This window comes from Drosophila bipectinata, chromosome 2L, assembly GCF_030179905.1.
Source record: "Drosophila bipectinata strain 14024-0381.07 chromosome 2L, DbipHiC1v2, whole genome shotgun sequence".
Classification (NCBI taxonomy): Eukaryota; Metazoa; Arthropoda; class Insecta; order Diptera; family Drosophilidae; genus Drosophila; species Drosophila bipectinata.
The window spans coordinates 26,380,017-26,524,195 of record NC_091736.1 but is presented as its reverse complement, the minus strand read 5'-3'; the positions used below and the strand labels follow the sequence as shown (position 1 = coordinate 26,524,195).

Below are 144,179 nucleotides of genomic sequence, written 5' to 3'. Positions count from 1 at the left end.
TTGAAAACCCGCCAATACGTGAAGTGGCTGGCCGATCTCCCTGCCAAGGCATGGACTGCCCGGTCGATCCCCCTGCCGAGGCGAGGAGTGCCAGCCGATTCCCCTGCCGAATCGTGGAGTGCCTGGCCGATCCCCTGCCAGCTGATAAGCCTGCCACCCAATAAATTATATACCTTCCCGATCTCCCTGACAAGACATGGAGTAACCGGCCGATCCCCCTGCCGACGCGTCGACTGCCCGGCCGATTCCCCTGCCGACGCAAGGAGTGCCACCCTATTCCCCTGCCGACGCGTGGAGTGCCTGGCCGATCCCCTGCCAGCTGATAGTCCGCCAATACGTGAAGTGCCTGGCCGATCCCCTGCTAACTGATAACCCGCCAATACGTGAAGTACCTGGCCGATCTCACTGCCTAGGCCTAGAGTGCCCGGCCGAGCCTTGAGGGCCTAGCGTATCCCCCTGCCGAGGCGTGGAAAGTCCAGCCGATCCCCATGGGCAGCCATCCCCTGCCAGCTGATAAGCCTGCCAGCCAATAAATTATATGCCTTCCCAATCTCCCTGACAAGACCTGAAGTAACCGGCCGATCCCGCAGCCGACGCGTGGACTGCCCGGCCGATCCCCCTGCCGAGGCGTGGAGTGCCCAGCCGATTCCCCTGCCAAATCGTGGAGTGCCTGGCCGATCCCCTGCCAGCTGATAAGCCTGCCACCCAATAAATTATATACCTTCCCGATCTCCCTGACAAGACCTGGAGTAACCGGCCGATCCCCCTGCCGACGCGTGGACTGCCCGGCCGATCCCCCTGCCGACGCGAGGAGTGCCACCCGATTCCCCTGCCGACGCGTGGAGTGCCTGGCCGATCCCCTGCCAGCTGATAACCCGCCAATACGTGAAGTGCCTGGCCAATCTCACTGCCAAGGCCTAGAGTGCCCGGCCGATTCCCCTGCCGAATCGTGGAGTGCCTGGCCGATCCCCTGCCAGGTGATAGCCCGCCAATACGTGAAGTGCCTGGCCGATCCGCTGCCAGTTGAAAACCCGCCAATACGTGAAGTGGCTGGCCGATCTCCCTGCCAAGGCCTGGACTGCCTGGCCGATCCCCCTGCCGAGTCGTGGAGTGCGCAGCCGATTCCCCTGCCGACGCGTGGAGTGCCTGGCCGATGCCGTGCCAGCTGATAAGCCTGCCAGCCAAGAAATGATATGCCTTCCCGATCTCCCTGCCAAGACCTGGAGTGCCTGGCCGATCTTCCTGCCAATGCCTGGAGTACCCGGCCTATTCCCCTGCCGAGGCGTGGAGTGCCCAGCCGATTCCCCTGCCGACACGTGGAGTGCCTGGCCGATCCCCTGCTAGCTGATAACCCGACAATACGTGAAGTGCCTGGCCGATCTTACTGCCAACGCCTGGAGTGCCCGGCCGATTGCCCAGCCGATTTCCCTGCCGACGCGTGGAGTGCCTGGCCGATTTACTGCCAGTTGATAACCCGCCAATACATGATATACCTGCCCGATCTCCCCGCCAATGCCTGGAGTGCCCGGCCGAGCCTTGAGGGCCCAGCCGATCCCCCTGCCGAGGCGTGGAAAGTCCAGCCGATCCCCATGGGCAGCCATCCCCTGCCAGCTGATAAGCCGCCAATACGTGAAGTTCCTGGCCGATCCCCTGCCAGCTGATAACCCGCCAATACGTGAAGTGCCTGGCCAATCTCCCTGCCAAGGCCTGGAGTGCCCGGCCGAGCCTGGAGTGGCCAGCCGATTCCCCTGCCGACGCGGGGAGTGCCTGGCCGATCCCCTGCCAGCTGATAACCCGCCAATACGTGAAGTGCCTGGCCCATCTCACTGCCTAGGCCTTAAGTGCCCGGCCGATTCCCCTGCCGAATCGTGGAGTGCCTGGCCGATCCCCTGCCAGGTGATAGCCCGCCAATACGTGAAGTGCCTGGCCGATCCGCTGCCAGTTGAAAACCCGCCAATACGTGAAGTGGCTGGCCGATCTCCCTGCCAAGGCCTGGACTGCCTGGCCGATCCCCCTGCCGAGTCGTGGAGTGCGCAGCCGATTCCCCTGCCGACGCGTGGAGTGCCTGGCCGATGCCGTGCCAGCTGATAAGCCTGCCAGCCAAGAAATGATATGCCTTCCCGATCTCCCTGACAAGACCTAGAGTAACCGGCCGATCCCCCTGCCAACGCGTGGACTGCCCGGCCGATCCCCCAGCCGACGCGAGGAGTGCCACCCGATTCCCCTGCCGACGCGTGGAGTGCCTGGCCGATCCCCTGCCAGCTGATAACCCGCCAATACGTGAAGTGCCTGGCCAATCTCCCTGCCAAGGCCTGGAGTGCCCGGCCGAGCCTGGAGTGGCCAGCCGATTCCCCTGCCGACGCGGGGAGTGCCTGGCCGATCCCCTGCTATCTGATAACCCGCCAATACGTGAAGTACCTGGCCGATCTCACTGCCTAGGCCTAGAGTGCCCGGCCGAGCCTTGAGGGCCCAGCCGATCCCCCTGCCGAGGCGTGGAAAGTCCAGCCGATCCCCATGGGCAGCCATCCCCTGCCAGCTGATAAGCCGCCAATACGTGAAGTGCCTGGCCGATCCCCTGCCAGCTGATAACCCGCCAATACGTGAAGTGCCTGGCCAATCTCCCTGCCAAGGCCTGGAGTGCCCGGCCGAGCCTGGAGTGGCCAGCCGATTCCCCTGCCGACGCAGGGAGTGCCTGGCCGATCCCCTGCCAGCTGATAGTCCGCCAATACGTGAAGTGCCTGGCCGATACCCTGCCGACGCGAGGAGTGCCTGGCCGATCCCCTGCTATCTGATAACCCGCCAATACGTGAAGTGCCTGGCGGATCTCCCTGCCTAGGCCTAGAGTGCCCGGCCGAGCCTTGAGGGCCTAGCGTATCCCCCTGCCGAGGCGTGGAGTGCCCAGCCGATTCCCCTGCCGACGCGTGGAGTGCCTGGCCGATCCCCTGCTAGCTGATAACCCGCCAATACGTGAAGTGCCTGGCCGATCTCCCTGCCAAGGCCTGGAGTGCCCGGCCGAGCCTGGAGTGGCCACCCGATTCCCCTGCCCACGCGTGGAGTGCCTGGCCCATCCCCTGCCAGCTGATAACCCGCCAATACGTGAAGTGCCTGGCCGATCCCCCTGCCGACGCGTGGAGTGCCTGGCCGATCCCCTGCTAACTGATAACCCGCCAATACGTGAAGTGCCTGGCCGATCTCCCTGCCAAGGCCTTGAGTTGCCAGCCGATTCCCCTGCCGACGCGTGGAGTGCCTGGCCGATCCCCTGCCAGCTGATAGTCCGCCAATACGTGAAGTTCCTGGCCGATCCCCTGCCGACGCGTGAGGTGCCTGGCCGATCCCCTGCTAACTGATAACCCGCCAATACGTGAAGTGCCTGGCCGATCCCCCTGCCGAGGCGTGTAGTTGCCAGCCGATTCCCCTACCGACGCGTGGAGTTCCTGGCCGATCCCCTGCAGCTGATAACCCGCCAATACGTGAAGTGCCTGGCCGATCCCCCTGCCGAGGCGTGAAGTGCCTGGCCGATCCCCTGCCGATGCGGGGAGTGCCTGGCCGATCCCCTGCCAGCTGATAACCCGCCAATACGTGAAGTGCCTGGCCGATACCCTGCCGACGCGTGGAGTGCCTGGCCGGTCCCCTGCTAACTAATTACCTTTATACGTGAAGTGCCTGGCCGATCCCATGCCAACGCGTGGAGTGCCAGCCGATTCCCCTGCCGACGCGTGGAGTGCCTGGCCGATCCCCTGCCAGCTGATAACCCGCCAATACGTAAAGTGCCTGGCCGATCCCCCTGCCGAGGCGTGGAGTTCCAGCCGATTCCCCTGCCGAATCGTATAGTGCCTGGCCGATCCCTTGCCAGCTGATAAGCCTGCCAGCCAATAAATGATATGCCTTCCCGATCTCCCTGACAAGACCTGGAGTAACCGGCCGATCCCGCAGCCGACGCGTGGACTGCCCGGCCGATCCCCCTGCCGAGGCGTGGAGTGCCCAGCCGAATCGTGGAGTGCCTGGCCGATCCCCTGCCAGGTGATAACCCGCCAATACGTGAAGTGCCTGGCCGATCCGCTGCCAGTTGAAAACCCGCCAATACGTGAAGTGGCTGACCGATCCCCTGCCAGCTGATATCCCGCCAATACGTGAAGTGCCTGGCCGATCGCCCTGCCGAGGCGTGGAGTTGCCAGCCGATTCCTCTGCCGACGCGGGGAGTGCCTGGCCGATACCCTGCCAGCTGATAGTCCGCCAATACGTGAAGTGCCTGTCCGATCCCCCTGCCTAGGCGTGGAGTGTCCAGCCGATCCCCATGGGCAGTCCGATCCCCCTGCCTAGGCGTGGAGTGTCCAGCCGATCCCCATGGGCAGCCATCCCCTGCCAGCTGATAAGCCGCCAATACGTGAAGTGCCTGGCCGATCCCCTACCGACGCGTGGAGTGTCCAGCCGATCCCCTGCCGACGCGTGGAGTGCCTGGCCGATCCTTTGCCAGCTGAAAACCCGCCAATACGTGAAGTGCCTGGCCGATCCCCCTGCCGAGGCGTGGAGTGCCAGCCGATTCCCCTGCCGAATCGTGGAGTGCCTGGCCGATCCCTTGCCAGCTGATAAGCCTGCCAGCCAATAAATGATATGCCTTCCCGATCTCTCTGACAAGACCTGGAGTAACCGGCCGTTCCCGCAGCCGACGCGTGGAGTGCCTGGCCGATCCCCTGCTATCTGATAACCCGCCAATACGTGAAGTGCCTGGCCGATCTCCCTGCCTAGGCCTAGAGTACCCGGCCGAGCCTTGAGGGCCTAGCGTATCCCCCTGCCGAGGCGTGGAGTGCCCAGCCGATTCCCCTGCCGACGCGTGGAGTGCCTGGCCGATCCCCTGCCAGCTGATAACCCGCCAATACGTGAAGTGCCTGGCCAATCTCCCTGCCAAGGTCTGGAGTGCCAGGCCGAGCCTGGAGTGGCCAGCCGATTCCCCTGCCGACGCGGGGAGTGCCTGGCCGATCCCCTGCCAGCTGATAGTCCCCCAATACGTGAAGTGCCTGGCGATCCCCTGCTAACTGATAACCCGCCAATACGTGAAGTACCTGGCCGATCTCACTGCCTAGGCCTAGAGTGCCCGGCCGAGCCTTGAGAGCCCAGCCGATCCCCCTGCCGAGGCGTGGAGTGTCCAGCCGATCCCCATGGGCAGCCATCCCCTGCCAGCTGATAAGCCGCCAATACGTGAAGTGCCTGGCCGATCCCCTGCCGACGCGTGGAGTGTCCAGCCGATCCCCTGCCGACGCGTGGAGTGCCTGGCCGATCCTTTGCCAGCTGAAAACCCGCCAATACGTGAAGTGCCTGGCCGATCCCCCTGCCGAGGCGTGGAGTGCCAGCCGATTCCCCTGCCGAATCGTGGAGTGCCTGGCCGATCCCTTGCCAGCTGATAAGCCTGCCAGCCAATAAATGATATGCCTTCCCGATCTCTCTGACAAGACCTGGAGTAACCGGCCGATCCCGCAGCCGACGCGTGGAGTGCCTGGCCGATTCCCCTGCCAGCTGATAACCCGCCAATACGTGAAGTGCCTGGCCGATCCCCTGCCGACGCGTTGAGTGCCTGGCCGATCCGCTGCCAGTTGAAAACCCGCCAATACGTGAAGTGGCTGGCGGATCTCCTTGCCAAGGCCTGGACTGCCCGGCCGATCCCCCTGCCGAGGCGTGGAGTGCCAGCCGATTCCCCTGCCGAATCGTGGAGTGCCTGGCCGATCCCCTGCCAGCTGATAAGCCTGCCAGCCAATAAATTATATACCTTCCCGATCTCCCTGACAAGACCTGGAGTAACCGGCCGATCCCCCTGCCGACGCGTGGACTGCCCGGCCGATCCCCCTGCCGAGGCGTGGAGTGCCTGGCCGATCCCCTGCCAGGTGATAACCCGCCAATACGTGAAGTGCATGGCCGATCCGCTGCCAGTTGAAAACCCGCCAATACGTGAAGTGGCTGGCCGATCTCCCTGCCAAGGCCTGGACTGCCCGGCCGATCCCCCTGCCGAGTCGTGGAGTGCGCAGCCGATTCCCCTGCCGACGCGTAGAGTGCCTGGCCGATCCCCTGCCAGCTGATAAGCCTGCCAGCCAATAAATGATATGCCTTACCGATCTCCCTGACATGACCTGGAGTAACCGGCCGATCCCGCAGCCGACGCGTGGACTGCCCGGCCGATCCCCCTGCCGAGGCGTGGAGTGCCTGGCCGATCCCCTGCCAGGTGAAAACCCGCCAATACGTGAAGTGCCTGGCCGATCCGCTGCCAGTTGAAAACCCGCCAATACGTGAAGTGGCTGGCCGATCTCCCTGCCAAGGCCTGGACTGCCCGGCCGATCCCCCTGCCGAGTCGTGGAGTGTGCAGCCGATTCCCCTGTCGATGCGTGGAGTGCCTGGCCGATCCCCCTGCCGAGGCGTGGAGTTGCAAGCCGATTCCCCTGCCGACGCGTGGCGCGCCGCGTGCCGATCCCCTGCCAGCAGATAACCGGCCAATAAGAAGTGCCTGGCCGATCCCCTGCCGATGCGGGGAGTTCCTGGCCGATCCCCTGCCAGCTGATAAGCCTGCCAGCCAATAAATGATATGCCTTCCCGATCTCCCTGACAAGACCTGAAGTAACCGGCCGATCCCGCAGCCGACGCGTGGACTGCCCGGCCGATCCCCCTGCCGAGGCGTGGAGTGCCCAGCCGCTTCCCCTGCCGAATCGTGGAGTGCCTGGCCGATCCCCTGCCAGCTGATAGTCCGCCAATACGTGAAGTGCCTGGCCGATACCCTGCCGACGCGTGGAGTGCCTGGCCGGTCCCCTGCTAACTAATTACCTTCATACGTGAAGTGCCTGGCCGATCCCCCTGCTGACGCGTGGAGTGCCTGGCCGATCCCCTGCCAGCTGATAACCCGCCAATACGTGAAGTGCCTGGCCGATCTCCCTGCCAAGGCCTTGACTTGCCAGCCGATCTCCCTGCCGACGCGTGGAGTGCCTGGCCGATCCCCTGCCAGCTGATAACCCGCCAATACGTGAAGTGCCTGTCCGATCCCCCTGCCTAGGCGTAGAGTGTCCAGCCGATCCCCATGGGCAGCCATCCCCTGCCAGCTGATAAGCCGCCAATACGTGAAGTGCCTGGCCGATCCCCTACCGACGCGTGGAGTGCCTGGCCGATCCCCTGCTATCTGTTAACCCGCCAATACGTGAAGTGCCTGGCCGATCTCCCTGCCTAGGCCTAGAATACCCGGCCGAGCCTTGAGGGCCTAGCGTATCCCCCTGCCGAGGCGTGGAGTGCCCAGCCGATTCCCCTGCCGAATCGTGGAGTGCCTGGCCGATCCCCTGCCAGCTGATAGTCCGCCAATACGTGAAGTGCCTGGACGATACCCTGCCGACGCGTGGAGTGCCTGGCCGGTCCCCTGCTAACTAATTACCTTCATACGTGAAGTGCCTGGCCGATCCCCCTGCCGACGCGTGGAGTGCCTGGCCGATCCCCTGCCAGCTGATAACCCGCCAATACGTGAAGTGCCTGGCCGATCTCCCTGCCAAGGCCTTGAGTTGCCAGCCGATCTCCCTGCCGACGCGTGGAGTGCCTGGCCGATCCCCTGCCAGCTGATAACCCGCCAATACGTGAAGTGCCTGGCCGATCCCCTGCCAGCTGATAACCCGCCAATACGTGAAGTGCCTGGCCGATCTCCCTGCCAAGGCCTGGAGTGCCCGGCCGAGCCTGGAGTGGCCAGCCGATTCCCCTGCCGACGCGGGGAGTGCCTGGCCGATCCCCTGCCAGCTGATCCGCCAATACGTGAAGTGCCTGGCCGATACCCTGCCGACGCGTGGAGTGCCTGGCCGATCCCCTGCTATCTGATAACCCGCCAATACGTGAAGTGCCTGGCCGATCTCCCTGCCTAGGCCTAGAGTGCCCGGCCGAGCCTTGAGGGTCTAGCGTATCCCCCTGCCGAGGCGTGGAGTGCCCAGCCGATTCCCCTGCCGAATCGTGGAGTGCCTGGCCGATCCCCTGCCAGGTGATAACCCGCCAATACGTGAAGTGCCTGGCCGATCTCACTGCCTAGGCCTAGAGTGCCCGGCCGAGCCTTGAGGGCCCAGCCGATCCCCCTGCCGAGGCGTGGAGTGTCCAGCCGATCCCCATGGGCAGCCATCCCCTGCCAGCTGATAAGCCGCAAATACGTGAAGTGCCTGGCCGATCCCCTGCCAGCTGATAACCCGCCAATACGTGAAGTGCCTGGCCAATCTCCCTGCCAAGGCCTGGAGTGCCCGGCCGAGCCTGGAGTGGCCAGCCGATTCCCCTGCCGACGCGGGGAGTGCCTGGCCGATCCCCTGCCAGCTGATAGTCCGCCAATACGTGAAGTGCCTGGCCGATACCCTGCCGACGCGAGGAGTGCCTGGCCGATCCCCTGCTATCTGATAACCCGCCAATCCGTGAAGTGCCTGGCCAATCTCCCTTTCAAGGCCTGGAGTGCCCGGCCGAGCCTGGAGTGGCCACCCGATTCCCTTGCCGACGCGTGGAGTGCCTGGCCGATCCGCTGCCAGTGGAAAACCCGCCAATACGTGAAGTGCCTGGCCGATCCCCTGCCAGCTGATAACCCGCCAATACGTGAAGTGCCTGGCCAATCTCCCTGCCAAGGCCTGGAGTGCCCGGCCGAGCCTGGAGTGGCCAGCCGATTCCCCTGCCGACGCGGGGAGTGCCTGGCCGATCCCCTGCCAGCTGATAGTCCGCCAATACGTGAAGTGCCTGGCCGATACCCTGCCGACGCGTGGAGTGCCTGGCCGATCCCCTGCTATCTGATAACCCGCCAATACGTGAAGTGCCTGGCCGATCTCCCTGCCAAGGCCTGGAGTGCCCGGCCGATCCCCCTGCCGAGGCGTGGAGTGCCAGCCGATTTCCCTGCCGAATCGTGGAGTGCCTGGCCGATCCCCTGCCAGCTGATAAGCCTGCCAGCCAATAAATTATATACCTTCCCGATCTCCCTGACAAGACCTGGAGTAACCGGCCGATCCCCCTGCCGACGCGTGGACTGCCCGGCCGATCCCCCTGCCGAGGCGTGGAGTGCGCAGCCGATTCCCCTGCCGACGCGTAGAGTGCCTGGCCGATCCCCTGCCAGCTGATAAGCCTGCCAGCCAATAAATGATATGCCTTCCCGATCTCCCTGACAAGACCTGGAGTAACCGGCCGATCCCGCAGCCGACGCGTGGGCTGCCCGGCCGATCCCCCAGCCGAGGCGTGGAGTGCCCAGCCGATTCCCCTGCCGAATCGCGGAGTGCCTGGCCGATCCCCTGCCAGGTGAAAACCCGCCAATACGTGAAGTGCCTGGCCGATCCGCTGCCAGTTGAAAACCCGCCAATACGTGAAGTGGCTGGCCGATCTCCCTGCCAAGGCCTGGACTGCCCGGCCGATCCCCCTGCCGAGTCGTGGAGTGTGCAGCCGATTCCCCTGTCGATGCGTGGAGTGCCTGGCCGATCCCCCTGCCGAGGCGTGGAGTTGCAAGCCGATTCCCCTGCCGACGCGTGGCGCGCCGCGTGCCGATCCCCTGCCAGCAGATAACCGGCCAATAAGAAGTGCCTGGCCGATCCCCTGCCGATGCGGGGAGTTCCTGGCCGATCCCCTGCCAGCTGATAAGCCTGCCAGCCAATAAATGATATGCCTTCCCGATCTCCCTGACAAGACCTGGAGTAACCGGCCGATCCCGTAGCCGACGCGTGGACTGCCCGGCCGATCCCCCTGCCGAGGCGTGGAGTGCCCAGCCGATTCCCCTGCCGAATCGTGGAGTGCCTGGCCGATCCCCTGCCAGGTGATAACCCGCCATTACGTGAAGAGGCTGGCCGATCTCCCTGCCAAGCCGATTCCCCTGCCGACGCGTTGAGTGCCTGGCCGATCCCCTGCCAGCTGATAAGCCTGCCAGCCAATAAATGATATGCCTTCCCGATCTCCCTGACAAGACCTGGAGTAACCGGCCGATCCCGCAGCCGACGCGTGGACTGCCTGGCCGATCCCCCAGCCGAGGCGTGGAGTGCCCAGCCGATTCCCCTGCCGAATCGTGGAGTGCCTGGCCGATCCCCTGCCAGGTGAAAACCCGCCAATATGTGAAGCGCCTGGCCGATCCGCTGCCAGTTGAAAACCCGCCAATACGTGAAGTGGCTGGCCGATCTCCCTGCCAAGGCCTGGACTGCCCGGCCGATCCCCCTGCCGAGTCGTGGAGTGTGCAGCCGATTCCCCTGTCGATGCGTGGAGTGCCTGGCCGATCCCCCTGCCGATGCGTGGAGTTGCAAGCCGATTCCCCTGCCGACGCGTGGCGCGCCGCGTGCCGATCCCCTGCCAGCAGATAACCGGCCAATAAGAAGTGCCCGGCCGATCCCCCTGCCGAGGCGTGGAGTGCCCAGCCGCTTCCCCTGCCGAATCGTGGAGTGCCTGGCCGATCCCCTGCCACCTGATAGTCCACCAAAACGTGAAGTGCCTGGCCGATACCCTGCCGACGCGTGGAGTGCCTGGCCGGTCCCCTGCTAACTAATTACCTTCATACGTGAAGTGCCTGGCCGATCCCCCTGCCGACGCGTGGAGTGCCTGGCCGATCCCCTTCCAGCTGATAAGCCTGCCAGCCAATAAATGATATGCCTTCCCGATCTCCCTGACAAGACCTGGAGTAACCGGCCGATCCCGCAGCCGACGCGTGGACTGCCCGGCCGATCCCCCAGCCGAGGCGTGGAGTGCCCAGCCGATTCCCCTGCCGAATCGTGGAGTGCCTGGCCGATCCCCTGCCAGGTGATAACCCGCCAATACGTGAAGAGGCTGGCCGATCTCCCTGCCAAGCCGATTCCCCTGCCGACGCATTGAGTGCCTGGCCGATCCCCTGCCAGCTGATAAGCCTGCCAGCCAATAAATGATATGCCTTCCCGATCTCCCTGACAAGAACTGGAGTAACCGGTCGATCCCGTAGCCGACGCGTGGACTGCCCGGCCGATCCCCCTGCCGAGGCGTGGAGTGCCCAGCCGATTCCCCTGCCGAATCGTGGAGTGCCTGGCCGATCCCCTGCCAGGTGATAACCCGCCATTACGTGAAGTGCCTGGCCGATCCCCTGCCAGTTTAAAACCCGCCAATACGTGAAGTGCCTGGCCGATCTCCCTGCCAAGGCCTGAAGTGCCCGGCCGTTCACCCTGCCGAGTCTTGGAGTGCGCAGCCGATTCCCCTGCCGACGCGTGGAGTGCCTGGCCGATCCCCTGCCAGTTGATAGCCCGCCAATACGTGAAGTGGCTGGCCGATCTCCATGCCAAGACCTGGAGTGCCCGACCGATTCCCCTGCCGAATCGTGGAGTGCCTGGCCGATCCCGTGCCAGCTGATAACCCGCCAATACGTGAAGTGCCTGGCTGATCTCCCTGCCAAGGCCTGAAGTGCCCGGCCGTTCACCCTGCCGAGTCTTGGAGTGCGCAGACGATTCCCTGCCGACGCGTGGAGTGCCTGGCCGTTCCCCTGCCAGTTGATAACCCGCAAATACGTGAAGTGCCTGGCCGATCTCCCTGCCAAGGCCTGGAGTGCCCGGCCGCTCCCCCTGCCGAGGCGTGGAGTGCCCTGCCGATTCCCCAGCCGAATCGTGGAGTGCCCGGCCGATGCCCTGCCAGCTGATGACACGCCAATACGTGAAGTGCCTCTCCGATCTCCCTGCCAAGGCCTGGAGTGCCCGGCCGATCCCCCTGCCGAGGCGTGGAGTGCCCAGCCGATTCCCCTGCCGACGCGTGGAGTGCCTAGCCAATTCCCCTGCCAGCTGATAACCCGCCAATAAATGATATGCCTTCCCGATCTCCCTGCCAAGACCTGGAGTGCCCGGCCGATCCCGCAGCCGACGCGTGGAGTGCCTGGCCGATTCCCCTGCCGACGCGTGGAGTGCCTAGCCAATTCCCCTGCAAGCTCATAACCCGCAAATAAATGATGAGTGCCCGGCCGATCCCACAGCCGACTCGCCGTACTGCGAGTTTACCTGCGGAAGGAAGACCGACAGCGCTTCCTAAAGCGCACACCGTTATCCTTGACAAGCACCTGTGAAGCCAGCACCGGTGCCCCATTAAAGAGTCAACAGCCTGCAGCCAGCACCAGCCCCGCCTGACGACCAAGAAGGAAGACCGGCAGCGCTTCCTAGAGCGCACATCGTATTTTATTTATTTTTTTTCTCTTTACCCAATGCACTGCGTTGCATAATTTTTTTGTGTATTGCAAACTAGGCAGGTTTCTTTGTGTTAAAAAATAATATAGGGCAAGAAAAAAAATTTATTTAATAATATGGCCAAATAAGGCAATTTTCATATAGAGACATTACACATTTACGCAAAGAAAAACTCCAAAGAAACTTAAGAAAAATAAATGAGCCAAAATAAATGGCAAATTAATAATAAATTGAATTACACAATCAAATTAAGGAAAAACATATTAACGAATGAGAAGACACCCAAAATAGGGTTAGTAGATGTAAAGCAGGTGGACTCCACTGCTAATGTAATAAATAAAGTTTAATCCAAAATAATCCAAATGTAGAGCTAACGAACATCTTATTATTAATAATTGTATTAATTATGAGCGCATAGAAAGAATTATAATTATCTTGTATAGAAAGAAGCCAGGCTAATGACCTGGACAAAATATAAAAATTAAAAAAAAAAAAAGAAAAAGACTACAATAATTATTAAAAGATGATACGTTAAGAAATAAAATACAACACCTATAATATGAATATCCATATGGAGATATGTTATTCTTAGGATGCTATATTGAAGAACAGAATATATTTTTATAAAGTATGAAGTTAAATCTATTTTTATGTCTAACAAAATAGAAATTAAACAAAAATAAATGAATATAACTCTGTCCAAGAAAGTATCCCGATAATATTATATCCGTAATCCATTAGATAATGGAATGGAAGGAAATTTATGAAAGATAGCATGGTATAAAAATTGATTTTGACAAATCTTATAAGTCGTTATCGAGGCCTAGGCCAGCACAGATATATAGCACAGAAATATAAGTAAACCGCTTCAATACAGCGCGTACACAGATACATGGCCAATGAGACAGGCTAGACAAAGCCCATTGGTCTCAGGTGTCAAAATATCTGAATAAATTAAGAGACAATCTCATATTTATAAAGCAAAGGTACGACCTAACAATTTCAGTACCAACGATCCTGAACACACCCCTGACAATAAAAACTGGTGAAGAGTCAGGATATTCAGCTTTATCAGCACAGGTACAAGCTGAAACTCCACAGAACCCGAAATTGAGGAAAAAGATATGAACAATCTTACAATTCCGGCAGTCCTTATTCATCCTGAATTGTCAGACCAGGACTACACAGACTCAGATTTAGATAACTGCATTTTGGAAGTAAAACCTACCACAATTGCTGACGAAACAATTGCCCAAAGGGCATAGGGCGTGGACTGCCCGGCCGATCCCCCTGCCGAGGCGTGGAGTGCCCAGCCGATTCCCCTGCCGAATCGTGGAGTGCCTGGCCGATCCCCTGCCAGGTGATAGCCCGCCAATACGTGAAGTGCCTGGCCGATCCGCTGCCAGTTGAAAACCCGCCAATACGTGAAGTGGCTGGCCGATCTCCCTGCCAAGGCCTGGACTGCCCGGCCGATCCCCCTGCCGAGTCGTGGAGTGCGCAGCCGATTCCCCTGCCGACGCGTAGAGTGCCTGGCCGATCCCCTGCCAGCTGATAAGCCTGCCAGCCAATAAATGATATGCCTTCCCGATCTCCCTGACAAGACCTGGAGTAACCGGCCGATCCCGCAGCCGACGCGTGGGCTGCCCGGCCGATCCCCCTGCCGAGGCGTGGAGTGCCCAGCCGATTCCCCTGCCGAATCGTGGAGTGCCTGGCCGATCCCCTGCCAGGTGAAAACCCGCCAATACGTGAAGTGCCTGGCCGATCCGCTGCCAGTTGAAAACCCGCCAATACGTGAAGTGGCTGGCCGATCTCCCTGCCAAGGGCTGGACTGCCCGGCCGATCCCCCTGCCGAGTCGTGGAGTGTGCAGCCGATTCCCCTGTCGATGCGTGGAGTGCCTGGCCGATCCCCCTGCCGAGGCGTGGAGTTGCAAGCCGATTCCCCTGCCGACGCGTGGCGCGCCGCGTGCCGATCCCCTGCCAGCAGATAACCGGCCAATAAGAAGTGCTTGGCCGATCCCCTGCCGATGCGGGGAGTTCCTGGCCGATCCCCTGCCAGCTGATAAGCCTGCCAGCCAATAAATGATATGCCTTCCCGATCTCCCTGACAAGACCTGGAGTAACCGGCCGATCCCGTAGCCGACGCGTGGACTGCCCGGCCGATCCCCCTGCCGAAGCGTGGAGTGCCCAGCCGATTCCCCTGCCGAATCGTGGAGTGCCTGGCCGATCCCCTGCCAGGTGATAACCCGCCATTACGTGAAGAGGCTGGCCGATCTCCCTGCCAAGCCGATTCCCCTGCCGACGCGTTGAGTGCCTGGCCGATCCCCTGCCAGCTGATAAGCCTGCCAGCCAATAAATGATATGCCTTCCCGATCTCCCTGACAAGACCTGGAGTAACCGGCCGATCCCGCAGCCGACGCGTGGACTGCCCGGCCGATCCCTCAGCCGAGGCGTGGAGTGCCCAGCCGATTCCCCTGCCGAATCGTGGAGTGCCTGGCCGATCCCCTGCCAGGTGAAAACCCGCCAATACGTGAAGCGCCTGGCCGATCCGCTGCCAGTTGAAAACCCGCCAATACGTGAAGTGGCTGGCCGATCTCCCTGCCAAGGCCTGGACTGCCCGGCCGATCCCCTGCCAGCAGATAACCGGCCAATAAGAAGTGCCCGGCCGATCCCCCTGCCGAGGCGTGGAGTGCCCAGCCGCTTCCCCTGCCGAATCGTGGAGTGCCTGGCCGATCCCCTGCCACCTGATAGTCCACCAAAACGTGAAGTGCCTGGCCGATACCCTGCCGACGCGTGGAGTGCCTGGCCGGTCCCCTGCTAACTAATTACCTTCATACGTGAAGTGCCTGGCCGATCCCGTAGCCGACGCGTGGACTGCCCGGCCGATCCCCCTGCCGAAGCGTGGAGTGCCCAGCCGATTCCCCTGCCGAATCGTGGAGTGCCTGGCCGATCCCCTGCCAGGTGATAACCCGCCATTACGTGAAGAGGCTGGCCGATCTCCCTGCCAAGCCGATTCCCCTGCCGACGCGTTGAGTGCCTGGCCGATCCCCTGCCAGCTGATAAGCCTGCCAGCCAATAAATGATATGCCTTCCCGATCTCCCTGACAAGACCTGGAGTAACCGGCCGATCCCGCAGCCGACGCGTGGACTGCCCGGCCAATCCCTCAGCCGAGGCGTGGAGTGCCCAGCCGATTCCCCTGCCGAATCGTGGAGTGCCTGGCCGATCCCCTGCCAGGTGAAAACCCGCCAATACGTGAAGCGCCTGGCCGATCCGCTGCCAGTTGAAAACCCGCCAATACGTGAAGTGGCTGGCCGATCTCCCTGCCAAGGCCTGGACTGCCCGGCCGATCCCCTGCCAGCAGATAACCGGCCAATAAGAAGTGCCCGGCCGATCCCCCTGCCGAGGCGTGGAGTGCCCAGCCGCTTCCCCTGCCGAATCGTGGAGTGCCTGGCCGATCCCCTGCCACCTGATAGTCCACCAAAACGTGAAGTGCCTGGCCGATACCCTGCCGACGCGTGGAGTGCCTGGCCGGTCCCCTGCTAACTAATTACCTTCATACGTGAAGTGCCTGGCCGATCCCCCTGCCGACGCGTGGAGTGCCTGGCCGATCCCCTTCCAGCTGATAAGCCTGCCAGCCAATAAATGATATGCCTTCCCGATCTCCCTGACAAGACCTGGAGTAACCGGCCGATCCCGTAGCCGACGCGTGGACTGCCCGGCCGATCCCCCTGCCGAGGCGTGGAGTGCCCAGCCGATTCCCCTGCCGAATCGTGGAGTGCCTGGCCGATCCCCTGCCAGGTGATAACCCGCCATTACTTGATGTGCCTGGCCGATCCCCTGCCAGTTTAAAACCCGCCAATACGTGAAATGCCTGGCCGATCTCCCTGCCAAGGCCTGAAGTGCCCGGCCGTTCACCCTGCCGAGTCTTGGAGTGCGCAGCCGATTCCCCTGCCGACGCGTGGAGTGCCTGGCCGATCCCCTGCCAGTTGATAGCCCGCCAATACGTGAAGTGGCTGGCCGATCTCCATGCCAAGACCTGGAGTGCCCGACCGATTCCCCTGCCGAATCGTGGAGTGCCTGGCCGATCCCGTGCCAGCTGATAACCCGCCAATACGTGAAGTGCCTGGCTGATCTCCCTGCCAAGGCCTGGAGTGCCCAGCCGATACCCTACATTTGGCAAATTAATAATAAATTGAATTACACAATCAAATTATGGAAAAACATATTAACGAATGAGAAGACACCCAAAATAGGGTTAGTAGATGTAAAGCAGGTGGACTCCACTGCTAATGTAATAAATAAAGTTTAATCCAAAATAATCCAAATGTAGAGCTAACGAACATCTTATTATTAATAATTGTATTAATTATGAGCGCATAGAAAGAATTATAATTATCTTGTATAGAAAGAAGCCAGGCTAATGACCTGGACAAAATATAAAAATTAAAAAAAAAAAAAAGAAAAAGACTACAATAATTATTAAAAGATGATACGTTAAGAAATAAAATACAACACCTATAATATGTATATCCATATGGAGATATGTTATTCTTAGGATGCTATATTGAAGAACAGAATATATTTTTATAAAGTATGAAGTTAAATCTATTTTTATGTCTAACAAAATAGAAATTAAACAAAAATAAATGAATATAACGAATAACGAATAACGAAAATAATATGAATATATCGAGGCCTAGGCCAGCACAGATAAACACTGTGAATAAGCATACAGAAATATAAGTAAACCGCTTCAATACAGCGCGTACACAGATACATGGCCAATGAGACAGGCTAGACAAAGCCCATTGGTCTCAGGTGTCAAAATATCTGAATAAATTAAGAGACAATCTCATATTTATAAAGCAAAGGTACGACCTAACAATTTCAGTACCAACGATCCTGAACACACCCCTGACAATAAAAACTGGTGAAGAGTCAGGATATTCAGCTTTATCAGCACAGGTACAAGCTGAAACTCCACAGAACCCGAAATTGAGGAAAAAGATATGAACAATCTTACAATTCCGGCAGTCCTTATTCATCCTGAATTGTCAGACCAGGACTACACAGACTCAGATTTAGATAACTGCATTTTGGAAGTAAAACCTACCACAATTGCTGACGAAACAATTGCCCAAAGGGCATACATTAGGGAAATGTCGAGTGCCATACCAGAATTTAACGGGCAAAGGTCACACCTGCAAAGATTTATAACAGCTTTGAGGTTAGTGAACCTAACGAAAGGCACATTCGAAGCTTTGGCTGTAGAAGTTATTAAGTCCAAAATAGTTGGATCCACTTTGTACAGAGTCCAAAGCGAAACGACTATAGAAGCAATAATTAAAAAACTGCAAGATACTATAGTCGGAGAAACATCTGACGTGATTAAAGCCAAAATGGCAAAAAACGGCCAGAAAGGAAAAACTGCAGAAAAGTTTACAACAGAGATAGACAATCTACGGAAGCTTCTAGAAGCATCGTATATTGATGAAGGTCTATCAACCAAGCACGCTGACAAATTCAGCACCAAGGAGGCCATCTCCACAATGGTGCCCAGCCGATCCCCCTGCCGAGGCGTTGAGTGCCCAGCCAAGTCTCCTGCCGACGAGTGGAGTGCCTGGCCGATCTGCCTGCCAAGACCTGGAGTGCCCGGCCGATCCCGCAGCCGACGCGTAGCATGCTTGGCCGATTCCGCTACCGATGCGTGAAGTGCCTAGCCAATTCCCCTGCCAGCTGATAACCCGCCAATAAATTATTGGTGCCCGCCCGATCTCACAGCCGACTCGCCGTACTGCGAGTTTATCTGCGGAAGGAAGACCGACAGCGCTTCCTAAAGCGCACACCGTTATCCTTGACAAGCACCTGTGAAGCCAGCACCGGTGCCCCATTAAAGAGTCAACAGCCTGCAGCCAGCACCAGCCCCGCCTGACGACCAAGAAGGAAGACCGGCAGCGCTTCCTAGAGCGCACATCGTATTTTATTTATTTTTTTTTCTCTTTACCCAATGCACTGCGTTGCATAATTTTTTTGTGTATTGGCAGGGCAGGTTTCTTTGTGTTAAAAAATAATATAGGGCAAGAAAAAAAATTTATTTAATAATATGGCCAAATAAGGCAATTTTCATATAGAGACATTACACATTTACGCAAAGAAAAACTCCAAAGAAACTTAAGAAAAATAAATGAGCCAAAATAAATGGCAAATTAATAATAAATTGAATTACACAATCAAATTAAGGAAAAACATATTAACGAATGAGAAGACACCCAAAATAGGGTTAGTAGATGTAAAGCAGGTGGACTCCACTGCTAATGTAATAAATAAAGTTTAATCCAAAATAATCCAAATGTAGAGCTAACGAACATCTTATTATTAATAATTGTATTAATTATGAGCGCATAGAAAGAATTATAATTATCTTGTATAGAAAGAAGCCAGGCTAATGACCTGGACAAAATATAAAAATTAAAAAAAAAAAAAAAGAAAAAGACTACAATAATTATTAAAAGATGATACGTTAAGAAATAAAATACAACACCTATAATATGTATATCCATATGGAGATATATTATTCTTAGGATGCTATATTGAAGAACAGAATATATTTTTATAAAGTATGAAGTTAAATCTATTTTTATGTCTAACAAAATAGAAATGAAACAAAAATAAATGAATATAACCCTGTCCAAGAAAGTATCCCGATAATATTATATCCGTAATCCATTAGATAATGGAATGGAAGGAAATTTATGAAAGATTGCATGGTATAAAAATTGATTTTGACAAATCTTTTAAGTCGTTATCGAGGCCTAGGCCAGCACAGATAAACTGTGAATAAGCATACAGAAATATAAGTAAACCGCTTCAATACAGCGCGTACACAGATACATGGCCAATGAGACAGGCTAGACAAAGCCCATTGATCTCAGGTGTCAAAATATCTGAATAAATTAAGAGACAATCTCATATTTATAAAGCAAAGGTACGACCTAACAATTTCAGTACCAACGATCCTGAACACACCCCTGACAATAAAAACTGGTGAAGAGTCAGGATATTCAGCTTTATCAGCACAGGTACAAGCTGAAACTCCACAGAACCCGAAATTGAGGAAAAAGATATGAACAATCTTACAATTCCGGCAGTCCTTATTCATCCTGAATTGTCAGACCAGGGCTACACAGACTCAGATTTAGATAAATGCATTTTGGAAGTAAAACCTACCACAATTGCTGACGAAACAATTGACCAAAGGGCATACATTAGGGAAATGTCGAGTGCCATACCAGAATTTAACGGGCAAAGGTCACACCTGCAAAGATTTATAACAGCTTTGAGGTCAGTGAACCTAACGAAAGGCACATTCGAAGCTTTGGCTGTAGAAGTTATTAAGTCCAAAATAGTTGGATCCACTTTGTACAGAGTCCAAAGCGAAACGACTATAGAAGCAATAATTAAAAAACTGCAAGATACTATAGTCGGAGAAACATCTGACGTGATTAAAGCCAAAATGGCAAAAAACGGCCAGAAAGGAAAAACGGCGGAAAAATTTACGACAGAGATAGACAATCTACGGAAGCTTCTAGAAGCATCGTATATTGATGAAGGTCTATCAACCGAGCACGCTGACAAATTCAGCACAAAGGAGGCCATCTCCACAATGGTTAAAAATTGTGAGCATGGCCGACTTAAAACAATATTGGATACAAGTAGTTTTGCAACAATGAATGAAGCCGTCACGATGTACATACAATGCAGTACTGAAATGATAGGCAATGTGTTATGTATGCGACTGCATTCTCTCGTGCGGCGATCTCGTTCGACTGAAGTCAGTCTTCACTCAATCGTGAGCCACTGCAGATCGAGCTGCAGTCACGGCCATCCATCATTTCCCCGTCATTATAATAACCCCCAGTACTAATTGTTACTTCCATTTTCATTACTGAAATATATTGAATAAATTAAATATATGCTTGCGCATACATAAAATTGGCGACGAGGATGGGATTCTAATCCCTGAGCGTAAGCTAATTAAATTCAACAGTTATCGTACAGAGAGAAAGAGAGACGGAATTGACGGTGACGAGTATTTACCGTACGTCCAATTGCGGTAGTCGTATTATTCTTGAAGCAAGCACATGGATAAGCGCCGAACTGTCGGTCAAGCTGAGAAAAGCTCCGGCGAAGCGGTAAAACAAGAAGTAAGTGATAATCAATCAACTCCACGAGGGAGTCTCGCTGAGAGCGGCTGTACAGTTGAGCCAAATACTACGGCCAGTACGGATAAGCGGAAAGCGGTTTTCCAAACTGGCGGAGCATGGCGACTCCGCGGGAGTTGGAACTCTGGAACCTTTCGACTTGCTAACCCCTGGGAAATGGAAGGCGTATCGAGATCGCTTCGAGCTGTACCTTTTAGCGAATGGCATCGTGGACAAGGACCGGAAGAAGGCGGCGTTTCTTACACTAGCGGGCGCACCCCTTACGAGTTACTAGTGTCGTTAGCATCACCCAGGCAAGTCAGTGATTTGGAATTAACAGAAGTCTATGATATATTAACCAGTCACTTGGCACCACGCCAATCGGAGATTGCTGCATTCTACCATTTCCACAAGCGTGATCAGCAACCCGACGAGTCCGTCGGTAACTACATGGCCACATTAAGAAGCCTGGCGGTAGGGTGCAACGCCACTTGTCATTCCTGTGGTCGAACTGGCCACATACGTCGGGTATGCCGCAGTAACAGTCAAGCTGGGTTAACAAAATCTTTATCTCCTACGCCCAGTAATATGCGTAACAACAGGCCATCGCACGGACGCGTTCATCAAATAGTTCCGGTGGTCAGCCCCAAGAAATCTGTGGCCGTGGTCATCAACGGTCGATCATGCCAGTTCGAAGTTGATTCCGGGTCGCCCGTCACCATCATGAAGGAATCTTCGTATCGATACATCTGGCTAAACGGTAATCCCGATCTCGTCAAGTGCCACCTAAAGCTAAGCGACTATAAACGTAACCCCATTCCGGTCAAGGGAATCACCGACACGTCAATCCACTACAACAATCGCCGTATCTGCAATCTGCCATTGGTCGTCACGTCCGGCACCGGGTCAAACCTTCTAGGATGCAACTGGTTTGAACCCCTCGGAATCCGCATAGAAGGCAATCATGGCGTGCAGTGCGGCAATGGTATCGCGGAAATTCTAAGAAAATTCGACCATTTGTTTTCATCAGAACTTGGCCGGTATACGGGGCCGCCAGTGGCCCTCAAAGTGGACCAGGAAGTTCCGCCGGTCAGACTACCACCGCGTCGAATTCCTTACGCACTCCTCAAGCCATATGAAGAAGAATTGGACCGTCTCTGTGCCCAAGGAATACTTGAGCCTGTAGAGTACTCTGAGTGGGCCACTCCGACTGTCCCCATAGTCAAGAAAGATGGTTCCATTCGAATTTGTGGAGATTATAAGTCTACGCTTAACAGAGCGATACAACCGCACTGCCATCAAATTCCTGCAATCAACACGCTATTAGCTTCAATAGAAGGAGGCTCAATTTTCGCAAAAATAGATTTGGCCCAAGCGTATCAACAATTGGTAGTAGACGAGAAATCAGCTTTGATGCAAACAATCGCTACTCACAAAGGAGCATTTAAGGTAACAAGACTACAATTCGGAATTTCAGCTGCCCCAGGAATATTCCAAAGCTGCATTGAAAGAATACTGCAAAATATACCGGGCGTCCTTCCGTATTTTGACGATATTGTAATTATGGGTAAATCAGAAGAAGAACTTGCGAGTAGATTAGGCGAAGTTCTAGCCCGTATGGACCAGGCAGGATTACGTCTGCGCAAGGACAAATGTCAGTTTGGGGTATCTTCCATCGAATTTCTTGGATTCAAAGTTGACGCTCTCGGCATTAGGCCATCAGCCGACAAAGTTAGAGCCATCCATGAGGCGCCACCACCAAAAGAGAAAAAACAGTTGCAAGCGTTTCTGGGACTGACCAATTTTTATCACTCATTTTTCCCCCAGAAAGCCACCATTGCGGAGCCATTACATAGACTTCTAGACAAGAACGTACAATGGACTTGGCGTCCAGAGCACCAAAAAGCATTCGCAGAACTAAAGAATCTGATCGCATCGGATGCGGTCCTAATTCATTACTCTCCGGACCGTCCACTGATCTTAACTTGCGATGCGTCACCATACGGGTTAGGAGCCGTGCTTAGCCACGAAATGGAAGACGGAACACAGAAACCGATTGCGTTTTACTCTCGCTCGCTGTCAAAGGCAGAGAGGAACTACTCCCAGATCGACAGAGAAGCGGTAGCCTTGGTCGCAGGTGTCAAAAAATTCCTTAACTATTTATATGGAAGAAAGTTCACGCTTATTACAGATCATCGCCCACTGCTTGGAATTTTTGCGACAGAAAAGCCAATCCCTCAAATCATTTCCAACCCGATGATGCGTCGAGCAATTTTTTTGAGAGCTTATAAATTCAAGTTGATTCATCAGCCTGGAACAAAAATAAGTAATGCAGATTTCCTAAGCCGCTGCCCAACGTCGGATATACACTATGAGCCTAGAACGGAAGAAGTTTTCATGATCGAATGGGCAACTGGTCCCACTGTCACCGCGAACACCCTAGCTACCAACACGTCTAAGGATTGCAGCCTCAGAAAGGTGCTCAACTGGGTGTTAAGGGGATGGAGTAGTGCTAAAGTTCAGCGTAATGATGACCTGTACCCTTTCTTCGTTCGGCGAAACGAACTGACCAGTAATCAAGGAATATTATTTTGGGGTAATCGAACAGTTATTCCCTTGACGGACAGGCAGGAAATTCTCTCTGCGTTGCACGCGCACCATCCCGGAATCGTTAGAATGAAGGCTTTAGCCCGCAGTTACGTCTGGTGGCCCGGTCTGGATGCAGATATCGAGAAGGCGGTGAGTCAATGTTTAGCGTGCCAACATACGAGAAATTCCCCCCACGATCGGACGTACATCACTGGGAGTCTGCCAAGAAACCATGGTCCCGCCTGCACATTGATTTTGCCGGACCTTTCCGAGGGAACACGTTTGTGTTAGTCGTCGACTCTTTTACGAAGTGGCTTGAAGTCTGCCTCGTAAAATCGACATCCGCGTCAGCTGCAATCACCTTCCTTCGGCAACTGTTCGCCACCCATGGCATTCCGGATGAAATCGTGTCCGACAACGGAACTGCTTTCACCTCCGAGGAGTTTATGTTGTTTACAAAAAATAATCGGATCCGTCATATCCGATCCGCGCCGTTCCGCCCTGCAACCAACGGACAGGCTGAACGAATGGTTCAAACCACGAAGAGTTACCTGAAGAAACTAGATCGTCAAACAGATGTCAACTTAGCTCGTTTCTTGTTTGACCAGCACACTACGCCCCATTCCGTTACGAAGCATTCGCCAGCGGAGTTACTATTCAATAGGGAGCTCCAGACATTCTTTGACAAATTAAGTCCAGGCGAAAGATCATATGGTAAGATCTGCGATGCCCAAACTAAAAAGTCTTTTGTTACAGGCAGCCCTGTTTGGGTCAGAAACTATGCAAGCGGTCCCAAGTGGCTTGAGGGCCACGTCTCAAAGCGAACGGGACCGATTTCCTATTCGGTGTGTCTCGAGGACGACCGAACAGTCAGGCGACATCTGGATCAGCTGCGATTGCGCAGTCCTTTGCAGCAGCCAACACCAGAGCAGACAGCATCACCAACTTGCTGTTCCACTCCAACCCCAACTGACGCAGTAGCTGGCGGATCCTCAACTCCAGCCGGGCCACAGCGCTTGCCTGAGCAAGACGGGACTGAAGGACCGCCACGCAGATCGGCCCGTGACCGTCGTCGGCCCCAGTTCTACGATCCGTCTGGGTGTTAAGGGGTGTTATGTATGCGACTGCATTCTCTCGTGCGGCGATCTCGTTCGACTGAAGTCAGTCTTCACTTAATCGTGAGCCACTGCAGATCGAGCTGCAGTGACGGCCATCCATCATTTCCCCGTCATTATAATAACCCCCAGTATTAATTGTTACTTCCATTTTCATTACTGAAATATATTGAATAAATTAAATATATGCTTGCGCATACATAAAACAATGCAAATTCCATATTATACGCCCATCGAGGAAACTATCGCGGAAACTACTATAATAATTACAAAAAAAATTATCGCGGTAGAGGTAATAATCGAGGTAGATATAACAATAACGGATATTACCAAAATAATGGAAATAACCACAATAATGGTTACTATGGAAACAATAATAACTATAATAACAAAAACTACAGGAACAACAACAACCGTGGTGATAACAATCGCGGCGGACACGGCCGTGGTGGAAACCATAACAATAATGGCAATAATAACAATAACAATAACGTCAGGGTAGTCCATACAGATTCGGGAAACTCCCAGACGCCTTTAGGTACACAACAGTAAGGTTCACACCATAAATCTCAGTCAAAGCACATTTGTTAGTTTCACAAACGTAGCAACAGGAAAAGAATTAGTTTTTCTATTAGATACAGGTGCGGAAATATCCATATTAAAGGAAAATTCTGATGATTTTCAAAACATCAAAAATAATCAAATAATAAACATACAGGGTATAAGTCAAGAAGTTACCAAATTCAACGAACAACTCACAACATTATGCACCCAGTATAGTGATGTGTTCGGACTAGAAACCGAATCAATCACTACAAATAGTTTCTAGAAACAAAAACTGAGTTTAACCGATTATGAACCCGTATATATAAAAAATTATAGATCACTTCCAAATTCGGAAAATAAAAAATTGCGATTAGTAATTGACTATCGTCAAATTAATAAAAAACTCTTGTCTGATAAATTTCCGCTCCGACGACGATATAGATAGAATTGACGATTTTTAGGATCAACTAGGTAGAGCAAAATATTTCTCATGCCTTGACTTAATGTCGGGTTTTCACCAAATGAACTCGAAAAAAGTTCACGCGATATAACGTGATTTTCAACAAACAATGGTTCATATCGCTTCACGCGATTACCATTCGGTTTAAAAATAGCGCCAAACTCTTTTCAGAGAATAATAACTATAGCTATCTCTGGATTAGAACCTTCGCAAGCATTCCTTTATATGGATGACTTAATAGTCATAGGTTGCTCTGAAAAACACATGCTCAAAAACTTAACTGATGTTTTCGAGAAATCTAGGCAGCACAACCTAAAGTTACATCCAGAAAAATGTTCATTTTTTAATAGGGATGTCGGAAATATATCAAAATATCGATATATCGATATATTTTCTCTTAAAAAAATATTATTATCGTGATATTTTTTGGGCAAAAATAGTCGATAATAATATTTTTGAGTTGGTGTTCTCCGATATTAGTTGCGAAAGAAAGGAAATGCAGGTTTACTTGAGTATGCCATTTTGTAGTTGGGAGACAAATCCGTTGGAATTCTGGAACTCACAAATTTCAACGATGCCGATGCTAGCGAAGGTTGCTTTAAGTTTTCTTATCACGCCTGGAAGTTCGGTTCCATCTGAACGGTTGGCTTCTGCCATTAAATGTATTGTCTGTGACTCCCGCAGTCGAATGACAGACCAGCATATAACCGAAAGAGTTTTTTTTAAATCATTGAAGAAAGATTTATTTTGTAATTAAGAGTAATTAAGAGCATTAAATAAGAGAATTAAGTAATTAGCATTATTAAGTACATATTCCATGAATTCCTTTTTTTTTGTATTAACTTTTGTATTAACTTTTTTTTTTGTATTAAGTTTTTTTTATAAATAAATTTGAATACAATGTCCTTAATAATTTTGTTATTTTTTATTTCAAAGAACTTAAATAAAAGTCTCAAGCAACTTTGGGTATAAATAAGTGGGTATAAATATTTGTTGTTTTTTCAATTCACTTTTTAAATAAAAAAATATGTCTTATTTGCAGTTCATGGCGGATGAAAACACATATTAAAACCTTTTTTTAAATTTAACAAGAAAGGAAAGCTAACTTCGGGCGGAGCCGAAGTTTATATACCCTTGCAGTTAAAACCGGATATATATCGCAAACATCGGATATAGTTGGCAGATCCTTATGATTACATCATAATAAAACCAATTTACTAAAATACAAAATCTAAAATAAGTCCCAAACTTCTATCTTCAAAAATACGAAAGTTGATATTTCTACCAAGTACCATTTCCGATCGTTCAGTTATATGGCAGCTATAGGATATAGTCGACCGATCCTAATGAAATTTGGTAGGTCGGATCAACTGGCCAATAATAGAATCTGTATTAAGTTTCAGCTTTCTATCTTCAAAAACACGAAAGTTAGGTCATTTCCGATCGTTCAGTTATATGGCAGCTATAAGATATAGTCGGCCGATCCTTATGAAATTTGGCATGTCACAATAATTTGCCAAAAATAGCTCTCATGTGAAATTTGAACTCTCTAACTCTAAAAACACCAAAGTTATACCATTTCCGATCAATCAGTTATATGGCAGCTATAGGATATAGTCGGCCGATCCGGGCCGTTCCGACTTATATACTGCGTGCAAAGAAAAGAAGGGTGTGTGCAAAGTTTCAAGACGATAGCTTCAAAACTGAGAGACTAGTTCGCGTAGAAACGGACAGACAGACAGACAGACAGACGGACAGACGGACATGCTCATATCAACTCAGGAGGTGATCCTGATCAAGAATATATATACTTTATAGGGTCGGAGATGTCTCCTTCACTGCGTTGCACACTTTTGGACAAAATTATAATACCCTCTGCAAGGGTATAAAAATAACCTTTTTTCAAATTTAGCTGACTATAAAAAATATCGAAAATACTCGATATATCAATTTTTTTTGGTGATATTTCTGAATATTATCGATTGACATTTTTTTCACAGCAAATATCATCAATACGATATTTTTTCAAAAACCAACAACCCTATTTTTTATGCATGAAGTCATTTTTCTGCATGAAGTCACGACAAAAAATACGTCATTCAAAATTATCCAGTTCCATATGACAGCGCTAGAAGCGCTAGCGGACAGCGCTAGAAGCGCTAGCGGACAGCGCTAGAAGATTCATCGCATTTTGCAATTATTACAGACGTTTCATAAAGAATTTTGCAGAATACTCCCGTCACATAACAAGATTATGTAGGAAAAACGTAAAATTCGAATAGACAGAAGAATGTCAAAACGCCTTTGAATATTTTAATATTTTAAATGCCTTTAAATATTTTTAAGATGCTAGCAAATACGCTTGTGGAGCAGTCCTAACTCAAAACAAAAATGGACTTCAGCTTCCGGTTGCCTACGCATCAAGATCCTTTACGAAAGGTGAAAGCAACACAAGCACTACAGAACAAGAACTAGCAGCTATTGGGCATTGGGCAATAATACACTTCAGACCATATATTTATGGTACACATTTCACTGTCAAAACAGACCACAGAGACCTTATTTACTTATCTTCAATGGTAAATCCCAGTTTCAAACTAACAAGAATGAGACTTGAATTAGAGGAATATAATTTTACGGTAGAGTACCTAGAGGGCAAAGATAATTATGAAGCCGATGCGCTCTCCATAATAACAATCACAGACTTAAAAAACATACAATTAAATATTCTGAAAGTCACTACCAGAAACCAAAGTAGACAAAAATCCTGCGCAGGAAAAGAACAAAAATAATTGCATAAGCAATCTATTGAAGAAGCTTCAGAGCCCAACGTATATTAAGTCATTAATAATGATTAGGTACGTAAAGTAGTGACCTTGCATGTAAATAATAAGATGTGTTTATTTAACCGCGGAAAAAAAATTACAGCAAGATATGTTAGCAATTTGTATACTAATGGAACCCTTGACTTAGGTCAGTTCTTCCAAAGGCTTGAAAAGCAGGCCGGTATTCACAAAATCAGCCAACTCAAAGTGGCACCATGGGAAAATATCTTTGAACATGTTTCAATTGATAATTTTAAAAATATGGGCAATTATATACTGAAATCATTATGATGATCCTATACAAGGTGGTCATACAGGCATTACAAAAACCTTGGCCAAGGTCCAGAGACACTATTACTGGAAAAATATGTCCAAAGAAATAAAAGAGTACATAAATAAATGTCCTAAATGCCAAAATTCTAAAACGACTAAACACACTAAGACCCCATTAACCATAACCGAAACTCCGCAAAGAGCTTTCGATAGAGTAATTGTGAATACGATTGGTCCACTACCCAAATCTGATAATGGAAACGATTACAAACGTAACACTCATCTGCGATTTAACTAAATACTTAGTAGCAATACCAATACCAGATATAAGTGCAAATACAGTAGCAAAAGCTATATTTGAAAATTTTTTTCTAAAGTACGGAATATAAAAATTCAATTATTGAGAATTTATGTAAAAATTTAAATATTGAAAACATAACTTCGACTGCACATCATCACCAGACCGTACCGTGGAGCGAAGCCACAGAACACTCAATGAGTTTATCCGTTCATACATCTCAGTTGACAAAACAGATTGGGATGTATGGCTACAATACTTCGCCTATTGTTTCAATACAACACCCTCTATGGCATATGACTATTGTCCATATGAATTAGTTTTTGGCAAAACGTCAAATCTATCAAAACATTTAAATAGCGTAGATATAATAGAACCTCTTTATAATATAGAACAGGGGTGGGCAAGCCTATGGCTCCTCGTGCTCTCAAGGCTCCCCCCGTTATTCGTAGTTTTTGGCGCCAGCAAATCGGGCCAGACGATCGAGTCGCGCGGTCAGTGAGCTGTGAAGATTTACAAAAACAATGCTACACAAATTCCGAGGCAGGTAGCGGGCCCGACCCCGCGGTGCCGAGTTTGCAACAACAATTATTAAGGGTCTGTTTGCGCACAACGCGACGACAACCATCGCGAGGGTGGTGGTTGTTGTTGTAATTTGTTGTTTGGCCGAGCTGCGGCTCCGACCGTTAGATTTCGTGCCCACCACTGATATAGAATATTACGCTGAGGAATCAAAATTTAGATTAGAACAGGCATTTAAGAGAGCATAAACTAGATTTTAAATATACAGGTCCTTATAAGGTAGAACAAATAGGAGATAGAGATAACATAACAATATTAAATAATAAGAATAAAAAACAACTAGTACACAAAGATAGATTAAAACTTTTTATTTCATAATCAATTTTAATTTCATAAATATTTCACGTATGGCAATATACATAGTAAAACTAAAACAAAAAAACACAAAAAAAATGTAATCTTATTGCTATAAATAATATCGTGTCTTTAAATTGTAAAATATATACTAGAAAATAACTCCATCATATTACGTTATTTTTCAAAACGTGGGTTTGAAAAGTGCCCGAATTTCCAAATACTCGCTGTGCCTTAGCCGCTCGCCGAAACTGCATATGCAGCGTAAACTGCATATGCAGCGTAAACAAACCACTTAAATGTGCATAAAAACCTCCGCTTAAGCGATTAGCTATATATTTAAGAATATATAACCATCTCTCTGCCGGTTATATATTCCAGATCCAGAATATATATACTTTATAGGGTCGGAGATGTCTCATTCACTGCGTTGCACACTTTTGGAAAAATTATAATACCCTCTGCAAGGGTATAAAAATATGCATCGTAGTGCAATCAAAAAACTTATGCAACGCAGTGCATGGGTAAAAAAAAAAATTTCAGCTCAGTTGGGTTCTTTTCTTCCTTCTACGTCAGCTGGTCGTCGCTGGTTTGGCTACGCTGACGTTCCCTCGGTGGCGCAGGAGGTGGCGTATTCCCGCACTCTATTTGCTGCTGCTGCTGTCTGGGGCCTTTTGGGCTCAGGCGTTACCGGTGCCGGTCCTCACACTGGTGTGGTTGCAGTGGAGGTCCAGTGGTCCAGGGCAATCCTTCGGGCATGTCTTTAAGTTTTGGTAATGGCTTGGGTGATGGAGGTTTTGTTGTTATTAGTTTTTCATTAATTTTTCTTATTGGCACTGAGTGAGTCACGGCAATTCTTGGGCGTTTATTTTTATTACTTATTAATTGTTCTTGCAGAAAATCAAGTTCTGTTTCCAGTTATTGGGCCGTAGCCCACGCGGGAGGTGGAGTATTTACGTAGAGTAGCCACTTTAGGTGTGCTACCCTTTTATTTATTTTTTTCGCAACTCCGCGATTGCCCATAGCTTTCACTCTACTCACTCAAATTTTTTTCGTCGATTTATCTATTTCGCATTTTCCAGTTTAAGTTTCTTTATGAATTTTTTTTTTATCCTCCTGGGTATATCTATCTCGGTGTATCCTTCTAGTCCCTCGATGTCTTTCGATGTTCTTTCAGTACTGTCACGGTCGCCATGTCATAGGATAACCCCGTGGTTAGGTTTTTATTTAGGTTTTTATTTTTAGGTTTTTATTTAGAAGGAGCAGCTGATGTGCCGCTCCAAAGATCAAAATGTCTCAGTTCTTTTACAATATTTCTTAAGTCTAAGTAAGGCTAAGTCTCGTAGCAGCGCTGCTCGCAGGCGGCGGCAGATAGACGGCTATGTACTTATGTACTATAAAATATAATAATATTCGTTGTTATGCGCGAGGCGCGAGTGGAGGCGCGAGGGGTATGCACTTTCTGTGACCGGTTTATGACCGGGACTTTGGATTATTTAAACACTGCAACAAAGTGTTACAGTACTCTCGGTACAGTGGGTATTCAATATATGTGCATACTACATATCCCTCCTATTGAAAAATAAGGTAATATAATAAAGTTAGTTTTATAATAAAAATTTCTAATTAATACATTTTTTTTTTTTTTTTTTTTTTTATGTTAGAATCATAGAAAATGAAATTATTAAAAGAATATGTGTATTTATTTATCTATGTATGTGTCTTTGTATGGCCATACTAAGTGCAATTTATGAAATAAAGATTTTTAATCTATCCTTATGAACTGTTTGTTTCTTATGTTTATTATTTGTTATTACTATGTTATCTCTATCTCCTATTTCCGTTACTATATACGGACCTGTATATTTAGGATCTAACTTATGACCTGTCTCGTTTTTTAATAAAACTTTGTCACCTACTGATATATTTATATCCCTTACTTCTTATTTGCTTCTAACATAACTCTAGCTCTTTTATAGGCTACTTCTAATCTATACTTACTCTCCTTAGCATAGTCATCTATATTATATAGTGCTCAGTCACCGACTATCTCTCTTCGAGTGCGGACGTCGTTGTCTTCCGAACTATCAGTGGTTTCTTGCAATTTGCTTCTTTCACTCTCTCGCCTATTTTTCGGCCTACGATCTTCCCTTCGCGCACGTCGTTCTAGCAACTTTTTTTCAAGTGCACACCAAAAATAATTACCATGGCCCCCGGGCCACCAAATCTTGGTGATAACCGCTTTGCCAGCCTTAGCGCTAGCCCCAAAGCAAAAAAAAACAAGAAAGCAAAGCTAACTTCGGGCGGAGCCGAAGTTGATATACCCTTGCAGCTAAAACCAGATATATATCGCAAACATCGGATATAGTTGGCCGATCCTTATGATTACATCATAATAAAACCAATTAATTACAATAAAAAATCTAAAATCTAAAATCTAAAAAAAATCTTCTATCTTCAAAAATACGAAAATTGATATTTCTACCAAATACTATTTCCGATCGTTCAGTTATATGGAAGCTATAGGATATAGTCGGCCGATCCTTATGAAATTTGGCATGTCGTAATGTTTCTCTCAGGTCAAATTTGAACTCTCTAACTCTAAAAACACCAAAGTTATACCATTTCCGATCAATCAGTTATATGGCAGCTATAGGATATAGTCGGCCGATCTCGGCCGTTCCGACTTATATACTGCGTGCAAAGGAAAGAAGGGTGTGTGCAAAGTTTCAAGACGATAGCTTTAAAACTGAGAGACTAGTTCGCGTAGAAACAGACAGACGGACAGACGGACATGCTCATATCAACTCAGGAGGTGATCCTGATCAAGAATATATATACTTTATAGGGTCGGAGATGTCTCCTTCACTGCGTTGCACACTTTTGGACAAAATTATAATACCCTCTGCAAGGGTCAAAAACTCCCCGTCGATTTCCCTGAACTTCCCTCAACCCAGCAAAAATACCCACGATTTATAGTCGTTGCATCCAAATCCACTAAACCGCTATCCGAATTCTTTTGTTTCGCAGTCCACCGCTCTCTTAAGCTTGTAAGCAAAGAAATCTCCTCTATATCAACCTTACGTGATGGTAATCTGCTTCTCCGGGTAAACTCCCGTGAAGTCGCCGATAAGTTAACCAAAGTTTCTGCTTTGCCTGGTATAACTTATGTGGAAATCAAACCTCACCAATCTCTTAATTATGTTAAAGGCACAATTTATGCCCCTTGCTTGATCAATGTTCCCGAAACAGAAATTGTCGAAGAGCTGAAGTCGCAAAATGTTAACAGCGTTTACAAATTTACGAAAATGATTGACGGCAAACCCAAACCCTTCGGCAAAATACTTGTCACATTTGACTCTTACAAGTTACCGAGCAAGCTTGACGTCTCTTGGCATACCGTAAAGGTTAGGGAATACTTTCCTAATCCAAAGAGGTGCAAGTCTTGTCAACTACTGGGACACACAATGAAACACTGCAAAAACACCGCAACTTGCGTTTCTTGCAATCTCCCTCCTCATCTTCCAGTGCTGTGCACTCGCATTTTCTGCACGAACTGTAGTGGCGATCATCCCGCCTCCTCTCCAACATGCCCAAAATATCAATACCAGAGAGAACTTCTCTGCATAAAAACAAGCAAGAAATGCAGCTTCCGTGAAGCCCGTATTATTCTACAACAATAAACCAATAAGAACAACGCATCGACTACCTTCGCTTCTGTCGCCAGCTCAGAAAGCTCGTCTACTACAACTGCCCGAACCCCGAACATGATAACCACGAAAACCGACAAAAGTACCACAACTCCGAAGCCTGATAGTGAGATCAACACGATCTCTCTTACTAACATGCCAACCTCTTCTAATTCAAACTCATACAAGCCTTCTCTCTCTACTATACCCAATACTCAAAACCCGAGCTCTTTTATCCGCTCGCACTCCAATGTTATTAAAGCTCTTACTGAAGAAGCAAACAATATAATTGTACCTAAATCCCCAACTATATCTACGTCCCAAGTATCTTATCCGATTTCTGATTCTGATTCTATGGATTCACCGGATTCATAGTTCAGTTTTTTCCCTTTACATTAATCATCACCACTATAATACTAATTTTAGTATTATTTTATTTTTTAAATTTAATCTATGCCAATTAAAATCTTGCAATGGAATATAAACGGAATATTTAACAACTACCACGAACCTTCTATTCTAATAAAAGAATAATCGCCCGACATTTTATGTTTACAAGAAACAAACCTGCCATTTAACTTTATAAATTTTGTCTGTCCCAAAGGCTACGTTGGCTATTTCCACAATTTACCGCAGAATATCAGTGCTAAGCAAGGTATCGGTATTCTTATTAAACAAAACCTCCCCCACAAACACCGCAACATCAACTCCAACATCCTCTGCTCTGTTTTGGAGCTCAATGTAAGCATTGACATACAGATCGTCAATGTTAACATTCCTCCTAATCAAAGCTTTTCTACATTCGACGTATCTGTTATTCTTGACACAGTTAGACAACCATACATCGTTCTAGGGGACTTTAACTCGTGGTCTCCTCTTTGGGGCTCTCCTCAATCAAACACCAGAGGCAAAAAAATCGAAAAACTAATAGCGGAACAAGATCTATTTGTCCTAAACGATGGATCTCCCACACATTTATCCACCCATAACACCCTAACCCATGTAGACCTTTCCTTGATCACCCCGCAAATAGCACATAGGTGCATAGGTGCATCATTTCCCCATATAAGTTATTTTTTCCATCAATTTTAGTCCTGACCACACCCCTCCCCTTCCTAAATATAAAATAGATTTAGCTAATTGGGATGTATATAGATCAAAGTGCGAACAGACAGCAACTAGTTGGAAGACCGGTTGGTTAAGCCACCAAGTTGCCCATCTAACCAAAGGCAATAGGTCTGCAGCTAACTGCAGTATCCCTCAAACCAAACGTGTCGTGCGTAAGGCAGCAGTTCCGTGGTGGAATTATAAACTTCAGAAGCTTCGAAATGAAAAGCAACATTTGTTCGCTGTTTACAAGGCCAGTATGTCAGACACCATTCTAAAAAATTATAAAAGAGCCAATGCAGTTTTTAAAAAATCTGTACTTGTGGCTAAACGGAAATGTCTAGAAAATTTCACCTCCAGGATATCCCCTCTTTCTTCTTCAAAAAAAAATTGGTCCGACGTAAAGAGGCTGGCCGGTGTGCCACCACAACCATTTCGATTCTTGAAGTGTCATTCAGGTGTCGTAACAGATTCTCAGGGTATCGCCGAAGAGTTCGGGCATCTCTGGTCTAACTACTCGGCAGATAGTAACTTTTCAGACGAATACATACACCAAAAAGATGCCTATTTATCCCTGACCTATCTTCCGACAACACTGACACCAAACATTACACAAAACATTAGATAAACGCTTTACTCTAGGTGAAATTGATAATGCCTTAGCAGGGTCAAAGGGTAAAACCCCTGGTGCAGACAGGATTTCCTATCCTATGCTTAGAGAAATGCCACATTCCCTCAAAATTAGACTTTTAGAAATATATAATCAAATCCTAAACTCCGGAACATACCCACACAGTTGAAGATCAGCCACTGTCATCCCAATACCCAAACCCAATAAACATCCTATCCTGTTTAGGTAAAACAATAGATAAAATTATAGCATCTTGGCTGAATCCGGTCTTCCGAGCATTCAAACCCGCAGAGAAGAAACGACCATGCAGCTCATTCCCAAATTGCATTTAACAAAAAATGCTCTTTTAAGGAAGGATTTTTCTTCTTTGTTTAAGCAAAAACGAATATACAAAATCATATCCACCCTTAGGCGATGTGCCAACTACACGACGCAGCTTGGCCTACCACCTCCCAAACTAAAGTACACAAAGCCCCCAGCCAACTGGAACAATACAAAACCTAATGTGAACCTGGATATGTATAACGCCTCAAAAAAGAATACCACGAGATCAGAATTCCAGACCCGCTTCCGATCGTTACAAGAAAAACTTGGCTCAAAATCATGGCTCTACACCGATGGATCTAAAACAGACGAATCAACTACCTTTGCTGTTGTCGACAGCGAAGGCAAAATAATCTCAGGAGGAATGCTACCTCAGTACAACTCCATTTTTACAGCCGAAGCCTTCGCCATACTACAAGCCTGCCTCTTTGCCAAGAAACACTTTGGACAATTTGTTATCTGTACCGATAGCCTCTCCACCTTATCTTCTTTAAGGAACTGGGGGCACACCGATCCCACAATCGAGGAGATAAGAAAGCTTTCCACCACCAACAACTCTTATGGACCCCCAGCCACCAAGGAATCGTTGGCAATGAACTAGCAGATCAGGCTGCTCAGGACATGAGACTAAAACCGTCTCCTCTGTTCAGTCCTTTCAACAGCAAGGACATAAGTAACCTAATCCGTCATTACCTTAAGGACAAACAAATTGGAGAATGGGAACTTTATAACCACCGATATTTTTCCATCAACAATACTTTTACAAAAATTTCTCTGCCTGCCTACCTTGGAAAGCGGGTATGCTCAACTTTCATTCGCCTTCGCATCGGACACACTCGTGCAACACACGAACATATTCTTACAGGAACACCACGTCCCTCTTGCCTTTGTGGCGAACGCCTTGAAATAGACCATCTTCTTAACTCATGCCGTCTTCTAGTGAGCGTCAGGGCTCACATTTTCAAACAACATAATCCATCCGACAGTTTAAATGTAGTTTCTCAAGAAAACATAACAAACCTTTATACATTTGTAATCAAATCCAACCTTAATATTTAAGTATTGTAAATAATTAACTAAGTCTCGAATCGTAGGCCATAGCAGCTAGTACTCTTTTAAGAAACCCATTAGGTTCAGTATTATATACTAGATTTAATTTTGTTAAATAAATAAATATATAGTGCTTCTACACTATCTATGCTATTGAAATGTTTTGGCAAATTACTTGTTTTACCGAATACTAGCTCATATGGACAATATGTATGTCCATACCATACGTCATACGTCTCAATCAGTTTTATCAGGATAAAAGATTCAAATATTGCTTTAGCGACAGTATTGGCATTTTTATTAGGAACAGGTATGGCCACTAAATACTTAGTTAAAGCACATATTAAAGTGACTGCATACTCATTGCCATTTTCTGATTTTGGCAGTGGACCAATAGTGTCCACTATCACTCTGTCGAAAGCATTTATTGGTGTGTCTGTAATTGTTAAAGGGGTCTTTGTATGTTTAGTTATTATGGATTTCTGGCATTTTTGACATTTTCTTACGTACTCAGTTATATCTTTAGACATGCTTTTCCAGTAATAGTGTCTTTTTACTTTGGCTAAAGTTTTTGATATGCCAGTATGACCTCCTTGAATTGGATCATCATGAAATGTAGACAAAATTGCTTCTTTTTCTTTTAAATTTGTTATTTGGGTCACCGGGTTGAGTAGCGCTACTCTTAATGTTTTCAATATTTTATTGCCCATTAATTTAAGTTTATCTATTGAAGTTGTCGGGTCAGGCAGCAGCCCACCGGTGTAATTTTAATGTTTAAATATGTTAGCGTAATGTTTGGTAATGTTTATTTACTAGGCTTAAGTTTATACAAAAGCTTGTTGATCGCAAGCCGACTCTCTCTCGGCCGCTCAACTCAACGGACTTTCTTTAGAGAGTTTTAGCTCGGCAATGTCTAGGTCGGGCCGCCCTCTCCACTTTCGAGAGCTTTAGCTTGAGGTGACTTGTCGGGCCGCCCTCTCTGTGTATATTACTTTTCGTCCCTGCATGCACCATAAGCTGGTCTATCTGCGGATCATCCAGTTTCATCTGCATGCAGAAATAAACATTTTTTATAACGTCATATTAAATACAAAATCGTCATTTATTTACGGCATTGAAAACGCTCAATGACCAAACGGAAGTATATTCAAAGATATTTTCCCACGGTGCCAGTTTGAGTTGGCTGATTTTATGTATACCGGCTTGCATTTCAAGCCTTTGGAGAAATTGATCTTAATCAATAACTCCATTAGTATATAAATCGCTAACATCATATCTTGCAGTAATTTTTCTGCCTTGTTCAAATAAACATAACAAATTTTTTATTTGCAAGGTCACTACTTTACGTACTTCGTCATTGTTTATGACGTCGTATACGTTGGGCTTAGAAGCTTTATTTAAAGATTGCATTGGCAATTCTTGTTCTTGATTTTCCACGCGGAATTTTTGTCTACTTTGATATCTAGTAGTGACTTTTAATATATTCCTAGTTATATCTTGTAAATTTTTTTTTTTTAATTTTTTTCGCAAATCCTCTGCGATTGCCCATTGCTTTCACTCTATTCACTCAGATTTTTTTTGTCGATTGGTTTTGCATTTTCCAGTAATTTTTCAGTAATTTTCCAGTGATTTTCTGATTATACGTATCCTCTTGGGTATATCCTTTTAATCCCTCGATGTCCTTCCATCGCTGTCACGGTCGCCATGTGATAAAGAATATCTCGAAGGGTTAGGTTTTGTTGGACTATGACCTGGACTTTGGATTATGTAAACACTGCAACAAAGTGTTACTTTTACTTTAGGTACTTTCGGTACAGTGGGTATTCGATATATGCGCATACTACAATAACCGTTTTCGCTTTAACTGGTCGTTTTCTTATCCTTCTCCAACGCAGCTTGTTTTTTTTTCAAGGTCAAGATCTATGTTTTGCATCTTCATCAGCTGCTCGCTCTTGAGCCGTTTTTACCCATCAGCTTTTCCTTCCATGGAGCATGTTCCTTTTGTTTCACCGCTTCATCTGCCCATCTCCACATTTCGAGGCGCTGTCCCTTCCCCAACGCAGCATGTCACTCTCCAGGTCTAGACTTTGTAACGGCGCCTGAAGCGACCTATACTTAAAGACAACGAAGAGTCGAATTTGAATTTAACCGTCAATAAATAAACAAAAATTATCCCATTCATCGAGAGATGCCACGTAGGCGAATCATCGGCCAGCTGATCGCGAATTGATCTGGACTGGTCACTCTAAGAGAGGGTAAGAAATGGCGTGGGAGAAGGCAGCCGGTCTTTTCAATTTGGAACTCGCGACAAGTCGGACGTGCAAAGAGCAAAAATTAAAACCCTTCCTTTTCTTGTGACCGTTTTCCACGCGGGTTGAATTTGGCACGCGGTCGCACAATTGCGGCATCGGGCTCGGAAAAGCCGAAAAAGAAAACTGCCAAACGGAACCGCGGGATCTTCGACAAGTGCAAGTGGTTAACCGGCGAGTGCAAGTGGCTAACCGGCGAGTGCAAGAGGCTAACCTGCAGCAGCCACAAAAGTGGCCCAGGAACACGCGGTCACGCGGCGCCGGACCAGAGCGCCTAATCCCGTTAATCCGATCCCGACCACTCTGCAAACTTGGCCAGGAGAACGAGAACCCTGACGCACGGGGCCCACGTTTTCCCGTAACCCCGAAGAGATCCTCTCGGAAAAAAAAAAAAAAACCTCTTGGGAAAGCGGGCCTCGTCACGGAAAATCTACCCGGAGTCCCGCACGTGAAGAGCGGGAGAGAGAGAGAGAGAGAGAGAAATCCACGTGGGACCGCTGAGCCCAGCGAGAAAGGAGGAACAACGGAGAGAAGCGAAAACCGATGAGAAGCTCGGACCAAGAAGGAGGCAAAATCCACCACGTGTTCCGCGCAGAAGGAGAAGCAGAAAAAAAGATGAAAAGGAACAAAGATTAGTTGACTCGAATAAAGTCAAATAAAGTTTAGTGGACGAAAAGCGGAAAAACTGTGAAGAGAGACCTCGTGGTGAATAGGGAAAGAAGCCAAGATCATGGAGAATTAGAAAAGAGTTTAAGTTTGAAAAGAAAAAAAATCATTAATAAAGGAAATATGAAAAGGAAAAGAGTGAATTAAGAAACAGTTAAATGAAGCTTAAGTTGACGCTAGTGTTAAGTGAAAAGAAATAAAAATGAAGAAATATTAAGTTTAATGGAAAAAAAAAAAAATTTTTTTAGAAAAATTTAAGCAAAATTATTTAAATAAAAAAATTTAAGCCATCATTATTTTTTTAGGGAAATTTACTGTTAGCATATATTTTTTTTTGATTTTTTGGATGTTAAGAGCCCTAACGGGAAAAAAAGAAGAAGAAGAAGGAATAATTGGAAGAAGATGCGTGTCGGAAAAGAAGAGCGAAAGCAATAAGTGCAGTTTGATTTTTTTTTCCTTTTTTTGTTGGTTGGAGTGAAATACAAAAGAAAGTACAGTGGTATGGATCAGAATTTTTTTTAACAAAAAAAAAAAAATAAATAAATAAATAAAAATAAATGAAAAAGAAATGAAAAATAAATGAAATTTAAAAATTTATAATTTGTTGCAATACAAAAAAAATGGAAAATTTGAAACATAACCCCTAATCCACACCTACAGCCACCAACGCCAAGAGGTCGACCTTTTCGCCGAGGAGAATCGTAAGTCAGAAATTTTCCATTGTCATTGATGAGAGAAGAAGATATTGAAATGAAGTTTAAATTTGGTTGAATTAAAGAAGTTAATTTACTATGAAATTTAAATGTTTAGTTTTCCTTTTATTTTTCCCACCGTACGCTCAACCTTAGATAACGAACAAAACTGAGAAAAAAAAATTTTTTGAACAAATTAATTTCCCTAAACGATAAAAAACCATGCAGCCTAAATTTATTAGAAAATTACGTAGGAATTTATTAGAATACAAAAATACAAATACATTATTAGGAAGAAATACAATATTAATAATTAAACTAACTAAATAAATAAAATAAGAAATTTTTCTTAGGATTGGTAATTTTCTTCAGTACTTTGTAAAATTGATAGAATAAATACTACTTTACTTTAGGATAGGATACCTTGTAAAATTGATAGCTATGTTGATTAAGAAATTTAAATGAAATTATTATGAATAAAATGTCACTGTAAATCTAACTAAAGAACTTCGCCAATGAATCCTCGGGTGTAGAGGGGGAAAAGGGGCCACGAGAGTAACACTCTTCTGCTGTGGCCAAGGTAGGGTTGGGGAATTTAGAGAAAGGACACACCAACAGCAGTGATCCTTCATAGAACCTGTCTAATCGTATTTCCGTCCTATTTCCAATTTTTCTTTCAAATTTTATGATCGCGAATACCGGCTTAGATCTCTAGCGGAGATTAAACACGTCTCTCTGTCGCAGCACGCAACCTTTCTTATATGCCAAATTACTATTATCCGACGTTGCAACTTCGGAAGGACCTGTCCCAGCAAGACCACCACCCCCCAAGCCGACGAGCTAGAGCCGGATCCTTTCAGCGTGCCCGCGAGCACAGGTCCTACCTCTGTCCATACCCCGTTGCACGTTACAGTAATAATATTATATTATTAGATAATAATAATTTAGGAAATAAGTGGCGCCCAACATGGAGGCCTTCCTAAGGACTAAAATAAGGATAACTCCCACAGAAACTCAACGATCATTAGATTCGAAATCTGTATTACTTTTCTTTCAATTTTCAACAAATTTGCTTCTCTTGACTTTGAATTGTTCGTGAAACTTATATCAGAAGACTCCGGTGTTCTGAGAGTCCGAAATTCATTTCAGGAGCAGAGATTTGCCTATCTGTCATCTGTCATGGAAGTCAGTGCAAGGATCACAGAGAACGACAAACTTCGGTTTTGTCTCTGACCTGTCACTGAGGTACCATCCTAATCAATTAGAAGCTTGCCTAGAGGCTCATACGAATAGGAATATAGAGACGTTCTAACAGATAGATGTCCTAACCACGTGTGACTTCTGGGAAAGTCTAATTTCTCTCCTTTTCTGAGAGGGTAAACATTTTGGTTGTGATGCATCAGGAAAACCACATAGATCGGTTCTACATCGTATTGGGTCCGATGCAACATAAGTGAAAGAATTACTACTCTCCCTAAACAGCTCAGCCGCCTAGAAACCTTAAGTTTTCAGGGCCTATTTCAAAAAATCATTTGAGAGATTCGATTAAAATTAAATTTCCCCCGACATTCGAGGATATCAGAAGCGAAGTTCAGTTAGTTGTATTATTTCGTACTTTTTCGATTTAACAGAGGTTAGGATAAATCAATAGGGAATAGGAAAAAAATAAAATTGTTACAAACTAGAAACATTACTTAGGCATGATGGGCTTGGATAGATCACCCGACCGTGGCTCTCAAGAAGCGCCAAAACTAGGTTGCCAACTTTGCAAAAACGAAATCAAATCCGCAGCCGAACTTTGTGAAACCACTTGTCATCACGAGTTCCACAAGAAATGCATCAATGCGCATTTTAGAAAAAGCGACAATTGCCCTGTATGCAAGAGTATCTGCAGGCCGGTAGTCGAAGGTCTTCAAACGCGATCTCAATCAAGATCCCGTCAGACAGAGAGTAGCCAGGAAAGGACACCTACTGACGACATCCCTAGCACTTCCCGAAACGCTGAGGCAGCTAACCTGAGGAACAACGATCCAGCCAGCATGGCAAATGCAATTACACTGCTAGCTATGGAGAGGAGACTGCTCACCATATTGACGGAGAAGATGGCCGAACTGGTGCAAACGTCCGTGTTAGACAGTATGGAAAGACTGATAGCAACGCCTGCCAACTCTGCCGTGAGCAGGGAAGTTAGATCATCCCCGAGGTTAGAGAACATACAGCAACCGAACATAGAGGAAACAACGGCTCCCACCACAATACCGACGATGCCAGCGGGATGCGCTATGTCTCCCCAACGAAGCACAATATCCGATCTAGGAATACGACCAGACAAAGTGGGACATATCCTAAATGGGTGGAAGCTCAAGTTCTCCGGAACCGGCGTGCCGATAGACGATTTCATCTACCGTGTGGAGGCACTGACTCATCAAACACTGGATGGGAATTTCGCGGTGTTGTGCCGCAACGTCAGCGTGTTATTTGAAGGTAAGGCTACGGAATTCTATTGGAGATATCACAAGTCCGTAGCTGAGGTCCGATGGGATCGGTTATGTTCAGCGCTCCGCTTACAATTTCGTCAAAACCGGGACGACGTAGATGTAGAGGAATTGATAAGAAACAGGAAACAAAAGCCAAACGAATCTTTTGATGCATTCTACGACAGTGTAAACGTACTGGTTGATCAATTACAAACGCCTTGGTCCACTCGAAAGTTAGTTCGCATACTTAAGAACAATTTGCGACCAGAAATACGTCATGAAATTCTGAATGTCGAGGCGGTAACGGTTCAGGAGCTCAGAGAGATTTGTCGACGGCGAGAGGCATTCCTGGAAGATGTCAAACGATCTCATGGCTATAACAGAGTAATTCCATTCCGGAGGGAAGTCGCGGAACTAGTCGACGAACCTGGTGCAGAAAGCAGCTCTGAGGTTGGAATTGAAGCAGATATCGAAGCACTCAGCTTGGTATGCTGGAATTGCCACCACGAAGGACACCGATATCAAGACTGTCTGGAGGAAAAACGAGTGTTTTGCTACGGCTGTGGTGCAGCCAACACCTACAAACCGAACTGTACGAGGTGTTCAAAAAACGTAAAGCTCGGCAGTTCGAAGTCGGCGTACAAACCGAGGACCTCGAATGCCGCTCACAACCAGACAACAATGACAGAGTAAACAGGAACGAGCCAAGAGGCATTCCTAAACCCACACCGGACGTCACACAAAGTAATGAAAGTTTATTGCTACACCAGAAAAGACAAAATTTACCTAAGATAACAAAGCTAGAAAGATTACCTGAGCCTCCTATTAGTTTGCGAAAGGACCGCAGTTCGAGAAGGATTAAAACATATTGGAAGAATATCGAAAAGTGTAAGAACGGATTGAGACACATATGTTCTGTTCCTTCTAGTAAAAGAGATCTTCGTCCGTTTCTGCCAGTTCAATTATTAGATCGCACCGTTTACGGACTTCTTGATTCAGGAGCTTCGATAAGTTGTATCGGGGATAAGCTAGCAGCGGAAGTAATGGAGATGGAGAACACTTACAAGTCAGTGAACATCAATGCCAGTACCGCAGATGGAAAAGCACAACGGATAACTGGCAAACTTACAACCAACGTGGTATACAACAACGTCAGCAAGCCGGTAGAATTATTCATAGTACCGTCTCTCAAGCAAGATCTATACCTAGGGATCGATTTTTGGAGGGCATACGATCTTTTGCCTAGAAGCTTACAGGTAGGCGAGGTAGACGTTAAAGAGCGCAGCGTTAGCAATAGTGTCAAGCTGAGAGAGGATCACCACGACCTGACTGAAGAACAGAATCTAAAACTCAATATCGCTATTAACTGTTTCCCCTCATTTACACAAGAAGGCTTAGGAAAGACTCACCTGATAAAGCACACAATTGATGTAGGGGATGCCAAACCTATCAAGCAAAGGCACTTCCCTGTTTCTCCGGCTGTGGAGAAAAATATGTATGTAGAAATTGATCGCATGTTACAGCTAGGGGTGATTGAAGAGTCAGAAAGCGCCTGGTCTTCGCCAATTGTGATGGTTACAAAGCCAGGTAAAGTGAGACTTTGCTTAGACTGTCGTAAGGTTAACAGTCACACTATAAAGGACGCTTACCCACTTCCTCAAATCAGTGGGATATTGAGTAGGCTGCCAAAAGCCGAATACATCACAAGTCTGGATTTAAAGGATGCATATTGGCAGGTCCCGCTCGATGTCGAGTCCCGTGACAAGACTGCTTTCACAGTCCCAGGACGACCATTGTATCAATTCACGGTTATGCCGTTCGGATTATGCAATGCAACAAGCACCATGTCCCGACTCATGGACAAGGTTGTTCCAGCGCATCTGAAGGATAGAGTCTTCATTTACTTGGATGATCTGTTGGTGGTCTCACCGAGTTTTGAGAGTCACTTAGAAGTATGAAAGGAGATAGCACATCATTTAAAACGAGCCGGGTTGACAATCAATGTATCAAAGAGCCATTTTTGCAAGAAAAGAGTCAAATACTTGGGGCACATCATTGGGGATGGGGGAATACGAACAGATCCCGAGAAAGTCAAAGCCATTACAGACTTTCCTATTCCTAAAACCTTGCGCGCATTGCGTAGTTTCATGGGCCTATGTGGCTGGTACAGGAAGTTTGTGTCAAACTTTGCAGCGCTGTCCGCTCCACTAACGGATCTAATGACAACGAAGCGAAGATTCAGTATGACTCCGGAAGCGCTGAAAGCTTTCGAAGTGCTAAAAGGCCGACTTTGCGAAGCGCCTGTGTTATGCAATCCGGATTTCAACAAGCCGTTCGCCATTCATTGCGACGATAGCAAGACTGGCGTTGGAGCTGTACTAGTTCAGGAGACTGACGATGGGGACGAGAGACCAGTGGCATTTGTTTCAAAAAAGTTAAATAAAGCCCAACGAAACTATACGGTGACCGAACACGAATGCTTGGCCGCTATTGTAGCTCTCAAACAGTATAGAGCCTATGTCGAGGGGCATCCCTTCAAAATAGTCACCGACCACGCTTCCCTTAAGTGGCTAATGTCGAATAGGGACTTAAGTTCACGTCTGGGGAGATGGGCAATAGCTTTACAAAGATTCCAATTTAGCATCGAACATAGGAAAGGATCGCTGCACATCGTGCCAGACTCCCTGTCACGCGTGAATGAGGATGAGGTCGCAGCTATAGATTTGCAGGAAGGTTTGCTAGTTGATCTGAAATCAGAACATTTTTCGTCAACAGAGTACAAGGATCTTGTAGCCAGGGTGTCGGCGAACAAAATAAACTTTCCAGATCTTAAGGTAGAAGATGGTTTCGTGTATAGAAAGATGTGTCATCTGACGGGAGAACAGGTTCACGATACCTACGCCTGGAAGCTGTGGATTCCTCGAGAAATGATACCAGAAGTTCTTTCCCAAGCACATGACAGTCCGCTAGTTTCCCACTGCGGAATTCATAAGACGTTGGAGCGTTTGAGAAGATATTACTTCTGGCCTCATCTAGTATCCGATGTAAAAGCCTATATCAATGCCTGCGAGACGTGCAAAGCGATTAAAGCTCCCAACCATGTGATGAGGCCACCACTAGGAAAAGCTGTTGAAACAACAAGATTCTTTCAGCGACTTTTCATCGATTTTCTGGGTCCGTATCCCCGCTCGAGAAGTGGAAACATCGGGATATTTATCGTCTTAGATCATTTTTCTAAATTCGCCTTCTTAAAACGCGTGAAAAAGATAAACGCAGACATCGTGATTAAATATTTGGTAGGTGAACTCTTTATGACCTTTGGCGTCCCCGAAACTATTGTGTCGGACAACGGTTACCAATTCCGATCGGTAGCGTTCCAGAAACTGCTTCGCCAATTCGGAATTTCACACACCTTAACAGCCGTTCATTCGCCCCAAGCCAACGCCTCCGAGCGAGTAAATCGATCCATCATCGTGGGAATAAGGGCTTACGTATGTCCCGATCAAAGGAACTGGGATGAGGGTTTGAGCAAAATTTGCTGTGCTCTGCGCTTTTCCATTCATTCTAGTATTGGAACCACACCATATTATATGGCATTCGGGCAACAGATGGTGACTTCCGGCAATACGTATTCCCTGTTGAGGAAGCTAAACATGCTAGACGATCGATCTGTGATGTATAACCGACAGGATTCGTTCGAGTTAATCCGAGAAGAAGCCACCAAACAGATGCAGAAGGCGCACGAGCGCAACGAAAATCGTTACAATTTGCGCTCACGAGTAGTAACTTTCAGCGAAGGGCAGGAAGTCTTTCGTCGCAACTTTAAACAAAGCTGTTTCAAAACAGGGTTCAACTCAAAGTTAGGTCCGGCGTTTATCAAAGCACGCGTAAGGAAGAAGATCGGGAAGTCCTACTACGAGCTAGAGGATTTGCAAGGCCAAAGGATAGGAGTCTACCATGCCAAGGATATCCGTCAATAGCGTCCCTTCAGGCGTTATCAGCCTAGGGTCTACATTGGAATACCCTAGTCTGATTGTGGGAGGGGGAGTTTGTAACGGCGCCTGAAGCGACCTATACTTAAAGACAACGAAGAGTCGAATTTGAATTTAACCGTCAATAAATAAACAAAAATTATCCCATTCATCGAGAGATGCCACGTAGGCGAATCATCGGCCAGCTGATCGCGAATTGATCTGGACTGGTCACTCTAAGAGAGGGTAAGAAATGGCGTGGGAGAAGGCAGCCGGTCTTTTCAATTTGGAACTCGCGACAAGTCGGACGTGCAAAGAGCAAAAATTAAAACCCTTCCTTTTCTTGTGACCGTTTTCCACGCGGGTTGAATTTGGCACGCGGTCGCACAATTGCGGCATCGGGCTCGGAAAAGCCGAAAAACCGCGGGATCTTCGACAAGTGCAAGTGGTTAACCGGCGAGTGCAAGTGGTTAACCGGCGAGTGCAAGAGGCTAACCTGCAGCAGCACAAAAGTGGCCCAGGAACACGCGGTCACGCGGCGCCGTACCAGAGCGCCTAATCCCGTTAATCCGATCCCGACCACTCTGCAAACTTGGCCAGGAGAACGAGAACCCTGACGCACGGGGCCCACGTTTTCCCGTAACCCCGAAGAGATCCTCTCGGAAAAAAAAAAACCTCTTGGGAAAGCGGGCCTCGGCACGGAAAATCTACCCGGAGTCCCGCACGTGAAAAGCGGGAGAGAGAGAGAGAGAGAGAGAAATCCACGTGGGACCGCTGAGCCCAGCGAGAAAGGAGGAACAACGGAGAGAAGCGAAAACCGATGAGAAGCTCGGACCAAGAAGGAGGCAAAATCCACCACGTGTTCCGCGCAGAAGGAGAAGCAAAAAAAAAGATGAAAAGGAACAAAGATTAGTGGACTCGAATAAAGTCAAATAAAGTTTAGTGGACAAAAAGCGGAAAAAAAAAAAAAAAAAATGTGAAAAGAGACCTCGTGGTGAATAGGAAAAGAAGCCAAGATCATGGAGAATTAGAAAAGAGTTTAAGTTTGAAAAGAAAAAAAATCATTAATAAAGGAAATATGAAAAAGAAAAGAGTGAATTAAGAAATAATTAAATGAAGCTTAAGTTGACGCTAGTGTTAAGGGAAAAGACATAAAAATGAAGAAATATTAAGTTTAATGAAAAAACAAATTTTTTTTTTTAGAAGAATTTAAGCAAACTTATTTAAATAAAAAAAAAAAAAAATTTAAGCCATCATTATTTTTTTTAGTGAAATTTATTGTTAGCATATATTTTTTTTGATTTTTTGGATGTTAAGTGCCCTAACGGAAAAAAAAGAAGAAGAAGAAGGAATAATTGGAAGAAGATGCGTGTCGGAAAAGAAGAGCGAAAGCAATAAGTGCAGTTTGATTTTTTTTTTTTTTTTCTTTTGTTGGTTGGATTGAAATACAAAAGAAAGTACAGTGGTATGGATCAGAATTTTTTTTAACAAAAAAAAAAAAAAACAATAAAAATAAAAATGAATGAAAAAGAAATGAAAAATAAATGAAATTTAAAAATTTATAATTTGATGCAATACAAAAAAATGGAAAATTTCTCAACAATTTGAAACATAACCCCTAATCCACACCTACAGCCACCAACGCTAAGAGGTCGACCTTTTCGCCGAGGAGAATCGTAGGTCAGAAATTTTCCATTGTCATTGATGAGAGAAGAAGATATTGAAATGAAGTTTAAATTTGGTTGAATTAAAGAAGTTAATTTACTATGAAATTTATACGTTTAGTTTTCCTTTTATTTTCCCACCGTACGCTCAACCTTAGATAACAAACAAAACTGAGAATAAAAAAAATTTTTGAACAAATTAATTTTCCTAAACGATAAACAACCATGCAGCCTAAATTTATTAGAAAATTACGTTGGAATTTATTAGAATACAAAATACAAATACATTATTAGGAAAAAATACAATATTAATAACTAGCAGTACCCTGCCACGTTTCGCTGTGGCATATTGTTGTTGCACGCATAAAAAATAAGTCAAACAAAAAAGAATAATTTTCAAATTAATTAAATTCTGTAATACTTGTGGGTATACAATATTCTTTGTTTCTCCTCCTCAATCATTCATTATTATTTCTGTATTTTAGTATATAGGTTGCTCTTCACTCAAGCACCTTGTGATACACGACATTTTTTTTTTTATTATCAGGCGCAAAAACAAACAACGCAGATGGTTTTCCGACCCGTGAACATGCCACGTATAATTGACCATGGGAAAAACATGAATGTTCTAGATTTAAACCACAAACTTTTAAGGATTGGGCTTGTGATTTGTTGATTGTCATGGCAAATGCAAGACGTATCGGAAATTGAAGTCTTTTAAATTCAAACGGCATATCGGTTGGGATCATCGGGATCCTCGGAATTAGAACTTCCTCACCTTTGAATTTTCCTATCATTATCGTAGCGTAAATTACATTGTTCATCAATTTACTAACCACCAAACGCGTACCGTTGCACAGTTTTGGTTGGTTTATGTTTCGAAGCATGATTACTACGGAGCCAACCTTTAGGCGTAAATTGTGCGGGGGTAAGCCAGGCACGTCCAAAGAGTTTAAAAATTCAATTGGATAGTTGGTGGCTTCATCTTCATTTGTGACGCAGTCAATAGATTTGAATGAATGCATTGTTCCAATGATCTTATTTTGAATTATGTAGTTCAGGTCATCTACATCTTTATTCTTAGCCGCTAAAATTGCTCGCTCACTCAACCATTCATTATTTTTGTAGTTAGAAATAATATTTGGAAATACATTGTTGATAAGTTCGTCTTTTGATGAGACAAAATTACAAAAATTATTTGGAAATGATATTAATCCGCTCGATTCATCGACAGGTACTTGACCATTACCGATAGTCAGAAATTGCTCCGAGAAATCTTCAGCAGATGTATCATTAAGCAATGTAACTCTCATGTTTGTTATCAGCTGCAGTTTCTTCACATAGCGCCATAGATTTGACGATTTGAGGGAAGCGTTTATTTCGTCGGCAGCCGCAGATCTTGGAATTACTGGCAACTTCACTTTATCATTAACGCAGCATAATCCAGGCGTTTCTCCGGAAAACTTTAATGCACCACAATACTCGCAAACAACGTCCATTTGCCCAATGCAAACGCTAGGATGCAAGCTGTAATCATTGCTGCAATCGTATCGAAACGCAGCTCGATTCAAATCAGCTAAAATTTTTCGTCGCATATTAAAATCTATTTGAGAAGCACGAAGTCGAGCCTTACTATTGCGGCTCTGTTCACGTGCAATTTCTCGTTCTTCTTCAGTCCTTTCATATGCAGTATTTTGTATTCTTCTTGCATTACGGCTTTGTCGGGAAAGATTCGATCGTCTTGGTCGCGGCATTATTAATTAAACTTCACTTCACTTCAATCCACTTGTTAATTATTTATTTAATAGAAATAGTTTTAATATTGATTTCTTACAAATATCAATAGAGAGTGCAGAGGCTCTAGTGGTGCTTCAAGTTGAGGCAATTTCACTTTCCCGGAAGCGCAACACAATCTTTTTGGTTCGTTGTTAAATTTGAGAGCCTGACTATGAATTTGACTTCGTTTGTAACTGACATTTTGACATTTGACATTTTCTTCTTAGCTGTCTGCCTAAATAAAAAAGTATGGGCCAGGGAGGAACGCTGTCGAACGGGACAAAAAGTATCCTATGTCCTTCTCCTGGCTCTAAGCTACCTCCCTACCAATTTTCACTCAAATCTGTTCTTCCGTTCTTGATTTATAAGTGTTGTAACATAAAACACGTTGTTCTTTTATATATATAGATTAAACTAACTAAATAAATAAAATAAGAAATTTTTCTTAGGATTGATAATTTTCTTCAGTACTTTGTAAAATTGATAGAATAAATATTACTTTACTTTAGGATAGGATACTTTGTAAAATTGATAGCTATGTTGATTAAGAGATTTAAATGAAATTATTATGAATAAAATGTCACTGTAAATTTAACTAAAGAACTTCGCCAATGAATCCTCGCGTGTAGAGGGGGAAAAGGGGCCACGAGAGTAACACTCTTCTGCTGTGGCCAAGGTAGGGTTGGGGAATTTAGAGAAAGGACACACCAACAGCAGTGATCCTTCATAGAACCTCTCGAATCGTATTTCCGTCCTGTTTCCAATTTTTCTTTCAAATTTTATGATCGCGAATACCGGCTTAGATCTCTAGCGGAGATTAAACACGTCTCTCTGTCGCAGCACGCAACCTTTCTTATATGCCAAATTACTATTATCCGACGTTGCAACTTCGGAAGGACCTGTCCCAGCAAGACCACCACCCCCCAAGCCGACGAGCTAGAGCCGGATCCTTTCAGCGTGCCCGCGAGCACAGGTCCTACCTCTGTCCATACCCCGTTGCACGTTACAACTTGTGACCTGCTTATACCATAGCTGGTCGTTCTCCGGCCATTTGTACTCAACAGCTTCGCCTTTTCTGGAGCATGTTCCTTTTATTCCAGCTCTTTTTTCGTCCGTATTCTTTTTCCAAGGGACTGGCCCTTCCTCAACGCAGCTTGTCCTTTTTTAGCTCTAGATCTGTGCCTTGATTTTCTGTAGCTGGCTGTACCTAACAGATTCTCGTTTAACATGCTCCTGATTTAGCTTATCCATTTTCTTATCCTTCTCCATCGTAGCTTGTTCTTTTCCGGGTCCATAAATACGTCCTGCATCTTCCACAGCTGCTCGTTCTTGGACCGTTTGTACGCAACAGCTTTTCCTGCATTTGTACCCATTTGTCCCATTTCCGCCCATTTGTATTCAACAGCTTCGCCTTTTCTGGAGCATGTTCCTTTTTTTCCAGCTCTTCTTCATCCCACCTTCACATTTCTAGGGGCTGGCTCGTCCCGAACGCAGCTTGGCCTTTTTCAGGTCCAGATCTGTGCCTTGATTTTGCTATAGCTGACGGCCGGTGTACCTAATAGCTTCTATTTCAGCATGCTTTTGATTTAGCATAGAGGTCAGCAGGAATACATTTTTATGCCTCAGCCATAGAAAACATCCGAATTGAATAGAATGAATGAGTGCAAGAGACACAACGAATTGAGTGAGAGGGAGTGAGAGTGACCCTCATGGGAATTCTCTTGCTTTGAAACCGAGTGAGTTGGGGTGGGAAGTAAAATGAGTACTTTTGGAATGAGGAATGCAGCGAAAGGTCAATTATGATGAAAGGGTTTTAACTGTTATTATTTTCTTAGTGTTTTTTGTTTAGTTTTCTTAAGGGGTTATATACCTTTTGTGTAGCAATTATTTTATGACACTGAAGTTATTATTTATTGATAGAACATGTTTTAAAAAAAAAAAAAAAAATATGAATAATTTACGAATTGCCATAACAATTCTCTCGGAACCCTTTTTTTTATAGCGGCTTGCGGTGACCACGATGGAAGTCCAGCAGGTCAACCGAAATCAAAAAACCAAAAATTTTGTATTAGTATACTATTATTTCCACTTCGTGAACGATTATTTTCAAGAATATTTGGTTTTTTCTGCATACAGTAATAATTTTTCCAAAAAATTCGTTTTTCGAGTTCTAAAAATTTTATAAAAAAATTCTTATCTGCGAAATCAAAATTGGCGCAAAAAAACTGAATCGTTCACGAACTCGGCACAATCATTACGAATAATTTTTAAAAAAAATTGAAGAAGATCGATCAAATAGTTCTTGTGCAATCGTGGTCACAGCGAAGGCACTTTTGGAAAAATACGACTTTGAGATAAAAGCATTCAAAGTTGCTTGACGCTGTCCGCCGCCGTAACGAACCGCGCCTCAAAATGCTGTTTTCCTATCGAACTATTATTTGGATCTCTATGAAAATTTGGGAAAATATTCTCTAGGGGATATACTTTAGGATTCAGCAAAATAAAATTTTTCTTATTTTTGAAAAAAAGGTATATAACCCCTTAAGTTTTTTCAAATTAAATTATTTATTAATAAATATTAAAAGTATTTTTACATTTATAGAAGTAAAATATGTAAAATAAAATATACAGCATAAGGAATATTTCTGAAAAAAACAAAGACTTACTTTTAAATTATTTTATTATCAGCGTCTAATAATACAGACAAATATGCATAGTTGTATCGTACATTCTAGAATGTATTCGAAACAATTCCAATGGGAACTGTAACTCTAACTCATTTAATTCTGTTTTCATCCCCCGAATGTTGTGCGAGTGAGACCTACATAGTCGCACTCACTCTCATTCATTAATTTTCGTCTCAGCATTATATCTCACTCAATTCATTTTCAAGGTTGTGCATTTGAATGTCGTTTTTTAGCTATTCATGCAACCTCTAATTTAGCAGGCAGTTTCGTGACCCCTTCTTCCTCACATCTGCGCATCTGCAAACGCGGCAAATCTGCACATTCCCAGGTTGTGTCCCTTTCCCAACGCAGCTTGTCATTCTCCAGGTCCAGACCTGTGACCTGCTTCCTCCATAGCTGGTCGTCCTTCAGCCGTTTGTAACCAAACCTTCACATTTTCTGCAGCATGTTCCTTTTATTCCAGCTCTTCTTCCACCCATCTTCACATTTCTAGGGGCTGGCCCGCCCCAACGCAGCTTGTCCTTTTGCAGCTCTAGATCTGTGCCTGGATTTTGCTATAGCTGGTCGTCTGCGGGCGTTGTACCTTATAGCTTCTCTTTTAACATTTTCCTGATTTAGCAGGCTTGTTTGTGGCTCCCTCTTCCGCACATCTGCCTCTGCCGTTTTTAGGTATTATAGACGTTTTCGCTCTAACTGGTCGATTCGTTACTGGACGTTTTTTATTCCAGCTCTTCTTCCTCCCATCTGCACATTCCTAGTGGCTGGCCCCTGTACAACGCAACTTGTCCTTTTTTGGCTCCAGATCTGTGCCTTGATTTTGCTATAGGTGGTCGTCTGCAGGGCGAGACATTATAGCTTCTCTTTTAACATTTTCTTGATTTAGCAGGCTTGTTCGTGGCTCCCTCTTCCGCACATCTGCCTCTGCCGTTTTTATTATAGACGTTTTCGCTCTAACAGGTCGTTTCGTTACTGGACGTTTTTTATTCCAGCTCTTCTTCCGCCCATCTGCACACTCCTAGTGGCTGGCCCCGCTACAACGCAACTTGTCCTTTTTTGGCTCCAGATCTGTGCCTTGATTTAGCTATAGCTGGTCGTCTGCCGGGCGTTGTACCCTAAAGCTTCTCTTTTAATATGCTCCAGATTTAGCAGGCTGCTTCGTGGCCCCTTCTTCCGCGTATCTGTCCTTCCCTCTTATATTAAATTCGATTAGCTTTTGGACGTTTAGGGTCGTTTTCTAGAGGCCAAACGTCCAAGAGCGAAAGAAGAGCTGGAATAAAAGGAACATGCTCCAAAAAAGGCGAAGATGTTGAGTACAAATGGCCGGAGAACGACCAGGTATGGAAGAAGCAGGGCACAGGTCGGGTCCTGGAGAATGACAAGCTGCGTTAGGGAAGGGCCAGCACCTGGGAATGTGCAGATGGGAGAAGAGCTGAAATAAAAGGAACATGCTCCAGAAAAGCTAAAAGTTTGCTTACCAACGGCTCAAGGACGATCCGCTATTGAAGAAGCAGGGCACAGGTCTGGTCTTGGAGAATAAAAAGCTGCGTTGGGGCTGCTAAATCACAAGCATGTTAAAAAAGAAGCTGTTAGGTGCAAACGGCAGGCACACGAACAGGTATGGAAGAAGCTATGTAAATACTAGCTTTAGCGTTCTAGCGTCCCCAAGCGCTACTTTGGGGACGGGCCAGCCACTAAGAATGTTCAGATGGGCGGAAGAAGAGCTGGAATATAGGGAAAGTCCAGTTAGGAAACGACCAGTTAGGAGCGAAAACGTCTATAATAAAAACGGCAGAGTCAGATGTGCGGAAGAGGGAGCCACGAACAAGCCTGCTAACTCAGGAAAATGTTAAAAGAGAAGCTATAAGGTCACACGCCATGCAGACGACCAGCTATAGCCAAATCAAGGCACAGATCTGGAGCCAAAAAAGAACAAGTTGCTTTGTACAGGGGCCAGCCACTAGGAATGTGCAGATGGGCTGAAGAAAAGATGGAATAAAGGGAACGACCAGTTAGAGCGAAAACGTCTATAATAAAAACGGCAGATGCAGATGTGCCGAAGAAGGAGCCACGAATAAGCCTGCTTAATCAGGAGCATGTTAAAAGAGAAGCTATAAGGTACAACGCCCGGCAGACGACCAGCTATAGCAAAAGCCACTAGGAATGTGCAGATGGGCGGAAGAAGAACTGGAATAAAGGGAACATGCTTCAGAAAAGGACAAGCTGTTGGGTACCAACGGTCGGAAAACGACCACCTATGCACTATGGTCCAAAAGAACAAATTTTTGGCATAAGTGATATTTCTTTTTGTGAAATAATATAATTTTTCTTGTTGGTATCTTTAATACTGAAATGATATAAAAAAAATTTTGTAAATATTTTTTCAGTGTCCAGTGTCGTTTTTTTCAGCTAACCTTCGCTAAAGCGAGCATTAAAAGTGTCTTTGTAGAAAATAAAGATCAAAGCATGTAAATTTATAATTTTAAAGGATTTCCTATATTTATCTATGTGTCTGTTTTTTTGTCCAATGTGTTGCAAATGTGTTATTCTAGTTAGTTCTAACAAAATTACATCTGTTCTGTTAATGTTTTCTTTTAAGTGCCTCCGTGTGCCTTAAAGGTAAACCTTAAAAAATTACTATAGTCAATGTTTAGTAATCGTATTCGACTGTTTTTCCCTAGTTCTATTATGCAGCGCTCCTCGAAGTTTGGGAAGGGAGCAACCAGAAAGACGACGCTGTTAGATTATTAAATCTTATAACTAATGGGAACTATATTTAGTAAAAGTTTGTTATTTTTATGAAAAAATTTATTTTATGTAAAAAGTAAGTAAAAATGGAAATATGGCCCACTCTTGATGTAGGCGGCGGTCAAATTTCAAAAACAATAAAATTCGAAATTCGACAAAAATAATTCAAACATATATGTTTGCAAAATTTATTCCAAAAAAACGGCGTTTCGGACCATAGTGAAAAATCCAGGGTGAGCTGTCAAACCAATTTTCAACGCTGCGGCGAACCCAACAGAAACAGAGGATAGTGCCTGGGAAAAGATAACAGAATCTTAGGAGAAGATAGAAGATAAGAGAATCTGTAAATCAAGAGGGATAATTTTTTCTTCATGGCTATGGTAAAGGGCGACGGCAAAGCTGGCTTACATTAAAAAGCGAAAGCTAAAAGTGTCATGCGACACCACATTGCAAAGAACCCATTAAATTCGTTGAATATTAAAGAACATTGTTTATTTGAATTTTGATGATAAAAATTAGTATGAACTTATAATTAGCTGATATTTATTATATTCCGTCTTATTATATCTTGAAAGACAATCATTTGTGCACATAGCACAATATATATATTTTTGGTAATGAGTTTAACACATATTAACAACAAAGAATTTTAATGTCTAATAGGCTACCCAAACCAATTTTTCTATAGAAAGTATTTATTTTTTCAAGCGGTTAAGTATATCTATTTTTTCCAATTTTGTTTGGTAGATTTAAAACCTACATACATATGTTTTAAAAAGCTTTTATATTTTAAAACATTAATAGATTTCAAATGTTTTTTTCTCCGTGGTAAGAATGTTTGGGGGTATTCTAGTTTACAGGTATTATAAGTGTCGTAAAAATTTTTCCTTTAAATGGTTTTAAAAAAGGTTTTTTCTTAATTTGCAAATCTTAAGCTCCGAATGTTTTAAAATAATAATTCTTATTTAAGATGCCGGAGAAATTATTTTATCAATCTAATTTGTTTACTTTCTGTTTAATTTTATCTGCTTTAAAAAACAGGTTCCATCGCTCACAATTTAATAAAATTTCAAATATTAAATATAGTATGCCGTACAATTTTTCACAATCACAATTTATTTTTGTGATTTTTTTTTTCATTTTTTACATATATCTAACGAATAAAATAAAAAACCTGCATCGCCTGTTATCATTGGAAAACGTATTTTCAAAAAATAAAATTTTTTAAAGTTTACCAATTTTGCCAAAAAGAGTAATTTTGTTCCTTTGTCCATACCTGCATTTATGTATTTGAAAGAATCAATAGAATTTTTTTATTTGGAATATTCCAAACCGACAAAAACGAGATCACTGCATCACTGATCATTTTGTTGAAGACGTTTCTTACAACGGCTACAGAAGTTGAATAAAAAAATTTTTTTACATGATCGAAAAAGTTGATTTAATAATATGTAAGAAAATATTAAAAGAAAAATATTAAAGAAAATTTAAATTAAAAAAAAAAAAAATGAAAGTAGAATACAATTTATCGATAGTTTCAAAAATGTTACCTATTAGAATAAAATATGGTAAGTTTTATGGTTTTTTTTAGATGTATGCGAAAACTAAAAGGGAAGGAAACCTATGTCTGCTCTCAAGTTAACTCTCAAAAGCACAAGCCGGGCATTTTCGTTTTATACATGGTGCTCCATCTTTTATGTCGGCATGTAAACATGGAATAACCTTGAGAAAAAGCAACCGATTTCTATTAATGATGTATTTTTATTCAGTTTGGATCCTTGCAACTTTTTTCGGCTAGTTTTTGAAAAAAAATATCAATAAAGTGTCCAAAAATATTACAAAATATTAAAGCAATTACAAAATATTTATTATCATTTATAGAAATCGGTCGTTTTTTCTCAAAGTTATTCCATGTTTACATTCCGACATAAAAGATGGAGCACCCTGTAGTGAATTTTGCTTGCAGGGATTGTCCATGGAAATTATATTTGATTTGTACCGAATGAATATTAAAGTCAAAGGGTTTACTAAAATTAATATCCAGTGTATTTTACAAAGACACTAAGATATTTAACATACACAAAAGTGCAAGCCGAGCCTCAGAGGCCCGATGTCTCTTAGGGCGTCAATGTACCATAACTGCAAAATAGGAAAAATAAAGTATTCATACCCAAAGAATTCCTGCCAAACAAACAGCGGGCAGAAGGAAGCAATTTGTTCGGTTTTAGACAGACGGGAAAACTTTAGATCATTTTCCAAAAAAAAAATGTTGGCTCATGTTTTATAAATAAAAAGCTCTCGTAATTCTACCTTGTTGCCCCCAAAACCTGCTGTATTTTCTGGAATTCTTGAAAAGTATGATAGGTATGAGAATGAAATTTCAGCCAGTTGCCAGTACAGTCTATTGAAGCTACACAATTGGGGTGATCCAATTCGTCCGAGTGAAGGGGCAAGGGAGAAACCGCTATAATGGCGAAATTTTGACGGCATCGTGGTGAAAGTCGAAGAGTCCGTAATAAAAACTCTGAAATGCAAAAGACGAATAGGTCCTTAGTCTGTAGACTTTTCGGCATCCGTGGTACTAAAATTAAAAAAAAACTTTAAAAAATTGAAGAAATTTCAAACAATTTTGTTATTTTTTAAAATAAACAATTTTTAGACATTTTTGGTATCACGGAAGAACATTTATGACGATTGCTCAACTTTTGTGACCTGTAGGACTTCCACCAACTCGAGAAACATGGTTTCGAGATAAACGCGTTTGAAATTTTGAAAACGCTGACCCCCGCACTTGACACCAGTTCATCAAACGGCCGACAACTTTCGTAAGTTAAGAAATTACGACGCAAAACTTGAAGAATAAATTAAAACATGTATCTATCCGGAAATGCAAAAAAAAAATTTAATTTTTTTAAAAGCTAGTTAAAAGGTTGAAACATCCTTTATTTTCATGCCAAAGATAATGTTTTCTATTTTAAAGTGTTCTCATCATAAATTGTAAAACTAAAACTTTTAAAAATCTGTTTAAACGTTGCACTATAGGCCGGATGACTTTTTCTTGCCAAAATTAATAACTACTTCTAAACGAAACAAAATATTTGGGTTCTGTTTTTTGATTTGGGTTCTTAGTAAGCTAAGGAACATATTTTGAGAAAGTAGGCGTGGCACCGCCACCTCTGGGCGGAACTAGATTTTATGTTTTCCAAAGTTATATAAAAGTAGATAACAAAAAAATATAACTTAAAAACAAACAATATTAAGGTCTGGTTTTTTTATTTTGGTTTTTCATAAGCTTAGGTATTTCTGGCAGGAACTATGGACATGTTTTCTACAATTGCTACGCCCGAACCGTTTAAAGTAATTATTATTAAAAAGGCCTGAAAGGTAAAATAAAATCTAAACTGTTTCACATGCGCACCTAATCAACATCTTCTTCGGTCTCAAGTTCCATTTCCCTGAACTCAAGTGGATCGTCTTCAATATTTTACTGATACTGATCATCAGCGCTCCTTAAGGGGTTACGCCACCCTGACCGCGTGGAAACGGGACGGGTTTTCAGGAATTTCTTGTGACTAAACTAGTTGAGATTTCTATTCAATAAAACTATTAACCTTTATAAATTCTAAAAAAAAACTTTTTTTCTATGCAAAATGGCGGAGATATGAACATCGGCGATCATCGGTTTTTCCGGAGTGCTCCTTGATGGTGGGCATGATTCACGTGTCAATTTTCATCTCAATCAAGTAAACAAAATTTTTTTTTAAAAAGTGATAAATTTTGAACTGAGTGACGTAGCCGTTTAAGAAAAAAAAAAAATTACGCAAATAAGAGCACTTCAAAAATTGACTCAATTTTTTGGGCAAAAAATTTCGTACTAAAAATTGCATAAAAAAATTTCTATCCATTGGATCGAAAATCGTCACAAACCTACGTCACTCTGTGGAAAATCTATGTAAGAAGATGTGTTTCAATTTTCAAGTCAATCGGTTGAACAGTTTTTGAGTTATCATACCCACCGTCTTGAAAAAAGTGGCTTCGAGAAAAACGCAAAAGAATAAAAAGAAGTGTCTTAGGTGCCCTCCTGCCGTGCCGACTTCAAGTAAACATAACTTCCATAATTATCAAGATATTGTCTTCGGGGACGTCTTAAAATACGCGTAAGAATATAGTCTTTTAAATTAAGTAAAAAAAATTGAAATTTTTTGAAAATTTCAGGGTGGCGTAACCCCTTAAGGGACTGTGGAGCAATTCTAATACTGTTTTTGGAAGAAGATATCTTTAAACTTTTGCTTCGACTGTTTTTTCTCGCATGCTTTTTCTCGGCTTCAAATACAGAACCAGCTATAGAAACTTTGTATCTAGCCAATATTGCATACTCTTTCGCACATTTGGTAGCAGCAGATCTCCAAACATCGAAAAACTCCATGTTGGCAAGCCTGAGGTTGCGACCTTAAAAAGTGAATTACGCAGAAAGTGCGCAAAAGGGCACTTTAATATTACATTCATATGAACAAGAATTGAATTACCTTCAATCCAGTATAAATATTAAGGCCAAACTAGCTCAAAGACCGTTTATATCTCTAACTAAACATTAGTTCTTGTTATAGATTAACACACACAAAAGCTCTGTTAAAAACACTCAATTACAGGGACAATCCCAAACAAACCAATATTTGAGAATTGAAAACATATAGTACAAACCACTCTCTTTCGATGCCATAACAACTTTTTTATAAATTACTAAGTTTAGTGCCTTTTTTATTAGCTTTAAGTGGACTCTTTTTTCCGATAACAAGCACACGTGATCACGACACTCCGAACAGCTGTTTTTGAAAGCCGATAACTTAACGGAGCGTAACTCTGTCAAAATTTCTGTTACGTAATATTGAAGTCTGATATTATACTAATATAACGTCATCATAAAATCTTAATTATAAGAACTTTCGAAAAATGGGTTTTTGGCCAGAAAAAGTGGTCATCCGGCCTATAGTGCGTTGTTGTGGTAAACCAATTACACAGTGCGAAAGTGATTTGGAACTTTTCAAAAGGCCTAATAGGAATTTTTTATTAGGTCGAATATAGTACAAAACCGTGTTTGAAATATTTCTAACACCCTCAAAATCTCGATTTATTTAGAAAAAAAGGCTTTTCGGGACTTTTTTGCTCTGAAAAATTTCTTAACGCGTATTATTAGGCGGATTTTAAAATTTCAAACGATTTTTAATAGTTAAATGTTGTAGCTTTTGAAAATAAAAATATATCTTTAATTAATTAAAACAAAAGGGATAAAATTTGGTACAACATTTAACTAGGTAAAAACGTCGGAAATTTTAAAATCGGTTTAAAATTACGCGTTAAGGAATTTTTAAGCGCAATAAAGTCACAAAAACCCGTTTTTTCTATATAAATCAAGATTTTGAGGGTGGTACAAATATTTCAAACACGGTTTCTTATTATCGATCCTAATAACCTAATAATCCTAATGACCTAATAAACAATTCCTACTAGGTCTCTTTAAAAGTTCCTTCAATTTTATTTTTTTTGTCGCACTGTGTTGTGCGACAAAATAATTTTATTTTTTAATTTTTGATGATCCAGCTTGGAGATGATGGGCTTAAAAATTCACTCTTTGTTTAGAATAATTACAGACATGGTTGTATTTCTTTATTTTTTTTGTACTTAATAGTTTGATTCATGAAAATTTTACACAATAAAATTAGCTAATAATGCCATCATACAAGATATATAAAAAATGTGCTCTCATTATTCCTCCTTAAACACAAGCTAAAATTATTAACCATAAAAAATTCAATACAGTTTTCATCCTATTATACGGGAGAATGGTGTATGTCATAAAAACTCAGCCGTTTTGAAGCTTGAAATGGTCAAAATCTTTACTTTTAGAATCAAAAAGGCATTTCAAAAATATGGAAATATACGAATTGATTTATAAAATATACATAGCTATATATAAATTAAAAAATATAAGTTTGTTTTCAATACATATGATTACAATCAATACACAAAAACCAATATTTAAAATTTTACCTGAAATTGAAACAAAAATACAACTTTCATTTCATTTTACTGTCAACCGAAAAAAAATAGTCCTCTTATAATAATACGAAGAAATTATAATCCAGTTTAAATAATACAAAAATGGTGGGTGTAATCAGTAAATCACAAATTTGTTTTAGTTTTACATTTAGACTTTAAAGACTTTAGCAAATATGAAATGAATTGATCTTTTATTATTATTCGCAATTTTTAGAGGGCCTTTTCTGGTTGCCGTTCCTTAAATTTTAACGTCTCTTCAAAAATTAATGATTTCAAGGCATCTCTAGATATATCATCATTTTCCATATTTATACGGAAGGGTACCTCTGCTACAGGCTACATTAAAGAAGAAAAGAAACGTATTATATGTTATTCGATTTTTGTGGTTTTAATAAAAATATTCAAAAACAAGAAAGGAAAGCTATCTTCGGGCGGAGCCGAAGTTGATATACCCTTGCAGTTAAAACCGGATATATATAGCAAACATCGGATATAGTTGGCCGATCCTTATGAGAATATGATAACATAACCCAATTTATTATAATATAAAATCTAAAAAAAAAGTCCCAAACTTCTATCTTCAAAAATACCAAAGTTGGTATTTCTACCAAAAACCATTTCCGATCGTTCAGTTATATGACATCTATAGGATATAGTCGACCGATCCCGGTCGTTCCGACTTATATACTGCGACTTATATACCTACATTCTTATTAACTCTATAAAAAATTAATTGAATGCATTAATTGAGGAAATGAGCGCACGAGCGACCGACTCAGTCGCACAACGATGAAAGACGAAATAATGGCATTAGAATACGAACGGTTGAAGCTACCTTTCAAAAGCATTCCAAGCCAAGCCTTTATTTTGACAAAAATTTTTTGCAGAAAATGAAATGAATAGTGAAAATGGTATTAAGTGAAAAAAAATATTTGTTATGCTTTTATGTGAAGATAGATCTCGACTCTTAAAAATATTAACTTTTTCTTTTTTTTTAATATTTGTGTACTTATTCATTTTTTTGCTTTTTTATTTAGTTATTTTAGGTATTTTATTTTTTTTACGCTTTACTTTAATTTTATTCATTTTTTTGAAATTCTTGGCCAAGTATGTAAGTGAGTTCGTGTCTTTATTTCGCTTTTGCGTGTCATTAACTGAATTCAATTCAAATTAATTCAATTCGCCGAATGCTGTGAGTGATGCCATGCAGATGTCTAAACCGTACTCAACTATTGAAAATAATTTTTTTTTTTAAATTGAAATATATGAAAATAAATAAAATAAGAAAGCAAAGCTAACTTCGGGCGGAGCCTAAGTTGATTTACCCTTGCAGCTAAGACCGGATATATATCGCAAACATCGGATATAGTTGGCCGATCCATATGATTACAACATAATAAAACAAATTAATTACAATAAAAAATCTAAAACAAGAAATGAAAGCTTACTTCGGGCGAAGCCGAAGTTTATATACCCTTGCTGTTAAAACTGGATATATATCGCAAACATTGGATATAGTTGGCCGATCCATATGAGATTATGATAATATAACCCTATTTATTATAATATAAAATCTAAAACAAGAAAGGAAAGCTAACTTCGGGCGGAGCCGAAGTGTATATACCCTTGCAGTTAAAACCGGATATATATCGCAAACATCGGATATAGTTGGCCGCTCCTTATGGGAATATGAATATATAATCCAATTTATTACAATACAAAATCTAAAAAAAGTCGCAAACTTCTATCTTCAAACATACCAAAGTTGGTATTTCTACCAAATACCATTTCCGATCGTTCAGTTATATGGCAGCTATTAGATATAGTCCTCCGATCGTTATGAAATTTGGTAGGTCGGATAAACTGACCAAAAATATAATCTGTACCAAGTTCCAGCTTTCTATCTTCAAAAACACGAAAGTTGGGTCATTTCCGATTGTTCAGTTATATGGCAGCTATAAGATATAGTCGTCCGATCCTTATGAAATTTAGCTTGACGTAATGTTTTGCTCTCGTGTCAAATTTGAACTCTCTAACACTAAAAACACCAAAGTTATACCATTTCCGATCAATCAGTTATATGGCAGCTATAGGATATAGCCGGCCGATCTGGGCCGTTCCGACTTATATACTGCGTGCAAAGGAATGAAGGGTGTATGCAAAGTTTTAAGTCGATAGCTTTAAAACTGAGAGACTAGTTCGCGTAGAAACAGACAGACAGACAGACGGACACGCTCATATCAACTCAGGAGGCGATCCTGATCAAGAATATATATACTTTATAGGGTCGGAGATGTCTCCTTCACTGCGTTGCACACTTTTGACCAAAATTATAATACCCTCTGCATTGTATAAAAATGTATGGCTTTCAAAAAAAGGCTTTCATGGCGATGACAAATTAACCATTCTTTCTGTAAATAAGAAAATGTTTTACACCCCTGCTTAGAATGATTAAGAGTGCCAAGAGAGCAAAAAACAAGAAAGGACGGCTATGATGGAGTTCTTCGACTATATTATACCCGGTACTCATATTCTCCACCCATAATTTAAGTTAATTTAGCTTTTGTGGGTTCTCAGCAACACCTTTTTGCTAATACTTTCCGCTTGGCCAAAACAATAACCTCAGTCATCCTATCCTATAAAATTATTCTGTTTTAAAATTAAGATATATACTTTATGAAGTCCTTTAGAGATGATTCCTTCTCTATGTTACATCCATTCCCACTACTACAAAATACCCTCGAACTCCTCGAGTACCGGGTATAAAAACATGATTGTGAATGTACACAAATTTTACTGCAATTTATTATTATAAAGAAGGCAAGGTTTGATTCGTCTAAAGAGAAATTTTTTTATGATGGCAATAAAAGTAAATTTGAAGAATTTAAAAAAAATTTTCGTTTTATATAAAATTTGGTAAAGACATTTATTTGCAGACAACGAGAAACGGTCAACAGTTACTTGCGAGCTCTGATCCTTCGATTGATCCTTGTATGTATGCGTGTTCACACATTCACATACACGAGTGCATATGTTTATGTGATTTCGTTTCGAAGCCAGGTCACAATCTTTGATTTTTATAACTTTAAGCCTTGCTACCCTTGAGAAAATTGGGGTATTCATTACTGGGATATGGATGAAAGAAATTGTATTATTTGTTATGTTATATACATTAAACATACATTTTTGAATTCGTTCGCGAACGTCGAACGTGCTTTCTTTTTGTCTTCTTATCGTGCAACGAAAATTAAACAAAAACTAAGCATAGTGAGTGCAAGCTCTAAACATTAAGCTATGAGTGAATTCGACAACGTGCTCCAACGTCAGCAAGACGAGCGTCGACTCTCTTTGCTACGTAACAACGCATACCACTCATTTGTGTCAACGCAAGGCAACGCTACCGCAAACCCAACAAAAAATAACCAATCGCGATCAATAACCCCAACCCCGAGTAATGAACTCTATCCAACATCGCAAGGCAGGGCGCGTTCTTGCTCTCCTGCGCTCTCGTTGGACAAAACCCCATACCCTTCCCTCATGCCTGCCTGCATAGCCACGGTCACCAGTACAGTGACGTCATTAGCAACTGCAACGGCAACTATTACAACAACTACAATGGTATCGACTGCTCGCGCAATACCATCTACCGTAATATCGGAAACTGCTGTGCAAGCAAATAATGCAGCACCTTACACCAGCGTGCCCCCTTCAAAACAACGTTCGGCCGTACAGACTGGTATGGATCGCTACATACAAATAAAACGAAAGCTTAGCCCGCAGAACTCTAGACTGGATAACTCTGCTAAAATAACTCGAGGCACCTCAAAACAATCTACAATAGAGAAGCCCATAGAAGCAAACAGATTTGCTATTTTGGCAGATAAATCCGATGATACACCTCCTGAAGTCATCGTAGGGGACAACAAAAAGCCTAAGCCGCCGCCGATTTACATCCGAGAGAAAAGTTCGAATGCTCTCGTAAACTCGATACTGAATCTAATAGGACCAGATAATTTCCACATAATTCCATTAACAAAGGGAAATATTCACGAAACTAAAGTTCAGACTAATACGGAAGCAAACTACAGAATTTTGTCGAAGTATTTAAACGACAATAATAAAAACTTCTACACGTACCAATTAAAAAGCAGTAAGGGCCAGCAAGTAGTAATAAAAGGTTTCGAGCCGGAAGTAACACCAGATGAAGTTACAAGGGCACTGATGGAGAAAGGTTTTAATGTAAAAAATGTTATTGACATTTTGAATAGAGAAAGAAAGCCTCAACCTCTTTTCAAGGTAGAAACCAAATCCAAGCCTCTGAAAACAAAAAAGAAGTGCATCCAATCCTAACTCTCCAGTTCCTACTACACCGCAGAATTACGGTAGAGGAGCCGCATAAAAGAAATGGACCGGTGCAGTGTAATAATTGTCAGGAATATGGCCACACAAGGTCTTATTGCACGCTTCGTCCAGTATGCGTTGCTTGTGGAGGCCTTCATGTATCTCACAAATGCCCAAAAAATAAAGACGATCCCAGCAGCAAAAAGTGCGGAAACTGTGGAGGCAACCATACGGCTAACTACTGGGGCTGTCCAGTCTACAAGGAACTGAAAAGTCGTACACACCAAAGAGTGACCACTGCTCACTCACATACACAACCTATGAAATCTACACGTAATGTCTTCCCCCCTTCAGCTGTTAAATCTTTAGCCAATAATGAGGTCACCGACGAATCCGCAAGCTATGCAACTGCTCTAAAATTGGGTCTTAAAAGTACCGCTCCCACCAATCCAAGATCATCAGTTCCCCTCATTAACCAGAAGAACCGTCTACGAACAAACTTGGAACAATGATATGTAATCTTCAACAAAGTATGATGGAGTTCATGTCATTCATGCAGACAACTATGCAAGATCTTATGCGAAACCAGAACGTTTTGATTGAGCTGCTTGTTGCTCAAAAACAGACTAAATAATCAATGGCTCCACTCCGTATAGCACTGTGGAACGCCAACGGCGTCTCACAGCGCAAACTCGAGTTAACTCAGTTCCTTATTAATAACCATATCGATGTAATGCTAATCGCAGAAACTCATCTCACAAATAAATATAATTTTCAAATTCGAGGCTATCTATTCTACAACACGAATCACACGAAAACATCGTACAATAATAGATACACGAACGTTGAAATAGAGCAGCTCGTTCTAGCAAAGCGACGCTCACGGCGAGAATGGCAATCCAACAGATCACCATCCGCAAAACAAAACGCTACAGAGAGGCTCTCAGCTGCACTTCGTCATGAAGAAGAAAGGTCCCAAAAACATTACATAGAACAGTTATCCCCAATGAGCTCCAAGTTCCCATTTTGGAGAGCACACTCATCTCTCTGCGCACCAATCGAATCTGCAATGCCAATAAGGACATCCACTGGCAACTGGGCTCGAAGCGACGAAGAAAGAGCCGTCAGATTTGCAGAGCATCTTCAAAATGTATTTCAGCCCAACACATCATCAAACGGGATCTCACTGCCAGCAACATCAGATATCGACACATGAGTTACTCAAAATCATAAACGAACTCAACCCAAAAAAGTCTCCAGGATGCGACCTAATATCACCAAAAATGATTATTGAACTTCCTTTTTGTGCTGTTCGAGCTATTTGCCAGCTCTTCAATGCAATAACGAGACACGGACACTTTTCAGAGAGATGGAAAAAGTCGATCATTATAATGATACCAAAACCTGGCAAAGACCGCACAGTCGCTTCATCATATAGACCAATTAGTTTACTAACGTGTCTATCAAAACTCTTTGAAAAATGCTTCTTGGCACACATTACCCCATATCTCTGAACACACAACAAAATCCCGATTCATCAATTCGGTTTTCGAGAAAAACACGGAACCATTGAGCAAGTCAACCGCATAACCTCAGAAATCCGAAATACATTCGAACAAAGGGAGAACTGCACTGCGATATTTCTGGACGTATCACAAGCTTTAGACAGAGTATGGATAGAAGGTCTAATGCACAAAATTATAGAAATGCTCCCAACCAACACTCACAAACTTCTGAAGTCATACCTATACAACAGGAAATTCTCAGTAAGATGTAATTCAGCCATGTCCGATGACTACATCATTAGAGCCGGAGTTCCTCAAGGCAGCGTGCTTGGACCAACACTCTACCTTATCTACACTGCGGACATCCCAACGAGCAGGAATCTAACCACATCCACTTTTGCATATGACACAGCGATCCTAAGCCGCGCGGGATACCCCAAGCAAGCAACGGCGCAACTTGCTATACACCTGGTGGCAGTGGAGAAATGGCTATCCGACTGGCGAATCAAAGTTAACGAACAAAAATGCAAACACGTAATGTTCACTCTTAACAGGCAAGACTGCCCTCCACTTATTCTTAACAACACAGTGGTTCCGATAGCAAATGTAGTAACATATCTTGGCGTACACCTCGATAGACGGCTTACCTGGCGCAGCCACATTGAAGCCAAAAGAAAGAAGTTAAAGCTCAAAGCCAACAGCCTCCACTGGCTTATCAATAGCCGCTCGTCTCTTAGCTTGGACTACAAGGTACTCCTATATAACACCGTCTTGAAACCAATCTGGATGTACGGCTCCCAGTTGTGGGGGAATGCCAGTAACAGCAGTGTGGATATAATGCAACGAACTCAATCAAAAATTCTCAGAACCATCACAGGGGCCCCGTGGTACGTTCGGAATGAAAACATTCACAGGGACCTTCACATATCACTCGTCAGAGAAGAGATAGCACAAATCAAAACAAAGTACTACAACAGGCTATCAGTACATCCAAATAATATCGCGAGAGCCCTCACGCGAGTTTCCAGCAGTTCTCGTCTTCGCCGCAACGACCTCCCGATAATTATTAGGACCACGTAGTCTCTATTCAGTTCAAAACAAACTGTTAGATATTGTATTAATAATTTAAGATTTGCAACCTTATTGTTAGACTAATAAAAAGTGATCCAAAAAAAAAAACTAAGCTAAAAAAAAAAAAAAGCATAGATTTTTTATTTGTTTAGGAATACAATTAAGTGGTAGCAGTAAAATGTTTTTCATATGCGAATCAATAAAAATTAATCGACTGTACTTGAAATGCCGACTGCTGCATTTGTTGTTCTGCATTTGGATGGTGCATTAAACGAACTGGTTGATTTAATGAAATGGGCTCAATCAAATTCTTTCAACTATCACAGAGCACCATGGTACAGTTAAGAGATACAAAAATAAAGCACATTTTGTGTTGTGCAAAATAGAATGTAGTAGGTACGTTGAAATTTTTTTTACAATTTTAATTTTTTCTAAATTGTTTACTATTCCTCGAAAGCAGTCTTATATGAACCCAAAATTTCTTATAGAATAGCACCTCTTCCAATTTTCTTATTAAATCACTCAAATTTTGTTCTTTTCACGACCTTCCAATACGTTTCAAAAAAATTTACAACTTTAGTATTTACTTTTTATAAAGTTTTAAAATTAATAAAATGTATTCTGTGTATCTCTTAAGTTAACAACATTTCACGTGCTAGTCACATTCAAAGAGAACCGACACCCGTCGGGATATCAGAGAAAATATCAAAGATTAAAGCGACCTACCGAAATAAATTTATCATGCATCCAAATAATCCCGTTCAGAACCAAAACCTGGTTTTAATGACCTCCTACCCCAGCAATATCTATATTTGAGGCACCTCAAATTTTATAAAAACCAAGAAAGCAAAGCTAACTTCGGGCGAATCCGACGTATGTATATATGTATACCCTTATCGTTAAAACCGGAAACATCAAATATAGTTGGTCGAAACTTGTGAAAATATCATAATATAACCAATTTATTACAATAAAGCTAAAAAAAAGTCCCAAGCTTCTATCTTCAAAAATACCAAAACTATAGGATATAGTCGGCCGATTGTTATACAATTTGGTCCAAATCAACTGACCAAAAATATAATCTGTACGAAGTTCCAACTTTTTATCTTTAAAAACACGAAAGTTGGGTCATTATCGTTCGTTCAGTTAAATGGAAGCTATAGGATATAGACGCCGATCCTTATGAAATTTGATAAATCATATTAATTTACCAAAAATAGCACTCATGCAAAATCCGACTCTTTAGCTCTAAAAACGCCAAAGATTTACCATTTCCGATCAGCTATAGGATATTTAGCTGCCATTCCGACTTATATACTGCGTGCAAAGGAAAGAAGTGTGTGTGCAAAGTTTCAAGTCGATAGCTTTAAAACTGAGAGACTAGTTTGCGTAGAAACAGACAGACAGACGGACATGCTCATATGAACTCAGGAGGTGATCCTGATCAAGAATATATAAGTTAACTGAAGTTAACGGATGTGGCAATGTCCGGTTATTTAAGAGCTCGCTCTGGCCAAACTGCTGACACAGCGTCTGGCCTAAATAAATTTAAGATGCATGCTGAAATATTAAAAATTTAATATAACAAATAATATTATTTTTTTCTTCATTTCACCAAAATCACGAATACCCGAATTTTGTTCGGGTAGCAAGCCTGAAAAGTAAGAAAAATCAAAATTTTGTGCGCTGGCTTCGAAACGAAATCGCACGCACACATACACCCGTGTATGTGAATGGGTGACACGCATACATACAAAGATCAACCGAAGCGCAGGCCAACCTTCTTCATCGAGCTCCGCACCGAGACTGAGAAACAGAAAGCATTTAATGACAGTATGAGCGTGAGATGAACGAACGATGAGCGTAAGAAAGAGAGTAAAAATTCGCTCTGGGCCCTGTCACAAGAAATTTTTGCGTCCATTTTCGTTGTTGTTGAAATGGGTTGTCTATATGCTGTATGGTTAGTCCTCAAAACATAGATATGATGATCGGCACGAGCCTATTTTATAAGCTTCTCTGCGACAAACCTGGCACAAACATCGGTTGGATTGTTTGTTCCAATATTCAGTCGTCGGCAAAGAATTTGCCGCTAAGCTTATCAGCTAATGAGACGGGATGACCCTTCGAGAGGATATTGAAAACCCTGTGTGTATTTCCAGGGGGGAAGGGTGGTGAGGGTGCATAATTCGTGCAACTTAGACCAAGCTTTGCAAACTTAACCGAAGTGCCTGATATAGCGCCACCGTTCCCTCCCTCTTCCTTTCAATCGACTGGCAACCGAAACTGGCCGTCTTGTTCGGATCGTCATGCTTGTTTGCACTCTCTCGTTTCGTTTCCTGTTCCGGTCGATATTATTCGGCCGACTCCTCTTATTCTGACCTATATCGTGATTAATATCGTGATTATTCTTGGAAGGGAATTTTTGAACATTATTTTGCAGTTACGGAAAATGCTTGGTAGCTATAAATAAAAGGTCTTGGGTTCAATTTCCAGCAAAGGGACCGGTTTCATGAATTAAATTTTCTTTACTTTAATTAATTTTTTTAAACCGCAGTCTCAAAGTAAAATGTTATATTAAAAAATTATTCAAAAATTGTTTCATAAGAACAAAATTTTTATAAACATATTGTTTTTAGGACCAACCTACGCGTAAAGACAGCGCAAAAGCTTAGAGGCATGCATGTCAATGCAATAAACAAAAGCCCGAAGGTTTGATTCCCACCGGAGTGTAAGATGTTAAAATATTTACTTTAATATATTTACGTTACTTAACATTTGAATTTTATTTAAGACATTTGATAAATAAAATTCACTAAATATCTATAAATAAAAACAAAATTAAACATTTTCACCCCGCAAAAAGTAAGTATAAAAACTATTTAAAATGATTCTAGGCCATAAATGAGGCTTCACTTAGCCTTTTTTTTTAGCAATCAGGCCTGAAAAGAAGGCTGAATCAGGCCTGATTGCTAAAATCAAAAAAGGGTGACTCTGCCTTCTTTTTTCAGGTATAATTGTTATTATTTTTCAGCATTCTTTTTCGTGTTTGATTCATCTCTGGTTTGAAAAATATTTTCACTCCTGAATCGAATCTAAAATCAGTACTGACTCAGGCCTATAAGTCAATGCAGGCCCACGAGGAAATTTTCAAAAAATTGGGTACAAAATGCAGCTCCGCTTGTTCACCGAGTTTTACCGGCATTTATTCATGCGTGTTTCAGGGCTGAGTGGTTCTGGCGGGAAATATCGAATCGGCATAGCTTAGAAATTCAGTGGCAGCAGAGGGCCGACATTGGTTCGCCAACTTTTTTTTAGTTATTAATTCATGATTTGTTTGGGATTTTCAAAATTTTATGTAACGGCTCTCAAAAGGTAGCGATATGATTTTGAGTACTGCAGGGATATAATAAATACACATACAGCTGGGAAAAAATATAGCACCACTTCAACAAGAATACTATCAAATACTATCATGAAGCACCACTTCATTATTATACTATGACAAATACCTTACAAACATTTTTGGCAACATAATACGACACGCCAAATTTCATAAGGATCGGCCGACTATAGGACGGCCATATAACTGAACGATCGGAAATGACCAAACTTTCGTGCTTTTGAAAATAAAAATCTGGAACTAAGTTAAGATTATATTTTTGGTCAGTTAATTCGACCTAACAAATTTCTGCCGACTATGATCGGCCGACTATATCTTATAGCTGCCATATAACTGAAGGATCGGAAATGGTTTTTGGTAGAAATACAAACTTTGGTATTTTTGAAGATAGAAGCTTGGGATTTTTTATACCCTTGCAGAGGGTATTATAATTTTGTCCAAAAGTGTGCAGTGAAGGAGTCATCTCCGACCCCATAAAGTATATATATTCTGGATCAGGATCACCTCCTTTATTAATACAAGCATGTCCGTCTGTCCGTCGGTCCGTCTGTCTGTCTGTCTGTTTCTACGCGAACTTGTCTCTCAGTTTTAAAGCTATCGACTTGAAACTTTGCACGCACCCTTCTTTCTTTTGCACACTGTATATAATTCGGAACGACCGGGATCGGCCAACTATATCCTATAGCTGCCATAAAACTCGTTGATCGGAAATGGCCGAACTTTTGTATTTTTGAAGATACAAAGCTGGAACTTAGTACAGATTATATTTTTTGTCAGATAATCCGACCTACCAAATTTCATAACGATTGGTCGACTATATCTTATAACTGCCATATAACTGCACGACCGGAAATGGTTTTTGGTAGAAATACCAACTTTGGTATTTTTGAAGATAGAAGCTTGGAACTTTTTTTTTGAAATTTTATTGTAATTAATTGGTTTTATTATGATATTCTCATAAGGATTGGAAAACTATATCCGATGTTTGCGATACATATCCGGTTTGACTACAAGGGCATATCAACTTCGGCTCCGCCCGAAGTCAGCTTTCCTTTCTTGTTTTTTGTGAAAATGAAATAAGTGCAGTGAAAATTTCACAGTTCCGAAATACATCTGTAAGGAACACCTATCCAGCTCAACAATATGGAAACCTACATAAACTTCCACCGTTGATGAAATAATTATTTCTCAAATGACCAATTTATAAATATTATTAAATATGCCATTAGTTTTAATTGTACTTGACTTTGAGTGCCAATGAATTGGAGCGTCACTTGCTAGTGACTGTTGTTCCCTTGAAGCATGAAATATTCTACGTGCCACGGAGCACGTAGCGAAACAAGTCTTGAAATGGGGCCAAATGGCCCTTATGGACTCCTTCTTTATACTCTTAAATATATGTATTACAAAATACCCAATTTACCCAATAGCACCCCATGGCCAATTTAAGATAATTTATCCATATTACCCTTGGTCTTAAAATTTACCTCATCTCCAGGATCATAATACTGCTCCAAATAAGGATGTGCGAGTGCTTCCTCTACAGGAATTCGCTTGTGCGGGTTGAAAGTCAACATTTTTCCGAGCAGATCTAAGGCCAATGCATCAGCATTAGGAAAAAGCCTGGACCACGGTACATTCGGTTTAAATGGTAATGATTCTAAATAATTGCGCGCCTAAAACAAATATTAATTTTATTTACATTATGAAATTCAATTTAATTACCTTTTCATTAATAATGCACTCCAAGTCTTCACGAGATGGTGAACCCAGCACGCCAAGAATGTGGTTAAGTTGATCCAAGTAATGTTTTCCAGGAAATATAGGTCGATTACTTAGCATTTCTGCTAAAATGCAACCAACTGACCAAATATCAATGGACTTAGTGTATCCTTTTGAGTTAAGCATAATTTCAGGAGCCCGATACCATCGGGTTGCTACGTATTCGGTTAAAAATCCTGTGTGATCGTGTTCGGGATCGGCGATTCGCGCTAATCCAAAGTCACAAATCTAATAAAGGGAATACAACTTAAGTTATAAAATTCAAGAACATTAATCTTTAGAAAAAAGTAAGATACGGGCCAAAGCATACTGCTCAAGCATTGAACACGATATAATATATAAATTTTAAAGATAACGTTTCAAAGGATTGGACCCTTGGAGATAAACAGCATGGTTTTAAATGCAGTACATAAGTGGTGCGCTTATAGGACATAAAGAAAGGTCGCATAGCATGTCAGCGTGAAGTGCGTTGATAAGTAGTTTTAAATAGATTTATTTCATATATTTTTATGTATCTTTCTTATAGGGGAATTTTACAAAATAAAAAAAGTTTCTAAACGGAATTAATTGGAGTAAGACCTTTATCTGGGGCTGCTCCTAACATTTGGTCCTTCGAGACACCCTGAAGTTTTCCCCCTGTGGTAAGAGACTAAGGTTTTAAACTGGCACCTATAAGTGGCTTCAAAAAAATAAAAATTCTCAGGGTAGCTAAAAACATAAGACTGCGAGCTGGGTAAAAAAGAGCCCAGTTTAAAAATCGTAATCCTCTGTTGTTTCCCCCCAAATGGTAAGGGACAGAGGGATTGAGAATTGGCATCGAGCAATAAGTGCGTTTTTTGTTTAGCGTAGGACTGTCCGAGGCCTTACATCGGAATGTTTATGAAAAATCTTTGGGCTGGAATTCAGCCATCGGATCTCCAAAGCGATACGGCGCAAGTAGTTAAAAACACAACTAGTGTAGTGAAAATCACACTTGTGGGAAATAAAAAATAAGATTTCATGAACATTAACAATAAAGAAAATCGAACTTCGGACGGAGCCGAAGTTGATATACCCTTGCAGCTAAGACCGGATATGTATCGCAAACATCGGATATAGTTTTCCGATCCTTATGAGAATATCATAATAAAACCAATTAATTACAATAAAATATCAAAAAAAAAGTTCCAAGCTTCTATCTTCAAAAATACCAAAGTTGGTATTTCTACCAAAAACCATTTCCGGTCGTGCAGTTATATGGCAGTTATAAGATATAGTCGACCAATCGTTATGAAATTTGGTAGGTCGGATTATCTGACAAAAAATATAATCTGTACTAAGTTCCAGCATTGTATCTTCAAAAATACAAAAGTTCGGCCATTTCCGATCAACGAGTTTTATGGCAGCTATAGGATATAGTTGGCCGATCCCGGCCGTTCCGACTTATATACTGCGTGCAAAGAAAGGGCGTGTGGAAAGTTACAAGTCGATAGCTTTAAAATTGAGAGACTAGTTCGCGTAGAAACAGACAGACAGACGGACATGCTTATATTAACTCAGGAGGTGATCCTGATCAAGAATATGTATACTTTATAGGGTCGGAGATGTCTCCTTCACTGCGTTGCACACTTTTGGACAAAATTATAATACCCTCTGCAAGGGTATAATAAAAATAATACTAATTATCAATTAAATTTTATAAAAATAAAAATTCAAATTCAAAAAAAAAACCTTAGTATTACCACTAACTATACAGCATACAGACAATCCATTTCATACAACGATAATGGACGCAAAAATGTATTTCGACAGGCCCCAGAGCGAAATCTAACTCTCTTTCTTACGCTCCCCGTTCGTTCATCTTACGCTCATATTCTCATTGAATGCTTTTTGTTGTTCTATCTCGGAAAGGAGCGTGATGAAGAAGGTTGGTCTGCGCTTGGATTGATCTTTGTATGAATGCGTGTCACACATTCACATAAACGGGTGTATGTGTGCGGGCGATTTCGTTTCGATACCAGCGCACAAAGTTTCATTTTTCTAACTAGTGTTATTGTATCATGGTCGGCGACAGGCTGTCGCAAGAAATTTTTTCGTCCATTTTCGTTGTATGAAATAGGTTGTGGTATAACCAAAAATTAAAGATCTTGAAATTACCAATATTTTTATTTTCCCTTTGCAGAATGTTCCGTTATTTGATTAAACATGGTTGTCGACGGTGAAAACATTGTAATCGATAGTTAAATCAGTATTAATAGAAATGTAGCATTTTTAAGGTATCCGATATTGGCCCTTTGAAGTACGGGCTTACTAATCGCGGTTATGTGAATGCCGCCGAAAAAGTACCCTTTCACTGTCTTGTAAATTGTAGAAGGGTACACTTCGGTAAGAAGAAGATTAAGATTTGAATTGTAAAGCCCATCGAACTACCGAACTGAGCGGACGTGCTTTGTCCGAGCTCCGGGAAAACTGCACCATAATACAGCTAATCAAAAAACTGGGGTAACCCAATATAAGCCAAAAGACGCTCAACTACAATTTATTAAAAGCAATAGACAAGCTTTTTATAACAGTTGTGATATGCTAAACGAAAACTAGTGCATTGTTTAAAAAAAATAAGTGTCACGCAATGAGCTCATTGAGAAACGATCAAAAGAACGAGCGTAGAAGTTCAATGAACCAAAGAAACGGATTCTACTCTTACTTTTCAACCCGAGATACCGAAGTGAAAAAATCGGCGATTAAGAGCAACCCGACTTTTCTGACCGCTGAAACCCAAAGGGCACGGTCTTGCTCACCCCGCGTCATGGAGTTTGCAGTGTAAAACCCCCCCTCCAATGTCGGAAACAAATTTCGCAACAACAACTAGCAATGCTACAATTTCTGCAATCACAGCGACAACCCCTGCAACTCAAAGTACCGCGACGTCAACGACTACAGCGAGTACAAAAACAACAACTTCGGAAAGTGGAAGTGCCCTGGTCAACAAAATTGCGTCGTTGATCGGGAACGGTGACAACTTTCATGTTGTTCCGCTTATCCAAGGGAACATCCACGAAACAAAGGTGCAAACCAAAACTGAAGAGCACTTCCGAATCGTGTCCAAATATCTGGACCCTGTACAGAAAAAGTATTACACGTACCAGCTGAAAAGCAGTAAGGGTCTACAAGTGGTAGTATAGAGGATCGAACCTGATGTTACCGCCGCGGAAATAAAAACCGACCTTAAAGAAAAGGGCTTCGCCGCCAAGAATGTTATTAACATTCTAAATAAAGATAAAAAGCCAAAACCCCACTTCAAGGTCGAGCTCGAGCCAGAAAGCAGGTCGCTGAAGAAGACCGAAGTCCACCCAATCTACAACCTGCAATATCTTTTGCATCGGAAAATCACTGTTGAAGAGCCACATAAAGGCAACGGTTCAGTGCAATGCACTAATTGTCAAGAGTATGGACACACAAGGTCTTACTGCACACTTCGGGCTGTCTGTGTAGTCTGCGGGGACGCCCACAAGTCCTCTTACTGCACTACAAACAAGGACAGTACCGTGAAGAAATGTGGAAACTGCGGAGGCAACCATACGGCAAACTATAGAGGATGTATGGTGTATAAGTGGTTAAAGAATCGCATGCGTCAAGCGACCGCAACGCGCAACCAAAATCCACAGAATGCGTACATTGCGTCAAAAACTACGCCAGACGTCTTCTTCGCCAAAGCTGCGAGATCCTCATTCGGTCCACTAAACACCACCAACGAAAACCACCACAGCAAAACGGAAACTATGATGTTTACCCTCCAACAAAGCATGATGGAGCTTATGTCATTCATTAAAACGACCATGCAAACGCTTGTTCAAAACCAGAACATGGTGATACAGCTGCTCGTAGCACAACAGTCTAAATAACACAGTGCGACAAAAAAAGAAAAGTTGGAAAAACTTTTGAAGAGACCTAGTAGGAATTGTTCATTAGGTCGAGTATAGTATAAAACCATGTTTGAAATTTTTCATACACCCTCAAATCTTGATTTATTTCGAAAAAACGGTTTTTCAAAAGTGTTTTGCTCTTAAAAATTCCTGAACGCGTAATTTTAGGCCGATTTTCAATTTTTTTACGTTTTTGAATAGTTAAATGGTGTAGCTTTTGAAAAAAAAAATACATCTTTAATTTATTTAAACAGAAAGGATACAAATTTTACAAAAGAAACTGAAATTTTGTCATGTTTTTCAAACTTTGACGCCATTTTTTCGGTACAACTTCCAAGAAACGGTATCATTCTTAACACATATCAATATTGTCTCATTAATCCTGAATAAAACAAGACCAATTTCATTACGAAATTATGAAAATTGTTGAAGTTATTACGCTTTTTCCCACTCCAAGATGGCGGCAGCGCGCAGGCCGCAAAGCTCGCACCAACACTGCTATGTTACCAACACCGGCCCGACCTTGTTAGTTGGGGCCTCACCGTTCTGTGGCTAATGGCGGTTCGCTCGAAGATGGCGGTCGCTCCAACGCTCCACTGTTGGTACGCCGTGAGTGGCTGGCCCACCTCCGGCTCTGAACTCGCAGCTGTGACAGCAGTACTCCTAGGTTGGGACGCTGTAGTCGCCGTAGTGGCTGGGCGAGAAATGGCCACCGCCGTGGTTATGTCCACCCGCGGCCGGTTTTCTGCTCCACTACTACTTGCTGGCTGCTGATCCGCTCGCGTTGTTGTAGAGGTGGCTTCCCCTCCGTTTAGCCGGGAACTCCTCCTAATATGGCGCTGCCCAGCGCTCCAAAATGGCGGACCTGTGTACCTGTGCCGCTGGCTGCGGCCGCTGATGCTTGGCGCCCCTTGCGCCTCCTAACCGCTGGCTGCGGTCTCCTGATCTGCCGCTGGCTGCGCTTCCTGAACTTCTGGCTGCGTCTCCTTGTCGCTGGCTGCGACTCCATCCGTACTCAGTGTTCGGCGCTGGCTTCGACTCCTCTGCAGGTACGAGAACTGCGCTCCGTGCGCTCCTGGCAACCCTTGGTGGTCAAGCAGTTCTCCAGCGCAAGTTTCCCTTGCAGTCTCCTTAGGACTGCGAACAAAAACTGTCGTCTTGTCTCATGCGGAGTTGCCTTAAACGGCTCCCCCCACACATGTAGGTCCAAAGAAAGGGGGTACTTTAAGGGCCTATGGCTGTGGCGAACGGAACGTTTTATTCTGAAATACTCCTTAAATTAGCTTTACAATATATATATATATTTTTTTTTTTGTGAACGTTGTTTTTATTTCTTGAATCTTCTCTTTGCAAGACTAACAAGAGGTGTATCATATCTTATATTTTTAATTTAACTAACAGTCATATTGACTGATACGGAGTTAGACTGCCCTAAAATTCGATTGCTGGGTTGGGAGGTCGTTGCGTCTAAGGCGGGATAGGCTAGAAACCCGAGTTAATCCCCGAGCGAGAAAATTTGGGTGCGAAGACAGTTTTTCTTTGTATGACTCTTTTTGCTTCTGGATTTCGTCTTTCACTGCGAGGATGCCCAGATCCCGGGGGATGTTTTCGTTGCGAACATACCAAGGTGCCCCTGTGATAGTTCCCAAGATTTTTGATTGTGCGCGCTGTATGATGTCTATGTTGCTGCTGCTCGCGGTTCCCCAAAACTGGGAGCCGTACGTCCAGATTGGCTTTAGGACTGAATTGTACAGTAGTAACTTGTAGTCCAGGCACAGTGGCGATCGTGAGTTTATGATCCAGTGGAGGCTGCTGGCTTTCACTTTTAGGTGCATCTTTTTACATTCGATGTGCTTACTTATGAGCCAAACTCGGTCGAAAGCTTGAGATACGTCGAGGAAAATAGCGCTGCAGTATTCTCGCTGGGCTGAGCGTATTTCAGATGTTAATCTGTTCACTTGTTCTATGGTTCCATGGTTTCTTCGGAAGCCAAATTGGTGTGCCGGGATAATATTGCAAGCTTCCAGATGTGGTATTATGCGAGTTAACAAGACTTTTTCAAGCAATTTAGACAAACAAGATAGAAGGCTTATTGGTCTGTATGATGACGGAATTGTGTGGTCTTTTCCAGGTTTCGGTATCATTATAATGTTGGATTTCTTCCACTTTTTTTGGGAAATAGCCAAAATTAATGATTTCATTAAATATAGGTCAATAGGTCACCACCGGGAGCCTTTTTTGGTTTTAGCCCTCTTATGACTTTTTCGATTTCGTTCGGCCGGAATAAAGGTGCGGCTGGCTGAGGGGAGGACTCTAGCTGAATTACTGGTAGGCAGATGAATTTGAGACTGGGTTTGGCTGGAAGACACTTTGGAGATATGTGGCGAATGTTTCAGCTTGGTCTTCGTCGCTGCGAGCCCAGCATCCCGAAGAGTTCCTCAAGAGTTCAGCATCCTCATTGGAAAGAAGTGACCGAAACAAACACTTCAAATCTAATCAGCAAATCGAACAGCTCGTGCGAGAAAAGAGGCGCACGCGTCGTGATTGGCAAAACAGCAGATCACCAGCTTCAAAACAACGCCTTAAGGAAGCAACCCGATCACTCGACCAGGCTCCTCACCAACAGGAAGAAAATGCACAGCTGAGGTACATCAGCATCTCTCGCCAACAAGCACAAGGTACCCCCTGTGGAGAGCCCACCCAAATCTTAGCGCCCCAATTGAAGCGACCACCCCTATAAGAAACTCTTCGGGATGCTGGGCTCGCAGCGACGAAGACCAAGCTGAAACATTCGCCACATATCTCCAAAGTGTCTTCCAGCCAAACCCAGTCTCAAATTCATCTGCCTACCAGTAATTCAGCTAGAGTCCTCCCCTCAGCCAGCCGCACCTTCATTCCGGCCGAACGAAATCGAAAAAGTCATAAGAGGGCTAAAACCAAAAAAGGCTCCCGGTGGTGACCTATTGACCTATATTTAATGAAATCATTAATCTTGGCTATTTCCCAAAAAAAGTGGAAGAAATCCAACATTATAATGATACCGAAACCTGGAAAAGACCACACAATTCCGTCATCATACAGACCAATAAGCCTTCTACCTTGTTTGTCTAAATTGCTTGAAAAAGTCTTGTTAACTCGCATAATACCACATCTGGAAGCTTGCAATATTATCCCGGCACACCAATTTCCGAAGAAACCATGGAACCATAGAACAAGTGAACAGATTAACATCTGAAATACGCTCAGCCCAGCGAGAATACTGCAGCGCTATTTTCCTCGACGTATCTCAAGCTTTCGACCGAGTTTGGCTCATAAGTAAGCACATCGAATGTAAAAAGATGCACCTAAAAGTGAAAGCCAGCAGCCTCCACTGGATCATAAACTCACGATCGCCACTGTGCCTGGACTACAAGTTACTACTGTACAATTCAGTCCTAAAGCCAATCTGGACGTACGGCTCCCAGTTTTGGGGAACCGCGAGCAGCAGCAACATAGACATCATACAGCGCGCACAATCAAAAATCTTGGGAACTATCACAGGGGCACCTTGGTATGTTCGCAACGAAAACATCCCCCGGGATCTGGGCATCCTCGCAGTGAAAGACGAAATCCAGAAGCAAAAAGAGTCATACAAAGAAAAACTGTCTTCGCACCCAAATTTTCTCGCTCGGGGATTAACTCGGGTTTCTAGCCTATCCCGCCTTAGACGCAACGACCTCCCAACCCAGCAATCGAATTTTAGGGCAGTCTAACTCCGTATCAGTCAATATGACTGTTAGTTAAATTAAAAATATAAGATATGATACACCTCTTGTTAGTCTTGCAAAGAGAAGATTCAAGAAATAAAAACAACGTTCACAAAAAAAAAAATATATATATATATTGTAAAGCTAATTTAAGGAGTATTTCAGAATAAAACGTTCCGTTCGCCACAGCCATAGGCCCTTAAAGTACCCCCTTTCTTTGGACCTACATGTGTGGGGGGAGCCGTTTAAGGCAACTCCGCATGAGACAAGACGACAGTTTTTGTTCGCAGTCCTAAGGAGACTGCAAGGGAAACTTGCGCTGGAGAACTGCTTGACCACCAAGGGTTGCCAGGAGCGCACGGAGCGCAGTTCTCGTACCTGCAGAGGAGTCGAAGCCAGCGCCGAACACTGAGTACGGATGGAGTCGCAGCCAGCGACAAGGAGACGCAGCCAGAAGTTCAGGAAGCGCAGCCAGCGGCAGATCAGGAGACCGCAGCCAGCGGTTAGGAGGCGCAAGGGGCGCCAAGCATCAGCGGCCGCAGCCAGCGGCACAGGTACACAGGTCCGCCATTTTGGAGCGCTGGGCAGCGCCATATTAGGAGGAGTTCCCGGCTAAACGGAGGGGAAGCCACCTCTACAACAACGCGAGCGGATCAGCAGCCAGCAAGTAGTAGTGGAGCAGAAAACCGGCCGCGGGTGGACATAACCACGGCGGTGGCCATTTCTCGCCCAGCCACTACGGCGACTACAGCGTCCCAACCTAGGAGTACTGCTGTCACAGCTGCGAGTTCAGAGCCGGAGGTGGGCCAGCCACTCACGGCGTACCAACAGTGGAGCGTTGGAGCGACCGCCATCTTCGAGCGGACCGCCATTAGCCACAGAACGGTGAGGCCCCAACTAACGGGGTCGGGCCGGTGTTGGTAACATAGCAGTGTTGGTGCGAGCTTTGCGGCCTGCGCGCTGCCGTCATCTTGGAGTGGACCGCCATTGCTAACGACTAGCAATCATCTTGTAGAGCCACTGTATGCTACAAGTGCTGCGCAGACAGCGCATGGATTCTTGCTACCGGGCTGGAGCATCCAGAACACGGCAACTGCATCGCCATTTGTTAGACCCTACGCCTCGATGACGCCGAATGGAGCCCAAGGAGCGAATGAGCCAAGGAGGCTCACGGACTTGCCTTTATTTGGAGGGCAGTTCGAGGATTGGCCCATCTTTAATTGTGCGTTTGTAATTTGTTTGTTGAAGGCGCTGAAAGATGAAGCACGCGAGACAGTGAAGTCGCTGCTGATTCGCCCTGCGAACGTCAGCGCCGTGATGGGGCTGAGCTTTAGGTTTGGCCGACCGAAGCAGCTTATACGCAGCCAGCTGAACAGCGTGCGAGAGATGGACAGTGGCGAGGATCGTTCCCTTCGCAGCCCGAGTAAGTAACCTCACGGCCTTCTTGCAGTCGCCGAAGGCGGAGCAGCATCTGGGGAATCCCACCCTCATGGAGGAGCTTGTGGCAAAGCTTCCTACGAGCAAACGACTGGATTGGGCCAGGCACGCTGCATCGATCGAGCCCTTTCCCAATTTCCCAAACATCGTGTGTACGATTTTGGACGTCGAGGGAAAGGAGCCGAGGCGTCGAGTTCTATATGCGAGCGTCGACCAGAACGGATACGAGCAGCGAGATGATCGGCATGGAGGTTGTCCAATTTGTGGAGGGTAACATACTACGACGAGCTGCAGGGAGTTCATCGGAGCTTCGCCACAACGGAGGAAACCAGATGTCAGCAGTTTTCAGACAGCCCGGACAGGAGGTCTTCGCCCCGCAGCCAGCGGTGGCGCCCGCTGCAGAGGAATTTGAGCATTGAAGTCGAAGGAGCTGTACGGAGCTGGTCGCCAGGATCACGATGATCGACGACGAGCTATGGAGGAATCTGGGAAGGCGAGGCGAACATCGACAGCTGAACATCCAATGGTTTGGAGGAAGGGCCAGCTGGGAGCCTACCAATGTGGTGAGCCTGGAGATAAGTGGAGCAAAGAAGCCCACTCGCCACCCGTTGAGGAACGTGTACGCTGTTTCAAACTTGAGTCTGCCGATGCAGACGTTATGTCGACGAGATGTCCAAATGTGCCAATGAAGTCATACAGCAAAGTGGTGCCGAAGTTGCTCATCGGACTGGACAATGGACATTTGGGATTACCACTTAGGACGAGGCGGTTTGCCAGAGAGGGACTGTATGCGGCCGCAACCGAGCTTGGATGGGTTGTGTTTGGCCCAGTAGGTGGACAATCAACTACGCCGTCACCGAGGTCCTGCCTTCTAGCCGTGTCAATGGACGATACGATGGAAAAGATGGTGGAAGACTACTTCGAGATGGCAAGCTTTGGTGTAAAGCTCGCGCCACCGGTCGCAGCCAGCGACGACGCGCGGCCTTAAAGGATCCTCGAAGACAGTGGGGAAAGTGAGGCGTCGCTACCAGACGGCATTGCTCTGGAAGGACGACCACGCGGTGCTGCCACGGAGCTACGAGATGGCGCACAGACGGCTCGAGAAGAGAAGAAGAAGAACGTCGAGAAGAAGTTGAAGCGCAACGGGTAGTTGGCGCTGGAATACGATCGGATCATAAAGGATTACGTTTCCAAATGATATGCAAAGAAGCTGCAGCCGGATGAGGTCGCGGTGAAGATTTTTGGTGTCGAAAACCCGACCAAGCCCGGTAAAGTCCGGCTTGTATTTGATGCTGATGCCAAGGTTGGAGGAACCTACTAAATTCGGCGCTGGACAAGGGGCCTCAGCACTACAAGCCCTTGCCAGCCGTGCTCTTCCACTTCAGGGAAGGAGCAGTCGTATTCACCGAAGACGGTGAATGCTCTAAAGTTTCGGGATTCAGATCCGAGGGCAGTCAAGGCCATCATCGACTACCATTACGTCGATAACTACGTGGACAGTTTCGATACAGAGAGCGAAGCTATTGAGGTATCTACCCGAGTGAAGGAGATACATGCGGAGACCACCTGGACAAGTCAAGAGCGTCGGATGGGGTGAGTCTGAGCAGAAAATCCTTTGAATGCGTTGGCACGTAGCAACGGATGTCTTCAGATTCAACGTTGAGTATCATCGAGTGCTAAAAAGCGTCCTAAGTGGAGAGCGAGTCCCAACAAAGAGGGAGTATTTGAGCCTGCTGATGTCAACGTTCGACCCATTGGGGTTTCTGTGCTACCTGATGATTACAGCGAAGCTGTTGCTGCGGGAGATCTGGAGGCAGAAGATCCAGTGGGACGAACCACTGCCGGAGGAGATAGGCAGAGCCTTTGGCGCAGAGAGATGGACGCCGTGGGACAGTTCCGATGTCCTCGCCACTATTTTGGGCAAAAAGCAGTTCGGACCATCGAGTTGCACGTTTTCGTGGACGGAAGTCAATCTGCATTCGCGCCGGTGGCCTATTGGAGGGTCACGTACAAGGATGGCAACGTGCTGGTTAGCTTCGTGTGCGCAAAGACGAAGTGTGCGCCGATGAGAACGATATCCATCCCACGGCTGGAGCTGCAGACTGCTGTCCTTGGAACCAGAGTGATGAACACTGTCAAAGAAGAACATGGTGTGGGCATCAGTGAGACAGTGTTATGGACGGACTCAAAAACGGTGCTGAAATGGATCGACAGCACCCACCGCGGAGATTTTGGAGTCGTCGAAGGTTTCCCAGTGGAGATGGGTACCTACAGCTGACAACGCAGCGGATGATGCGACGCGGTCGCAGAGCAAGGCGGACCTTAGCCCAGAATCCCGGTGGCTAAGCGGTCCCGCATTTTTGAGGCAGCCAGCAAGCGGCTGGCCAGCGCCTGAGGAGGGAAGCGAGCACGTTCATGATGCACCTGATGAGGAGGAGATGCCCGGTGAGTTCGCATTGGTGTGGCATCGAATTAATTTGTCATCCCGTTCCACAGATTCTCGAGCTTTAGTCGCCTGGTGAGGACCACAGCCTGGGTCCTGAGGTTTGCGCGCCGGTGCCGCAAACAAAGAAGCGAGCTCGATGCATATGGACTCACTGCAACGGAGTGTGAGGCCGCGGGAACCAATTGGAATCGTTTCCCGACGAGATGAGGTCGGCGGAACGCGGAAAGGACGTTGCCAGCTCGAGCGAGGTCTGGCGCCTTACGTGGATGAACGAGGATGATGTTCTGCGAGTCTATGGCAGAGTCGATGCCGCGCTGTCCATGACGTACCGTGCGAGGAGGCCTGTGATACTGTCACACAGGCACAGTCTTACGGAGATGGTAGTAAGACACTACCACGCCCAGATGAAGCATCAAAACGTGGATGCGACGACTGCTTAGATCCGGACGAGATTCTGGATCACGAAGATAAGACGGAGATAAGAAGGAGATAATCTCGTCGGGAGATAGCGGGAGGATGGCCATTCAAGTATACAGGACTGGACTACTTTGGGCCACTGCTGGTGACTGTTTGCCCGTTGCCTGTCGATGCGGCAAGCTTTGGTGTAAAGCTCGCGCCACCGGTCGCAGCCAGCGACGACGCGCGGCCTTAAAGGATCCTCGAAGACAGTGGGGAAAGTGAGGCGTCGCTACCAGACGGCATTGCTCTGGAAGGACGACCACGCGGTGCTGCCACGGAGCTACGAGATGGCGCACAGACGGCTCGAGAAGAGAAGAAGAAGAACGTCGAGAAGAAGTTGAAGCGCAACGGGTAGTTGGCGCTGGAATACGATCGGATCATAAAGGATTACGTTTCCAAATGATATGCAAAGAAGCTGCAGCCGGATGAGGTCGCGGTGAAGATTTTTGGTGTCGAAAACCCGACCAAGCCCGGTAAAGTCCGGCTTGTATTTGATGCTGATGCCAAGGTTGGAGGAACCTACTAAATTCGGCGCTGGACAAGGGGCCTCAGCACTACAAGCCCTTGCCAGCCGTGCTCTTCCACTTCAGGGAAGGAGCAGTCGTATTCACCGAAGACGGTGAATGCTCTAAAGTTTCGGGATTCAGATCCGAGGGCAGTCAAGGCCATCATCGACTACCATTACGTCGATAACTACGTGGACAGTTTCGATACAGAGAGCGAAGCTATTGAGGTATCTACCCGAGTGAAGGAGATACATGCGGAGACCACCTGGACAAGTCAAGAGCGTCGGATGGGGTGAGTCTGAGCAGAAAATCCTTTGAATGCGTTGGCACGTAGCAACGGATGTCTTCAGATTCAACGTTGAGTATCATCGAGTGCTAAAAAGCGTCCTAAGTGGAGAGCGAGTCCCAACAAAGAGGGAGTATTTGAGCCTGCTGATGTCAACGTTCGACCCATTGGGGTTTCTGTGCTACCTGATGATTACAGCGAAGCTGTTGCTGCGGGAGATCTGGAGGCAGAAGATCCAGTGGGACGAACCACTGCCGGAGGAGATAGGCAGAGCCTTTGGCGCAGAGAGATGGACGCCGTGGGACAGTTCCGATGTCCTCGCCACTATTTTGGGCAAAAAGCAGTTCGGACCATCGAGTTGCACGTTTTCGTGGACGGAAGTCAATCTGCATTCGCGCCGGTGGCCTATTGGAGGGTCACGTACAAGGATGGCAACGTGCTGGTTAGCTTCGTGTGCGCAAAGACGAAGTGTGCGCCGATGAGAACGATATCCATCCCACGGCTGGAGCTGCAGACTGCTGTCCTTGGAACCAGAGTGATGAACACTGTCAAAGAAGAACATGGTGTGGGCATCAGTGAGACAGTGTTATGGACGGACTCAAAAACGGTGCTGAAATGGATCGACAGCACCCACCGCGGAGATTTTGGAGTCGTCGAAGGTTTCCCAGTGGAGATGGGTACCTACAGCTGACAACGCAGCGGATGATGCGACGCGGTCGCAGAGCAAGGCGGACCTTAGCCCAGAATCCCGGTGGCTAAGCGGTCCCGCATTTTTGAGGCAGCCAGCAAGCGGCTGGCCAGCGCCTGAGGAGGGAAGCGAGCACGTTCATGATGCACCTGATGAGGAGGAGATGCCCGGTGAGTTCGCATTGGTGTGGCATCGAATTAATTTGTCATCCCGTTCCACAGATTCTCGAGCTTTAGTCGCCTGGTGAGGACCACAGCCTGGGTCCTGAGGTTTGCGCGCCGGTGCCGCAAACAAAGAAGCGAGCTCGATGCATATGGACTCACTGCAACGGAGTGTGAGGCCGCGGGAACCAATTGGAATCGTTTCCCGACGAGATGAGGTCGGCGGAACGCGGAAAGGACGTTGCCAGCTCGAGCGAGGTCTGGCGCCTTACGTGGATGAACGAGGATGATGTTCTGCGAGTCTATGGCAGAGTCGATGCCGCGCTGTCCATGACGTACCGTGCGAGGAGGCCTGTGATACTGTCACACAGGCACAGTCTTACGGAGATGGTAGTAAGACACTACCACGCCCAGATGAAGCATCAAAACGTGGATGCGACGACTGCTTAGATCCGGACGAGATTCTGGATCACGAAGATAAGACGGAGATAAGAAGGAGATAATCTCGTCGGGAGATAGCGGGAGGATGGCCATTCAAGTATACAGGACTGGACTACTTTGGGCCACTGCTGGTGACTGTTTGCCCGTTGCCTGTCGATGCGGCAAGCTTTGGTGTAAAGCTCGCGCCACCGGTCGCAGCCAGCGACGACGCGCGGCCTTAAAGGATCCTCGAAGACAGTGGGGAAAGTGAGGCGTCGCTACCAGACGGCATTGCTCTGGAAGGACGACCACGCGGTGCTGCCACGGAGCTACGAGATGGCGCACAGACGGCTCGAGAAGAGAAGAAGAAGAACGTCGAGAAGAAGTTGAAGCGCAACGGGTAGTTGGCGCTGGAATACGATCGGATCATAAAGGATTACGTTTCCAAATGATATGCAAAGAAGCTGCAGCCGGATGAGGTCGCGGTGAAGATTTTTGGTGTCGAAAACCCGACCAAGCCCGGTAAAGTCCGGCTTGTATTTGATGCTGATGCCAAGGTTGGAGGAACCTACTAAATTCGGCGCTGGACAAGGGGCCTCAGCACTACAAGCCCTTGCCAGCCGTGCTCTTCCACTTCAGGGAAGGAGCAGTCGTATTCACCGAAGACGGTGAATGCTCTAAAGTTTCGGGATTCAGATCCGAGGGCAGTCAAGGCCATCATCGACTACCATTACGTCGATAACTACGTGGACAGTTTCGATACAGAGAGCGAAGCTATTGAGGTATCTACCCGAGTGAAGGAGATACATGCGGAGACCACCTGGACAAGTCAAGAGCGTCGGATGGGGTGAGTCTGAGCAGAAAATCCTTTGAATGCGTTGGCACGTAGCAACGGATGTCTTCAGATTCAACGTTGAGTATCATCGAGTGCTAAAAAGCGTCCTAAGTGGAGAGCGAGTCCCAACAAAGAGGGAGTATTTGAGCCTGCTGATGTCAACGTTCGACCCATTGGGGTTTCTGTGCTACCTGATGATTACAGCGAAGCTGTTGCTGCGGGAGATCTGGAGGCAGAAGATCCAGTGGGACGAACCACTGCCGGAGGAGATAGGCAGAGCCTTTGGCGCAGAGAGATGGACGCCGTGGGACAGTTCCGATGTCCTCGCCACTATTTTGGGCAAAAAGCAGTTCGGACCATCGAGTTGCACGTTTTCGTGGACGGAAGTCAATCTGCATTCGCGCCGGTGGCCTATTGGAGGGTCACGTACAAGGATGGCAACGTGCTGGTTAGCTTCGTGTGCGCAAAGACGAAGTGTGCGCCGATGAGAACGATATCCATCCCACGGCTGGAGCTGCAGACTGCTGTCCTTGGAACCAGAGTGATGAACACTGTCAAAGAAGAACATGGTGTGGGCATCAGTGAGACAGTGTTATGGACGGACTCAAAAACGGTGCTGAAATGGATCGACAGCACCCACCGCGGAGATTTTGGAGTCGTCGAAGGTTTCCCAGTGGAGATGGGTACCTACAGCTGACAACGCAGCGGATGATGCGACGCGGTCGCAGAGCAAGGCGGACCTTAGCCCAGAATCCCGGTGGCTAAGCGGTCCCGCATTTTTGAGGCAGCCAGCAAGCGGCTGGCCAGCGCCTGAGGAGGGAAGCGAGCACGTTCATGATGCACCTGATGAGGAGGAGATGCCCGGTGAGTTCGCATTGGTGTGGCATCGAATTAATTTGTCATCCCGTTCCACAGATTCTCGAGCTTTAGTCGCCTGGTGAGGACCACAGCCTGGGTCCTGAGGTTTGCGCGCCGGTGCCGCAAACAAAGAAGCGAGCTCGATGCATATGGACTCACTGCAACGGAGTGTGAGGCCGCGGGAACCAATTGGAATCGTTTCCCGACGAGATGAGGTCGGCGGAACGCGGAAAGGACGTTGCCAGCTCGAGCGAGGTCTGGCGCCTTACGTGGATGAACGAGGATGATGTTCTGCGAGTCTATGGCAGAGTCGATGCCGCGCTGTCCATGACGTACCGTGCGAGGAGGCCTGTGATACTGTCACACAGGCACAGTCTTACGGAGATGGTAGTAAGACACTACCACGCCCAGATGAAGCATCAAAACGTGGATGCGACGACTGCTTAGATCCGGACGAGATTCTGGATCACGAAGATAAGACGGAGATAAGAAGGAGATAATCTCGTCGGGAGATAGCGGGAGGATGGCCATTCAAGTATACAGGACTGGACTACTTTGGGCCACTGCTGGTGACTGTTTGCCCGTTGCCTGTCGATGCGGAGCTGCCCAAGGAGGGTTCTACGCTTCTGGTTCTGGAGGATTTCCCGCATTATGCGAGACCGATTCTGGAGGAGGTGGGTCATGGAGTACCTGCCTACGCTTGGGCGCCGCGAGAAGTGGTGCCGGAGAACGTAGCCCATCCGCAAGGGCGATATGGTCTTTGTCTGCGACCCTGCCTTGCCCAGACGAGAGTGGCGCAAGGGCATCGTGGAGGGGGTCTACAGCGGAGCTGATGGAGTCGTCAGACGCGCCACTGTGCGCGTGAACGATAATGACCTATCTTGACAATGTTGCGACCTGTCACTAAACTTGCAGTTTTGGATTTGAGTGAAGCGGTTCTTCACGGGGTCGGGGATGTCGACGGTCAAAACATTGTAATCGATAGTTAAATCAGTATTAATAGGAAATGTAGTATTATTAAGCTATCCGATCTTGGCCCTTTAATGTGAATGCCGCTGAAAAAGTTCCTTTTCACTGTCTAGTGAATTGTTGGAGGGCACACTGCGGTAAGAAGATTAAGATTTGAATTGTAAAGCTAATTTAAGGACTCTTTCGGAATAAAACGTTCCGTTCGCCACAGCCACAGCTTTCTTTGGACCTACGCGTGTGGGGAGCCGTTTAAGACTCCTCATGAGACAAGACGACAATGGTATTTAAATTTAAAAAAAAGTTGGCCAAAGGCCAAAAATACCAAAGGTCGATCCATCTTTGGTCGATCGATACCAAAGGTCGATCCATCTTTGGTATTTTTGGCCTTTGGCCAACTTTGCTATGTTTGAAGATAGAAGATATTTTTGAAGATATTTTGGGCAGAATAATACGACATGACAAATTTTATAAAGATCGGCCGACTATATCCTATAGCTAACATACAACTGAACGATCGGAAGTGACCCAAATTTTTTTTTTTGAAGATAGAAAGCTGGAACTTGGTACAGATTTTAGTTTTGGTCAGTTAATCCGATCTACCGAATTTCAAACCGATCTGTCGACTATATCTTATAGCTAACTGAACGATATGAACTGAACGGAAATGGTTTTTGGTAGGAAATACCAACTTCGATATTTTTGAAGATAGAAGTTTGATAGAAAAGTTAACTCAGGTTAATGATCTTGGTGTTATGTATTAGAATTAAAATTCAAATTTGCCGACCATATTTGCACAATTTTGACGATTTTCAATGAGCTGGCAAATGAACAAAAATTTTTTTTTAGGATTGTAAGTTTGCATACATTTAATTGAAGACATAAAGAGGAAGAAACAAATTTTACATGTTTTTTTTTGTTGTATTTTGTGGTAAAAAAAAGCCCTTCTTTTCGGCGGCGCATGTGATTTCCGCTCACTGGAACATGTAAAACCAAAAATTCCAACGGGATTAGAAAGAGTACATGTTTGGCTCTGGTGTGAACTAGGATTATTAGTTTCGCAAAAAAATTAACAAAATGGCGAACCATTGAAATTTTTTTTTTTGAAAATTGCCTTTTTTCAGCCACAAATCAAGTTTAAAAGTAAAGAAGATCTTCACCGATTGATTTATCCTAGTTCATGCCAGAGTTATATGTGTATAGAATAACGTATTATAATTTGAAACCGATTGGATTAAGGATGTAGTCTCATGTGTGAGGTTGAAAAAATCGATTTTTTTTTTCACATATTTCGATAGTATTGTTTATTAAGAATGTACTGTTAAAGTTTCAAATAAAAATATCAAATAATGACAGAGATACAGCCCATAATCGAGAGCGCGCCTACACCGAAAAGTATGAGTTTCTCGGTAGCGTCTAAACTTTAAACGCGCTTTTGATTCACAAAATTCTATGGTACCGATCTAGCTGAAATTTGGATATGTTGTTCTAAAAAGGAACACCTCTGTCCCGTACTAGAATCATTTATTTTTAATGATTAGTTTTTTTTTTATCATTACTTTAAGATAAATTTTTTAAATTTAAAACAATTTTTTTTTGTGTGAGTTCGCCATTTTGTTGTTTATTGATGAAAATATTTCATTCTAGTACGGGACAGAGCCATAAGCTTACCAAACCATAATCTATTCTAATTTTTTGTTTCGGATGACTCTAGCAGTCGAAATCACCTGCGCCAGGGACCTACCTTTTTTTTTATATGCATACTTTGGCATGCTATAAAGTCTATTAAACTACACAAGAATAAATTAAACAAAATATTTTCAAATAGTTTATAATGCCTATAAAAACATATCTGAAAATTGAAACGATCGCATTATTTTTTATTACAAAAAAATTTTTTTTAAATAACCTCTAAAAAGAAGGCCGGAACATGAGACTACATCCTTAATAGGTTTTGAGTAACCTCATGCGCCAGTCGTAAAAACACTGTTTCGAGAAAAACACGTTTAAAGTTTTGAGACGGCTCTTGCCGTCGCCTGGCGCGTCCACCATAAATCGGCTATATCTGCAAGTTTTTGAAATTTTCACTTGAAATTTTAAAGTGACATTTTTGAATAGTTATAAGCTCGAATTAAATAAAAAAAAAAAACATCGATTTTTTGAAACCGAGAATGGGGGGGGGTTTTTTTAAGGTGACCTTGGATTTATTAAAAGGTGATCAAAAGAATTTAACGACCCCTACATTACTAAAAGTTTATTTATTTTTTTCGGTCCGTCCGGACCGTCAACGGTCCCAGGCACAACACAGGGACTTACGCGCAAGCAACTGCCTTCCGTATGTGTGTACACCGCTGGTAGAGCGAATATACTCTCCACGCGAAGGCGGCTGGTAACAGGTCCTAGTACGGTAATTTCTCTGCCGAGGATGTTGGCTTATTGCAGACCGGCGGGAAGAAGTTCACTCCCTTCCTCAAATTACCCCAATCAAGGTGGAACAGCATATGCCGAAGGACGCGTGTCCGAAGGGGGATCGGACGTTAATATGTGAACTCTGGGGGACTGGCCAACCCCCCAGTTTTAACCAGGCTTATTGTGACGAAAGGGCTATGTAATGATGGACGAACCCCTTCCCGCCTACTCGTCGGTCCAAAATATGCATTCTGCAAACTTAAATAAAAACCATAGTGGAGAACCAAAACCCCTAAAAAGTCCGGAAATGGGGCCAATGACACTTCAAACTGCAAGGCCATCAGAAGCCAAAGAGCTGCTGGGATGGATAAGCTCTCTACAGAGGGGCAACATCCGGATGCGGATGCCAGGGTATCTTCCCCTAAAGCGGGGATAGCCATGCGACCACCGAACGGCGTGGAGAGGAAGACCCCAAGGTCTATATAGAGGTTATACCAACCGGCAGGGCCCATAAAGATGGGCTGATTCCCAAGGACCTTTGGCGGAAGGTGGTCAATGAGCTGCATGGGCGCTTCCCACCAGAATGCAAAGACGCAGATTGGTATCAGGGTAAGGTATAAGGGTGGCCCTGTACAAGAAAATGATAGCCACGCTTGGAGAGGTCTACCCTGGTGCAAAGTTGGAGACAGTTGACTGGGGCGAGATCCCCAGTAAGCCGAGGGCGCGAGTTTGTCTCATCGAAAAGACGGCCGTATAACACCATCCTATCGATTCTTAAAATGTGCAATCCGACACTTCCCACGTCGGACTGAAGAGTCGCGAAGGTGGGGGATGCTAAATGAGGGTTTTGAGCATGTTACGGTCCGGTTTTACAAGTCGGATGGCAGGAGCAAGATTGAAGGCATCTAGCGCTGTGGTGGAGAATTTCAAAGACGTCTCTGACAATCTTGTACATAAACCTCCACCACTGTAGGGCGCCATCAGCTGCCCTACCACTCCACCTCACCGAGCTGATGTGGCCCTCATCCAGGAACCCTGGATCCTTAGGTTGGCGTCGGAGTATAGGCTCTGCAAAGCCGATAAAACCGGTAAAGGGCGATCCTGCATGCCAAAGGAACCTCTAAAGGTATGCCACGGGGACGGCTCTCCACAAGATCACTACGTTCATCGAAAAGCTGATAAAGATTATGTGATAAAGAATATGAGCTTTTTGCTTTTCTATGAGCTTTTTGCCTTCTATGCGCTGACGAGACTAGGGGTAGACGATCAATACGTGCACTTGATAAGGCAGATCCGGGTAAACAGGACTGTTGAGGCAACAATAGGAGGAGAGTCTATTCAGAGATTCGTCAAGAGAGGCACTTCGCAAGGAGGTGTACTCTTCCCCCTTCTCTGGAACGAGGCGGTTAACAACTTTGCTTTCGCGAATGAAGTTGCAATAGCCTTCACTGGAAAATTTCGACAGACTTTATGCCAGAAAACTGGACTAGAAGCTAAATACTATCGATAGGGCAAACAAGGGGTCTATCGCGCTCTATACTTGCCGCAAGGGCATTGGACTTAAATGGCGTATGTCTCTAAAAATAGTAAGATGGTTTTATACAGCGGTCATTAGACGTATCCTTTTATACAGGCATTTAAAGGTTGGTTTACGGATTACAGGCAGTCTCCGTACCACACCAACTGACTTCATACTCGATCTATTGCCTGTAGCGATATTGGAAGTCAAGATAGCCACGCTATCGGCAATCAGGTTACGCGAGGGGGTCTATGGAAAAGGACTAACCATTGACACACCAAGTTGGACTTATACCGTTTCAAGCCTATGGGAGAAATACTGTATACCTGTCGATCGTCCCACCTTTAAATATAAGGTCTCTATTTCATCGAGGGCTATATGGGCTACACAAATCCAGGGACCAGTGGGTTCCCTTCATATATAACCGGAGGGTTCGAAGTTGAATGGCCAGGTGGGAGGCGGGTTACACTGCGAGCTCCTTAAATGAGTCCTTTAGACTCCCTGACCACTGCAGTGTGTTCCAAGATGAAGTAATGAATATCATGGAAGCACTTAGATCCCCTTAGATAGATTAGAATGCTAGCACTTGCTAGCATTTCAGAGACGATTTGTATCTTCTCAGATAATCAAGCGGCTCTCAGGGCTCTTGACGGATTTTCATCCAACTCAAGGACACTGAATGACTGTCGCAGATCTCTCAACGGGATGGCGGAGCACCATGACATAACGTTGACTGTAACGTTCTGCCCATCATCGATTTTGAAGAAGTACGGACCAAAGATTCCACCAGTCCATAAAGCGCACCAAACAGTCAGTTTTGAAGTAACGGTGTTTTGATATACACTTGGGAGTTAGCTTCACTCCAAACGCGAAAGTTTTGTTTGTTGACGTAGGCATTCCACCGGAAGTGCGCTTTATCACTAACTCGCTTATAAAAATCGGGAATAATGGCAATCTAGTTGGATCTCGTGATGATCGTTTGGCTGCGACTTGGATTTTGTAAGCATGCAAACCAAGATCCTTCCGCAAAATCTTTCATAATGGCTCGATGGCAGGATGGACTTATTTGGGTCTTCCTTAATGCTACGCACCGTACGCCTTTGGGGAAACAAGTTATCAAAAAGAGTAAATGTGGTGCGATAACGTTGAATAGTTAATCGAATTAACTGCTCTGATAGATAGAATTAACTGAAAAAAAACACCCTTTATTTAAATCCGATCAGGACTGCAAGGGTACTAAAGGGTAAGGGTACGTTGGCTCCGCCCGAACTAAGCTTTCCTTTCTTGTTTGATTATAAATACGGGTATAAATATTTTTTGTACGTACTTTTAAATCGCAAGTCTTATTTAACAAAAGATTGCTAGGCTTTAAGTCCCGATGCAATACGTTTGCCGAATGTATGTACTTTAATCCGCGCAGAATCTGGTATAGGAAGTAACAGATGTGATCATTGCTTAGCCTCTGAAATTATAAACAATAATATTAAATTTATAATGATGAAACTTAAGATGGTATATTGTGATATAGAAAGAAATCTAATGAAATCTAATGAAATTATACTTTTTCAAGCTTTTTAAATAAAATGCCCGTCAGCCATCGGGTACAACAGGGGGACCTACGCGCAAGGTAAGGCGGCTGGTAACAGGTCCCGGTAAGGTCATGTCTTTGCCGAGGATGCTGGCTAATGGTAGTCGGGCGGGGAGAAGAACACTCCCTTCCTTAAATCACCCCAATCCAAGGTGGAACAGCATATGCCGAAGGATGCGTGTCCGAGGGGGGGGCTTGGACGCTAATATGCGAACTCTGGGGGACCGGCCGACCTCCCAGTTTTAACCAGGCTTATTGTGACAAGCGGGCTATGTCATGATGGACGAACCACTTCCCGTCTACTCGTGGGACCAAAATATGAATTCTACTAATCTAACAAAAAACCAAAATGGAGAACGGAACTCTCTAAAAAAGCCCGGAAATGGGGTCAATGACCCGTCAAACTCCAAGGCCCTCAAAAGCCAAGGAGTTGCTGAGATGGAGAAGAGGGGCAACATCTGGAGGCGGGACGCGCCGGTGCGGAGGAGGTTGCTAAGGCTTCTTCTTCCAAAGCGGGGCTAGCTATGGGACCACCGAACGGCGTGGAGAGGAAGACCCCAGGGTCAACTTCTAAACCGACCGGCGGGGCCCCTAAGGCTAACCCTGGCCCGGGAGCGTCTCACTCGACGCAGCGTAAAGGCTCTTATAAGGACAGAAGAAGAGCAGCCTTCATCTTGATGAGGGCGGACCCATCGGCCGAAGCCAACCCGGACCAGGCCGAGATCATTAAGTGGGCAAGGGAGATCCTGCCCGACTTTAATCCGGAAAAGGCGGGAGTGAGGCTGGATCCGAACAAACGTACTGGGTCAGACCCTGCCAAGGAGACCGCGCAAAGCGCGAAGAGGCAGAGGTCCACAGAGGGAGAAGCCCCCCAGGCCAAGAAGAGGAAGGCCCAGCCGCAGCCGTCCAACCGCTCGTTCGCCGAAGTAACGAAGGGAAGAACCCTAATTGGAGTCCTGGACAAGGGCTCCAAGGATGGGCTCATCCCCAAGGACCTTTGGCGACGAGTGGTAAACGAGTTGCATGGGCGCTTCGTGGAAGAGATGCTGAGATGCGGAGGACCCCACCTGAATGCGAAGACACAGGATGGTATCAGGGTAGCGTCAAGGTGATTGCCTGCCAAGACGCGCGTTCGGTAGAGACCTACAAGCGGAAGGTTGCATCGCTTGGAGAGGTCTACCCTGGAGCTAAGCTGGTGGCGGTTGACTGGGACGAGATCCCTAGCAAACCAAGGCTCACTGTGGCTCACTGAAAAGCCAGCCGACCCTAAAACCATATTAACGATGCTTAGGATGTGCAACCCGACGCTTCCCACGGCGGACTGGAGAGTCGCCAAGGTCGAGGAGGCGGTGGGACTGCGGAGGCAGGTCGTCCTTACACTCAACGAGGAGACCGTTAAAGCCCTGGAGAGGACGGAGCACCGGCTGAAGTACGGATTCGAACACGTTTCGGTCCGTATCTACAAATCCGATGCGAAGGCCAAGCCAGGAGGTGTCGGGCTGGAGGCAGACACGCAAGAGCCAGACTTGTAGGAGCCGACCGAAGAGGGGCACCCAGAGGGAATGTCGGATGAGGAGGAGGACATCCTGGAAGGGTACACCTCGGAGGAAAGCGACTTGGCAAGGGCACTTAGTGGAGTCGGAATGGAGGAGGACTCTCTGCTGAGCTCCGAGACGGAGGCAGAAATTACTGTGGTGGAGATTTGTAAGGATGTCCCTGACGATCTTGCAAATAAACCTCCATCACAGTAAAGCGGCGTCAGCTGCCCTCCTACTCCACCTCGCCGAGAGTGGAGCTGATGTGGCCCTCATCCAGGAACCCTGGATCCTAGGAGACAGGATTCTTGGGGGGGGGGGCGTCGGAGTTTAGGCTTTGCAAAGCCGATACAACAGGTAAAAGGCGAGCCTGCATCCTCGCAAAAAAGAACCTTAACCTCTTTTTGCTACCCAATTTCAGCAATGAAGACCACGTAGCCGCAGCCATAGAGAGCCCAAAGGGCCCTCTAAGGATATGATCGGCGTATATGGGCCACGACCAGGAGGCCCTCCCCCCGCACCCACTACTTAAACAGCTGGTGGAAGACAACAGGAAGCACAAGATCGACCTAATCATAGGTTGCGATGCTAACGCCCATCATCATCAGTGGGGAAGCACTGACACGAACGAGAGGGGTGAGTCAATCTTCGATTTTATCCTAGGCTCCAATCCAATAGTCAAGAACAGAAGGGAAGTACTTGACGTCACTTTTTACTCTGAATCCCTAGCAGACAGGATTGTTAGATGGGGAGTCCTAGAGAAACACTCTTTCTCGGACCACCTATACATATGGTAGAATTAGTGGTCAGCGAGAAAAGCGAACTGGGAGTTATACAGGAAAAAACTAGAAAGTTCCTTGGGGAAACCTCAAACAGGGGACGTTGACAGTAGGGATGCCATGGTTAACACGCTTACGGCAGCGCGCGGCAAGACATTCAATAAAGCTTGTCCCAAAAGCAGATCGGGCAATAGCAAGTCAAAGAAACCACCATGGTGGTCGCAAACACTTGCGCCTTTAAAACCAAGGCCCGCAAGGCCTTTAATTTTGCCAGCAAAACAAACTCGGAGACAGCCTGGGAGTCGTATAAAGCGGACCTTAGGCAATATAACAAAGAGCTTCGCAAGGCAAAAAGGAATGCCTGGGCCCAGTTCTGCACGAACATTCAGAAAACATCAGAGGCCTCCCGACTCAGGAAGGTCCTCGCAGCTACTGCACCAAATGTAGGATATATTTAAACCTCAGAAGGTAACTGGACATCGTCCAGCAGAGAAACCCTAGAGGCTCTCACAGAGACACATTTTCCGGGATGCTCTCGAGAAGATACAACAATAGAAATACAGAGACAAGGGAATAGCCCCTCCCCCCCTAACCAACTTGAATACCTATTGAGTGACAGGTATCTCAGCTGGGCAATAAGTAGTTTCAAACTGTTCAAATCCCCAGGCCCAGATGGCATTGTCCCGGCTCAACTAATTAAAGCCGGTCCCAATCTGAGGTCTTGGGTCAAGAAAGCTTTCTCAGCAATTTTCAGGACAGGCATCGTACCCGCAATGTGGTTGCGGACAAAAGTCGTATTTATACCCAAGGCGGGAAAACCATCTCACTGCACCCCTAAGGACTTCAGACCAATAAGCCTGTCGTCCTTCCTTCTCAAGACAATGGAGAGACTAATCAGCCTTCATATTAATCTTACTTTAAACCCAGATGATATCTCGGGATCACAGCATGCGTATAGGACGATCCACGGAAACGGCACTCCATGAGATCACTACTTTTGTCGAAAAGGCACTTAGTGACAAGGAATACGCACTCATTGCTTTTCTAGACATAGAAGGTGCGTTCAACAACATCCTACCAAGCTCGATAATCAATGCGCTGACGGGACTAGGGGTAGACGATCATTCCGTACGCCTTATAGAGCAGATCCTGATAAACAGGACTGTTGAGGCGTCACTAGGAGGAGAATCTATTCATATCAATCTATTCACGTCAGAAGAGGCACTCTGCAAGGAAGCGTACTCTCACGCCTACTCTGGAACGTGGCGGTTAATAGCCTACTGCGATCCCTAGAAGGGGGTGGTTGCAAAGTTATCGCTTATGCGGATGATGTCGCAATTGCCTTCTCTGGAAAATTTCCTCAGACTCTATGTGACCGTATGACGGACAAACTTAGGGTCCTCTCAACGTGGGCAGTTAGAAATGGAATGGGTGTAAACCCGTCCAAAACCGAGCTCGTCCTCTTCACCAGGAAGTACAACGTACCGAACTTAAGGCTTCCAAAACTATTAGGAGAAACACTATCCCTTAGCTTTAGCGCCAAGTACCTGGGAATTACGCTAGACAGGAAACTGGACTGGAAGTCAAACACCATGGATAGAGCTAACAAGGCAACAATAGCGCTCTATACTTGCAGGGAATGTCACCAAAAATAGTAAGATGGCTCTACACAGCGGTCATAAGACCCATCCTATTCTACTATCCATCCTATTCTACCACACCGACGGATGCCCTAGACTTGATACTCGACCTATTACCGGTAGAGATAATGGGGGTCAAGATAGCCACGCTATCGGCAATCAGGCTACGCGAGACGGGCACCTGGAAATGGACTAAATATGGACATACCAAGTTAGATCTACACCACTGCACGCCAACGGGGTCTACAGACTACTGCGTACCTGTCGATCATCCCACCTTAAAATACAAGGTTTTCATTCCAACAAGGGAGGAATGGGCCACACAAATTCCGGGACAAGCCGGTTCCCTCCATATCTACACAGACGGTTCAAAATTGAATGGCCAGGTGGGAGGCGGTTTCCATTGCGAACGGCTGTGTCTAAATAAGTCCTTCAGACTCCCCGACCACTGTAGTGTGTTCCAAGCAGAAGTAATAGCTATCGGAGAAGCTCTCAGATCTCCAGCACTTACTGGCAATCAAGACACAATCTGTATCTTTTCAGACAGTCAAGCGGCACTCAAAGCCCTTGACGGATTTTCATCCAACTCCAGGACAGTGAATGACTGTCGCAGATCTCTTAACGAGATGGCAGAGCAGCATGACATCCACCTCATATGGGTAAGAGCAGGTACTACCAATCCTCTCCTTCCGGAGAAGGAACCAGTAGGAACCATCCGTAAATCTGGATGGGACCGCGAGCCGCCGCAGGAAGGATAGAACACCCTTGGGCACATAAGTAATGGAAAGGGAGTGGTCCTCTTGTAGGACCCTTGCTTGTGCGATATCACAAGGAGCCCCAGCGGCTCAAGTGGATGGGGGTCAGACCGGCCCCTCATCACCGCCTCAACCTAACCTAACCTAAATAAAATGTCGTCTTTTCTTACAACAAACGGCCGTGTTTTTTGTGCGTACTGCGGTTTAATCTACATTTCTTGTGCAGTGGTATATTTGGAGATTAATCGATAATTATTTTAACGTTAATGCAAGAGTTAATTTTTCTAAGGCAATCCCAACATCGAGAAAATGCTATACGAAACTTATTTGTATCTCTTGAACAAAGTATATAATTCGGAACGGACGGGATCGGCAGACTATATCCTATAGCTGATGATCGGAAATTCCATAATTTTTGTGCTTTTAGAGTTAGAGGATTGGGATTTTATTTTTGGCAAAATGATGCTATATACTAAAATTGGAATTTGGTAAAACTATCAACTTTGTTTAAAGATAGAAGCTTGGTTCTCTTTTGTATTTTGTATTCTAGTTAATTGCTTTAATTATACAATTTTCTTAACGATCGACCAACTATAGCCGATATTTGTAATTTATATCCGATCTTAACGGCAAGGGTATATAAACTTCGGCTCCTTTTTTTTAGAAATTAGATTTCCTTTTTTGTTTTCATTTATTATAAAAAAAAAAAACTCATTAAATCTTAAAATTTTGCATCAAGCATATAACTAATAAAAACTACGAAAAACAAACAAAAATCTCGCAAACAAACAAAATCGCATTCTCTACATATTTTTTTTTTTTATTAAATGCGAAAGTACGTATTGTACGTTTCTGATGTTTTTTTCTGACAACAAGACCGAGTGAAGACAGTTTTTACTGACTAGCTGTATATACTTTATAGGGTCGGAGATGTCTCCTTCACTGCGTTGAACACTTTTGGACAAAATTATAATACGCTCTGCAAGGGTATAAAATTTTCTTTTCTTTTAAAATCGGCAATTATGAAGCGGAAAAATAATTTTCAAAATGCTAAGTGAAATTTGATTTAATTTCTACTTTTATGCACGGCGTTGCCACCTGATTTGTACCACCAATTCATGGTTTGAGGCTGAAATCATAGTCAACTTTCATGTTTCGCCAAATTCATGAAATGGCGCTTATGTACACACGAATCGGCTGGAATCGTAAATGATTGCGTGAGTTCGTCATCGAATAAACACATTTATAGGTATCTATGATGAAACACGGTTTAAATCTTGAAAAAGACAACTTTTAAACTTAATTTTGTAAATTATAAATATTTACTTAAACTAATATATTATTACCTGTGTTTTTAATAGTTTATATAAATCAGTCTCCATTAAACACTGGACTATATAAACATCCCTCATTTGTTCAATACTGTCTACCCTCAAAATGTCTCGAATATCAATAATCTATAAATATAAAATCTTGAGTAACATTTATTTAATTTAAAAGGGATCATGTCGCGTTGAGAAAAAATCTCGAACCATTCGATAACAACAAAAGATAGAAGGAATGCGTTTAACGACCGACAACAGAGCATTCTTCAAATTTAAAACGCGTTTTTCTCGAAAATATTAACTTGGCGTTTAACGTGGCTATTAAGATATCTACACAAACACAAAAAAAAATTAATGGGCTTCTCAATTTTTAAATTTAAATAATTCAGTTTGGCTGAATCGTAGCCAGAAGGTTCAGGAGGAAACAGCTTCAACGCGGCATGACACCCAGAAAAAAAACATTACATTTTCATGTTTAAATCGAGTCAAAATTGTTATTTCTCTAAGAGTCCGTTGGCAATATGTCTGGTGCTCAAAGGGTGAAATCTTTTTAATTGCAACTCTTTGGTTTGTTAATGTATCATCGGCAGACCTAAAAATACAAGAAAAGAGGTAAAAAACTGAGTTTTTCAATCGTAATATTAACGTAAAATATGTGCATTTCTTTCATTATTAAAAATATGTGTACAATAGCTGAAAATTATCATTTCTTTTGTACGAATAAGTCACGAATAAGAAGAAGAATAAGATCAAAACTGAGAGAGGGCGAACGAGAGAAACGGTGACAAACAAGACCCCAGTCGGATATGTCGCGCGCCACGAATTATGTGCCCACCACGTTTTTCGCTTTTTATATCCTTGCAGAGGGTATTCTAATTTTGTCCAAACGCAGGAGTTGATCCTAGATGTCACCTGGAGAGATGTCATCTTCACTGCGTTGCACACTTTTGGACAAAATTTTAATACCCTAAACAAGGCACAATGATCGAGCTTGTATGGAACCCCAGCCATAAACACTTAATAGATGTGCTATCGCTATGAAACTTTTACCAAAAATCTAGAAAAATATTATTAACATATAATAAAAAAGGTTACCAGATCGTACCACTATATCCTTTAGCTTCCATAAACGATTGCTGACCATCATCAGTGATGGCGCTTTCATAAGAGAGCAGTCATAAAATCATTTTTAATGGTCAGATCAGGCTATTTCTACTGTAAGTTATTTAAAAATATAATACTGAAATAAAAAAATATTGGAATGATTGATTAACTAATAAGTGCGGTTTATTAACCGATTAATTAACTGCGGCTTCTTCAGAAAGCTCTCCAATCGATAATAAAGAATGTTTTATATTATCAGGAGCATAAAGTAAAACTTTATGAACCGATGGGGGGAGATACAACCTCCAGTTCTAGGTTGATCTACTACTAGACCCATTTTAGCCCTGAACTCATCATGAATAAATTTTTTTCTCTATAAAATCTTATCTTTAGCTTCTTAGGATCGAATTCGACATACTTTTTCGTCCAATTTGTACGATAGGCGAAGAAAATATTCAAAAAATCGAATATACCCATGAAGCGGTGACAGTCCAAACTCAAATCGCTCCTCATGAACTTCTTTCTTTAAAAAAAAACTTTTAGGGGGTTCATTTCGGTTGGCTTGGCAAATGAAGCATTTTGTGGATGTGGTTTCACTTTATGCATTATAAACTTTACCATCAACAATGGTAAGTTGCAAAGAATGTTCGATATTAATAATTCAACAACATAACAGACACAGAACAAAAACGTGCTTCCCTCCTAGATAGAGATGGAAAAAGAGGTTAGGTTGCATTTTTTAATGGCAAATGTGCTGCGGCAGACTTCCGCAGGTGAAGTAAACATTTTTATAGTCTTTAAATATTAGTATATAACAGCACATAAATTTAATTTGGGGGCAAACGGGGGAAAATACTTAAAACTTTACATATACGAACTAAAAAGACGCACATTTTTAACAAAGATTTACACGAAACACAGAACAAATTATTTATATATATATCTGTAAAAATAAAGTATATACCATTATATACCATATCCATTCCAATCGATTTTGGTTTAACAGAGTTTTATAATATAAAAATTATGTCCACTGCGGACAAATTAAAAGTGCATAAATATGAGTACCATTTTGTCATGCTATTTTTAAAAAGTTCCCTTAGAAATGCCAAGTAAACCATATTGCTTGGTAAATTTTGGAGAATCAGCTGATAGTAAGACCGGGTTTCGCTTGAATAGCTCAAAATCAATTTTTTTTATTTTTGACTTATTGCAGCCACCACTGTGAAAGGGTGTGAAAGGGTGTGAAAGGGTAAAAATTGTTCATGAATGAATGTTTTCAAATTTTTTCTAAAGATTTCGGTACGGTGTCGTGGCGGAACAGTATCCGAGGGAGCGGTTGCACAGACGTAAATATGTGAGCTTTTGGGTGGCCAGCCGATACTCTAGTTTTAACCAGGTTTACCACGACACGCGGTTAGGATGGACGAACCCCTTTTCACCTACTCGTGGGTCACCAATTAATAACTCCAAAAACCCAAGAGAACGAGTTCCAAACACATCAATCTCCAAAGTAGATAAAGGCCAAGGAGATGTCGGATGAAAAAGACTCTTATACGCTTAGGAGGAGAACAGCCTTAATCTTTATGAGGTAAAGTTATTCTTTTTTTTATGTTTCAATCGATTTAACGACAATCGTGTTATGAAATTCATTCTTGTTATATTTTATTATTATTTATATTATTTTTTTATTCGTCTTTTTTTGTTAAGTTGTGCTTTTTTTTTAAGTTGTATCTCCCAAGACTTTTGTATTTTATTTGTTACGTTATTTCTTTTTTAATTTAATATGTGACTCTTCTTAATGTGTCTTTACTTGCTTGTACAAATTCAATTATTGGTGAACTGCGATCGGCACCAATCCACGAAAATTACGGAAGGCCATCGATCATGTGAACAGCAATATTGAAAATATTGGCACGTGTTCGATATAAGGGTGTTAACAAAATGTATTAAACACATTTTCAAAAAAAAAATTGCTTGTTTTAGACACAATGTAAACGCAAAAACGCTTCAGTTCTTGAATTCCAATCCAATTGGCTTAACGAAACGATAATAATTTTAATTAAACGCACAAACGACGTCCGAAAGTAGATTTTAGCGATTCAACAACAAGGACGAAGAATTGATGTGCTTTCAATAATTAATGAATCTGTTTCTTGTGATTTACGATCGTGCATATTATATCGATTGAAGATTTACACAGGCCGAAAATTTTCAATTTTTTTTCCTCCACGCATAATTTTAACCGCTCCATAACTGCTCATCCCCCTGGATGAGTATTCCATAGATATGGCAACTGCTAGATGCTATTTTTATACCCTTGCAGAGGGTATAATAATTTTGGTCAAAAGTGTGCAACGCAGTGAAGGAGACATCTCCGACCCTATAAAGTATATATATTCTTGATCAGGATCACCTCCTGAGTTGATATGAGCATGTCCGTCTGTCCGTCTGTCTGTTTCTACGCGAACTAGTCTCTCAGTTTTAAAGCTATCTTGAATCTTTGCACACACCCTTCTTTCCTTTGCACGCAGTATATAAGTCGTAACGGCCCGAATCGGCCGACTATATCTTATAGCTGAACCATCGGAAATGGTATTTGGTAGAAATTTCAACTTTGGTATTTTTGAAGATAGAAGTTCGGGACTTTTTTTAGATTTTGTATTATAATAAATTGGGTGATATTATCATTATATTATTATCTCATAAGGATCGGCTAACTATATCCGATGGTTGCGATGTTTTAACTGCAAGGCTATAACAACTTCGGCTCCGCCCGAAGTTAGGTTTCCTTTCTTGTTTTAATTAATTGCGTGAATTTCAAAAATGATATGTACTAAAAAAAAAATCATTATCGTCATTATCGCCATTACACGGCCTAAATAGTTCAATATATGGCAAAATTTATTCAATTTCTTATCTTAGGTGTGGGTTTCTTCGCTGTGGGTGATGGAACCTGTTTGTTCTGGACTTTGGTTCAGGGGAGCCGAAAGGTTATAACACAGGTGAAATTATGGAGATATTTTAGTAACAGCATCAGCATATTTAACTTTTAAAATTTTGTTTTCTTTTGCTAAAATTTATATTTTTATTTCTTACTATACCCTTGCCCTTATACCCAATAATTTTGGTCAAAAGTGCTTTTATAGCTGCCATATAACTGAACGATTGAAAATATTTTTGAATTTTTGAATATAGAAGCTTTAGACTATTTTTTAGATTTTTTAAAGTGATAAACTGGTTATATTAAAATATTCTCATTAGGATCGGCCAACTATATCCAAATTGTGCGATATATATCCGGTTTTAACTGCAAAGTTTTATCAACTACGGCTTCTTCTGAAATTAGCTTTCCCCTCTTGTTTTTAGTATGTTTTTTTTTTATTTGTGGGCGGATAAAAGACCACGCCATCTTTCTCTTTAAATATTATTTTAAATGTAATAAGACTTTAACAAAAAAGTTTAAAACTTAAAATAGCACCGCTTTTAAAATTTGGTCCGATATTTTGCATGGTAGCTATAGGACATTGGTGCCCAAAACCTCATCACACATGGTTGGAAATTTCTCTGCCTGGCCACTCTTATGCACACTTACACTGTAAACACTACAAAACGACTGTTAACGTCGAGAGCTTACGGGAGAATACTACGCATTCCAACACAAATGAAAGTCCAACATGTGAATGTATTTGTGAGGGCATCACTGCTATAGGATTTAGTCGGGCGATATGTCCCTTTTTTTTTGCTATAATTAAAATATTTTTATAGAATGTTGCGGAAAAATTCGTAGCGCTAGAAGTAAAAGTATTTTTTGGCGATGCTCTCATAAAGGCAAAACCACTGTGCAGGCTTTTGGCATATTAATCTGTATATGTAACAATGTAATGTTCGGCTAAAGAAGAACTCAGCACAATTTGAGCACAATTTTTGAACCAATGTTTCCCTAGACTTTGCAATACTTTTTGTGTACTCATTGCGATCCACACAGTCTCGCGTCTCCGAAAAAGGGGTTGCTTTTAAACCCTCGACGATAGATGAAGAACAGTGCCATCCCAGGGAGTTGAGAAGGGTTCCACGAAAAACGGTTGGAAGATGAGGGAGGGAAAGGGAGAATTCTATTTTCAGATCGTAACATCTTTGGAACGATGAAAGTTTGAAACATTCGCATCGAGACAGTGTGAAATCAAAGAAATGAGAAATATCTTCTACTATCTTTACTCTTCAGCTCGGATTTTACTGTGGATTCTCACTTTTACTTTCAATACCAAATTTAAGTATCGTAAAACCAACTTGGAGGATAACCTAGGTGGAAATCGGGCGCTCCCTCTTCTTGGAGTCCAAGGTTCGATCTGATCAATTTTTAAAAAGTAAATTTTAGTTTTATGATTATTTTTATAATTAACCGGACATTAATCATTTTGAATTTTTTTTTTTATACTATAATTATAGATAAAAAAAAAAAAAATTTAAAAAAAAAAAAACTTTGAAGTCCTTAGGAGGATTTGAGCATAGAAAAATTGTATACAGAGCAACTACTCTAGGCATTTCGCTACCATCCTGACTCGATCAGTAGTGATCAAAAATACAATTTGTTTTGCTATCACATCGGCGCATTGAAAACAGAAAGGAGAAATTGAAATTTGGATAAACCCTAAGTGGCCGAAATATGAACTGATCGTTATGGCTTAGCCCGCACACAGAAAGTGCTAGTGTCGGCATAATCGTAACAAACGGTCAGCATATGCATACCCCTCGCGCCTCCACTTGAGAGCGCATAACAACGTATATTATTATATTCCTTTATACATAAGTACATAGCCGTCTCTCTGCCGCCGCCTGCGAGCAGCGCTGCTACGAGACTTAGCCTTACTTAGACTTAAGAAATATTGTAAAAAATCAGAGACATTTTGAGCGTTGGAGCGGCACCTCAGCTGCTCCTTCCAAATACAAAACCAACAAAACCTAACCCTTCGAGATATTCTTTATCACATGGCGACCGTGACAGCGATGGAAGGACATCGAGGGATTAAAAGGATATACCCAAGAGGATACGTATAATCAGAAAATCACTGGAAAATTACTGAAAAATTACTGGAAAATGCAAAATAAATCGACAAAAAAAATCTGAGTGAATAGAGTGAAAGCAATGGGCAATCGCGGAGGATTTGCGAAAAAAAATAAGAAAAAGATTAGCACACCTAAAGTGGCTACTCTACGTAAACACTCCACCTCCCGGGCTACGGCCCAAAAACTTCAAACAGAAGCTAACCAATACACACAAGAAATTGAGCAGATGACGAAAGCCTTAGAAGGTGCATATATATCAGATGGTTTATCTTTAGAGCTGGCCAGGAATTATTCCATGCAGCATGCAGTCAAAGCAATGACTAAAAACTGCACAATCGATAAGGTAAAACTTATCATGCAAGCTGGCACATTTAGTACTCTGAACGAAGCCGTTTCCAAATTTGTCAATAGTTGCACTGAAGCAACTGGACAGTCGACTTTACAATCAAATATTTTTTAGGGAAAAGATTATCATGTAGCTGATGCGTTATCAAGAATAACCATCAAAGATCTACAAAATATAACTAGAAATATATTAAAAGTCACTACTAGATATCAAAGTAGACAAAAATTCCGCGCGGAAAATAAAGAACAAGAATTACGAGCCCAACGTTTACGACGACAATGACGAAGTACGTAAAGTAGTGACCTTGCAAATAAAAAAATTTGTTATGTTTATTTAAACAAGGCGGAAAAATTACTGCAAGATATGATGTTAGCGATTTATATACTAATGGAGTTATTGATTTAGATCAATTTCTCCAAAGGCTTGAAATGCAAGCCGGTATACATAAAATCAGCCAACTCAAAGTGGCACCGTGGGAAAATATCTTTGAATATACTTCAATAGATAAATTTAAATTAATGGGCAATAAAATATTGAAAACATTAAGAGTAGCGCTACTCAACCCGGTGACCCAAATAACAAATTTAAAAGAAAAAGAAGCAATTTTGTCTACATTTCATGATGATCCAATTCAAGGAGGTCATACTGGCATATCAAAAACTTTGGCCAAAGAAAAAGGGCACTATTACTGGAAAAGCATGTCTAAAGATATAACTGAGTACGTAAGAAAATGTCAAAAATGCCAGAAGTCCATAATAACTAAACACACAAATACCCCTTTAACAATTACAGACACACCAATAAATGCTTTCGACAGAGTGATAGTGGACACTATTGGTCCACTGCCAAAATCAGAAAATGGCAATGAGTATGCAGTCACTTAAATATGTGCTATAACTAAGTATTTAGTTGCCATACCTGTTCCTAATAAAAATGCCAATACTGTCGCTAAAGCAATATTTGAATCTTTTATCCTGATAAAACTCTATGGCACATACATATTGTCCATATGAGCTAGTATTCGGTAAAACAAGTAATTTGCCAAAACATTTCAATAGCATAGATAGTGTAGAAGCACTATATAATATAGATGACTATGCTAAGGAGAGTAAGTATAGATTAGAAGTAGCCTATAAAAGAGCTAGAGTTATGTTAGAAGCAAATAAGAATATAAATAAACTACTATACGATCATAAAGTAAGGGATATAGATATATCAGTAGGTGACAAAGTTTTATTTAAAAACGAGACAGGTCATAAGTTAGATCCTAAATATACAGGTCCGTATATAGTAACGGAAATAGAAGATAGAGATAACATAGTAATAACAAATAATAAACATAAGAAACAAACAGTTCATAAGGATAGATTAAAAATCTTTATTTCATAAATTGCACTTAGTATGGCCATACAAAGACACACATACATAGATAAATAAATACACATATTCTTTTAATAATTTCATTTTCTATGATTCTAACATAAAACAACAAAAAATAAAAAAAACAAGAAAGGAAAGCTAATTTCGGGCGGAGCCGAAGTTTATATACCCTTGCAGTTAAAACCGGATATATATCGCAAACATCGGATATAGTTGGCCGATCCTTATGGCAATAGGAATATATAATCCAATTTTTTACAATACAAAATCTAAAAAAAAATCCCAAACTTCTATCTTCAAAAATACGAAAGTTGATATTTCTACCAAGTACCATTTCCGATCGTTCACTTATATGGCAGCTATAGGATATAGTCGGCCGATCCTAATGAAATTTGGTAGGTCGGATCAACTGACCAAATATATAATCTGTAGCAAGTTCCAGCTTTCTATCTTCAAAAACACGAGTTGGGTCAAAGTTGGGTCATTTCCGATCGTTCAGTTATACGGCAGCTATAGGATATAGTCGGCCGATCCTTACGAAATTTGTCATGTCGTATTATTTTGCCAAAAATAGCTCTCATGTCAAATTTGAACTCTCTAACTCTAAAAACACCAAAGTTATACCATTTCCGATCAATCAGTTATATGGCAGCTATAGGATATAGTCGGCCGATCCGGGCCGTTCCGACTTATATACTGCGTGCAAAGGAAAGAAGGGTGTGTGCAAAGTTTCAAGACGATAGCTTTAAAACTGAGAGACTAGTTTGCGTAGAAACAGACATACGGACAGACGGACAGACGGACATGCTCATATCAACTCAGGAGGTGATCCTGATCAAGAATATATATACTTTATAGGGTCGGAGATGTCTCCTTCACTGCGTTGCACACTTTTGACCAAAATTATAATACCCTCTGCAAGGGTATAAAAAGATGTATTAATTAGAAATTTTTATTATAAAACTAACTTTATTATATTACGTTATTTTTCAAAAGGAGGGAGATGTAGTATGCACATATATTGATTACCCACTGTCGGGTCAAGCAGCAAGCAACTAATTTAAACACAACAATTAATAAGTAACTGATGTTTTGCTGGTCGCAAGCCGACTCTCTTTCGGCCGCTCGGCTTTGCTACTTCGGCGCTTATGGTTAGCGAGCATCCGCTCAGCCTATTCTGCAAGGTTGGCGCCACTCTCGTTCGTCTTCTTACTGCGCTCGCATCCTAAATTGGATTTCAAATATTGTACATAAATCCTAATTTCATATGCGGCCTGAATAAAGTTTATAACGTTGAAATTAATTAAATTCTGATGACCAAACATTGGTGACCCCGACGTGATCGTTAATATATTTATATACACATAAACAAATCACTAAAACAAAAACAAAACAATTTTGTAAACAGTGTTATGTGAAATTATCATTATCAAATTATCATACGTGTCTAATAAGTTTATTTACAATAATAAACAAATTACAATATATTATTATATTATACATACATACAGGCGTAAACATAAACGTTAGTTCACAAGCACACATACATATTTACGATCCACAACGCAAGTGCATTCGCCCGCGCATAGACTTCATACAAACATACGATCCACAACGCAAGTGCATTCGCCCGCGCATAGACTTCTAGCTTCATATATATATACATTCCACAATTCCGCTACGGTTCTGAGCGCACAGTGGGACAGATCGTGTTCGCCGCGAGCAAATAAAATTTATTTCGGTTGTTCGGAACTCAATATAATAAATCATGAACTCCAGCGGCGCCGTCACAGGAGCACCCACTCCAACCCGGAGTGCAATTTTAAAGTGCAAGGCCCTGGGTATTCTCCAGGACTTACAGAGGATCCAAGGAGCTCTTCAGCCTATTTCCAAGGTGGACGATGCCATGCTACACGTGCGACATGGTCAGATAGCCACCATGTTCAGCGACTTCAAGGTCATCCACGGGGAGCTTGAGGATTTGGACATTTTGCAGATCAGCAGTGACCTTCGATGGACTGTTTCGGAGCTCGTAGCGACGATGCAGGCGGAAATTGAGCACGAGACGACCCTTCGCTCATCTCGAATAGCTGCCCACTCCACCCTTGCCAACGGAATGTCCACCATGCAGGGTGACCCAGGGTTAGGTCAAAGTTTTCAAGTGCTGCCTCCTTTGCCGCTCCCTACGTTCAGCGGTGGATACTCGGAATGGGCTGAATTTTACTCGATCTTCTCTACCATAGTCGGCAGCAATCCTCGTATTAGTAAGGTGGAAAAGTTGCAAAGGTTGCGATCTTGCCTTCGGGAGTCCGCTTTCGAAGCAGTTCGTTCCTTGGAAGTCTCCGACGAGAACTATGATGTTGCACTGAATTTATTGGAGAAACGATTTAATAACCGTCGCTTAATATTTCAGGCACACGTGAACGAGATTCTGGGCCTCAGTCTGTTGGAAAGTGGCTCAATAGCAGCACTTCGAAGTCTTTCGGACAAATTTAATGCCCATATGCGAGCCTTACAGAATTTGGGTACATCAGTTCAGATCGCCAGCTGCATCATCGTCCAAGTTCTGCTTCAAAGGTTGGACCCAGCTACCCAGGCCAAGTGGGAGGAGAGTCAAAACTCCTCAGGTTCAGACGCCATCCCTACTTGGAAGTCGATGGCCGAATTTTTGGAGCAGCGGTGTAGGACGCTGGAGGCTATGGACGTGGCCATGGCTGCATACGCCCCGGACGCTCATGTGGGAAGGCGTCGAGGTGCAAATAATGGTAGATCATCCTTTATTGTTACTAATTCGCTTCCCTCTACCTGTGCTCTATGCGGTGGATGGTCCCATATAATGTCTGCATGCCCCCGATTTCTATCAATGCCCCCTGAGATTCGCCTTGGTGAGGCCAGGCGACTCGGTCTTTGTCGGAAGTGTCTGCAAACGGGCCATCACATGCGTGAGTGCCTCGCTGCTAGTTGTCGCAGTTGTGGAAGGAGGCATCACAGCCTGCTGCATTTCCTGGAGCCGCCGGCATCTAGCGGCCAGCCTTTGGTTGGTCCTCCCACGTCAGCCATAGCCGAGGTCGCCGAGCCTGCAGCCTCTTCGCCGTCCACTGCTAATGCACTAGTTGCTCAAGGTCACAGCGGCGATATATCGTTGCTTGCTACAGCGAACATTTTTTTTCGTAGTCGCGCTGGATCCCTTGTTCCATGTCGAGCTTTGTTGGATTCTGGATCTCAGGTGCACGTGATCACTTCCCGGCTGGCAAGTCAGCTGCAGCTCCGGAGGTACAAGTCATTCATGGCGGTGTCTGGTATTGGAGATACCGGCTTTGCGACAGATGGATTCTCTGTTGATGTTCTCCTACGTTCCCACTGTTCCGAGTACTCGGCCCTGGTTAATGCCGTCATCGCCGCCAATATCACGGACCTGCAGCCTAGCTTCAGTTTGGATGTCTCCAGCTGGAATATTCCTGGCAATCTTTCTTTGGCTGATCCTGAATTTTTCCGCCTACAGCGCATCGACATTCTTATCGGAGCCAGTCTGTTTTATGAGCTGTTGTGTGTTGGGCAAATTAAGCTCTCAGCCGGCCTGCCATTGCTGCAGAAAACTCAACTTGGATGGGTCGTGTGTGGAGGCGGTTCACATGTCCAGAGAAGATCACTCGTTTCCACTGCCCACAAGAATGTTCCGGAGAGCGCAACAATGCTGGATGATCAGCTGGATTCTTTGCTCCGCCGGTTTTGGGAAATCAAAGACTGCTCCGAGCCTATTGTGAAGCGGACGAAGGAAGAGCTAGATTGCGATGCGCATTTCGTGCAACATGTTGCTCGGCTGGATTCCGGCGCTTACGCTGTGCGGCTTCCGTTAAAATGCGGCTCTAAGCTGCTGGGAGAGTCGTACCCCCAAGCTGTTCGACGATTTCTTTCCCTCGAAAGGAAGCTCTGTCGCCGTCCTCAATTAAAGGAGCAATATGCTGCCTTCATAAAGGAGTATCTGGAGTTGGGTCACATGTCTCCAATCCCTTCTGATGCGAGCGTCACTGGTCAATGCTTTCTTCCACACCATTGTGTTTTAAAGGAGGACAGTTCAACAACCAAGCTCAGGGTTGTCTTTGATGGATCTGCTGTCACAACTTCTGGATATTCATTGAATGACGTGTTGATGTCTGGCCCAGTTATTCAGCCAAAGTTACTGCATATTCTGTTAAGGTTCCGATGCCATCGGGTGGCCATTACTGGAGATATTTGTAAAATGTATCGTTGCGTCAGGGTTTTTCCTGAGGACAGCTATCTTCAGTGTATTCTTTAGCGGGATTCCACCCAGGATGAGTTACAGGTTTTTAAGCTGGACACGGTCACCTACGGAACGAAGCCTGCCTCATTTTTAGCAGTTCGGACAATGCATCAGTTGGCAGATGATGAGCAAATAATGTTTCCAAAGGGGGCCGAAATTCTGCGTCGCGACTTTTATGTGGATGATCTGCTTTCCGGAGGCGACTCTATAGATGAAGCTATTAGCATAATGCAGCAAACATCCGCGATCCTTGCCAAAGGCCATTTTCGGTTAAGGAAGTGGTGCTCCAATGTTGCTGACATTCTGGATAAGGTGCCTGAAGAAGATCGGGAGTCTTTCCTAAAGTTTGATGATGGTGGCAACTTCACAAAGACACTGGGTCTTGCTTGGGATCCTGCAACTGACCGCTTGCTATTTTCTTTTGAAGGGATTCAGTCAATCTCAAAGCCCACTAGGCGCATTGTGCTTTCTTCAGTCGCTCGGCTTTATGACCCCTTAGGCCTTGTTGGTCCTGTAATTTCAAAGGCAAAGATCTTTCTTCAGAAGCTGTGCCGTGAGAAGTTGTCCTGGGATGAAAGTCTTCCTCAAGCTCTTCACTGCGACTGGAATATGATTTGTAGCAGCTTTGGTAGTACGCAGCGCGCCGAATTCCCTAGATGGGTGCTGACATCGAAATCCGAGGTGGAGGTCCATGGATTCTGTGATGCCAGCATTGAGGCGTATGGGGCATGCGTTTATGTCGTGTCCAAGGGCGCAGGATCTGCAAGCTATTTACTCTGTTCGAAGTCCCGAGTAGCGCCGATGAAGACTGTTACGGTGCCTAAGCTGGAGTTATCGGGAGCCGAGTTGTTGGCTCGACTTATGTCGAAAGTAGAGCAGTTGAAGGTCTACGTTGGAAAGTATTTTTGCTGGTGCGATTCTGCTGTGGCTCTGTCTTGGATTTGAGAAAAACCCTCTCGGTTTAATATTTTCGTCGCCAATCGAGTTTCGACCATTCAGAAGCTAACTAGAGAAATGGAGTGGCGGTATGTTCCCACTTCTTTGAACCCAGCAGATATCCTGTCGCGTGGTGCTCTTCCCAATGAATTGGTTGAGAATAAGCTTTGGTCTCATGGTCCTCCGTTTCTCGTTGGATCATTCAGTCTCCGTTACGGCTAGCGATATAAAATCTGGAACACAGCTGTTATTGCGGCTAGTGCAACGTGTGCATTTTTGGGAGGAAATAAAGGCTCTTCAAAATGGAAAAGACATAGCGGTATCCAGTGCCCTTGCCTCATCCTCTCCTTTCTTGGACAAATTTGGACTGTTGCGCGTAGACGGTCGGCTAAAAAATTCGTCGTTGGATTTTGATAAACAGCATCCAATTATACTTCCAAGAAGCCATCCAGTTACGCGGGCTATACTTCCATGAGCGAAATTTACATACGGGACCTCGCGCACTGTTGGCAATTATTCGGTCCCAATATTGGCCAATTGGGGGGAGAAAAACCGTGACGAAGGCATTACACAAATGCATCCGATGCTTCCGGACTAAGCCTCGGCTGTTGCAGCACATTATGGCTGATCTCCCGGAGGAAAGATTTAGCGGCTCCCAGGTCTTCGGAGTCACTGGTGTGGATTTTTGTGGACCGTTCTATTATAAGCCGGAAGTGCGTAATAAGGCTCCAGTAAAATGTTACATTAGCATGTTCATTTGTTTTGCTACCAAAGCCGTCCATCTGGAGCTTGTAAGGGATCTGTCCACAATGTCTTTTTTGCAGGCTTTGAAGCGTTTTATATGCACCCGCCGAAGTCTTCAACATATTTGGTCTGACAACGCAACCAACTTTGTTGGAGCCAAAAACGAGCTAAAGGAGCTGCGCCGATTATTGCTAAGCGAAGAGCATCAACGGTCACTGCTGGAGATTTGCTCTATGGAGTCCATCGAATGGCATTTTATTCCTCCTCGATGTCCGCATTTCGGTGGTCTGTGGGAAGCGGCTGTTAAAACCGCCAAGCACCATTTTTACCGAGCTGTCGGATCTGCAGTTCTGGGATTCGAGGAGCTGCGAACGCTGCTGTGCCATATTGGGGCTGTTATAAATTCACGACCCTTATTGTCTCTTTCAGAAAATCCTGCAGACCTTGATGTTCTGACCCCGGCTCATTTTTTAACTGGTGGTCCGTCAGTCAGCTTTATCGAGCCTGATGTCACAAAGCTGAACTTCAACCGGTTGGACAGCTGGCAGCGCGTGTCTTTCCTGCAGCAGTCTTTCTGGTCCCGATGGAAGGAGGAGTACCTAAGTCTTCTCCAGCAGCGCTCCAAATGGCGCGCCTCCGGTCCTGCCTTGGCCCCAAACGATGTGGTGCTAGTAAAGGACGAGAATCTACCTCCGATGAAATGGCCGCTTGCGAGAATAATGGAGTTAATCCCTGGTCGGGATGGTATCTTTCGAGTGGCGGTGATAAAAACCTCATCTGGAATTACCAAGCGAGCAGTTACTAAGCTGTGCCTTTTGCCCTTAAGGATGAAGTTGGAGTAGAAGCCCCAACTGGGGGGAGAATGTCGGGTCAAGCAGCAAGCAACTAATTTAAACACAACAATTAATTAGTAACTGATGTTTTGCTGGTCGCAAGCCGACTCTCTTTCGGCCGCTCGGCTTTGCTACTTCGGCGCTTATGGTTAGCGAGCATCCGCTCAGCCTATTCTGCAAGGTTGGCGCCACTCTCGTTCGTCTTCTTACTGCGCTCGCATCCTAAATTGGATTTCAAATATTGTACATAAATCCTAATTTCATATGCGGCCTGAATAAAGTTTATAACGTTGAAATTAATTAAATTCTGATTTTTTATTTACGGCATCGAAAACTCTCGATGACCAAACACCCACTGTACCGAGAGTACTGTAACACTTTGTTGCAGTGTTTACATAATCCAAAGTCCCGGTCATAAACCGGTCACAGAAAGTGCATACCCCTCGCGCCTCCACTTGAGAGCGCATAACAACGAATATTATTATATTTTATAATACATACATAAGTACATAGCCGTCTCTCTGCCGCCGCCTGCGAGCAGCGCTGCTACGAGACTTAGCCTTACTTAGACTTAAGAAATATTGTAAAAAATCAGAGACATTTTGAGCGTTGGAGCGGCACCTCAGCTGCTCCTTCCAAATAAAAACCAACCAAACTTAACCCTTGGAGATATCCTCTATCACACCCTGATGTCCCATCTATGTATGTACTTTATAATCTTTGGTGTAACACATTCACATACACGGGTGCATGCGAGCATAAGATTTTGTTTTGAAGCCAGCACAAAATGTTTGATATTTTAACTTTTCAGGCTTGCTACCCTAAAAAAATTGTGGTATTCATTATTGGGGTGATGATGAAAGAAATGTTATTATTTTTCATTTTATATTTTTTAATATTTTAGCATACATTTTACCTTTTAGATTTAGTGGTAGCAGTAAAATGTTTTGTATCAGGCAGACTCCGGTGTTTACTTTTTGAAGTGAAAAACAGTAAAAGTAAAGTAACAAACAGTAATAGTAACGTCCAATTTACTTTTTAAAACAACAGCTCTCGTTAAAGAGAAATGAAAAGATAATAGGCTGAGCGGATGCTCGCTCGCTTTAGATGACGAATTAGTTAAAGCCGAGCGGCCGAAAGGGAGTCGGATTAGGTTAATTAAGTTAATAATTAATTACTAGTTGCTTGCTGCTTGACCCGACTAACTTCTTATTATACATTAATTAATATATATTCACATTTATGGATTGCGACGGGCAACTAAATGTTGCCACAATTTCGAAGTGCCTCAAAAGTACATGAACATGATTGGTACAAACGGCTCGTACACTGCTGCGGGAAATATCGATTTCATTGAGCTCGATAATTGTCTATCAATGTTCAGTTACCAACACATTCAAAAATATTCATTAAAACTACATCAAAACTAAAATGTTTTTTTTCTGGTTTTCTTTAAAGTCGATCTAGCCTTTTCTAGCAGGTTTGTAAAGTCACTTTAGCATTTTATTGTACTGGCGCAGAAATTCGCAAAATGTTTCAAACAATCTTGAGTTGCGTGTGTATTGTAGGAGTCTCCATGTCAATTCTATAGCTGTATCTCTTATAGTCTCTGAGAGCCACGCGTTTATACGGACGGACGGACATACGGACATGGCTATATCGACTATAGCGCTGTTGATGCTGATGAAGAATATATATACTTTATGGAGTCGGAGATGGTTCCTTCTCTATGTTACATACATAGAGATACATAGTTCTGTATCTTTAGTTCTGTCAGTTCTGTATATTCACTTGCCGTACCCGGACGTGTTTCTTCGATCGCTCTTGCCAGTTTGCAATTATTTTCGATCTTGAACTCAAGCTTTCTCCTTCTGCGACAAGTTGAAATATAACAATTAATCCCTAAAAATAAATTCGACTTAATAAGTTCATTGAACTATTTATTTCCAATTTATACATTTAATCGGTTAAAGTTATCTCTGCTGCGCTTTAACTATACTCTCCAACATAAGTCTCCCCGAGCTGTACTCTCCGGACGTAACCCGTTACATCATAGTTACTGTGGAGTTTGTTGTTCTTCACGACGCCGAACCTTCGTTGCACATCTCTTTTTTAACGTCATCTCTTACATCCGATCTGATCGTCCACTCTCGGCTACAGAGTGCTTCAGAGAGCCTAAATTCTTTACACGCTATTACAGTGGTCTGCATTCCGTCAAAAAAGAAGTCAAAAATGAGTCTTACTTGCACAGCAAAAAAATGTGAATTTGTTGGAACCATCACGGGTGACTCATACCTGTCTTGTTGGCTCTGCAATAACTGCTCACATATTAAATGTGCTGGAGGAAGACACAATGGACGGATAAGTGACCTTATCAACAAGAAAATTGGCCTGACATGGTGTTGCATCGCTTGTAGAGAAATTGAGTCAGAGATGCGGACTTTTATGAAACAGACGAGAAATGGTTTTCTAGATGTCCGCAAGCAATTCTCGGCCCTTAATGAGCAATTCCTCGCTCTTGAAACTCAATTCCTTGGGCTAAAGTTGTTAAGCGAATCCCCCAGACGAAAAATTCCCAACAACAACCTGCTGACTGCTAAATTACTGAATACCCCTACATCCCATGCTGTACAAGTCGATGAATTTTCAACACCAAACATTTTACCGTCGCCTACTTGTCTACCTACTTATGCTGTTCCAGTACCAAGGGACTTGATGAGCCTTCCTTCAGGGCACTCTAATATTTATCCCTTGCAAGAAGCGATCAGCGTACCAAGTACAAATCTCGAGCCACCTCTCATATTGGAACCTCCATCGTTGGACAACCCCCATCGTTGGACAACCTACCCTCTGCTCTAGCTGTGATGTCTCCAAGGCCTCTGGTTGGTGTGGCGCCTGAAGTTAGATCTTCTGGACTTACGCTGAGGGCGGTTGCTCCTCGTAAGGCCATTTTTGTCTCTCGGCTTATGCCGGATGCTACTGTTGATGATGTCAGGAGTCACCTGTTAAACCATCCTAATGATGGTTAGATCCATCCTAAGGTAGCTCCTAATGAAATAGCTGTTTTTAAGTTTAACTTTAAGCATAAGCGTTCTATTTCTTCTTTTAAAATAGTTCTACCTGATTCCTACCTTGAAAAAGCACTTGATCCTGTAGCTTGGCCTGAGCACAGTATCATTCATGAATTCCTAGCAAAAGACGCTCAGAATCCTATCCCTGCAGAAACTGCTTCAAAAAACTGAATAACATAGTATTTTCCTGCTGCTATCAAAACGTTAGAAGTATTCTGGGTAAGCTGAGCCAATTTTTTACAAAGAGTGCTTCTTTTGATTTTGATGCTATCGTGCTTACTGAAACTTGGCTTAACTCCTCTGTCTCTGATTATGAAATTCTCGTTTCCAAATTCATAGTGTTTCGATTGGATCGTCCAACTTTTGCAGGTGGTGTCCTCATTGCTGTTACTAATGAGTACCCTTCTGAAATTATTCTTTTCACGAACGAGTTCGGAATTGAGTTCATTGCGGTGAAAATTTTAACTGGCTCGTCTCATATCTTCCTGACCTGTTCATACATTCCTCCCATGGCTGAAGACATTGTGTACTTTCACCATCTTGATGCCATTAGGTCTATTTCTTCGTTGGCTAAGGACCGTGATTTAATCCTAATCATGGGAGATTTCAACCTTCCCATCATTTCCTGGATCCCGTCTGAGGTAGACAATTCCTTGCTTTCCAGTTGTCATAACGACTTTATCGATGGCTTAACCGATCTTGCCCTGCTCCAAGTTAATCCAATTCATAACACTCATGGCAGATTTCTGGACCTTATTTTTTCTAATGTGTCATCCTCTGTGACAGTCATTCGGTCCCCGCCGCTATCGCTTCCTGAAGACTTTCACCACCCTTCACTATTAGCATCGGTGTTAATTGATGTGCCTCACAATGATGCTTGCTTTAATGCTAAACCTCGTTTCAAATGCTTCAGAAAGACTGATTTTATGGCCCTTCGGAATCATTTAGCTGAAATCGATTGGAATTTTCTTTCATCTATAAACACAATTGAAGCAGCTACGGATTCGTTTTACGATTAATTCATTAATGCCTTGAACAAATTTGTTCCGGAAGTCCCAGTATCATTGTCTACTAAGCCACCTTGGTATAATAAACACATTTCTCGTCTTAAGAACAGGAAATCCAGAGCTTACAAAAAGTTGAGAAACTGGTTACTTTCCAACTGCAACATTTTTGTAAAAGCATTATTTCCACTTCACAGCATGGTTTTGTCAAGCATCGCTCTACCACAACTAACCTTCTTGAATTCACTTCGTTTATCCACAGAGGTTTTCTGAGCCGCATGCAAACTGATGTGGTGTACACTGACTTTAGTAAAGCGTTTGACTCTGTGAACCACCATCTCCTTCTTCATAAGCTGTGTCTTTTGGGGTTTTCTCCACATATAGTACAGTGGTTGACCTCTTATCTATCGAACCGCACGCAGCGTGTTTTGTTTAAAAACAGTTCATCACAGATTATAAATGTTTAATCTGGTGTCCCACAAGGTAGTCACTTAGGACCTCTTCTGTTTGTTCTTTTTGTCAACGATTTACCTAGTGTTGTAAACTATGCTACTACATTTATGTATGCTGATGATGTCAAGTTATGTCTTTCTTTCTCAGACCATTTCCTTCATAGACACCTGCAACTAGACCTTAACGAAGTCTTCTTGTGGTGCTCAAACAATCTCCTTTTGTTTAACTGCTCTAAGTGTAAGGTTATGACGTTCAATCGCAGTGTGCCTCACATCGTTTCGTACTCTCTTGGGAATAACGGCTTAGATCGTGATTTCCTAATTAACGATCTTGGAGTAATTTTTGACAATAAGTTGTCCTTCAACGACCACATATCACTAATAGTTAATAAAGCCAGAGGTGTGCTAGCTTTTATCAAACGTTGGTCTAAAGAATTTGATGATCCTTTCACAACTAAAACTCTATACGTATCGTTGGTTCGTCCTATCTTGGAATACTGTTCTAGCGTTTGGAGTCCGCAATACTTTGTTCACCAAAGGAGGATTGAATCAGTCCAAAAGCAGTTTCTGCTATTTGCGTTAAAAAGCTTAAACTGGGATACTGCCGCTTCCCTTCCGTCGTATAATTGCCGGTTAAAACTACTAAACCTACCTCCTTTAAAAGAGCGCCGTACTTGTGCTGGGGTTATGCTACTTCATGTGCTTATTCTTGGACAGGTTGACTCACAAGTACTTCTTGAAAAATTAATGTTTTCTGTGCCTAATAGAGTAACTAGATCCTTCCGACCCCTTTGGTTACCGATTTCTAGGTCTAATTTTGCGGGACACGATCCATTCCGCGTTATTTGTAAAAACTATAACTCTTTGTCCCATTTATTGTCCCCTGAACTATCCCTAGATGTAATTAAATCCAAAATTATTGAATATCTTTTAGCTTAATTTATCCTTACCATACTCTTATCCTTATCCTTACTCTTAGTTATAATAATATAGAAATAACAGATCATTGTTAATAATGAATAAATAAATAAATAGATTCACACGACTACAATATACCCTTGTTACTCCACGCATAAATAGTATATAAATAGATTACGTATAAATAGATTACGCATTAAGGATTGACAGTTAATGTGCAACATCCGTCTGCCGATTAAGCTTGTGGTTATTTGAGAAAGATTGGATTTTTTTTCTTAACACACTTTAATTTCTTAAAAAAGTTCACTAAGTTAGGGTTTGTGTATCGGGTTTGACAGATTTATGGGTAACTTTAATGCCTAAGTTTGTGGGGTAATGAAACGGAATACTTATTTGTAATAACTAAGGAGGCTATAAAAATAAGTTTTTTCTATTGATCTAAATAAAAATGGACGATTTTCAATGGAAAATGAACATAAATTATTTTTTAAGGTTGTAACTTTTGCATACATTTATTTGAAGATATAAAAACAATGGCCCAAATTTTACCTTTTTTTTTTTGTGTTTATCAAACAAAAGCCCTTCTTTTTGGCGGCGCATGTGATTCCCACTCACTGAAACATTTAAAACCAAAAATTCCAACGGGATTAGAAAGAGTACATGCTTGGCTCTGGTATGAACTAAGATTATTAATTTCGCACCACAATTAACAAAATAACGGTCCTTTTTGAAATTTTTTTTTTTTAAATTGCCTTTTTTTAGTTACAAATCAAGTTGAAAGGTAAAGAAGATCTTCACCGATTTGATTTATCCTAGTTCATACTAGAGCTATATATGTATAGAATAACGTATTATAATTTGAAACCGTTTGGATTAATAGGTTTTGAGTAACCTCATGCGCCAGTCGTAAAAACACTGTTTCCAGAAAAACGCGTTTAAAGTTTTGATACGGCTCTCGCTGTCGCCTGACGCTTTCACCATAAATCGGCTATATCTTCAAGAGTTTTTGAAATTTTCACTTGAAATTTTAAATGAACTGTGAGGAGAATTAGCCTCCTCACACGCTAAGACAGCAATGGCCAATCAGTTTAGGGGGCCGCGGGAGATAGGCCGAGGACCAATACGAACGGGGAGTGGTAGGGTTTCACCATCAAGTACGAAGACGGAATCAACGTGGAACGTAACGGTTCCCGGAGCAGCAGCAGACGAATGGGAAGACCAGGTTACATCGCCCAGTGGGAACACGGAATCGAGGTGGAACGTAACGGTTCCCGGAGCACCAGCAGACAAATGGAAATGCAAGGTTACATCGCCCAGTGGGAAGACAGAATCGACGTGGAACGTAACGGTTCCCGGAGCACCAGTGGACGGATGGAAAGGCAGCGAGGGCAGTGAGGGGCAGAGCTCCATCATCGAGTGGGAAGACGGAGTCAACGTGGAACGTAACGGCTCCCGAGGCAACGGTGAGCACTATGAGCCCGCCGCGCAGCGGAGTTCAGGATGAGCGACAAGACTGGGAGCAGCAAAGGAGCAAGGAGCAACAGGGGAGGCGAAGAAGTCCAGCGGCACGTCGCATAGAAACAGCAGGGGTCAGCGGCCGAACGGAAAGGGGCAACGACCGCACGGATGGCAGCCCGCCAACGGGAAAGTGGCGTGATCTTGGAAGCAGGAGTAACGGCAGCCCGCCAACGGGAAAGTGGCGTGATTCTGGAAGCAGGATTAACGGCAGGAGCAGAATCCAGGAGGATTAACGGGCGCTCCAGTCAGTATAAAAGGAGGCCCACTGGAGCAGCTCGGAACGAGTCTTTTTAGGAAGCTTGTAGCGTTGAGTTGGAGGACCTCCTGTGGAGAGTCCGCCAGTCAAATGTTAGAGCGTTTCTAAAAAGGATTCGGTTGTTTGAGTTGAAGGACCGCCTTTGGAGAGTCCAACAGCCAAACGTAAGGAGAACGAACGAGACAAGGAAAGAACAGTACGAGGACAGTTACGTGGAAGGACCAAGGCGACAGGAGACGAGTTGGACCAGTTCCTGGCCACGGCAGGTAGCCTTGCTAAGAAGTGCAGGAAGGATAAGTCTGGCGCACGCCACTCGGACTCCTGACTCACAACCAACAGGCGTGGTCCTGCACCGGAAAGGACAGGCCAACTCAGGATCCCGAGCCCGGTTTCGCTCCCGAGGACGAGAAGGACAGGACGAGAGAGGATCGGCGTCGGTTGGTTTCCTCGAAAGCTACAGGGTAACAGAGTCGAGTGTGGGCTATTCCAAGTCAAAGCAGGTAGCCTTGCAAGGAAGTGAGGAAAGAACAAGTCTGGCGTACGCCACGCGGGTTCTTGACTCGCAACCAACAGGCGTGGTCCTGCAGGACGCGGATAAGCCAACTCGGGAACTCACGCCCGCTTTGGAACGCGATCGGGGAGGCTCCGATCACCCACCGAGCAGCTCTTGACCCGGGCCCATTGGCGCGTACGCGCGGTGGTCACTTGGCCGAAAGGGAGGCGTGACGTACGGTCCTGGACAGGCGACTTCCGACCCCGTCGGAAACTGACAAGACTTCGGCGACTCCCAATCCAGGCCCGCCGGTGCGAAAAGGCACGGCGTCTCCTGGCGTAGAGGAGCCGGCTGTAGACAGCAAACTCTGAACCAGGGCCGCTGGTGCGCATGCACAGCGGGTTGCGGGGACGACCACCAGTAGCCATCTCCTAAACCGGACTCGCCGGTGCGAAAAGCACGGCGAGCTCCTGGCGTAGCGGAGCCTACTGCAGGCCGCACACCCCGAACCAGGTCCGCCGGTGCGCATGCACGGCGCATCTCCCTGGTGGTGCAGAGGCGACAGTCAGTAGCTATCTCCCGAACCAGTGTCGCCGGCGCGCAGAGCACGGCGTTCATCCTGGTGTAGCGGAGGCTACAGCCCGCCAACTCCCGAGCCCGGCGGTACAGCGCGTAGGCGCGTATCCCCGACGGCGTAGTGGAGGCTTTTCAGTGCATAGCCGAAGGCCAGACCAAGTCAAAGAGGTGGAAGGCAACGAGAACAACAGCGGAAACACCAGCAACGGAGGAGATCACCAGGACGGATACACCAAGGGTCACCAAGGATACACCAAGGGTCATTCCCGGGAACCCGCGTAAATCACCATTGTCAGCAGAGAGAGCAGAGAATAAAGAGACTGCACAACGGAAAGCTATTTGTATTATTTTCTGGGCTTGGGCAATCACGTCGAATCTATAAATTCGGTGGGACGGATCCGCGAAACTCTGTGAGCTAGCCGCGGCAAATTGTGGCGAGCGGAAGCAGAAATAACAGTTCGTTACAGAACATTCTCAAATAGTTATAAGTTCCAATAAAATTGAAAAAAAATACAAGAAAGGAAAGCTAACTTCGGTGGGAGCCGAATTTTATATACCCTTGCAGTTAAAACCGGATATATATCGCAAACATCGGATATAGTTGGCCTATCGTTATGAGAATATGATAATATAACCCAATTTATTATAATACAAAACTTAAAACAATTCCCAAACTTCTATCTTTAACAATACCAAAGTTGGTATTTCTACCAAAACCCATTTCCAATCGTTCAGCTATAAGATATAGTCGGCCGATTCGGGCCGTTCCGACTTATATACTGCGTGCAAAGGAAAGAAGGGTGTGTGCAAAGTTTCAAGACGATAGCTTTAAAACTGAGAGACTAGTTTGCGTAGAAACAGACAGACGGACATGCTCATATCAACTCAGGAGGTGATCCTGATCAAGAATATATATACTTCATAGGGTCGAAGATGTCTCCTTCACTGCGTTGCACACTTTTGACCAAAATTATAATACCCTCTGCAAGGATATAAAAAACGGTGTAAAAAAAGGAAGAAGAAATTTTTGCCTTCTAGATTTTGCGGGTACTGTTATTTTTGTTATCGATTTCAATGGTGTTGCCGGATCAAAAAAATTAAACAGCAATTGATCAAACAAAAAAATAGTCGGCCCGAAAAATTTTCGACGCGCCAGGACAAATTAAAATTAATTTCTGCGGTCAAGGCGAAGCCCTAATATGGGATTTGACCCACAAGGGCCATTTTAATTCTATAAAATGGCATTGAAATGATTTGTGATGGATTTTGATTTTGACCCAGTTTTCTTTTTCCTAACCAGCTCCTTAGCGGCGAGATACATCAACAAAACACCAACATCCAATTGATTTGAATTCATTTTGCTTATTGGTTTTTTGTTTACAAACAACAGCTGTTCAGTATTACCTTATTTCTTAATTTTTTTGGTCACACTAGCTCGGTAGCTGAAAAGTGCGATATCGTTATCGGATTTTCAACAGCGGATTTTCGTCAACTCAGTACTAGGCTAAAAAGTAAATTCCGGAGCCTGCCTGTATATACAGTGATTGAACAAATAATAGAAACGATTTTTCCCTTTGGGTTCAAATATGTATTTTGAATAGAAAACGTGGTAATGAGTGAAAATTTTAATTTTTCTTCCATATATATACATCTATCTTACATATTAGAAAACAGAAATCCATTTAGCTTTATTCATTTGACCTGGAAATAAAAATAGAAACGAAATGACTAATCCTTCTCTAAATTTACTAGTTTAGCAAAATTTACCACAAAATGTATTCAGCTTTAATATTTTGTGCCGTTACCATAGTTTTTCAAAACTGCAGCACACCTACGAGGCATAGACTCCACCAGATTGGCATATTGCTTGCTAAATGGAGTACCACATTTCCTGGACTTTCTCCCACAATTGCTCCTTATATTTTGGTTGAAAACCATTTAAACGTTGTTTTAGGATGTCCCACAAATGCTTAATAGGGTTTAAATCGGGTGACTGAGCCGATCAATCCATAACGTCGACTTTATTGTCCTAGAACCACTTTTTCGCAAGCTTGGATGTGGGTTTGGGATCGTTATCCTGCATAACTTCCCACTTCCAAGGCATTTCCTCTTCGGCATATGGTAACATAACGTCCTTCATTATGTTTACATAGTCTGTAGAACACCTATTGCCTTGTACCCGATAAAGTGGACCAACACCTAAAGCAGAGAAACATCCCCATAGCATTATATGGCCGCCTCCTTGTTTGATTGTCTTTTTGGTGTATTTGAGATCGAATGCTGTGATGTTTGGGCGTCTAACATGGGATCTACCATCAGATCCAACAAATCAATCTTTGTCTCATCGGACCAAAGGACGTTTTTCCAGTTCTGGCGGGTCTCTTGGTTTTTGGCAAGGCAGAGTCGCCTTTCGATATGTCTCTTGCTCATAAAAGGAACTCTCCTTGCTGAATGCGCTTTCAAACCACGCTCAATCAGTCTTTTGCAAATGGTATGACTCGTTAAGGATGCCTTCATATAGTTTTTAAGATCCTTCTAAGAAAGGAAAGGCTCCTTTTTCGACTTCCTAAAAAAAGACGTGTCAAATTTTGTAGAAGTTGCTCCCTTTCTGCCACGTTTTTCCTGTTTATTTTGTATTCCTGTTTTTGGAGCTTTCCAATAGTTTGACTATTTGTCCCATGGATTGGACTTCTGATTTTAAGGATGTAGTCTAATGTTCCGGCCTACTTTTTGGAGGTTATTTCAAAAAAATTTTTTTGTAATAAAAAATAATGCGATCGTTTCAATTTTCAGATATGTTTTTATAGGCATTATAAACTATTTGAAAATATTTTGTTTAATTTATTCTTGTGTAGTTTAATACACTTTATAGCATGCCAAAGTATGTATATAAAAAAAAAGGTAGGTCCCTGGCGCAGGTGATTTCGACTGCTAGAGTCATCCGAAACAAAAAATTATAATAGATTATTGTTTTGTAAGCTTATGGCTCTATCCCGTACTAGAATGAAATATTTTCATCAATAAATAACAAAATGGCGAACTCACAAAACAAAAAATTAAAAAAAATTTATCTTAAATTAATGATAAAAAAAAACTAATCATTAAAAATAAATGATTCTAGTACGGGACAGAGGTGTTACTTTTTAGAACAACATATCCAAATTTCAGCTACATCGGTACCATAGAATTTTGTGAATCACCTGCGCCGCACACAAAAATGTCGTTCCGAGAAAAACGCGTTTAAAGTTTAGACGCTACCGAGAAACTCATACTTTTCGGTGTAGGCGCGCTCTCGATTATGGGCTGTATCTCTGTCGTTATTTGATATTTTTATTTGAAACTTTAACCGTACATTCTTAATAAACATTTTGTTCGAAATATGTGAAAAAAAAATCGATTTTTTCAACCTTACACATGAGACTACATCCTTAATGTGAGGATTAGATTCCTCTCTACTGCGGTGCAATGTGTTCCACGACCCATTTTGAAGCTTTTAACAAAATTAAATGATAGATTGTACAAAAAATTGCTATAATAACACTCCTTGTAATCAAAATAATCAAAACAATACCTTTTATTTTAGTTTAAACGAATATAAACCACAGATTTTGAAAAAATACGACCGCGTTTCTATTATTTTTTCCAACCCAAACACGATGACAAATTGACGAATTTCCATGAAAAACTAAAATTGTGGACGAAAAGCGTTCAAAAAGAAGATCGTGACCAAGTATCGTTATCTACGTTACTAACTCAGTGGATTTTATAAATATTTCTAAAGCCTAAACTGAAAAAAAAGCCTTTTAGTGATATAGAAATATTCGTTTCTATTATTTTTTCCATCACTGTATATAATTTTACGATTCATTAAAAATCAATATTCTGAGTTAGCCTCTTGCAGATACGAAAACAGCTGATTGGCTTATTTACCTTTTTTGTTAGCATTTTTTTAGACACTTCTTATAAATTTTGTTTTTGTGAGTGTTACGATAGATAGCAAAACTGCTCCCGCGGCATCCGGCAACGCCGAAGTTGCAGAATCGATAGTTTAAGCGGGTGTTGAAGCTCTGTTAACTCAGCCGGTAACCATGTGCCTAAGCTTTCTTTTCTATTTGACACTCGAGGGAAGCGGACGAAAAGTGAGGACATATTAATATTTAAGTTTTGATTATGAATTGTATAACTTTTAATTTGCTAGGAATTTAAAGTGCTGCCATCGCAGAGTGGTTACCGACTGTACCACTGTTAGCCCTTGCTGCCCCGTTATAAATGAAAATAAACAATTATCAACAATTATCTACACGGGCGTCTTTACTCGGGCGGCGCTAAACAACTTCGAATTCCCGCAACATTTCTTTAAATTCTTTTCTGGTGTATTCTTGGAGAATACTTGAGTCAGAGAGCAAAATCAACATGGAGATGCCTACTGGATCCGGTGGAGAGGCAAGATTGGTGGCGACATGCTTCCTCTGTGAAGTGGAGGACGAGCACGTGACAGTTGGCTGCATTGGCGCCGGCTGCGTGAGCATGTGCCATCCTAAGTGTGCTGCTCTAGAGGATGGCGGCGTGGGATGGATCTGTGCAGAGTGTGACGTAGACGTCCATGCACAGAACTCGACGTTGATCAGGACAGAAAAGCTGACCAGCCTGACGGCTGGGGACAACTACCAAAGTTACTCAGGTGGCGACCAGATGAGGATCGGAACTAATGACATCGACGAGGCCTCGAAGGAAGCGCAGGACCTGCAGACGGAGCTAAGGTTGTTGGAGGAAGAAGATCAGTTGCTGCAGTTGCGACAACAACTTTTACATAGGCGAAAGGCGCTCATGGGCAAGCTCCCAAGGGAGAGGCTATCGGAGACTGGCCACGCAGAGAAGATGCCTGGAGCATCTAGTACACGGTACCAGAATGCTGGTACGGACACAATTGGTGAAGTTGCCGTTGTGGAAGGAAACGGCAGTACGCAGAGAGCCCACGCTGGGCCCCCATGGCTCTTTTCTACCAGTGGGGAGGACAACTCAGCTGCTAGGGTCACTAAACCTGTGGGCAGACCATCTTACGAACAATTGACAGCGAGGAAGACTAGCGTGGCTGAGTTGGTGAAGTTTTCCGGAAGGCCGGAGGACTGGCCCTTATTCATCGCAACGTATGAACAGACGACGGAGCTATGCGGATTCACGGATGCCGAGAACCTAATGCGGCTTCGGCATGCGTTGGAAGGACCAGCCAAGAACGCAGTACAAAGTCTAATGCTGCATGCGGACTGTGTTCCGCAGATAATCGCCACGCTAAGAATGCGATTTGGGCGACCCGAAATTATCATTGACTTGTTAGTGACAAGGATTAGACAATTTCCTCAAGTGAGGGAGAATATGCTTGAAATGCTGGTTGACTTCTCGGTGGAGGTGCAAAATGTTTGTGCTACGATGAAAGCCTCCAAGTTGGACCAGTACTTAAACAACCTAGCGCTCACGCAGGAGCTAGTGAGCAAGTTGCCATCGATGGTGCAGACGTTTTGGGGAATGCACAAAGCCTCTCTAACAGTGTGTACGTTGGCAGAGTTTAGTACGTGGCTATCGCAGATGGCAGAAGGAGCGAGCCATGTGATAGTCCCAAGCTCGTCGTCAAGAACGGAGAGAAGGGGCACGGTACATACACACACTGTGCGCCAAGGCTGTCGGCTGTGCACCCGCAATTGCAGAACCCTGCAGGAGTGTCCAGCATTCCTGGAAATGACGACCCGCGATCGCTGGAATGCTACTCGACGGTGTGGCTTGTGCTGGAGATGTTTCCAGAGCCACAAGGTGGAAAGATGCGGCGTCCCCAATCCTTGCGGAATAGATGGATGCCTAGAACGCCATCATCCCCTGTTGCATCGCGGCAGCACGGCTCCCGTCCAAGCCAGGTGCCATGCAAACCGACAAGAAGGTGTGGAAATGCTGTTCAGGGTATTGCCAGTGACTTTGTATGGAAATGGTAGGCAAGTCAACACGTATGCCTTCATCGACGACGGGTCATCTCTAACCTTGATCGACGCCCCATTGCTAGAAGACCTTGGAGTGAAGGGACAACCGCAGCCTCTATGTATGCAGTGGACTGCCGGCATGCACCGGTATGAGGACAGCTCGGTCAGACTCGACTTAAGGATCTCCGGCATTGGCCAAACGAAGCAATATGATCTTCGCGACGTTCACTCGGTCCAGTCTCTTGATCTCCCGTCACAGTCGTTGGATATAACCCACCTGAAAGCACAACACACACACCTTCGACATCTACCACTGTCCGGATACGACTCAGCACAGCCCAGGCTCTTGATAGGTCTCAATAATTGCAAACTAGGGCGCGTGCTTCGCACCAAGGAAGGCACAACAGAAGAACCGATCGCTGAGAAGACCCGCCTGGGGTGGACGATTAAAGGAAGAAGCTCCAACAGTATGGGTGATGACATAACCCCAAACTACCACGTGTTTCACATATGTGCATGTGAAGCTGACGAGAACAAGGAGATCTTGCGCCTGCTTGAGCAGTGCATGTGGTCGGACGGCGGCCCTAGACCAGAGATGAATAGCAAGAGCGTATCCAATGATGACCAGTTGGCTATACAGCAGCTGGAGAAGAACACGAGGCGTATAAATGGCCGATTTGAAACAGGTCTGCTGTGGAGGTATAAAGATGACAAGCTGCCGGATAGTTTACCTACAGCCCTAAAGCGGGCACGATGCATGTACCAGAAACTGACTCGCGAGCCGGAGCTTGCGAAGGGAATTCGCCGACAGCTAGATGAGTACGTGATGAAAGGATATGCACGGCCCATTACGTCGGAAGAAGCTGAGGAAAAGCCATATTGGTATCTACCTATCTTTCCCGTGCTAAACGTGAACAAGCCAGGAAAGCTTCGCATAGTCTGGGATGCGGCTGCAAAGACGGAAGGGATCTCGCTGAACACAATGCTGCTGAAGGGACCTGACCAACTAGCGCAGTTGGTACCAATACTTCACAGGTTTAGAGAGAAACGTATTGCTATCGGCGGCGATATCGCCGAGATGTTTCATCAGGTCAGAATACACACAGAAGATCAGAGATACCAACGCTTTGTATTTATAGACCCAAACACACAACGGAGAGAGAACTACGCCATGCAGGTAATGACGTTTGGGGCTAGTTGCTCCCCCAGCTGTGCCCAGTACGTGAAGAACAGAAATGCAGAGTCGTTCAAGAAGGAATACCCACGAGCGGTGAAGTGCATATTGGAGAATCACTATGTAGACGACATGCTGGACAGCGTCGACACGGAGATAGAAGCTATAAGCCTCGCGCGTCAGGTCCACTACATTCATCTTCAGGGCGGATTCCTCATTCGAAACTGGGTATCGAATTCCAGAGAAGTATTAAGCGCACTCGGCGAAGGAGCACCCACGCTAGTGAGACTAGACGAAGCAACGGATGGACAGACCGAAAAGGTGCTGGGAATGTGGTGGGACACGAAAGAAGATCTCATCCGCTACCGTGTATCCCCACGATATCGCCATAAAGAACTTCTCCAAGGAAGGCAACGACCCACCAAACGAGAGTTTCTCAGTGTGTTGATGTCTATATATGATCCTTTAGGTCTCATATCCTTCTACGTGATGTATGCGAAAATAATATTTCAGGAAATATGGCGAAGTGGATGTACCTGGGATGACCCCATACCTGAGGCAGAATGGATTAAATGGAAGCGATGGCTTCGGTATATCCCGGACGTTGAGAAAATGACCATCCCAAAATGCCACATGAAGGAGTCGCTGATGGATTCAGAAGTGGAGATGCACACCTTCGTGGACGCAAGCGAGAATGGATTTGCCGCCGTGAGTTATATACGATTTCAAAATGAGGCAGGTATCCACTGCAGTCTACTGGGCAGCAAAACCAAGGTAGCCCCTCTAAGACCGACATCCATACCAAGGCTTGAACTCATGGGAGCAGTGCTTGGAGCGCGGTTGGCTCAAACTCTGGAGCTTTCACTTGGCGCGAAGCTGAGCACACGGACTTTCTGGACCGACTCGAGGACCGTGCTGAGTTGGCTGCGATCGGACCAAAGGAAGTACAAACAATTTGTAGCATTCCGTGTGATCGAGATTCTAGACAGTACTAGCGTCAAGGACTGGCGCTGGGTACCTTCCTCCGAGAACGTGGCGGACGACGCCACTAAGTGGAACAAAGGACCGGATTTCAACCGAGAAAGTCAAGAGAGGCAATTTTGGCCGCTGACAGAGGCGGAAGAAGGAGACGAGTCAGGAATGGAACTGAAGGCGCAATTCATCGGCGTATGTGACGGATTCACAGACGTAGGCCGCGCGACCCTCATAGACTATGAGCGGTTCTCAATCTGGACCCGTCTGCTATGGAGTACCGCAAGAACGGTATGGTGTATGAGGCGATGGAAGGCCAAGGCTCTACAACGATCGGACATCGAAAATCAGCCATCACAAGAAGATACCAGGGTCGCGGAGAGTCTTCTGTGGTCGTACGCTCAGGCGGAGTACTACCAGACGGAGATACGGTTAATCTTACAAGGAAAACCATTGAAGAAGAATAACCTACTATACAAGCTGGGACCGTATATGGATTCCGATGGCGTATTAAAGCTGGATGAACGTGCCAAGATGATCAAGGGAAGCGACCGCGTCGTACTCCCCTGCAGCAGCCACATTACGCAGCTCATCATAAAGGAATTTCACCGAAGATTTCTGCACGCTAACCACGAGACGGTGGTCAACGAACTACGACAAAGATTTTGGATACCAAAGCTGAGATCCACCCTTGCTCGGATACGACGCTCCTGCCAGCAATGCAAGAACCGACAGGCGGCCCCCAAACCACCGCGCATGGCGGAACTTCCCTATCCAAGAGTAGCAGCCTTTCATAGGCCTTTCAGCTACACGGATGTGGACTACTTTGGGCCTCTGATGGTGCGGGTCAGACGCAGTTCAGAGAAACGATACGGCGTGCTCTTCACCTGCCTCTCTACAAGGGCAATACATCTAGAGGTAGCGTATTCATTAACAACTGACTCTTGTATTCTAGCGGTGCGCAGTTTTATGGCCCGACGAGGGTGCCCAGTGGAACTCTGGAGCGACAACGGCACCAATTTTCAAGGAGCCTGCACGGAGTTGCGTAGGGCGTTCGAAGATGTGGACAAGGATCTACTCTCTCGCGAGTTCACTGGACCCCAGATGACATGGAAGTTCATTCCACCCGCATCTCCCCACATGGGTGGGGCATGGGTGCGCTTGGTGCGTTCCGTGAAGACGGCGTTGGAATCAATCCTCCTTGACAAACGACCATCGGATGAGTTGCTGAGAGCCGCTCTAATGGAGGCGGAGGCGATCGTCAACTCGCGACCCCTAACATACATCCCTTTGGAAGATGAGAACGAAGAATCACTGACACCGAATCATTTCCTGCTTGGAAGCTCAACTGGAAGAGGACCGACGATGGAGCCCCTACCCGAAGGAGTGCTGCTCAAGAAAAGCTGGAGGGAATCACAACAACTGGCGGACTCATTCTGGAGGCGATGGCTTCAAGAATACCTGCCAGTGATCACTAGGCGGGCCAAGTGGTGCGAAAAGGCTAAGCCTCTTGTAGAAGGGGATATCGTGTATGTGTGCGATCCCGGACAGCCGCGTAGCCAGTGGCCGAAAGGAAGAATCCTGAAGGTGAACCTTAGCTCGGACGGTCAAGTAAGGAGCGCCGAGGTGAGGACCCAATCTGGCGTTTATACCAGACCCGCGACGAAGCTGGCAGTTCTATCTATCGAGAGTAGTTTGGTAGATCCCTGGCGGAATATACAAGTGGGGAGTGTTACGATAGATAGCAAAACTGCTCCCGCGGCATCCGGCAACGCCGAAGTTGCAGAATCGATAGTTTAAGCGAGTGTTGAAGCTCTGTTAACTCAGCCGGTAACCATGTGCCTAAGCTTTCTTTTCTATTTGACACTCGAGGGAAGCGGACGAAAAGTGAGGACATATTAATATTTAAGTTTTGATTATGAATTGTATAACTTTTAATTTGCTAGGAATTTAAAGTGCTGCCATCGCAGTGCGGTTACCGACTGTACCACTGTTAGCCCTTGCTGCCCCGTTATAAATGAAAATAAACAATTATCAACAATTATCTACACGGGCGTCTTTACTCGGGCGGCGCTAAACAACTTCGAATTCCCGCAACAGTGAGATTTATGTCGTTAATTTAAAGTTAATATAATCTTATAGCGGCCGATCGTTCAGTTATATGGCAGCTATAAGATATAGTCGGCCGATCCTTATGAAATTTGGTAGGTTGGATGAACTGACCAAAAATAGATGCTGTACTAAGTTTCAATGGCTAACAGAAATAATGTATTTGAAAGGAAAAGCTGTATCTACAGCAGGTTCAAGGCAACCCTTGCAGAGGGTATTATAATTTAGTCTAAAAGTGTGCGACGCAGTGAAGGTGACATCTTCGACCCTATAAAGTAGATATATTCTTGATCAGGATCACCTCCTGAGTTGATATGAGCATGTCCGTCTGTCCGTCTGTCTGTTTCTACGCAAACTCGTCTCTCAGTTTTAAAGCTATCGACTTGAAACTTTGCACACACCCTTCTTTCATTTGCACGCACACCATACCTATATTTTTAGCTCTATCAAAACATGCAATACCTTAATTAAATCAAATCGCAACCAAGAAACAAAAAAAAAAAAGGAAAACAAGTGAAAAAAAATTGATTTTTGTTTTAGTTTTTAAACTATTCAAGAAAATTTAATTAATCTCATAAAACATAACGAAAAAAATAATAGTACCACTTTTCAAAAATAGGTTTAAAACTATAGGAACTTCCACTATTCGTGAGATAACAATATTGAGCTTATAAATCTTATGTTCTTCATTTAATACTTTGTGGTATTACTTTATGTGGTATTTACTTTATCCTTTATTGGAAATAACAGCTGCGCAGCATCTTGGTATAGAGTCAACTAGATCCTGGCATCGCAACTAGGTCCTGGCATTATGGGAATTTGAGTCCAGGACTTCTTAATTACTTCCCAAAGGGATCCGATTGATGTTGGTTTTGATGCAGCGACTGCCCTTTTGACGTCCGACCACCAATTTTCTATTGGATTAAGATCTGGAGACTGGAGGGCTCTCCATAACCATTTCGTATGTTTTGGGTCACCACTGCTTTATGGCAGTGGTCGTCACCCCAATACATTGATTTGATTTTAACGCATTAGTATTAGTAACGAATAGCAGAAAGTAGGCTGTGATCATGACGTTTCACACATTTATACTGTGTGTGTGTGGCAGAGCTCGGGAAGAGAAATTTCCTATGACCTCGGGATAGGGCCGTGCAGACCACTGCTTTATGATCTTTGGGGTGTACTAGGGCTTATATTCTGCATTCCTTGGACGTCTGACATACGATATGGATCGTTTCCCACCAAACATAACCACCTTGCTCTCATCTGACCATAAAATATTCCTCCACTGTTCGGATGTCCAATTTGCATGTTCCTTGGCAAACTTCATTCGCTTAGATTCATTTGTTGCATTTAATTGTGGTACCTTTATTGGGCTGCAGGCTTAGGTTTAGGTTATGTTGCCTGAGATATGTACGCACAATTTGATCCGTCGCATTTATTTTAAGCTCAGTAGCTGATTTGAAAGGATCCTTCTTGCTCTGGCGAATCAATCGTTTGACATGATGGGGGGTCATATATCGCTTTCATCCTCATGTTTCCGGGTTTTCTTTAAAATTTAGAGCGTTCTTAATCATTTTATTTGAACATCCGACCAATCGACCAACTTCCCTGTACGATTTTCCCTCCTTTATCAGCTTTTGGATGACATCACGCTTTTCCTCAGTGCTGTGCTTTCCATGTCCCATTTCAATTGTATTTCCAAAATTGTATGATCCCAATATTGCAATTAAGGGATTAATTAAGGTGCCGTTAGCAGCTTTGAGAATCTGCCATTATTTGCTTTGCATATACTTTCACTGCCACGGTCGAATGCTGCGGTTGAGAGGGTATTCAGCCAAATGAACATCGTAAAAACAAAGTTGCGCAACAAAATGTGTTTTAAAAGCTTCCACGCAATATTAATAATGTTCGTTTTTGAAATTTTAAATTATTTAAAATATAATAAGTATTTTTATTTTAATGTTATAGATATGGACTGCGACGTCATGGCAATTTTGTCATGACTACCAACATCCAACGAAATACCTCGCTTTAGTTCAATCATCCGCCAAATATATGGAATCTAATGATGAAGTTGATGAAAATTTATCTTTTCTAATAGTTATATAAATATTATATCAATATCGTAATACCTTTATTAAATACCTTCTTTGCATTTTGGTGTAATTGCTACTCCAAATGTCATTTTTTTCTTCTTCGATCTACTCTACACTGAAATTTTTAACAGAGCTGAACATTTTACTTGGTTTAAAATACAACAACAACTTACAAACAAGAAAGGAAAGCTTACTTCGGGCGGAGCCAAAGTTGATGTACTCTTGCAGTGGGCCGATCATTATGAGAATATCATAATATAACATAAAATTTGTAAAACTAATTTCTTACAATACAAAATCTTAAAAAAAAGCCTCAAGCTTCTATCTTCAAAGAAACAAAAGTTGGTAATTTTACCAAATACTATTTCCGATTGTTCAGTTATATGGCAGCTATAGTATATAGTCGGCCGATCCGGGCCGTTTCGACTTATATACTGCGTACAAAGGAAAGAAGGGTGTGTGCAAAGTTTCAAGACGATAGCTTTGAAACTGAGAGATAGACCGACAGACGGACATGCTAACAGATGTACTTCGGACATGCTTACTTCACTGCGTTGCACACATTTGACCAAAATTATAATAACCTCTGCAAGGGTATAAAAAATTGAAAATTTATTGTTATACACGATAATCGTAAAGTACAAGGATGTATTGTATTCGTGTCAATTTATGCAGCAATGAAAGGGAATAACATCCGACCCCATAAGGTATATATATTCTTAATCAGCTTAATCGGCGGAGTAGTTAAAACCGTGTCCTTCCGTCTGAGCGCGTGGATCTCAAAATTTTAAATTTTAAATTTTCAAAGTTTTAAATTTTTGACGCCCTATCCCGCCTCGACAAATCGGAAATTTCGGTCGCTCCGGTAGGTGATTGATTTTTGAATAACTTTTGATGCCAAACAATTCATATAGTTAATATAAATTTAAAAAACGAATTTTCGTAATACGAGTTAAAATTGTACACTCGTGGATCTCGAATATATGAAAAAAAAATAAAAGAAAAAGGCCAACCCATTTGGATCTTGGGCTCGTAGGTTTCCTAGCAGATCAATTTGGTGTCAAAATGTGGCCACACCCACTCAAATCGGATAACTGATAATTCGATATGGCAAACTGTTCCAATGGCTAATATACACTAGTGGTCGGCACCCCAATACATTGATATGATTTTAGCGCATTAGTGTTAGTTACGAATAGCAGAAAGTAGGCTGTGAGCATGACGTTTCACACATTTACACTGTTTGTGTGTGGCAGAGCTCGGGAAGAGAAATTTCCTATGCCCTCGGGATAGGGCCGTGCCGACCACTGATATACACCTACGAATCAAAAATTAACCAAATCGGAGTCAAAATTAAGAGGAGTTATAGACTTTTTATTGTGCTTCCCTACTAAATTGATTATTTTTTTTTTTCCCCAAGCGCTAAAGTATGCAACATTTTTTTAAAACCGTCAAAGTTTAAACCAGGGGTGCCCAAGCTGAGTATACGGCAGAGCAAACTCCAATAGCAGTGCAAAAAATCACCAATACATTTACACCATTTTTTTCATGTCGATGCACTGAAAAATAAAATTTTAGTAACATTTACAAGGGGTTTCAAATAAATATCATTGTAATAAAAAATACATTTTATTGTAGCAAATAAGCAACAGCTTATTATTATACTATGCCAATTAATGCATAACTTTATACTTTTATCCCTTTCTCTCGCTAGTAATTAACTAGTCGACCATTTTGGCCGAAATAAAAACAAAAGTGAATTTTTTGCAGTAAAAAGTTTTTGGCAATCCTACAAAAAAATACATTCGGATTAGCACGATTGAGGAGAATAGGGAAACCATGGAAAATTGTTTTTGTATTTGCGCTTTGCCTATGCTGGGAGCAACACACGTACATAGATATATGACATTTAATTTTCCATATGAAAGAGCAATTCTAACAACAAAGGAGCAACGAGAGCAATGGGCCTGGGCACCCCTGGTTTAAACTTTTAAAGTTTAGGTAATGTAAGAGATGAGTACCTGGTATAATATAGGCGGGAAACTCGACTATAGCGTTCTTTCTTGTTTCGACTCTTTAATTTCAGACCAATCCATAAACCATTTTTTTATTACGAGGTTGCTAAGCTTAAACGTTAGATTATATATGTGTATGTATGTATACTCGTTTCACTTTATATAGGAATACTCACACAACCATCCCGTAAGCTCCTTCACCTATATATGCTAATTTGGTATATCTCGGTGCCACTTCAAATATTTGCCCTCTTATAACTTCGGCGTTAGGATGTGAATCTACCGAAGTAGCAGCTCCTTCAATGCTTGTACTAGTTGGTAATGATTCGGCCATTTTTTATATTAAGTGTTTCGTGGCAAATATATCTGTCACAAAAATTTTAAGTTTTTTTAAATAATTCGCAATAATTGTACATGTACATACTATGTACATGTATGTATGGAAGTATGTACATATATTAAATCAGGCGTAGGGACAACACCCTATAAAACATATATTACACATATTTTTATTACCCAGAACTGGAAAATTTTACAATTCAACAAGCTTAGTACGGACCTTTTAATTTCTTACAGTTTTAAAATATTACAATTATATTTATTATATGTTTATCTTAACATAAGATTTTTATTTACTCCAAGTACAATTAATATGTATTCAGAAAGTATCGATATTTAATTTAACTAAGACAAGCTAACGTCGAACCATAGAGTTTAAAGACATACATAGATTTGACATCTCATAGAAACAAAAGTGTTCCAATGGAGAATGGAACGCTGAATCGTGCGTGTTCCACAGAACGACAAGCTAAGTTTAACATATTTTTCGCGCAAAAGTTATTGTGTGCAGAGCGAAACGAATTCAAATCGAGCTCGAGTCTACTATTTTAATTATTCTTTTATCTCTTAATATTATACGATATTATACGAGCGAAACGAATTCAAATCGAGCTCGAGTCTACCATTTTAATTATTCTTTTATCTCTTAATATTATATTTTTATATAGTTATTATTTAAAATTCAGAAAATTTTAGTAAACATACAATTTTTAACTTTTTATAATCACATAAAGATAAATATGTAAATATATTCTTAACTTGGCCTTATTTTGTAGTGAAACTCGCTGTTAAAATCTTTATAAATGCGGCTGTCATGGCATATTGCCAGGTCGCGTAGTGGAACTCGCTAAAAAATGAGAATACGTTTAGAGAATACAAAAAATCTCACGAGAGAGCAGTATGAGAGCAGGTTTTACGGCAAAAGGCAGGCCTGCGAGAGAAAGGGAAAGGAAGAATTACAGGGTAAAGGAATAAGCTTTTTTTTTAATAAATTCCCTTGTTCATGACTTCTTTCCAAGAAGTTTATAAAAATGTTAGACCGATCATTTTACCCATTCGAATTGTTGATTAGCATAGTTCATTAGTAGCTTAGAATAAACCAGTGACTGAAAATGCTATGCTACATCAGAGTATTTTTTTTTGCTGCCGCTATTGCTCTGTTTTCAATCGGCTCTGTAGCACAGCAGAGATCACAAAATCAAAACGGCTGCTCTCTGCTCTGCTCTGTAGCACTGAACGTCGGAGCACGGAGAAATAGCAATAGCAAGAAAATGCGCGACACGCTATTTGTAGTTATAGCAATAGCACAAGCATCGACAGCGAGATGAGAGTAGAGCCAACGAAAAGAATATTGTGCTTTTGTAGCAACTGCATAGTCGCTCTCGTAGCAACTGCGTAGTCGCTCTCGTAGCATTTTTGTAGCATGATTGTGAGCTAGGGGAAGATAGGTAAAACACAGTTCTTGACTGATGGAATGATTTTTAGGGGAGGGTGAATACACGAAAACAGCTGATGGACTTGTTTACCTTTTTTGTTTACAATTTTTCAGGCACTTTTTATGCTTTCAGGCACTTGGTTTTATGCTTTTATATGGTTTTATGATGTATTGTATTGTATTCTTGGCAATGAAAGTGTTAACTTGCGCGCCAAAATTATTCCATCGTTAGAGTAGGCATGCACAAGCCTCTTGCAGAACAACAAAAACTTAAAATCAATCGGGTTTTAAGTGACTCCAACTGAAATATACTCTGACATTTTCTCAGTATGCTCATTTTTAATGATTCGTAAAACTATATATATAGAAAACATTTTACTACTAACACTTCATCTTATTCCTAAAAAATTTAAAATCTATGCTGAAATAATAAAAAACATAATATAAAAAATAACATAATTTCATTCGTCATTTCACCAAATAACGAATACCCGATTTTGTTAGGGTAGCAAGCCTGAAAAGTAAGAAAAATCAAAATTTTGTGCGCTGGCTTCGAAACGAAATCCCACGCACACATACACCCGTGACGACAAACTCACCACGAGCACGCCATAGTTATCTATCTAGTGTGCCCAATCTCTTCATGAGGGTACAATACCAAATTGCAATATTTAATACTAAATACTAAACTATCGACAATCGATCCGCGACATTCCCACCTCCGTGAAGAACCCCTTCACTCAAATCCAAAGCCGCCAATCTTGAAGCGGGGCGCATTATCCAGTGAGTCCGATCTCCATCCATGATTGTAACGCGGTCTCGTCTGTCTCACCATCCGTTCCAGCAAAGGCCTCCTCCACGACGCCTTTCCGCCAGTCTCGACGCGGAACGGCTGGATCGCTAAAGAAGACTATGTCTCCTCGTTGAATCGGCTTCTCTCTGCGGCACCACTTCTCTCTTCGTGTCAGCGTGGGTAGGTACTCCAAGACCCACCTTTTCCAGAAACGGTTCCTTAACATCCTTGCCACGCGACACTGCTTCCGCGTAGCTCCTTCCTTAATGAGGCCCCTATTCAGGCGGGGGGTATCCGGTGGGCAAGCTGCTCCCTTGGATAGATCGTTTGGCGTAAGAGGGGCTTCCTGATCTGCACTCACTGGCAAATGGGTGAGCGGACGAGAATTAACAATATTTTCCGCCTCTATCAGGAAACTCTCCAGTGCGTGCTCTTTCAACGCCACTTCCTTCACTGTGTGACGCAGCACCCTCTTCACGCACTGTACCATTCGCTCCCAGACTCCACCCTCTGACGGGTTCGCTGGGCAATTAAAGATCAATGGGCATTCAATGCCCTTACTTGAAAGCTCCGACTAGATCCTCTCGGGTTCGAAGTTCGATTGTCGCTGCGCAGTCTATGTACAGGCCCTCGACGGCAGATGAAATTCCTGATTACAATTATGCAGGAATCCGTGGACAGGTCATGTGCCAGTTCCAAATGAATTGTCGTCAGGTACGTAGACAAGGCCATCCACCGTTTCTCTTGGTGCCGAGCAACGGTCACTAGCAGTGGTCCAAAGTAGTCGAGGTCCGTGCTCTTAAACGGCCGGCCATTGGCCTCCAAACGATCCTCTGGCAGGGGTCCCATAATCGCCGGCATCGGCCGTGCTCTGTGCAGCTTACACTAGCTGCATCCCGAGATCGAAGCACTCTCCGCAGCTTCGTAATCCAGAACATGGTCCGGATTTCCGTCATCGTAGCATCCACGTCTTGACGCTTCGTCCTTACGTGGACATCACGCACAATCATCTTCGTGAGACCGTGCCGGTGGGAGAAATTCACTGGCCTCCTGGCGCTGTACGGTATACATAGCGCCGCATCAATCCTGCCATACGCTCGCAGGACTCCATTGCCATCTAGGTATGGCGCAAGTCTACATATGTCGCTTCTTTTAGCGACATCCAGGCCATTCTCTGCGGCTCGGGGAACGCCTCACGTTGTGCTATACTACAGTGACAGCTACAGTGAGGCCGTAGTTCTCCAGCTCATCTCGTTGTCCACGGCATCGACGTGTGAGCCTTAGGACCCAGGCCGTAGTCCTCAACTCGACATCTCCTTTTCCTCTTCTGCATCCGCTTCGTCGGCAGGTGCAGCTCCCGGCCAGCTGCGCGCTGATCTCCTCAGAAATGCCGGTCCTTTTAACCAGCTTGACTCCTCGCTCAGGTCTACGCTGCGTTGCGCCTGAGTCGCATTATCCGCCACGTTGTCGGCGAACGGTAGCCATATCCATTGGGCCACCTTCGTTGACTCCAGAATCTCGGCTACTCTGTTCCCTACTCCCTTCTAAGGATACTAAGGATTCCCTACTAAGGATATCTCCAAGGGTTAAGTTTGGTTGGTTTTTTATTTGGAAAGAGCAGCTGAGGTGCCGCTCCAACGATCAAAATGTCTCTGTTCTTTTACAATTTTTCTTAAGTCTAAGTAAGGCGAAGCCTCGTAGCAGCGCTGCTCGCACTTAGGGTTTATGACCGGGACTTTTGGATTATGTAAACACTGCAACAAAGTGTTACAGTGCGCACCCTTTAAGTACTCTCTGTACAGTGGGCATTCAATATATGTACATACTACATCTCCCTCCTTTTGAAAAATAACGTAATAATAATGAAGTTATTTTTATAATAAAAATTTCTAATTAATACATTTTTTTTTTTTTTTTTTTTTTTTTGTTGTTTTATGTTGTTAGAATCATAGAAAATGAACTTATTAAAAGAATATGTGTATTTATTTATCTATGTATGGGTGTCTTTATATGGCCATACTAAGTGCAATTTATGAAATAACTGGTTGTTTCTTATGTTTTTTATTTGTTATTACTATGTTATCTCTATCTCCTATTTCCGTTACTATATACGGACCTGTCTCGTTTTTTAATAAAACTTTGTCACCTACTGATATATCTATATCCCTTACTTTATGATCGTATAGTAGTTTATTTCTATTCTTATTTGCTTCTAACATAACTCTAGCTCTTTTATAGGCTACTTCTAATCTATACTTACTCTCCTTAGCATAGTCATCTATATTATATAGTGCTTCTACACTATCTATGCTATTAAAATGTTTTGGCAAATTACTTGTTTTACCGATACTAGCTCATATGGACAATAAGTATGTGCCATAGAGGGGGTCGTGTTGAAACAGAAGACAAAATATTGAAGCCATACGTCCCAATCAGTTTTATCAGCCGATATGTAGGATCGTATGTATTCATTGAAAGTTCTATGACTTCTTTCTATTGTTCCAACTGTCTGGTGGTGGTGTGCTGTGGATGTAATATTTTCAATATTTAAATATTTGCACAATTTGTCTATAATTGAATTCTTATATTCTGTTCCCATGTCCGTAATGAACGTCTTCATTGGACCGTACTTCAGGATAAAAGATTCAAATATTGCTTTAGCGACAGTATCGGCATTTTTATTCGGAACAGGTATGGCAACTAAATACTTAGTTAAATCACATATTAAAGTGACTGCATACTCATTGCCATTTTCTGATTTTGGCAGTGGACCAATAG

At 43.8% G+C, this 144,179-nt stretch overlaps 1 protein-coding gene across 6 annotated transcripts; it reads right to left on the bottom strand.

Moving 5' to 3' along the window:
• Positions 1-55,569: 55,569 nt before the first annotated feature.
• Positions 55,570-139,534, bottom strand: rl (Mitogen-activated protein kinase rl). 6 transcript variants are annotated; one of them, XM_070276803.1, is made up of 8 exons: positions 139,394-139,534; positions 139,011-139,200; positions 101,985-102,111; positions 101,541-101,651; positions 95,225-95,359; positions 73,203-73,487; positions 72,965-73,153; positions 55,570-57,684 (listed from the first exon to the last, which is right to left on the bottom strand). In XM_070276803.1, exons 2-8 carry the CDS (start codon positions 139,166-139,168, stop codon positions 57,568-57,570), a joined length of 1,122 nt encoding a protein of 373 aa, XP_070132904.1. In that variant the 5' UTR covers positions 139,169-139,200; positions 139,394-139,534; the 3' UTR covers positions 55,570-57,567. The 6 variants fall into 6 exon arrangements, 5 of the variants coding, with proteins under 5 accessions (XP_070132904.1, XP_043067507.1, XP_043067506.1 ...); XM_043211572.2 differs by lacking the exon at positions 55,570-57,684 and adding an exon at positions 60,674-61,496; XM_043211571.2 differs by lacking the exon at positions 55,570-57,684 and adding an exon at positions 60,674-61,496 and having other exon boundaries at positions 139,351-139,508.
• Positions 139,535-144,179: the final 4,645 nt, after the last annotated feature.

Coding starts and splice junctions, on each gene's coding strand:
- rl (XM_043211572.2), bottom strand. CDS start 139,168: ATGGCCGAATCATTACCAACTAGTACAAGCATTGAAGGAGCTGCTACT. Junction 73,488..95,224: donor ATAAGACTTGCGATTTAAAA/GTACGTACAAAA, acceptor TCCCTTTATTAG/ATTTGTGACTTTGGATTAGC. Junction 73,154..73,202: donor AGTGCATTATTAATGAAAAG/GTAATTAAATTG, acceptor TATTTGTTTTAG/GCGCGCAATTATTTAGAATC.